This window comes from Mytilus trossulus, chromosome 10 (assembly GCF_036588685.1).
Source record: "Mytilus trossulus isolate FHL-02 chromosome 10, PNRI_Mtr1.1.1.hap1, whole genome shotgun sequence".
In the NCBI taxonomy this organism is placed as follows: Eukaryota; Metazoa; Mollusca; class Bivalvia; order Mytilida; family Mytilidae; genus Mytilus; species Mytilus trossulus.
This window is the reverse complement of record NC_086382.1, coordinates 53,438,112-53,582,290: the sequence shown is the minus strand read 5'-3', so window position 1 is coordinate 53,582,290 and position 144,179 is coordinate 53,438,112. Positions and strand designations below refer to the sequence as shown.

Genomic DNA, 144,179 nt, shown 5'->3' with positions numbered 1-144,179 from the left:
ATAATTCAACGTGTTGAAAAAACAAGAGAAGCAAAATCAATTGTGAAAAAGCTCTACCAACTAATTTCAACAAAGGAAAAAGAGATTAATTTTATACTCCAGAGCAATAATTTCTATCATTTTCAACAATTTCCGTGACATCAAGGTAAACCATGCAGGTATCTTATGACTGCTGATTAAGCATTAAATGATTATCGTTGAACCAGGATTAACCCGAGTATAAGGATTAGTAATGAGAAGTTCAATCAAACATGAGGAACTAAAGTACTGATATCTAATTGCATATTTGAGAATCGATCCGTGAATGCACGAAAAGGAAGAATTGAAATTGAAACGAGAAGAGGAAATACTTTAAATATTTTTAAAAATGAAAGAACCTATAAAAAGAATGGGTATATTGTTGCTTTGTGAAAGTCCGGATAACTCAATGAGGAAATAGTTGCAGAAAAGAGGAAATACATCCTCTTTACAATGGTTTAAGTGTCATGATAGAACAAAAACAGAATATTTAATATTCATGATATATAGGAGATACAGCCGCCTCTTACAATGTGAATAGCTGTAAAGCTTTATAGCTTGATGTTAAGTGTTAGCCAAGGCTCCATGTTGCAGACCGTACTTTGACCTATAATGATTTACTTAAACAAATTGTGATTTGGATGGAGAGTTGTCTCATTGCCGGCACTCATATACCACATCTTCTTATATCTATTTAATACATGGAAGGTTTAAAATGAACATAATAGTTGCCACGTTGAAGTCCTAATTATATTGAGATGAAAGGACGGAATTTCCGCTTGATGTGATACATTATAAAAATAAGGAGATTCTGTATGATTACCAATGAGACAGCTATCCACCAAAGACCCGCGGCAAATTGACGTGGGTGTAATGAAATTTAAGTAAGAATGTTATAACGACCAAGTACAATTATAAAATTTTAAAAGTTGAGATAAAAGAGCGAAATAAAATGCTATGTTAACGATTGTATGTTGCTCGGTGGCTTCTTGGGTTTCGGCTCGAGTCTGCATGGTGGTAATTGTATATAAGATTATTTTGACGTATTTGCCCAAGCAACGAGTTTCATAGATTAGCAAAGGTTGCACAATCTAATTATTCGGCCTTGAATAAAGTTAGGGATATAACTACACCCAGGCTGATGTGACATGTGAAGTACAAGTGTGTTTACTTTACTATCGTTGAAGGTCGTTAAGGAAAAATATATCATTGTCCGGGTTAAGTATCTGCGTCATGAAGAAAGTATTTTAAGATGTTTTACTTTAGTCAGTAAATTTTTAAATCATTATTTAAAATTGTGAAGTGGGTCTATAAATCCCTTTTACAAGGCAATGACCTTTTTCTAACCGAATGAAAAATGCAATCTCTTGTCAGACGTATCTATTACAATACCATACCTTTCGTTTACAAATGGCTTTCTTTCCACCACTAGCATATTTATTGCGTTCAATCTCGAAGTTTTTAGTTATTTATTTGAAAGTTATGAAAGTATATTCTGGCTATAATGTAATTTCTTATATATAATAAAGCTTAATGGATAAGTAGCTTCAACCCAGTCATTGGACCTATAGACACTAGTATAATTTATGATGATGCTGCTATACTATATAATAGCCAGCCGGCGCCATACACTGGAAAAATTACATATGAACCAAGCATCAAAAGCACAAGGATTAGTCTAGGTTTATAATGGATTTATGTCCACAACCCTATGAAAACATATATGCAAACCCCATAGTTTTCATGTTGTGGCCTTTTAAACGTTTTTGAAAAGCCTCTATTGTAATTTACATGTATGATTCATATCGATTCGATAATGCTTCGGGAACATTGAACATATGAACACAATTGATTTTTGTAGACATGTAATAAATCCAGTTTCCTCCGGTAATGCTTGACGTATGATTAAGATATATTTGTATGCATATACATACACGATAAACTATATAAAGGATATATGAATCTATATTATAGTGTATATTTATTACAGTGTTGAGTTACATCTACATATCGTTTTGTTATGATCAAATTTTAACAACTCGTCTTATTCACCTCTCATTTGATTATGACACGCCTAAATAGGACTAGAATAAAGGGTCACATGATAACATCACATTAATGGGTATTTTTTTTCTATTAGACTAGTTAACGTCTATAGTTACATGTAACAGGTAAAGTTACTTGCCCTTTTGGCATCTACATTGTTACACCTAAATGCATATAATTATGATAATATTAATGATTGGAATGCGTCCTTCAAGCGAGAGGAAGTAACAAAAAGAATCCTGCGACTATGGTCGCACATTAAATGAAAATTCAATATATGTAATATAAGATACACCTTGAGGATGTTAGCCCGAATGGGTTTATACAATTTACACAAAGATATTATTGTCATTGCAGAATGATAGTTTTCAATAATTTCATATGCCATTTAAAAGCATGATATATGCAGGGGATGGGGGAAGCTCCCTTTTTGTGGGTAAACGTTGGTTAGTAAAGATAAGGAATCACCGAAGCCTGACTGGAGCGGCCCCACTCTAATAGGCAGTCAGTGCCCTTCTCTTTAAGGAAATTTCTGGATTCGCCACTGCGGAGGGTTACATTTAGGACTACAACTAACTAGAGGCTCTAAAGAGCCTGTGTCGCTCACCTTGGTATATGTGAATTAAGCAAAGGAAGCAGACAGTTCATGACAAAATTGTGTTTAGGCGATTTTGATGTGTTTGTACATCTTACTTTACTAAACATTCTTGCTGCTTACAATCATCTCTATCTATAATGAACTTGTCCGTGTAGTTTCAGTGGAAAATGTTAGTAAAAATTCACAAATTTTATGAAAATTGTTAAAAATTGATTATAAAAACGATAACTTCATAGGGGGTCAATTGACCATTTTGGTCATTTTGACCTATTTTTTAGTCTTAAATTGCTGTATATTATTGCTGTTTACAGTTTATCTCTATCTATAATAATATTCAAGATAATAACCCAAAACAGCAAAATTTCCTTAAAATTACCAATTTAGGGGCAGCAACCTTACAACCAGTTGACCCATTCATCTTATAATTTCAGGGCAGATAGATTTTGACCAGATAAACAATTTTGCCCCTTGTCAGATTTGCTCTAAATGCTTTGGTTTTTGAGATATAAGCCAAAAACTGCATTTTACCCCTATGTTCTATTTTTAGCCATGGCGGCCATCTTGGTTGGTTGGCCGGGTAAAAAAACACAAATTTTAAACTAGATACATCAATGTTGATTGTTGCTAATTTTGGTTTAATTTGGCCCAGTAGTTTCAGAGGAGAAGATTTTTGTAAAAGATATGGAAATTTACGAAAAAAGGTTAAAAATTGACTATAAAGGGCAATAACTCCTAAAGGGGTCAACTGACCAATTTGGTCATGTTGACATATTTGTAAATCTTACTTTGCTGAACATTATTGCTGTTTACAGTTTATCTCCATCTATAATAATATTCAAGATAATGACCAAAAACAGTAAAATTTCCTTAAAATTACCAATTCAGGGGCAGCAACCCAACAACGGGTTGTCTGATTCATCTGAAAATTTCATGGCAGATAGATCTTCACCTGATAAACAATTTTACCCCATCTCAGATTTGCTCTAAATGCTTTGGTTTTTGAGTTAAAAGCCAAAAACTGCATTTTACCCCTATGTTCTATTTATAGCCATGGCGGCCATCTTGGTTGGTTGGCCGGGTAAAAAAACACAAATTTTAAACTAGATACATTAATGATGATTGTGGCCAAGTTTGGTTTAATTTGGCCCAGTAGTTTCAGAGGAGAAGATTTTTGTAAAAGTTAACGCAGGACGACGACGACGGACGACGACGGACGACGGACGCAAAGTGATGAGAAAAGCTCACTTGGCCCTTTGGGCCAGGTGAGCTAAAAAACTAAAGGGATATGTTGGGAAAGAGGCAGGAATTCAACATAGCCGACAAATCACATGTAGTCAAATTAAGAAATAATTCACGGGGGCTTGAATATATCGTTATTTTACCACGGGTTGGCCCTTTATGACAAATATTTTACCCTGAGCGATAGCGAGGGGTAAAATATCGGCATAAAGGGACAACCCGTGGTAAAATCTAGATATATTCAAGCCCCCATGAATTATTTCGATTCTAATAGGACAAATACGGCAACTGTTTTGGATCGAAGCGCTCAATGTGGAGGCCATTATTTGCCGTTCTCATAAATTAACGCACTTTTAGATTGGCGTAAAAGAACGGAGCAAACAGAAATAGTGTCATGCTCAAACTATTCACAAAACTTATTTAGATAGATTTGGAAGAATTTATTTTAATGATAATTAATTTATATGTCTTCTATGTATAAAAAAAATGGGCTTATACCACATTTTAGCATCGTTTGTTGACGTTTCCTTGTTGTGATGATTTTCGGTATCAGAAGCGTGTATTTTCCCGTAAAATGCTTAAATTATAACGTCATCATTCTATGACGTCGGGTACTTCATTCATAAAAAAACATATGACGTGGGAGTACGATCGGAACAGCCAATGCAATATATTCATATTTTACCACGGGTGTGCACTCAAAGCGTTTGAAGGACGTCATGTTAGAATCAGTGTCTTAAACGTGCTAAAAGTGTAGGGCACTATTGGCACGAGCCGATTGATGCTTGCTATGCTTGATAACCAAACATACGCCCAAAGCACGTGCCATACAGACTGATTGATTTTTTTGAGTCATCAAAATTGGACACACGCCAAATCATTTTTAAATGTCGATTTTAGAGTGTAAATGGATATTTTTAAGTGGCGAACGCCCCTTCTGAATCAAATCCCAAACTGTTTAAAAGTCACTTTAGTTAGTATGACTTATGATAAGGTGGTATGATTTCAAGGTAGAACGGCCACTGTGTTATATAGGACCAATTTGAAACAAAACCCAATTGAGCTTTTCAAAACATTATTCCAAACAACTCGTGAACCTTGACAAAATCTGCTATTACAAAAAACTCTAGGACCATCACAAAATCTCTTTTTTTAAACAACTCTTGAACCATAACAGAATCTGCTATTCCAAACAATTTTTTAACCATGACAAAATGTGCTATATCAAACAACTCTTAACCATTACAAAATGGGCTTTTCCAAACAACCATGACATCAGCTGCTATTCCAAACAACTCTTAAACCATTCCAAATTCTTCTACTTAAAACAACTCTTGCACCATGACAAATTCTCCCATCCAAAAACTGCTATTCCAAACTACTCAAGAACCATGACAAAATCTCCAAATCCAAGCAAGTCTAGAACCATGATAAAATCTGCTTTTCTAAACAACTCTTGAACCATGACAAATTCTCCCATTCCAAACAACTCTTAAACCATGACAAAATCTGCTATTCCAAACAACGTTAGAACCATGACAAAATCTCTATTCCAAACTACTCAAGAACGATGACGAAATCTCCAAATCCATGCAAGTCTAGAACCATGATAAAATCTGCTTTTCTAAACAACTCTTGATCCATGACAAATTCTCCCATTCCAAACAAGTCTTAAACCATGACAAAATCTGCCATTCCAAACAACGTTAGAACCATGACAAAATCTGTTATTCCAAACTACTCAAGAACCATGACGAAATCTCCAAATCAAAGTAAGTCTAGAACCATGATAAAATCTGCTTTTCTAAACAACTCTTGAACCATGACAAATTCTCCCATTCCAAACAACTCTTAAACCATGACAAAATCAGCTATTCCAAACAACGTTAGAACCGTGACAAAATCTGCTATTCCAAACTACTCAAGAACCATGACGAAATCTCCAAATCCATGCAAGTCTAGAACCATGATAAAATCTGCTTTTCTAAACAACTCTTGATCCATGACAAATTCTCCCATTCCAAACAAGTCTTAAACCATGACAAAATCTGCCATTCCAAACAACGTTAGAACCATGACAAAATCTGTTATTCCAAACTACTCAAGAACCATGACGAAATCTCCAAATCAAAGTAAGTCTAGAACCATGATAAAATCTGCTTTTCTAAACAACTCTTGAACCATGACAAATTCTCCCATTCCAAACAACTCTTAAACCATGACAAAATCTGCTATTCCAAACAACGTTAGAACCATGACAAAATCTCTATTCCAAACTACTCAAGAACGATGACGAAATCTCCAAATCCATGCAAGTCTAGAACCATGATAAAATCTGCTTTTCTAAACAACCCTTGATCCATGACAAATTCTCCCATTCCAAACAAGTCTTAAACCATGACAAAATCTGCCATTCCAAACAACGTTAGAACCATGAAAAAATCTGCTTTTCCAAACTACTCAAGAACCATGACGAAATCTCCAAATCCAAGCAAGTCTAGAACCATGATAAAATCTGCTTTTCTAAACAACTCTTGGACCATGACAAATTCTCCCTTTCCAAACAACTCTTAAACCATGACAAAATCTGCTATTTAAAAGAACGTAAGAACCATGACAAAATCTGTTATTCCAAACTACTCAAGAACCATGACGAAATCTCCAAATCAAAGTAAGTCTAGAACCATGATAAAATCTGCTTTTCTAAACAACTCTTGAACCATGACAAATTCTCCCATTCCAAACAACTCTTAAACCATGACAAAATCAGCTATTCCAAACAACGTTAGAACCGTGACAAAATCTGCTATTCCAAACTACTCAAGAACCATGACGAAATCGCCAAATCCAAGCAAGTCTTGATCCATGATAAAATCTGCTTTTCTGAACAAATCTTGAACCATGACAAATTCTCCCATTCCAAATCAACTCTTAAATCATGACAAAATCTGCTATTCCAAACAACGTTAGAACCATGACAAAATCTGCTATTCCAAACTTCTCAAGAACCATGACGGAATCTTTAAATCCAAACAAGTCTAGAACCATGATTAAATCTGCTTTTCTAAACAACTCTTGAACCATGACAAATTCTCCCATTTCAAACAACTCTTAACCCATGACAAAATCTGCTATTCCAAACAACTCAAGAACCATGACAAAATCTGCTATTCCAAACAACTCAAGAACCATGATACAATTGCCTATTTCAAACAACTCAAGAACCATGATACAATTGGCTATTCCCAACAACTCAAGAACCATGATACAATTGGCTATTCCAAACAACTCAAGAACCATGAGACAATTGGCTATTCCAAACAACTCAACAACCATGATACAATAGGCTATTACAAACAACTCAACAACCATGATACAATTCGCTATTCCAAACAACTCAAGAACCATGAGACAATTGGCTATTTCAAACAACTCAAGAACCATGAGACAATTGGCTATTCCAAACAACTCAAGAACCATGAGACAATTGGCTATTCTAAACAACTCAAGAACCATGAGACAATTGGCTTTTCCAAACAACTCAAGAACCATGATACAATTGGCTATTCAAAACAACTCTAGAACCATGATACAATTGGCTATTCCAAACAACTCAAGAATCATGATACAATTGGCTATTCCAAATAACTCTAGAACCATGATACAATTGGCTATTCCAAAAAACTCATGAACAATGTTACAATTGGCTATTCCAAACAACTCTAGAACCTCAAGAACCATGATACAATTGGCTATTCAAACAACTCTAGAACCATGATACATTGGCTATTCCTAACAACTCTAGAACCATGACAAAATCTGCTATTCCAAACAACTCAAGAACCATGATACAATTGGCTATTTCAAACAACTCAAGAACCATGATACAATTGGCTATTCCAAACAACTCTAGAACCATGACAAAATCTGCTATTCCAAACAACTCAAGAACCATGCTACAATTGGCTATTCCAAACAACTCTAGAACCATGATAGAATTGGCTGTTCCAAACAACTCAAGAACCATGATACAATAGGCTATTCCAAACAACTCAAGAACCATGCTACAATTGGCTATTCCAAACAACTCTAGAACCATGATACAATTGGCTATTCCAAACAACTCAAGAACCATGATACAATAGGCTATTCCAAACAACTCTAGAACCATGATACAATTGGCTATTCCAAACAACTCAAGAACCATGATACAATAGGCTATTCCCAACAACTCTAGAACCATGATACATTGGCTATTCCAAATAACTCTAGAACTATAATACAATTGGCTATTCCAAACAACACAAGAACCATGATACAATTGGCTATTTCAAACAACTCAAGAACCATTCTACAATTGGCTATTCCAAACAACTCAAGAACCATGATACAATAGGCTATTCCAAACAACTCTAGAACCATGATACAATTGGCTATTCCAAACAACTCAAGAACCATGATACAATAGGCTATTCCAAACAACTCTAGAACCATGATACAATTGGCTATTCCAAACAACTCAAGAACCATGATACAATAGGCTATTCCCAACAACTCTAGAACCATGATACATTGGCTATTCCAAATAACTCTAGAACTATAATACAATTGGCTATTCCAAACAACACAAGAACCATGATACAATTGGCTATTTCAAACAACTCAAGAACCATTCTACAATTGGCTATTCCAAACAACTCTAGAACCATGATACATTGGCTATTCCAAACAACTCAAGAACCATGATCCATTGGCTATTCCAAACAACTCAAGAACCATGATACATTGGCTATTCCAAACAACTCAAGAACCATGATACATTGGCTATTCCAAACAACTCTAGAACCATGATAGAATTGGCTGTTCCAAACAACTCAAGAACCATGATACAATAGGCTATTCCAAACAACTCAAGAACCATGCTACAATTGGCTATTCCAAACAACTCTAGAACCATGATACAATTGGCTATTCCAAACAACTCAAGAACCATGATACAATAAGCTATTCCAAACAACTCTAGAACCATGATACAATTGGCTATTCCAAACAACTCAAGAACCATGATACAATAGGATATTCCCAACAACTCAAGAACCATGATACATTGGCTATTCCAAATAACTCTAGAACCATAATACAATTGGCTATTCCAAACAACACAAGAACCATGATACAATTGGCTATTTCAAACAACTCAAGAACCATTCTACAATTGGCTATTCCAAACAACTCTAGAACCATGATACATTGGTTATTCCAAACAACTCAAGAACCATGATACATTGGCTATTCCAAATAACTCTAGAACCATAATACAATTGGCTATTCCCAACAACTCAAGAACCATGATACATTGGCTATTCCAAATAACTCTAGAACCATAATACAATTGGCTATTCCAAACAACACAAGAACCATGATACAATTGGCTATTTCAAACAACTCAAGAACCATTCTACAATTGGCTATTCCAAACAACTCTAGAACCATGATACATTGGCTATTCCAAACAACTCTAGAACCATGATACATTGGCTATTCCAAACAACTCAAGAACCATAATACAATTGGCTATTCCAAACAACTCAAGAACCATGATACAATTGGCTATTTCAAACAACTCAAGAACCATGATACAATTGGCTATTCCAAACAACTCTAGAACCATGACAAAATCTGCTATTCCAAACAACTCAAGAACCATGCTACAATTGGCTATTCCAAAACAATTCTAGAACCATGATACAATTGGCTATTCCAAACAACTCAAGAAACATGATACAATAGGCTATTCCAAAACAATTCTAGAACCATGATACAATTGGCTATTCCAAACAACTCAAGAAACATGATACAATAGGCTATTCCAAACAACTCTAGAACCATGATACAATTGGCTATTCCTAACAACTCAAGAACCATGATACAATAGGCTATTCCCAACAACTCAAGAACCATGATACATTGGCTATTCCAAATAACTCTAGAACCATAATACAATTGGCTATTCCAAACAACACAAGAACCAGGATACAATTGGCTATTCCAAACAACTCTAGAACCATGATACATTGGCTATTCCAAACAACTCAAGAACCATTCTACAATTGGCTATTCCAAACAACTCTAGAACCATGATACATTGGCTATTCCAAACAACTCAAGAACCATGATACATTGGCTATTCCAAATAACTCTAGAACCATAATACAATTGGCTATTCCAAACAAATCAAGAACCATGATACAATTGGCTATTTCAAACAACTCAAGAACCAGGATACAATTGGCTATTCCAAACAACTCAAGAACTATGACAAAATCTGCTATTCCAAACAACTCAAGAACCATGATACATTGGCTATTCCAAACAACTCTAGAACCATGATACATTGGCTATTCCAAACAACTCAAGAACCATGATACATTGGCTATTCCAAACAACTCAAGAACCATGATACATTGGCTATTCCAAACAACTCAAGAACTGTGATACAATTGGCTATTCCAAACAACTCTAGAACCATGATACATTCGCTATTCCAAACAACTCAAGAACTATGATACATTGGCTATTCCAAACAACTCTAGAACCATGATACATTGGCTATTCCAAACAACTCTAGAACCATGATACAATTGGCTATTCCAAACAACTCTAGAACCAGGAAATCCAGGAAATACTAACAACTAACAAGGATGAGGTCAATATTGATGCAAAATCATCCTACTGAATAATCAGGATAAAAAAAATAACCTCACACTGGCAACAATAACAAAGTCCACAAAGCTGAATTGCTAGTCCGAGACCTGAACATTTACATAACATTTACAAATAAACAAGAAAAAGACACACAGACAAAGATATAAAAGACTTTTATAAAATATATGTTTAGTACATTGATCACAAAATAAAATTTACATGATACATACATAAATTTAACAAAGTTCAAAACAGTGTAAAAACTTGAACATTAATTCATGGTCATCAATACAGACCATCATTTCTCAGACAGTAAAACTGATAAACAAGCCAATATTCAGCATACAACAGTTTCCTGTATATTAACTAGTGAAGTCAACTTTAAGGCAAAAATTAATTTAGCTAAAATATCTGTTTACATTATAAATGTATTTAGTTTAACAAGTTATCTCAACAGAGGGGAAAAAATGCAAAAAAATAACTTGTATACTTTTATATAGTTGAAATATTCATTTTTCAAGTTCTTATGATTTAGGCAAAGGTTGCATCATGCATCGTTATTCACTGAAATAACCCTATGTGATTCAATGTTTGTTTAAACTCATAATACATTTAAAAGCTATGAAGCACCAATTTTGTTTTGGCATTTAGGAAAAACTTTCAATATTTGGCACATTACAACACCAAATACTGTTTGTTTAAGTTATTGGATAATGATTTATCTTTATAAATTGAAAAGAATTTTAGAACTTGAAGAGAGAAATATTTTGTGGCTGACTAATATCTAACATAGAATTACATCATAGTACTTTCTAAGGTTTAAATCTTGTCAGTTAGCTTGACAAGTGATATAACATTGATAGTCTAGTTCCTTACAAAAAGTCACTGTAGACGAATTCAAAGCTATAAAAATGATTAAATTGTGATAATCTGAGTCAATTGTTTATAGCACTTCTATTTTAAAGATGTAACCTTAGCTTGACCTTTGATGTCAATAAATAAGTTGTTAGAGACAATTTAGTATTTGTAAGATTTTTAAGTGAAAACTACTACTTTATTTTAATCTGATTTCCTGACAGATCTTCAGATGATTTATATTACATGAGTTCAGTGTACATAATATCCATAACCTGGTGTGCAATGATTGAAGTACTTCTTCAACTCAAAGAAGAGAATATTTTGTGATTTTATATTTATTGCGACACTTGTCTCTTGTTGAACCTTCTAGAAAACCCTCCAACTTTTTGTTATTTTTGTTTGTGGATTGTAGCCATTTCCCTTAGGCAGCCAAAACAACTTCATAAAAGTTATTTCAAAGGAATCAGCTCAAAAACTTTATAGGCATTAAAAAGAGTGATTGCTAGATATAATTTAAGTTTATCATGGTGAAAATTTCAATGTAAATGGCATTGCAGTCTAATCTGGTCACCCATACATGATTTTATGGGGTTGATGAACAATCAAGTCCTTATAAGGGAATAGGTGAACCAAAGTTTTGTCAAGATTGGATGGGGCTTAATCTTTTTCCATGTTAAACAGCAGCCTTGACCTATAGAACAGAACCCAAGCAACTCTGGTAAAGCATTGTAATTAATTGAAGAATTTTAAGGCAACGCTGAAACACTAATGTTTCTATAAGACATACAGTGGGTAGCATGACCTTACTGGAAGATTGAAAACTGTCTAACTGTATCACCACCAGTTATACATTATAAACGGAATAACAAAGATTATAAAGTCATCTTATTATAAATAGGGAAGTTTAGGCAAGCTAAAACAATTTTCATACATGATTCTGTTATCTGACACAACATGTTCATATTTGCTTTCACCTTTTAAAAAGATAAAAAAAAATCAAATAATCTTCAATTATCATCATGTCGTATACTTTAAACAAAATTGAAAAAACCAAATTGTTTGACAACCACTGTTTATCTTTAAATCACATTTCTTTCCCTTGAATTATCATAACAAATACATACAGATCAAGTGGAGTGTTACTTCCTACTTATAAGTAACATTTCCTTGTTATTTCATTAAAATCTGTAATCTTAAAGAATTTTACATATTATATTGGAAGTATCTATAAATAAATAGTTTCTATATTCACAATTGCCTGTTCAAATTTGAGGGGGCTCATTGAGGGGGTTCTGATCCTGGACCCCGCTGACTGTTTTGTCAGATTCCTGTATTACACTATGTATGTAAGCAATTCTCTTTTTTTTGTAATTTCCTGTGTCCCTCTAGACTTCATTTCCCAATTTCACAACACAATAATTTGACTTTCACGTGTCACGCTTACAATAAAATCAGCAATCCCGCGTCACGCTTAGAGTTAAACCACAATGAGACCCACTTTTGACTTGGAGAAACATCACTACAAATCTGTAATATTTCATATTAATGTGTATTTTTAAAAAACAACATTATATTCCCTGTTGAATAAAACAAAAATTAGTTTGTAAAATTCACTGATATTGTCCATGGCAATATTGCTTCAAAATGGTTGCATTATTGTAAGGCACCAATTTGGAAACACATATATGGTTTCAGTATTAATAATTCAATTAAGGATTAGCTATAAGTTTACTACAGAGCAATATATTCTACTTCTTCTACTTCTACCGGATAATGGCCACAATCAACCAATTGAATATTTTGCCCTGACTTTGGATAGCATACAGACCTCTCCCCCCATATTGTCAGAATTTAATTAAGCTTTGTCACAGGCTTTAAGAGCCTTGACTAACAGTGCTGATACAACCCCAGGAGGGAGAGTGTTCCAAACTTTGATGGTATGAGGAAAAAAGGAATAAAGAAAATAACATCCCACATTAAAAGGATTTAATAGCCCCAAGAAATAAATACAACAGATCATAAAATTCAATGATAATGAATTAAATCATATGAAGTACGAATGCAACTATCTACAAATATGGAAATACATTGATTTTATAATCTGTCCTGTCGCAAGATATTTTATCGATATTTTATCGTAATAATTTTTAGAATAGATTTATAATCTTGTGTGAATCCTATTCATATAACAATTTATCAAGTCTAGCCAAGATGTTATCATCAGGGTTTTTCTTTTTGAGAAAAATCAAGTGATCAATGTAGATAAAGAAAGTTTGAGATGAAATAGAGCAACCTAGCAAATTAACAAAAATTGACATCAAGTTTTCCTAACAAGTTCAACAATAGACAAGCAGTTACATATATATTTCTAGCTCTTAATTTGTCAGTCTGTATATTAGAATACATTTAAGCGATAAAAAATATGACACACTTTTTACAAATTGTCATTAGATAAAATATTTGAGATCAAAATCTGTTAATGAAAAACCTTTGAGACAGGCACATAAACATATGGTGGGGTCAAACTAGTTTAATAAGGTTGTGGGGTCAAGATAGTTTGATCTGTTAATTCTGTAATAGGTTGACAACTTGTTTTTGTTTACTCTTGGCCATTGTCTAGATTCAGCTTGATATTTGAGTGAGTTCACTGATTGTTGGTATCTTATGCCCCTTCTAGTACTCTTGTCTAAATTGCAGTGGCAAGTTTTTATAAGTTCAATAAAATTGAGAAATGAAATGGGAAATGTGTCAAAGCGACAACAACCCGACCATAGAGCAGACAACAGCCGAAGACCACCAATGGGTCTTTAATGTAGCGAGAAACTTCTGCACCCGTAGGCATCCTTCAGCTGGCCCCTTAAAAATATGTATACTAGTACAGTGATAATGGACATCATACTAAACTCTGAATTATACACAAGAAACTAAAATGGATTTCAGCTTGATCTTTGATTGAGTTCATTGGTTGTTGGTGTTTATGCCCCTTTTAGTATTAATTGTGGCAGTAAGTTTTCATAAGCATAAGGCATAGTCATCATAGAACCACCCTTCTACTAGAAAAATGGCATCCTACTCAATTAACCTCAAGAGTTAAATGCATCTGCCACATGCAGTTTTAACTCAAAACTTACGTGCTGACTAGCCAGTGATAGTGTAGATGAACTCACTAAGACAAATCAGTTACAGAGGCCTACTTTTAATTTCAGACAATAAAATCAAAACTTACGGAAAAGGTGTTGAAATTTGTGACATTTTTACTTTCTGTGGTAGCAAATTTTATCTGAAGTAAAAAATCTAGTTCATCTAGTTTGAAATTATGTCTAAAATATATAAACTGGCAAATCATCCCTTGCTTCAATAAACAAGGCAAGATTACACTGAAAATATGTACATTTAAAAACTACTAAAACTTAAGAATTATGCACTATTTTAATAATACTGTTTAGCACCTAGATATATACATTAATACACGACTACAACCTACTATATACATTTTGATTTTAAAATACTTCTGAAGTGAAAACAAAAGCCATTTCCACAGTCAATCTTAAGATCAACCCATTATATTATTAAGTAATTTCCTTTAAAAGTCTACTGAAAATCAGAAGTGATAACTTGAATATGTATGGAATACACTGATTTCTGAAACCATATTATCTTGGGTTTATTCACTTGTGTGTGTGTGCAATATTTACTCTGATCATCAAAAGATTGAATTTCAGTCACCCACTTAACAAATAGTGACTTGTTACTGCTAAAGGAATCTGCTGAAATCAATCAGAACTTACTTTGCTATAAATAATGTAATTGCTGTAAAAAGCTACATTAGAGCACCCCAAGATGCAATACTTTTTTTTTATTTTAGTTACCAACATCCCTTCATTTAACAAAGTCTTTCAAATATTTCAAAAATTTAAGTCCCTTAATGTACATTATATCTTAAAATCAACAAATTGATGGGAAGCTTGGATTTGTACATGTAGAAACATTGTGTTAAAACTTTGTTTAGATCCATAAAATCAAACTTGGGGATAATCTCGAGACATACTTCAAATTGTTAATTTCTTAATGATCAAAGTCCCATAACTCTGGAACAAAAATCTGAAAATTGTATTCCCATATTGACAGACAAAAATACAAATTATACTGGGTATGATGATTGATCTTTTCTTTTAAAGACATGATTAAAAATCTATTTATATTTTCATAACTATAACAAATTTTTAAAGGAAATTTTAGATTTTAAGTTCAACAAACAATGAGCTTTGTTATTTTGAGAACATCTTTCATCAAAATCATTGAGTAGGGCAATATTTAACCTTATTTTATTAAATATTGTATAAAAGTAGTTGTAGGGGAAATAACTCTCATTAATTAATTTTTCAAATACAAATAAATCAAAACTAAATACTAATTTCACAATTTAGTTGAGTCCTTAGTTGAAGAAAAATATAAACAAGTTAAACATAAAGCAGTGTTAAAGCATCGTCAACAAGGTTAAATTACATTTCCAAATATATAATCATGTATAAAGTTCCTTCACATCTGAGATTAACGTTAACATGTCTCTATCCTATACACTTTCTTTTTCTGATAAAATCTGTATATTGCAAACTTTTAACAACCATCTTTTACCCTGTGCATCCTGCTTAAAATTCTGTTTAACTTGACAACCTATTCTACAACATTCAAAATGGTCTAAGGGAAATAACCCTAGATTTTTTTCGAAATAAATATTTGAGTTAACGTATATAATATTTTTCATATAGAAATGTTATGTAAATGTTAAAATGTATCAAACAGAGTTATATGGGTGATATGAATTTGTGAAGGGATCAGGACATATATTTATCAATCAGTGGTACAGTGGCAGTTATAATTTTTGTTGGAAATCATGTCAAGTTATTCAGCAAAACTGACAAGCAAAATTGAGAATGGAAGTGTATTTATTAATAATGAAAAGTTGCAAGATTCTATTTATATATTTTTAAGTACATATTTAAAAAAGCGGAAAAGCGATTCCCTTATTTTTTTTAAAATGACAGTCAGTTTTTTTTTGTTAATTTTATTTTACAAAATGAACTGAAAACATTTTTCACATCATTATCATCAATGGGGCGTAAAATTATGACTTTCATTCAACAGTTACAATATATAAACATTGGCATTAGTGAATTCAGTCTTTATCAATTTTCTAAGTACAAATAAAACAAGAGTTGTCTTTTCTTATTACAATGGTCCCAGTAACACATGGAATTAATCAAGAACAAATATTGCCAACAAAAACAATACAACCTAACAATATAAAATATCATCAACAAGGATTTCCTCTATAATAAACAAACAACACATGTATTTATTAATACTGACATCTCCAAATGCTTCATTTGTGTAAATTGTGGAGACTTGAACAATATGATTATCATTTCATTAATGAGTATAAATATATATTGTTATACATTGTAAAATAAATTAGTAATGTGAATGGCTTATACATACAACCACGTTCAAAGTGAAACAACAGATAATAATTCCTTTCTTTCAAATCTACAGATAATTTTTTTCTCAATTCTGTACTTAAAGCGAAAAAAACAACTGATAGCAAAAGAACAGAAAAATATCATTAACATAAATTGTATCTAAATAAGATTTATACAGTATCAATTTATTATATGATGAAAAGAACAAATTGCATTCATCAATAATGTCAATATCTATAAGATTGAAACTAGTTTTTCATATTTTTTAAAAACATTGTTTCCTATTGAATATTTGTAATAGGGTAAACTACTACAGTATAAACTCGTAAGTTGGCACAAAATTGCATAGAACTTAATATTATCACAGATGTATAACTAAAGCTTAATAATATCATGTACAAAAATAATATCAATGAAATAACAAACTTTTTAGAATATTTTCACCAGCAGATCTATGTTTAAGGCAGAAATTATGGATGTTTTGGGACTATTTCTAATGATAAAAGCTTAATGAAAACTGACGTATTAAATGAAATTGTTAAAAACAGAAAAATACTTCTCATTTTCTAATTTCTAATCATCCTATGGCTTTTGTATACTGCATCAATAATTTCTTACATAAGGATCATGCAATATTCTTCAATATCGCCCTCCATAATTTAGATTGACTAGTAAATGTTTTTTAACCTTAAAATGACCTTAGTCGAGAATCTTTCGTTGTTTACCAAAGTTCATGCCTGCCTGACTTGCTCCTTTGTTAGTTCCATACTGCAGGCTGATTATCTGTTGTCCAGCTTTCAGCTGATCCTCTGTAAATGTACGTCTGTTTTCTTCTGATTTCTTCGGCCAAATCATTTCACCACTATATCCTGGCTTAGTCTGAGCCTGAAACAATAAAATACACACCACATAATTTCTAACATAAACCATATTATTAAATTATGCTATACTTTAATATTTAATCATTATACACAGATTTTTAATAAAACATATTCAAAAGGAAACTTTTGTTTCAATAACAGGTTTGAGTGGACGCCAACATCACAGCATCCAAACAATACAACAAATAAGGTTCAACATACTGACTTCAATAAAAGATAACTTTCAATACCATATTATGATACATTCTAAACTTTCCATCTATGGACTTCCACTGTTGAAGATTATAACTTTTTGCTTCGTTCATGTATGTCCTTAATTTACCAGTTAACTTATTTCACGAACTGCTTATAAACATTATACTAAATTAGAGTATTAATCTAAATAATTGTTCCCATTAGAATTTATGCATGATAGCAATTTGCAGAGCTAAGATAAGATAATTAGGAGGAATTTCAAGATAAATTTTAAAAAAAATTATAATGTCACCTTGAATTCCATGTATTGAACATGCAACTGCTAAGGTTATGGGAATCCAGAAATTGATTGAAACATTGAATCAATGTTGCAAATTGTGTGTCCTGCTGTTACCATAACATTTTTCTTTCCACACAACATGCATATTTCTTGAATCAACAAATTTAAATACAGGGAAAATATAAACATTCCATGATTTAGATTGGTTGTCTTCTAAAGCTCTTTTTTAATTGGATAAGAACATAAAAACTATTATCATTGACTCTGGTGGTCTCTGTGATGATTGAATGGCACCTGTTTCAGGATAGATTATCTCATAATCAATTACTACACACTATTTTTTTTCTTGTCTATCTAATTAATTATCTTAATTAACACACAAGAAAACATTGAAATCTGCATGAAAACAAACTTTGACAGTATGCATGATCTTAAAACATTAACACCATAAGTTTTGATTGAAGCTCACAGTTCTAATGTACTGATATAGAGATAATACCTTCCTCTAATATCAATGTCTAAGCAATGTTATGAACAGGCAGGAAACTATATTCCATCACTAAACTAGAGGAACTGCAACCAAAACTTATAAATAGTTACCCCTGTTCCAAAATAAACAAATGCAAAATCTAGTATTTGCTTTGAAAAAAAAACACAAATAATTTGGATAAAAAAAAAATTCAGTGGTGGTTAATAACATTGTCCCAAAATTAGTGTACCATGTTGATCTTGCGAATTCATAATAAATCTTAAGAAAAAGATGAAGAAAAGTTGCAGGCACAAAATAGATACTCCAAAAAACAGTATGATTTGCAAAGGAAACCAAAATATAATTCTGATAAAAAAAGACACAATGGTTCTATATATTATTTGGCGAAGGTTCATGGAAAGGTTGTGGAGACGAGGTTAATGTTCAAATGTGTACTGGTGTGTACCATTGATTGATTGTTGGTGTTTAAAGCCACTTTTAAGCGCTACGTTTTAGCAATTTTGTGGCCGTCAGTTTTTGTGGGTGGAGGAAGCTGAAATGTCCAGAGTCTGAGAAAATTATAGACCTTTTGGTAAGTAAACTGACAATCCTAGTCAATTAAGATTTAAGTCGAGTGCTCCCACATGAGTTGGGTTCGAACTCAAAACCTCAGTGTTGACTTGCAAGTGATTACAGAACTTTGTAGAACTACTTAACCCACTTGGCCACCAAGGCCCCTGTCAATATGAAGAAGTTCATGTCATGCCATATAGTAAATGTCAAGGTCTTTCAAAAGAAGAAATGAAATAGGAGGTACAAAAGGACATTACATGACTTAATTATTCTAATCCATAAACATTTAAGATTGCATGTATTCCACTTAACCTTTATAGAAACTTGTGGTGCCATATATACTTTCATGGTGAACCATCAACAGAAGAGTCGATAACCATTTTGATATAGAACTCTGCTAAAAGGCTTTTTTGGATAATATGTTTAGAAGTGACTTTAGTGTGCATTCATGTGTGTGTGATATGCTTTTATAGACCAGTCCGTACCTCTATTCCTAATGCTCTGATTGTATTACAAACTTGTACTAAATTTGTTCTCTCATACAAATTATCTGTCTGGAAGATATTTGCTTCTGACACACCATAAGCTTTGGCTTTGTTCAGGAAAATTCCTATTCTCTCTCTTTCTCTGGCTGATTGAAATGCTGGCAGTTTAGTTTCTTGAAAACTCTTTGAATTGAAGTCTATTTTATCTTGTGGTAACAACAAGGCATCTATCAATCTGTAATAGTCACACCAAAAATGAATAAATCCATCATACAAAATAAAGTTATCATTAATTTTTTCAAGGTCTTACAATACCGATTACTGTGAAAGAATATATCTAGTTTATACATTACATTGGGTTAGAGGTGCATAGCAAAGTTGACTTTCTTCTTTTTTCATACTTGGAAATCAATAATAGCAAAATAATGAACATGTTGAAATAAATATGATGCAATCTATAAAAAATTATTATTTATAATGGTCTTATTTCAAAACATTCTCATGAAGAGATGATTTCAAACTACATCGAGGGTGGTAAAGGCCAAGGGTTATTTTAGTGCAACATGTTTTGCAATTTTTATTTCACACGCAGTCGTGAAAAAGGTTTTTTATTCATTGTGTTCCGTGAAATCTGTAAAAAGATCAATGTTTAAGAAATTTTTAATTGTTCGTTCATCGTGAAATGGCAATTTTATTTCGTGTTCTTTCATGGAGGTACCCCCTTTTACGCCCCTCTGCATTGTACATGTGGGTACAGGTATTAGCAGCATCAACTTTTAAAAAAGCAATCATTTTTTCTTTTTCTTTCATCCTTGACCAATACATTTTTATATACCTGCATAAAACCATTCCATCTTTAAGTGTAGTATGGAAGAACGTCATCATCTTGTCTCTTTCTTCAATTCCATTTATTTCAATTGTCTCCCCTGATGTAGAACAAATCCATTTCAAACATTTTTTGGCCTCATCAATATCAAAAGATCTGTTTATCTGAGAAGAAAAAAATAACAGTACATCAATAGTAGAACCTTTACATATAATTTGGTATGGAGGACAATCGTTTTTTCTACATTTATTAATCATTACTATAAAATCAAAACAGTTTGATTGGATTGGATAAATAATTTTAAATGCACTTTCAGCACTATAATGCTATTTCATAACAGTCATTTTTTTAATTTTTGGTGGAAGCTCAAACACCAGTTCACCTTTGGTAGGAAAACAGTTGGAGGGCCAATCATATAAAAAATGGACACTGTTTCTGTTGCCTGTATGAAGGTTTATGTTTTCAATCAATTTCCTATACACAGTTCATCTTGAAGTTAAATAGATATAGGAAGATGTGGTATAGATAGTTTAATACGCCAGACACGTGTTTCGTCTACATAAGACTCATCAGTGACGCTCAGATCAAAATAGTTGTAAAGCAAAACAAGTACAAAGTTAAAGAGCATTCAGGACCCAAAATTCCAAAAATTTGTGCCAAATACGGCTTTATGTAATCTATTCCTGGGATAGGAAAATCCTTAGTTTTTCGAAAAATACAAAGTGTTGTAACAGGAAATTTATTAAAATGACCACATAATTGATATTCATGTCAACACCAAAGTGCTGACTACTGGGCTGGTGATACCCTCGTGGACGAAACGTCCACCAGCAGTGGCATCGACCCAGTGGTGTTAATAGTTATCCCAGGATTATAATTTAATACGCTAGACGAGCGTTTCTTCTACATAAGACTCATCAGTGATGCTTTGATCAAAATAGTTGTAAAGCCAAACATGTACAAAGTTGAAGAGCATTGAGGACCCAAAATTCCAAAAAGTTTTGCCAAATACGGCTAAGGTAATCTATTCCTGGGATAAGAAAAGCCTTAGTTTTTCGAAGATTCAAAGTTTTGTAACAGGAAATTTATAAAAAAGGTATGAGTGCTAATGAGACAACTCTCAATCCAAATAAAAATTTATAAAAGTAAACCATTATAGGTCAAGGTACGTCTTTAGCACAGAGCATTGGCTCACATCAAACAGAAAGCTATAAAAAGCCCCAAATATAACTAGTGTAAAACCATTCAAACAGGAAAACCATCAGTCTAATCTACTGTGGATTCATTTATTTTCGTGGGTACCAATTTTCGTGGATTAAAGAAAACTTGCATGTTCGTGGATATTAAATTTTGTGGTTTTGCCGAAGTCTGCATACAAGCCTATAGAAAATTTGTTCTTCGTTGAACATTTAATTTTATGGTTAAAGTCTACCCACGAAAATTGGTATCCAGGAATAATAATGAATCCACATAATATCAAGACACTAATAATGAACCACATAAACAGAAGACAACCACTGAACATCAGATTCCTAACTAAGGACAGGTGCAAACAATTGCAGTGGGATTAAACATTTAAATGGTCACATTAATAGAAGGGAAATAACTCTAACATGCCTCAAATAAACAGGAAGAGTATGTATTCTAATTACCCACTTGTGTGTAGTGTAATGAGAATACTTGATGATTGAGGTTACAACTGTTTAACAGCTGTCTTCCTGGGTGATTCTAAATTACATCATACTGTTTGTTCTCAAGTATCTTGCATGAATCTAAACAGATGAATGCCAGTGCAAAAATGTAATTTAAACAAAAATCCAGTTAGATTTGCTCTTTCTTTTGATATTAAGATACCAAAAGTCTCACAAAAAGTACAACCATCTATAATATTTCTGTCTGATCGAATGAAATTTTGTCAGTCAGACAGAGATTAGGATACTTTGTTGAAATCGCAAAACATTGCAAAATTAAAGTTTATCTTCAAACTTTAAAAGCTCAAGTATGAAAATTATTTTTATGTCCCTTTATACACTTCTATAAGGAAGAATGTACTTAACTTAGAAACACCATCAAATAAATGACTTAAATGTTGTAATTGCATTCCAAAAATAGAATGTACTGTACGTGTATAGCTTATCTTTGATGTGTCATGAATATTTTTAGTAAATTCTGAGGCTGTATATAATATATCTGATTAAATGTTTATCCCAGATCAACATAAGAATTTAATCAAGATGAAGTTAATATAAATGGCAATAACAGTTGAATGACATCACAAACCTTACAGCATATAACATAATACATATGTTTAGAAACTAGACCAGAAAATATTAATACCAGTTTCAAGCATTCAATGAGAATGTGTTCACATTCACATTTCTTTGAAACCAAATTAATACATATGAAAGTCAAAACAAAACTATCAAAAACAGACCCCACTGTTGCTTATATTTAATAAATAATAAAATTCATATTTTAGGAAGCAGACATATAGCTTGTGTGTCAAATGTGCCCAAGTCAATTTTCTAAGTTGGCAACTTGACATCCACCAATGTTTAGCTGTTTGGTTTAAACTGATCTTTCAAGGAACTTTATGTAAAATTTGTGAGGACAACTAAAGTAAAATAAAGTGTATGACTTTATATGGCAATGATTTTATGTTCACCGACCTTGTGAATGGATTTGTATCCTCCAAAAGGAAACAAATGGAGAGTTCAGTATCCAATATAAGGAAATGAGTCCACTATCTGGTCTCAAGACATAGAGTGAACCTGTATAAATAGTTCTTAGAATAGATGACAGAGGGGCATACACCTCATCTGAACCCTCAGTCTGAACCTGAAGAGGACATTTGTGCTGTCTTTACATAAATAGTACATAAGGCCGTGATTTTTTAATTTGTTGGTTTACGGATTTTCTCCATGAAAAAGTCGGGTCGGTCGGTCGGAAAAAAAAGAAAATAAAAAAGATTTTCAAGACAGAAAACTGATATGCAAAATAAAAATATATTTCACCTTTCCAAGGATTTGTATAGTGAGATCTCACTATACAAATCCTTGACCTTTCTAATAATATGTTTGTCATACGATTTTGTCATCGTTTTTAAATTTTAGTTTGATGAAATATTGTTGCTATATTATTGCTCAGCTGTAAGAGACATCGCATGACATTGTTTAATAATTTCCCGTGAAAAAAAGGTGGTAAACGGAGAAAGACGAAATAAAATCATCATTTCACAGACAAGAAAAACAGATTCACGGCAGTTATTTTGACTTTAATAGCTTTTAATCAAAACTTAGTGAAAAATAATAAGGACGAAAACTGATAAAGAAAAAAAAAGAAAAATGTCGTACGAAAATAAGTTTCAACACGCGTGTCAAAAACGTAATAGACTAGTCCACTAGAAAACGAGAATATCAGGTTAAATAATCTGTTGTCATGCATTCCCGTTTTTTATCCACATGGACGATATTTTTTTATTATCTATGAAACAAGAAAATATCAAATGATTTTTTAAAATTCAGTACTTTTTTTAAACTTGATGTCATGAACTTCCACCTGTCCACATTTGGACAAGTCTATTTCTATGAGAACATGCATCTTACGGACTGGTGACAAATAAGGGAAACGAAGTTATTGTGTAATTGGTTTTAAACACCAGTTTCGTTCCGCAAAATTATTTGCGCAAACGACATTTCAAAGTCATTAATAATTGATTTGTCTATTTTTAGAAACGTAAACTGGAAGTTTCATTTTTTCACAACAGAAAGTGTCATCACTTCTGTTAGTGATTAATGCATTTCATTTCTTTAAAAAGGATATTTTAATTATTTTTCATAGATAATGCATTTGTAAGGGTCGGCGAGAATAACAAAAAGCCCGAAAATTCGATTTTATTTTTATTCTCGAAATCGGCAAAATCGGGTCGGCGGATCCGTAAACCAACAAATTAAAAAATCCTGGCCTAAGTTCATTTGGCTCAATTTCTAATGTGTTTGGCATCTGACTACATAACAGTTGATTTTTCAACCATCTTCCTATTAACCTTTATTAGTATTTATAATACAAACTACTTAATTCTACACATGGTCCTCATTACTAATAATGCATTAAAAAGTATCAGATCAATGACTCTTTCAATATCAAATATTTTAAGAATGTGGTGTGTTGTAATGAAATATGAGAAGTATGAAATCTAATCAATACAAACATTGCTATCATTCTGCATATTACCACAAAATATTTAAATACACCTCAAAACATTAACAATATCTTAAGGACTGGTGAAGAAGAAAATCGGTTTTTAAAAACCACAGATTAAGTTTCAATTAACTGACTACTTGTGACAAAGTAAATATTTTGTTTAGGTCTTTATTCTTTTCAATGGTTCACTTACACTTATTTTAAATCACTTAATCATATTTTAAAGGATATGTTTGAAATTATCCTCTTATAAACCTATGTATTCATTGTTACTAGATTTTTCAAGAGCTTCCCTAACTGTACTCAGATTCGTGGGGTAATAAAACTTGAAGCTTTGGGTTTTTGGTAAATCAAATTATATTAACAATATACAGAATAGTTATTGGAACACTTCCCTTCCTCAACTTTATATAGTTTTTTTCCTCCGGGTGCAGGAATTTCTCGCTACATTGAAGACCTGTTGGTGACCTGCTGTTGTTTTTTTATTTGGTAGGGTTGTTGTCTCTTTAACACATTCCCCATTTCCATTCTCAATTTTATTTGGTATTCTGCTAATAAAAGAAAAAAACCTGACTTTACAACACTCCCCCCTCCTTTCCAAAAACTAACTATAGTGCACACTGGAAAACACCCCTGGTCTAGAATCCCCTCTTATAATATTCATAAAACTTTCAGCACTTTGCTACACATGTTGCATTAGACTGTTTACCATATAGTCAAGGTTATATGAATGATGAATAAGGTATTTTACACACAGATGGTTACTTGGAATAAGCGTTAAATTACTTATCTAGTTGTTTATCTGTAAGACAAAATGTTGCAGAATACTACATCAATACGCAGGAGGTGTATTTTTGAATAAAAATAATTAATAATCCCAGAATTTGCATTCAGGATGGTTTTATACCAGACTTTTTACTTTAAAATTTGTACTCCTGCATTTTATTCTTCTGATCAATAATAGGTAGAAACAACGAAGTAAAATTATGGCAATGCAAAATACACCAGATCAGATCATGGATTCATAATCTATAATGGTTTACTTTTATAAACTGTTATTTGGATGGACAGTTGTTTCAAAATTTCAAATATAAACAATCTGAAGTGGAGTAATATCATATCCCATTCAAGAAAGTGGTAAAACCTGAGAGTAAAACCTATATACACAGCATAGTGCCATAAATGAGTCAACTTTTTTAATGGCGATTGGTGATGATTTTCGTTGTCCGACTTTTTAGAACGTCATTATCGATGTACATGTAAAGTGGTCATCTTTGGTTGATGATGTTTTTCGTTTGGTTTTAAATAAGGCTGTTGGTTTTCTGGTCTGAAATGGTCCTCTTCACATTTTGTTATGTTGAGGCCAATTATTGTGACAAAATGGTAAGAGTTTTGCTCATGATGTAAATAGTTATCAAAGGTACCAGGATTATTATTTAATACGCCAGATGCGCGTTTCGTCTTCATAAGACTCTTCAGTGACTTATGTTACTAACATCTTTTCATATAAACCAAGAATGTTTTTTATTTCTCTTATGTTGCTTGTTTGCTGTCTCACTGATACATGCATGTACCCACATCTTAAAGCTTTTTATCAAGTTATGTAAAAAGCTTTGAAGTTACTGAACTCAGACTACTCTGCTAGTTTCTATAACAAAACACTCATTTGAAAGTTGAATTAAAATACTTTGTGTATTTTCAAAGTTCTGAAGATCTGAAGGACTAAAAAGGTCACAACAGGTCAAGTATACCAGGTAAAAAATCCTGTCTGACATAGATTTTTATGATTGTGTCAAAAGATAAGTATCATTTATCAATGTCTGATCCACTTTAAATATTTTAATCCCACAAAAGGTCTTACAAAATGACAGTCATACAAAAGGCGCTACATAAAAAGTTCTAGTTTGGGGAATGTTACTGTTTACTATAGACCTGTATTCAGAATAACTTGTTATCATCTCTTATAAATTTTTTAATATTTCTTTTATTTATCTGATTTTAATTTCATGCATTATATTTGGCCTGGTTATAAATACCTCCTTCCTATTAATTTTTTTTATCAAATTACAAGGCAACATTTCACACCCATGACCTAACAAAGTGATAGAAAGATTAACATTCTTACAATTAAAATGATTAAAAAATATATGCAAATATTAAGATCATTTTGAGCAAAGTTATAATGCCCAGCATCAATGTTATTACAACCATCAGTGGCAGATCCAGCCACTTTCAAAAGGGGATTTCCAACCCAGGATAAAAGGGGGGTTGAACAAATGGTGTAACTATTAACAAACAAATATATATATATATATATAGTATGTCTAATGGGCCTGTGTACACAAATGGTGTAACTATTAACAAACAAATAAGAATTTTTGGGGTTAGACTACTATTAGACTTAAAATCTTGATAAATTTCAATTCACATACATTTGACATCAGTATGTTTTTAAACACATTAACTCTGTTGGTTCAAGGAAATACCCATAATACTGTGAGTGTTTCCTAATATAATAATGATATAATTCCCAGCTGATGCCTACAAGTGCTACAGTAGACTAAACAAAGTCTCATTCAGTAAATTCACATATGTTAAAATGGGTACAGGTATATTATTAAAATACCATTCATTCAGTTGATGGAAGGTCCTTGTTTTATTAATGGAGTAATTATATGGTGTTCCCATAGCACAAGTACATACCTATTTCACTTTAATAAATTACTTTGAACTTAAGATTTACACTACTGGTGAAATGATAATTTCATGCCCTGGAATTTTTATTTTATTGAACTTGCATAACTTCTAACTTGAACTCTATATAAGTAAAGGTAAACTCCTTCGATATTATTTTATATATAAATAATGTCCAAACAAATTGCAACAAGCAGATTAAAATTGTTCAAAAAGTAAATATCAATTGATGTTTGCAATTGTATATAAAAAAGATCGAAAGTTCAAAATTAAATTCACAAATAAAATCTTATTATGCAATGCTGTGAGCATGTTCAATGTGTTCCCTTTGTATCTGCAAGGAAACATGTAGAAACATAAAGACCTACAAATTGATTGCAATATTAAGAAATACTGGTACATTCTCTTAACCATGTTAACTGTGAATATTAAGATTCTAAAACTAATATCCCATACTGAACCCCATAAAATTGTTTTCTTTCTATTAAATTTGCAAGATTCTTGATAAACAGAGGAATGTAGTATTTGATAAAAGTTGTAATTACACAATATCAGTTTCAGTGTGTATTCAGCTGACTATAGTATCAGATAACTTGGAAACATGTGCATGTTAAAATTAGCAACTACAAAATGTATCAGGAAAACATTTTACATCAATGAGAAAATAGAGCATACTTTCTCATGAGGGGAAAAAGTTCATCTTTACCTGTAACATCTAAATGACTTTAACAGACTTTAAAAGTAATTACTGGCCAACCACAAGCAACAATAAAAATGCATTGAAAAGCCCAACTACTACTAGATATTATCATTTATGTTGTATTCTAGGATTATGCATTAAACATGTTATACATGTGTAATTTTGATTGTGATTTATCCGATAAAAATATTTGTTTTTAAAACCATATTGAAATGCATAAAATTTTATTCAAAGTTTCTTTTTCAACATGATTAATGCATCTCAATCGCGACATATAGTTGGAAACAACCCCCCCCCCCCCCCCCCTTTCCTTTTAAAAAAAATGGTGAATAGAATTCCTCTGACTTGATATACTACTTTAAATATGATCATAAGTAGAGTCATACAACAACCTAACAAGACAAGAAAACAAAATAAAAGACCTATAGATCTATAACAGACTATGATGTGATTCTAATGTGTAAATTTGCATGGACTTTCATTTTTTATTTACCATGTAAATATTAAACCATGATCATGATGATTTTATTTTAAAAACTTTTCTGACATCTGTAAATATCACTTTGACATCCTCACTGTAACTTTCACAGGTGGGGTGAGATGCTAATTAAGAAATCAAGATACAGGTTTATCTTTTAATGAGATTGGAAGTAGTAATGGATGTGCACCATATCTTCCAACAATAGACATGATATTTATTGGATGACCTGACCGTTTCTTATCAGTTTTAAATGTGTTCATAAATTCAGAAACTCAAAAAGAAGATATTTGGAAATCCAAAATTATCTAAATCAGCAATAATTTGCTTTATATTTCTATATCTTTTCTAAAAATATAATTATAAAGGGAAGTGGTTTACAAGCTCTCAATGAATTTTGCCTTCGTCACCTAAAATAGTTTAATTATTCCATCCACAGCATTTAAAAGGTTAATTTCTTTAGACCAGTATCACAATTTAAATTTTAAATCAGATATTGTACTCATAGATTCTTTATTTTTTATACAACCTAGTTAATGGTACAAAGAAAGATATTTTTACATATATAATAACATACAGATTCTGCGAATGACAAGTTTGTACAAAAGGAGCAATCAGTACTCAGATAATACAGCACTTTAAATTTCAACTTGTCTAGGGGATGGATGCTCAGCTTCCATAAACCCCAGGAACTATCGACCATGCAATACACAGAGGTGGTCCATGATTACCTACGAGTTACCTACCATGCCTAACAAAGTTATTCAAGAGTACAAAAACTACAAGAAAACAAATGTTAGTTTTCTAATAGAGGCCCTTACATGTATATGGCTTATCCAAAGTATTGCAACAATAAGTAATTTTTATCATTTTCTATGGAACATTTAAAGCAATAACAATATTAAAGCAGACAGGAGGATTATCTGTATGAAAGTTATAATGGCTATTTCGGTATTCAAAGTTCTTTCTACTGTAGTAGTATCCATTCAGAAACCAAAGGGTTCCAGATCCTTCATTGGAATATGGTACAGTAGAATTTTTTTTTTTTTAAATAGAATTTCGGGAAAATTTAAAAAAAAAAAATAAAAAATCAGGAGAATTTCCTGAATTTTTCAGTCTACTAATGTGAACTAAAAATCGTTAACTTTTTTTTCAGATTTGTTTAAATCCCTGCATCAGCGCAGAAATTTTCTTTCTTTAGCCAGTCTTGTTTGCATGAGACTTTGAATAAAATATATATTTATCAGTCTAGTAAAATATAGGAAGGAACTCAATACCAATTCATATTTAATAATTGTTTGATATGAAAAAATTGATACCTGATGACAGGGTTTCATTGTTTACATTGAATATGACGTCATAACTTAAATAACGTCACAACTAAAATCTAGTGTTGGATAATCGGTTGAAATTACCAACCGATTATCTATTACAATCGGTTGACAGCAACCAACAGACTATCGGTTATAATCGGATCATTACACCTTGCCCTCTTTTTTTAAAAGAAATAATGCATTTAGTCTCATTGTACTTGTCTAATGTGTATATCCATATCATTGCAGAGTGTATATATTCATATTTGATCTTTTGTTTCCATTTCATATTCTGGCGTACTAACTACTAAATTATAATTCTGGTACCTTTGATAATTATCTATTTAGCAGTTAAAACAATGAATTGTCTTGATAAGAATCAAGATTCATATTAAACATATTTTATCTCATAATTACCAACAGTGACACTAACATTTCTAAATTTCAATGGTGAAACTCACAAAAAAAATTCAATAACATAGCTGTATGAACATTTGAATGCTTCAAATTAGGAAAAGATATATATAAAGTTTTTTTAACTTTTAGAAATTTAAAATTACCAGAAAAAAATAAAACAATGCATTTGCATTTCACAGTATACATGGGTATAAACTATTAAGCCAATGTCTGTTAATTCGTGTAGAACGCTTTTATCAGAGTTCGCGATATCTTTTTTCCCCTGGTGGTCCTTGAAGAAAATCTGCTGGTCCTCACTATTGATCTATTGAAAAATACTAAAATTGTGTCAGTCCTATGCAAAATGTTGATGGTAAAATCCTGAGGACTGACAGTTTTCGCGAACTCTGTTTTATTACTTTTGTAATCATTATTTTCTTTCAATTGTGTCATTGGTGCGTCTGAACTTATAATTGCAAGAATGCGGAATTTTTACATAGTTGAACCGTATCCGATTCGTGATTTTTATATTTTTATAAATGGCGGACAAATTTCGGAAAATTTACAAAAGTAAACGATGTTTGGCAAGCAATCTGGACAGGAATATGACGTTTTTGATGCTACAAATGGATAAAACATTAATATGGGGACGAAGTCCCCAATAACAGTAGAAAATTCAATAAAAAAAAATTTCGGGAAAATTTCCCGAATTTTTCATTGTACTAATGAACTCAAAATCATTCAATTTTTTTTATGTCATGTTTTGAAATCCCGGACATGCGCAGAAATCTACAATGTACTTCCTTTTTCCGGTTTTGTTTGTATGTATCTTTAAGTAAAATATATATTTACCAGTATATTATAAATAGAAAGAAACGCAATATCAATTTCATTTTTAATAATTTCTTGATATGACAAAACGTTACCTGATGATAGCGTTTCTTTGTTTACATTGCATATGACGTCATAGTTAAATAACGTCACAACTAAAATCTCTAACAACAGAACCAAAATCGGAAACGTTACGGTATTTCCGTTTCTTTGTTTTAACAAATATTTAAGTTACAAAAAAATAATTCATACAGACTTCGTCCCCATTTACAGGTAATGCCTGCGTCATATTAAAAGGCAACTTGCAACACGTTTTAATGAAGCAACGGAATTATTTTGTCTAAAATCAGAATTATTTGTACGCTCTCAAGTAACAAGTACCGGTATTGAAAGAAAGTATTTCATACAAAGTTATTAATCTTAAATACCATTCCATCAATCTGCAAATGCTTTTTGTCACGTTTATAAAGATGGAAATTAGTTATTTCTTTAATTATAGGATGTTTGAACTTGTTACTGTCATTGACTGATATTTTTTGTTAATATTGTTTGACTGCGCATATATGAAATGCAAACAATAAACGGACCAGAAGTTGACAAGCTCAAAGTCCGGAAACTTTAACGACAACCATTGAACAAAATCCCAATCGATTATCGACATCGCCAGTCCCAACCAACTGATTTCAGACTTATTCCGATCATCGGAACAACACTACTAAAATCCCCAACAACAGAGCCAAAAATCATCGGAAACATTACGGTATTTCCGTTTCTTTATTTAACATGTTTGAATAAAAAAAATAGTCATACAGACTTTGTCCCCTTTCACAGGTTATGCCTGCCTCATATTAACTAGTCCGAGATTACTCTGACGTCCAACAGCTGTTTTGCCAGACAAGCTGGGGCCATGGGACGAGCTCGTCCCATATAAAAAGGTGGATATTTGCCCACCCAAAATAGATGCGCTGCTTCGTCGCTTCTGGTGCCGACTGATGGACGTCGGAGTAATCTCTGACTACATATTAACCTGAATGTAACCAATTGTGTGTGGATCTGTGTTCAGGATGTTCTCCCATGACTTTTTCTCAGATCAAGCAGATACAAGATGTGATTATGTGACTGAAAAAGACTTCCAGGGAAAACAACATATGTCTGTATATTAGAGGCAACAATACTTATCAAATGTTTTAAATAATTCAAGGATGTACTTATGAGGTTTTGGATTAAGCATCAAATGACTTCTAGGTCAGTCAGCCCCCCTCCCCTTTGTGAAAATATCTGGATCCGCCACTGACACTGAACACAGTGGCATGTGGCACCCTAAAGCTAGAGTAGAAAAAGGGCCCTTCTGAAAAGGGTTTTGAAAAACTAACTACCACAGTACCAGGTCTCAATCAAGCTTAGTCGACACTGTCATCTATATATTTGTACGTAATGGTGATTTTTTCATACCTTTTCTTGAGATTCTCTAGCCAATCCTGACTTTGCTGCTCGATAAGTTGCCATGTTTTAAGAAAGTCACTGTGACAGCAGAAGTAAACTTCTTTCGTTCAAAAACGTGGGAAAATGCTCTTAGGTGACAGTGATCTTATGTCATGTGGACGCTTAAATTTCATGACAACTATGTGTACGCGTCCCGATCTCAGTCGGTATTAATAAAATAAAACGTATGTGATTTTAAAATGTAACAAGAGCAGACAGGGGCTTATAGTATTTATCACAATAAGATGAAATAGCAGAGAAAAACTTTAAGATTGGAATCAACACAAAAGTGAGTGCAGCACCCTTCGTTACCTGATAAAAAAATAGAATAATCCGCAATTTGATTATTTACGCAAACGCCTTTGAGAAATCACCTTGCAAATTATATATACAGTTTAGACTGGATACATATTGTTTATAATAAATAACAAAAATGCCACCAAAGGTGAGTCTATAATTTTATAATGATACCGATGTTACTTTGTAGATGACCGTAAAATTAAGTAGACTTACAATTATAGTTTCATTTCATAATTTGGTTTCAGTGTAATTTGGAGGGGGTCTAATTTGCTTTTTTCTATTACTAAAAATTGCTTACTTTCTGAATTAAAAGGTTTTATTTGTTATACGGACATTTTTGACTTGACAATACACTTTAAAGTACGTTTATTTAGCTAATGGTCCAGAGGCGTCGGCGCCGTGTTTTTGGAGCCTAAGTCTAGTAAAACTAATATCTGATAGTTCCAGGTTTAATGTAGTTTTGAATTGTAAAGTTAAAAATCTCGAAACAGGCCGATGCAGCACAGGTACTTGTCTCTGAAAAGAAATACCTGTTTTATATACAGGTAAATTTTTTTTAATTTTAGATAGGTGCATATGCGATGTGGAATAACTTATGTGAAAGTTCTCATAATTTATGAAAGTTAAACAAACGGGTCTAGTATAGTCATACATGTAAAAATTGCTGATAAAAAAAAAGTTGACGAAAAGCCGTTATGCAGTGAAGTATAGTTCTGAATATGAAAAAAATTGAAATTAAAGCAGAAGGATCGGATTTCAAATTCTACTGAAACTAGTGTAGGAACCTAACGAATATTTGCTTCTATTCGGTAAGGGTAGTAAGCAGTTAGTCCGAGATTGTTCGAAAGCCTGACAACCTTTTGGTGGCATCAATTTCATAAGAAGCCTAGCCAGCCGCAAAATAAAGATATCGGGCAAACAAGGACCACAGACAAAATCACGCGCCAAAAATATATATAAATGTACTTGACATCCGTCAGTTTCAACATTAGATGCCCGTCAATTATGTTCGTCTACTAATAGAGTGCATGACCTTTTCGGGACGTCGGGATCGGCTGTTTTTAAGCTCGGGATTTCGGGAATTACCCTTTTTTGGGACCTCGGGATTTCATGTTTTAAGCCCAAGATTTCGGGATCATGACTCCTCCGGACCGACCCCCCCCCCTTTTTTTTCCCTTTCCGCGGCCTAACTATCACAGCACAAAAAAGGGATTTTCTTTTTACCACAGACAGAAATGTAATATAAAAACAATAAAACAATAGATTTTTACAATGATATTTTGCTTAACATTAACCCAATTTCAAGTTTTCAGTTTTCTGAAAAATGTTAATTCACGTTTTCATGAACGTCAGTCTAGTTAATTCTGAAGCACTGTGATCAAAAGCAGAAAAACGACGCACAGCAATTAGAAATTAAAAATTAACAAGCATCTGTAACTGTTTCATTGTTTTAAACTTTAATCTTTATAGGTATGTATCAAAGTAACACAATTCGATCGAAAAAGCATGGCCCGATTTACCAATAATTGATAACTGAAGAAAGCCTTTAAGCCCGGTCTTATCATAAGGAAGAGTTTGATAAATGATCGAAAATGTCTATATCTAGAAAAAGTATTTCTGTTCTTTTATAATGATACAAATGAACTAAATTATATATAAGTACATGTATACTCGCTAGGATGGTACGTGAACTGAAGATTCAACGTATATTGTCAGACATTTTGAAACATTAGCTGACGTAAATATCTAGACAATCTATGAATTTGGAATCAAACCAAAAACATGTAAATGAGGAATTGATGTTTCTTATATCTGTTTGGTTAATTACGATGTAGTAAAGGTTTTGTGTTTAATGGGGCGTTAATTAGTTATGTTTGTAGGGGGAGTTGATGTACCAGATCAATTATCAATATGCCAAATGTCGTTCATAACATCTTAAAACATGTTGTGTAGCAAAACATAAAAGTCAAATAGGACGAATTCATTTTTTAATGTAGGTGTTTGAGAGCGCATTTTAAAGTTATTACATTTTTTTCACAACTTGGGATATAAATGTATCTATTTGTCACGTATTTTGCTAATTTGGGAAACATTGAGAGTACATTTAGTATTCATACAGGATACTTACTGCCCTTTAATAGTACATCATCCTCAGCATTCCGCCTTTAATCGGCAAATACGCCCTTAGCCAATATTTGGAAACCATAATGTTTGGAGTGGAAATTGGGAATGTGTCAACGCGACAACAACACGAGAGCAGACAACAGCCGAAGACAACAAACTGGTCTTCAATGTAGAGAGCAACCTCCCGGCACCCAGAATCGTCCTTCAGTTGGCCCCTAAACATATCTGTTTACTAGTTCAGTGAAAATGGACGTCAGACTAAACTCTAAATTATACACAAAAAACCCAAACTAAAATTAAAAATCATACAAGACTAACAAAGTCCAGAGACTCCTGACTTGGTACAGGCGCAAAATTGCGGCACAATAACTACCAACATTTAAATCTATCAAAAACAACAGAGAGATAATTAAAAACGCTCTTGATCAAAATTTTGAAAATACTTTAAAAAAAACCCAACCTTTTAAAACTATCAAAACTCAAAATTAGATCGGTCAACTTTGCCTAACGAGTTACATCAGGCTTACAGATATTAAAATATAATAAGAAATAAGTTTGCTCAAAAGTTTGATAACAAATAATGTGCTATTGTAGTATTTCCTTTATATTATAGTACTGCATATATGCATTTTGTGTGTTTTTATCTTTACTTTGATTCTACAACCGTATGTTTAGAAGGAAGAGGTTTTTTTCTTAAATCTCTCAATATAACCAGACTTAACTAATCGATCAGATCGGTAATCAAACACTAATCGATCATATTTGATCAGTAATCGATTGATGACTTGAAGTCATCGATCAGTAATCGATCAAACTCTCTCGGGAGTTTGATCGATTAGTGATCGATTAGATTACTGATCGATTTAAGACCGATTACTGATGGATTAGTGATTGATTAATGACAGATTAGTGATTTTATTATCATTGAGAAAACAATGCTATTCCAGAAATAAGACTTATGAAAGACATCAGTTGTGAAATAAAAGTTCCATGGAAATATTTTCACCATTGCCAAAATTACCTGGAATTCTAGAATTTAAAATCATTTCACTGCTAAGAAGATACTGGAATTTTTTTTCATGATTTTGCCAATATCGTTTGGAAATTTGAGTGTAAAGGATTGAATCAATACTTATAGAAGACATCAGTTTTAATTTTTATTTTTTTTGAATTTATGTCTCGGTCTAAATATGCAAAAAAAAATCCAAGATTTAGTCAGTAAAACATGTTTATACAATATGCAGTCGTAACCAAGAGAAGCGTATCTGAAAGGTTAGCCCTAACATATTCCTGATTAAAAACTACATTTTTGAAGGTTTACCCGTGTCTATTAGTACAATAACTATGACGTCTTGAAAGGCTATTGAAATTTTTTCTTTTACGCCTTTCATTGAAGGAAGGTGTCAAGGCAAAATTTAAAAATTGCCATCCAAGATGTCATCTAATTAGTTTCAGACATTTGTGAAATAAACAGGCAAGTTGAAAACTTAACCTCCATCTAAATTTCAAGATTTTATCATGAAATATGTAATAGTGCTTGAAATAGTGACCATGGTGACCAGCCCATCCCTACCACTCAATTTATTCATCAACACTACCTGCCAAAGTTTACTCAGGAATGCAATAATCATTCCATAAAATTTCTAGACCTTGAAATCCCCATGCAAAGACGAACACATCAAAATACTGGTGTTTAAGATATGAAATGCTTTAAAAAAAATACAGAAAAATTCCAACATCTTCATAAAAACCCAAACCAACCCATTTTGAACTTTAAATCCTATATTAAAGGCAAAGGTATTCATTCACATAGAAACACAAACCAGAAAGAAAACTCTGAATTGAAAGACTATTTTATTAACTGAAATTGGTAAATCAAATTCTATCAAATTCCATGACAGAAAACATAAAATTTAGAAAAAGAAAAATTTAAAATAGATGTTCATTACATATTATCATCCTCAAGCAGAAGAACTTCAAAAAGTAATCAAGAAATACTGGCATCTTATTAAAACAGATTATTCAATAGGTGCTACATTGTGTATTATATCCCATTAAAACCTATCCATAGGATTCAAAAGAAATAGAACATTGGTGATTAAATGAAATGACCTATAAAATAGTATGAAGGTCACAATTCCTTCAAAATATTTCACTGTGCAGAACTAATTAATGACCATCACCATGTAAACCTCACATGTAAACTGATATTCTTATAAGACAAAATTCTACCAGGAAACACTTTATCTAACATTTATTGAACTATAGGTTGAAATAGTTAGAAAATCAAAAAAACAAAAAATCTTAATTCAAATTAACTGATTTTACAAAATTATGAAAAGAATCAATAAATCAAAACAGTGATACAAAAAAATGACAAAAAGAAGGGTGGTCTCTGCTGAAAGTTTCCCTTTAATCAACACATTTTCAGAAAAAACCTCTGAACATTGCTACACCGTATCATTGATTTGTCCAGAACAATGATTTGTAGTTGCACTATGCAACTACAAATCATAGGTAGATATAACGGCCTTATTTATAAATTTAAAAACAAATATGTAACACAAAAACAAACGACAATCAATTACAGGCTCCTGACTTGTGACAGGCACACTCAGCAGGCACATACTCAGTTCTTTTTAAAAACATCTTTAATTTCTTATTCCTATTCATTTTACTAATCTTTAGTAAAATAAGCTTTCATGTGAAAATAAAACACTTATCACAAATACTCCACTATTGTCTTGTATTAAGACTATTTTAAAATTTCAGAAAAAAGGGGGGATCTTCTGTATGTAAATTCAAAAGTCAATAGACAGTTTTCCACTGACTCTGATACCAATCTATTTATTTTATCAGTATTTTGCAATCCATGGTAGAGTCATAGTCCACAGCTGGTCATTTGTGGTCAGTTTTCTACAATATTGTGATAATTAGACAATATCCTGCTGTGAAGACTAACAAGTGTGTTTGAATAAATGATGTATCAATTACCTGTTGTAAAATTGGTAAATGTTCTGGCTATTTAGTTGTGACCTAAAGTCTGGCATTAGTTAATAATGTTATAGGACAAACCCTAAATTTCATCATAAAGTTAAGGATATATATCAAATTCCACAATTTATTTGTGTTGATTAATCCTTATATATGAAAAATACAGATTTTAATATAATATTAACTTGGTTGCAATTTTCATCCTCTTAATACCAGATAATAACATCACAAGTGTCTGAAGCTGATATTATATGTCAAAATTTATTTTGATGTGTTAACAAAGGTCATTTACTTAAAAGGCATCAAATATTTATCGAACCATGGAAGTATATATATACTACTATATTCAAGTCAAATGTTGTTGTTAAATTTTTATTTTTTTTCACTCTTTCTGTCTTTTGGAAAATGTAGTTTGTGCTGTATTTAGACCCCTCTACAACCAAATTTGTTACATGCACACATATAAAAAATAGGGTTTTTATATCGATAATAATGACATCTTGGATGGCTATTTTAAATTTTGCTTTGACGCCTTCCGTCAATGAAAGGCGTTAAAGAAAAAAAATACAATAGCCTTTCAAGGCGTCATAGTTATTAGGACTAATATACATGGGTAAACCTACAAAAATGTAGTTTTAATCAGGAATATGTTAGGACTAAGCTTTTATATACGCTTCTCTTGGTTACGACTGCATATAATATATTAACATGTATTACTGAGTAAATCCTGGAATTCCAGAAAATTTTGGCAATGGTGAAAATATTTCCACGGAATTTTTATTTCACAACTGATGTCTTCCATAAGGGAGTGGCTTATTTCTGGAAAAGCATTGTTTTCTCAATTATAATAAAATCACTAATCTGTCATTAATCAATCACTAATCCATCAGTAATCGGTCTTAAATCGATCAGTAATCTAATCGATCACTAATCGATCAAACTCCCTAGAGAGTTTGATCGATTACTGATCGATGACTTCATGTCATCAATCGATTACTGATCAAATATGATCGATTAGTGTTCGATTACCGATCTGATCGATTAGTTAAGTCTGGATATAAAGGTCATATTTATTCTTGCAAAGGTTATTTGTGACGCAGATGATAAATTAGTAGTGGAAAATAATGGCATCATCGTGATTTCTTTTACGTGTAATTATGTATTGCTACTACTGCATGCACTTTACAATAATAAGGGTGAATGACTGCAACAGTTTGCCGTGCATGGATATCTGGTGTACTGACGAGGAAATTTCACAGACGGTTTAACATGAAAAATTAATAGAAGTTTTGCTTAGATACTGTACAGCATGATACATTTAATAATGACATTGAAATTCAAAATGACTTATAGTCACCAGATCTTAATATGTTCAGAGGACTTTTAGAAATGAGTTTTTCGGAGAAGATACGCCTGTTGTATGAAGGGAAAAAATGCTCATATAGAAAGGTTTCAACTCATTTCTCATACACATACATTGTGCCATTGATAGTTTGACTATCATAATATCTTAGCTAGATCATATTCAGCTGTGCTATGAATAAAAAGAGACGAGACAAAAAAAGACGGCAAACCCGATATTATTTGGTTAATTTGTAACGTTCTTGAAATCAAACAAAGTTATTCACTATATGGTATCTAACATAAATGTGCTTAATCTACACGCAAAATTGAAATGTATACGATATATTAGTATTACCCATAGTAACAGATAAGTGATAGCTATTCTTGTTAAACAAAACCGTGGCCATCATATTAAACGGGTGATAGTTGTAATAAAGACGTTTTCAAGGTTATAATTAAGATATCATGTAGTAATACAAACTTGTCCTACAATTACTACCGACAGGGATGCTATTCTAGATTAATTATATATCCCAGAAAGTTTTCGAAAATCAACAGTCTTATCAACATGTCTAATCAAAGTATAGATTCTATTATTTTGATAATGGTTCCAAACCAGGGGTTAATCAAGGATTCGAGAAAAGGCCGGCGTAAATATTCCAAGTTAACTTGGCAATACCATCGAAGACATAAAGTTTATGATTTGAAATTTGGTCGGAAAATTCTATATATACATCCCGTTTTAAAACAAGACAATTTAACGATATGGATTTTGGGTTTAAATAAGCATGACACGGAAAAGTTATATTTTATATCACGGTTGCTTGCTAAAAACGTCCAGTGAGCAGTTTTGAATTGAATGCGCTGACACAAGACCGCATCTGACGTATAATTTATAATTAAACGGCGTCCATTTCAATTTTGTGTTGTATGCTTGGATCTTTCTTGTTATCACGAAATGGTTACCAGTGACCCACTGAAGTGCCAATATCTTGACTTAAAGTCAAGTCAAAGCCGCCAATATATTCACACACGTTATTATACCACCACTGTCCTGCTTGTTTGGATCTAATAAATTAACATCCCAAGCAATAGATACATGTATCAGATTCATATGCTTAGTACTAGTAATGCAACATGCACCTACGGTCACACCTCGAAATCAATAAAACATCAAGTAAATATTTTGCCATACTACGTGTCTTATTGTTTTTATATTGAACACCTTTTTCTATAAGGAGAAGATATATAATTGAATTGATAGGATGTTGATTATATACGTATTGACGGTATTGTTTGCCATTTCAGAGAGATAAAGAATTAGAAAAACAAGCCCTTGATTGGATTGAAGCTAATTTAGGGGAACCTGTAGATAGATCGAAACCTTATGAAGATGTTCTACGAGACGGAATCGTATTATGCAAGTAAGAAAAATATAGAGATATTTATAATAACAAATAAGGTAAAAAAAAAATAGCATATGATGCAATATTTAAATCTGATTGTGTATCATTATAAGTTAATTACATGAAGATACACCTTTATAACTCCTTTGAACAAATATCGACATAAATGTGAAAATGAAAAAAAGGTTAATATTACCAGGGACGTATATTTAAGTCCTTGATATTACTGAAATAACACAAGCTTGTAATGTCATACGTTGTAGCTATATTTCATTTGCAGAAAAAGGGTTGTTAAAGTCCAAATTCAAAGCCTATTTTTCTGTCATTGTTTAACCAAATTATTAGAACAATTAATCTTCTTTATGTTTTCGTCTTTAGTCTGATGAAGAAATTACTGCCCGGATGTATAAAGAAGATTGATACAAAGGGAGGAGGTTTTGCTTTAATGCAAAACATAGAGCGATTCCAAGAAGCTGCTAAAAAATACGGTGTACCAGTAACAGAAGTTTTCCAGACTGTCGATTTATGGGAACGCAAGAATATTCCGCAAGTTACACAATGTATATTTGCGTTGGGAAGAACGGTTAGTAAATCATGCGACAATTAATGCAGTCTCAAATAATTTTTTATGTACTAATGTTTAAACTATTATATCTAATGCACATGGTCTAAGGGAAGTCACTCTATCGTTTTTCACGGTACAGTTACGGATCTCAGACTCAGTGCTCTTCAACGTCGTACATTATTTGGCTTTAAAAAAAAAACTTTTTTGGATTCAAGCGTCACTGATGAGTCTTATGTAGACGAAACGCGCATGTGGCGTATATATAAAATTTATTCCTGGTATCTATGATGAGTTCATTTACATTAAAGTTCGATTGCAATAAAAATAGGTTAAATATAAGGATTTTCTTTGAACTAGTTGTTTACTTCATTTGTTTTGTTTTTGTTCAATCTAAATGTCAAATTAAAAGACAACCCAGACATTATAAGTGTTTCTCGTTTTTTCTTTATATTAGACCGTTGGTTGTCCTGTTTGAATGGATTTACACTTGTCATTTTTGTAGGGCCCTTTATAGCTTGCTGTTCGTTGTGAGCTAAGGCTCCGTGTTGATGGCCGTACTTTGATTTATAATAGGGTTACTTTTACAAATTGGGACTTGGTTGGAGAGTTGTCTTATTGGCACTCATACCACGTCTTCTTATATCTATTATTATAAGTAATTGATTTGTTTTCAGACACAAACGCATCCGGAGTATACAGGTCCACCACTGGGTCCAAAAATGGCTGAAAAACAACAAATAGAATTTACGGAAGAGCAAATAGCAGCTGGTAAAAATGTTGTCAGTCTTCAGTACGGGAGTAATCAAGGTGCCAGCCAGGCTGGACAAAGCTTTGGAAAACAGAGAATGATAAATGATTAATAATTACAGACTTATTTACGAAATACTCATTTACAATTGTTAATTCGTATTGTATTCCTAGGTTTTCCTTTATTTACCATGTATACTATTCACGATCTTACAATAATAATAATGATAAGTTAGAACATTTAAAAAATGCTGGTATTATAGATTTTACTGATAAAATATTACAGTTTCTCATAAATAGTAATATTGATGATAATAACAAAAAATATCAATAGACGTCTATGAAGAATATGAACAGGAATTAGAGAAATGTCATCCTGATTTTTTTTTATAAATCATGAAATAGCCGGAAATGTGCAATCTAGTCATATATCTTAGCGTGTAATTGTCAAATATAATCGTAACACTTTTAAAAATATCAGTCTTTAATATAAAAGTTTCAGTATTCTTTCAAATTACCATATCATATATTTTTCCTCTGTAATATTAACTGACTTTAACTTTACTTTTAGGAACAATTTATGTATATAGTTTTACATTATATAATAATGCATGTTTCGTTTTTGTTGGTAGTAAGCTAGTCAAGTGTATCAAGGCACATCATATGTAGTTAATTTATTTTTTATTTTATAAAAAGTTGGATATAATATCTTCTTTTCATTCATTGGATAGTTTCATTATCTTATTTGTAAGAACTAAACAACTTGAAATTTTGAAATGAATAGCTACTCTGATTGTGCAGAGACTGTTGAAAAATACTGTAATGATTGATACTCGTGTACATCTTGTACACCTAGTACAAAAACCAAAAGGAAACACACTCGGGTATCCCGATCCTAAATCGCAGAGAAATCTCTCCATACAATCAGATAAATGGGATTGTGACATCAGTCTTTCGTAACAATCAGAAAATATGTTGAAAAATCAGTCCTTCAAAACATTCATAAAACAGTCACTCAGAGAACAAACACTCAGAGAACTGTCTTTCAAACAAAAAAAAAATATCAGTCTATCAAAAAACGCATTAACAGTCTTTCAAAACACTCATAAACAATCCTTCAAAACACTCATAAACAATCCTTCAAAAGACTCATAAACAATCTTTCAAAACACTCATTAAACAGGAAGTGGAGGTAGTGACGTCAGTCTCCCGAAACATTAATAAAGAACTGAGTTGCATAAGCTCTTCAAAACAAAAATAAAACGGAAAATGAAATCATTCATAAAAAAGCAGAGAGTGGCATCAGTCTCTTAAAACACTCATAAACAGTCCTTCAAAACACTCATAAACAATCCTTTAAAACACTAATAAACAATCCTTAAAAAAACTCATAAACCAATCCTTCAAAACAATCATAAACAATCCTTCAAAACACTAATAAACAGGGAATGAAATCTGTCCTTCAAAACAGTCATAAACATGCAGGGAGTGGCAACAGTAACACTCATAAACAATCTTTCAAAACACTCATTAACAATCCTTCAAAACACTCATAAACAATCTTTCAAAACACTCATAAAGAATCTTTCAAAACACTCATACACAATCTTTCAAAACACTCATAAGCAATCCTTCAAAACACTCATATTAAACAAGCTTTCAAAACACTCATAAACAATCTTTCAAAGCACTCATAAACAGGGAATGAAATCTGTCCTTCAAAACAGTCATAAAAAAACAGGGAGTGGCAACAGTCTCTTAAACACTCATAAACAATCTTTCAAAGCACTCGTACACAATCTTTCAAAACACTCATAAACAGTCTTTTAAAACACTCATGAAACAGTCTTTCAAAACACTCATAAACAATCTTTCAAAACACTTATAAACAGTCTTTCAAAACACTCATAAACAATCTTTCAAAACACTCATAAGCAATCCTTCAAAACACTCATAAACAAGTTTTCAAAGCACTCATAAACAATCCTTCAAAACACTCATAAACAATCTTTCAAAGCACTCATAAACAGGGAATGAAATCTGTCCTTCAAAACAGTCATAAACATGCAGGGAGTGGTAACAGTAACACTCATAAACAATCTTTCAAAACACTCATAAACAATCCTTCAAAACACTCATAAACAATCTTTCAAAACACTCATAAAGAATCTTTCAAAACACCCATAAAACAGTCTTTCAAAACAGTCATAAACAATCTTTCAAAACACTCATCAGCAATCCTTCAAAACACTCATAAACAAGCTTTCAAAGCACTCATAAACAATCCTTCAAAACACTCATAAACAATCTTTCAAAGCACTCATAAACAGAGAATGAAATCTGTCCTTCAAAACAGTCATAAAAAAAACAGGGAGTGGCAACAGTCTCTTAAACACTCATGAACAATCTTTAAAAGCACTCATAAACAATCTTTCAAAACACTCATAAACAATCTCTTAAAACACTCATGAAACAGTCTTTCAAAACACTCATAAACAATCTTTCAAAACACTCATAAACAATCTTTCAAAACACTCATAAACAATCTTTCAAAACACTCATAAACAACTTTCAAAAAAAATCATAAACAATCTTTCAAAACACTCATAAACGATCTTTCAAAACACTCATAAACAATCTTTCAAAACACTCATAAACAATCTTTCAAAACACTCATAAACAATCTTTCAAAACACTCATAAACGATCTTTCAAAACACTCATAAACAAATTTTCAAAACACTCATAAACAATTTTTTAAAACACTCATAAACAATCTTTTAAAACACTCATAAACAAATTTTCAAAACACTCATAAACAATCTTTTAAAACACTCATAAACAATCCTTCAGACCACTCATAAACACTCCTTCAAAACACTCATAAAACAGGAAGTGGAAGGAGTGACGTCAGTCTCTCAAAACATTAATAAAGCACTGAGTTGCATAAGCTCTTCAAAACATAAATAAAACAGGAAATGAAATCATTAAAATATGAAATATAAATCATGAAACGGTGAATAACATTAGTCCAAATGAAAAGTCATCAAATAGTTCGTGACATCAATATGAAAATAAGAGATGTGATATGAATGCAAATAAAAGGACTTTCTACACGAGACCAATAAACCTAAAAAATAGCAACGATATGTTTATATGTTACCGTTAGGTCTTCAACAATAAACAAAGCTCATAACACAGAAGCTACTTTGTAAAAAACCCACATGACATATGCAAAAATAATTCAATTAAGTGAGAAACCAATGATGGTCTGATATATATGAACAAAAACAAACAAACCAAAAAGCAAGTACGATAAACAGAAGAAAGAAAGAAACCACAACAAGCAACTGGTGGTTTCAAATCTTTTTCAAATGAAATGTCTGTACCAACTCTGGAATATGAAAATTGTTTCCCATGTGTTTGAGCTTTTGATTTTGTCATTTTATGAGAGACTTTTCGATATTTGATTTTTCCTTGGAGATATTTTTGCTATTTTAATTCTCTTTTTACACCCCCTGACTTTGGAGAAGCACATACAGAATGTATCAGACTAGATTAAGACCAAACACCCTTCAATTTATATCAGTGGTAAAACATAATATCACATATTCTAATGCAACAACATTGGTAACGTTCATTTTGATTGGATAACGTCACTTATTTATATGGTATCAATCGACAATTGATGCTATGGGACGGCATATGACAGATTTTTAAAACATGGTTTAACGTTGTTTTCTGTCAATTTCATTAGAAAGGAGATAACAATATTGTATGTTCAGCTCCGACGGCATCAATTGGAGATTTGACGGTCGCAAATACCGTTTACTGTCTCCGCTAATGCGTCGCCAGTAAACTAAATTTGCGACCATTAAATCCCCAATTGATGCCGTCGGAGCTTAAAATACAATACAGTTTTCTACTAAAAATATACCAGGCTTGACTAGTCAGATCGACTCAACACACACAAAAAAAACTAACAACTAACAACAAAAGACTTAAGATACAAAGTTCTCAACAAAATTAAGAACAATCTAAAATGGAACGATATCACTGAGTCCGTTTGAACAGTCGTAAACCAGGGAATGACATTCGTCTATTAGAACAGTCGTAAACCAGGGAATGACATTCGTCTATAAGAACAGTCAGAAAACATGGAATTACATAAGTCATATATAGTGTTACAATAAAACATGGAAAAAAACAGTCATAAAAGAGGAAATGACCTCGAATGACATCAGATATAAAACATAGAATGCCATCAATCCATTAGAACAGTAAAAAATGATATGACGGAATGGCATCAGTTCATAAGAAAAGTGGTAAAACAGGATAAAGGGGTGTTGCTTACAAGGAAACTAAGGGATCGACCATTTAACTTCAAGAGTGGCGTTGTGTTTTTTTTCAGTCCTAAAAAACATGATGAGATTTTCCCCATACTTGTATAGTGTTAAACTTTGAAACATTTTTCTTTTTATTGGTAGCGTCCAAAACCTTTAAAAAAATGATTCATATTGCCAGAGAGAGAACCTGATTCAAGGCAAAAAAATATACCCCCCTCCAACACATCCGTTTGTAGTTAAAGTATTACTGAGTTTACTCTCTAGTGAACTGGGGGTTCTTAATGGTAAAGTTATCCCATTTAAAGTTTAAAGGAGGCCTAAATAAAAGATTTAAGATCTATGTCACAAATGATCACGGATATCTCCAAATTGTCATATATCTTCAAATTATCGTAGCCAAAACCCGTCCTCATCTCTTCGAATGTGATATCATCGAATGTGCATCAACTTTGAGCGACACAACGGTCGTTGCGTGTGTAGCAGGATATATGATACATAAAGATTATAATATGCACTGATCGTGTGTAGGTAGTAAGCTTGTATCTCAGTGATTGTGGAACACATTAGTTCATGTCTGCTGTATTTTTTTCCGCCTAAACGATATTGCTAAAAAAAAATCCCATTTTAAATGTTCCACATTATCTATAATAAAAATGAGAATGGAAATGGGGAATGTGTCAAAGAGACTACAAACCGACCATAGAAAAAAAAGCAACAGCAGAAGGTCACCAATAGGTCTTCAATGTAGCGAGAAATTCCCGCACCCGGGCGGAGGCGTCCTTCAGCTGGCCCCTAAACAAATATATACTAGTTCAGTGATAATGACCGCCATACTAATTTCCAAATTGTACACAAGAAACTAAAATTAAAAGAATACAAGACTAACAAAGGCCAGAGGCTCCTGACTTAGAACAGGCGCAAAATTGCGGCGGAGTTAAACATGTTTGTGAGATCTCAACCCTCCCCTATACCTCTAGCCAATGAAGAAAAGTAAACGCATAACAGACATTACAATTCAGTTCAAGAGAAGTCCGAGTATGATGTCAGAAGATGTAACCAAAGAAAATAAACAAAATGACAATAATACATAAATAACAACAGACTATTAGCAGTTAACTGACATGCCAGCTCCAGTCTTCAATTAAACTGACTGAAAGATTATGAAGGCTGCTAACATTTGTACTTTGGTGGGTAGTTGTCTCCTTGACATACCAAATATATCCTTCATTTAAATACAGTTAATGTTATACTGAAATGATTACTGTATAACTATTGTGATGATTGACTTACTTGAAGATCTTAGAACAGTTTTTTTTAACTTTTTTCTGAGACTGTAAAACAAATAATAGTCCCGTTTTTGCTTTTTAAAGTTTCGCTCTAGATTACTCCTATAGTTTTGACAAAAAAGCAAAAAATGAAAAAAACAAAAAACAAAAAAAAAACATTAAACAACTTCATGTTGACTTATTTATAGATCTTATTATGTTATTTCTTTCTTTTTTTTTGCTTTTTTTTAGTGTTTTTGTATTGCTATCTATTAAAGTTTATTTAAAAACTGCAAAATAGAAGATATTTTCAAGACAATTGAACTTCTCAATTAAAGGAGTAGGTCCAGTAACGGACCCCCTTTTGGCCCCAAAAAATAGCAATTTTACAAAATTGTTAAAATATAAACTGTTAGTTATTTATTGTACAGTAGAATGCTTCTGTTAAATAAATATGGGTGTTTTTGACAATACAATGCACATATATCAGGTACTAGCACCATTAAGTCATGCTAAATTACTGAAATCTTCACAATTCTAGCATTTTTAGTTATTTTTTTTACTGTTTTCGTGTATAACGAAAGTGGCCGCATTCGTGTTCATCCTTAACATTAAAATGTAAGTTTCGTTTTATGATAATACATAACATATATAAATATTGAGGATGAACACGGATGCGGCCACTTTCATTTTTTACGAAAACCATCTGGAAAGTGAAATTTTTCGGCATATTTGGTAGATTTTTCATAATTGAGCTTGAACCGGGTCGTTTTTAATGACAAAATCAATTAAAATCTTTCACGCAAACTAATTGATTCAAATGAAATAGACACTTAAGTTTAAAAAGTGGTCAAAATCTTTCGTCAGATGAACCTGAAATTTGAGGCCAAAATCGGTCCTTTGTCAGAAGAATAAATAACTTGACAAACGTACAAATGTAGTGCGAGTCATTTTCTGGGCATTTTCGATTCTCGGCTTTCGATTGTTTGGATTCGACTACATAGGGTGCGTTCGAAAGTTCTTTAAAAATAAAACGGAAAATAATAGGGTCGTCACCAGAATTGACTTTCTATTTTAGTCGATGTTGCAAAAACATTTTATGTATTATAAAAATCCTTGTAAATATCATATTTGTGATATTATAAGGTTAAACTGACAGACTTGACAATGATTCAGTTATACACACATAATTTTCTAATTAAATTTTAACAAAAGAAAGGAGGTATATAATATACAAGGTTATAGATATTGTAACCCGGACTGTAACCTCGTATTTGTGCGCATGCGCGATCGGAACTGGGCGGATCCGGTAATTTCTACTTTCACTTTTTGAAAAAAAATCTTCTATGTGGAGATAGATTTGTGTTAGGACTTGAAACTTCAAAACCTATATGGTGAAAAATGTAACAAATCTTGTAAAACGAGAGTGGTTTGATGTTGATGGTAATTTTTCATACACCTTATCAGGGGCGAATCCAGCCATTTCAAAAAGGGGGGTCCAACTATAAGTCACCATTCCAATGCATTGATCGTTAAAAAGGGGGGGGGTCTAACCCCCCTGAACCCTCCCCTGGATCCGCCACTGGACCTTATCACTATTTTTCCGCCATTACTGGATATCACACAGATTGTAGTAAAATTTTGAAGTAAAAAAAAACAACTGAAGCCACAAAGGAAAACTGATTGTCATGATTGTTGTATTCGTCATAAGTTCTATGCAGTCGGGTCATCCAGGATTACCAATAATTAAGGTGTATTCAATATGATAGATAATTGCTATATATCTAGGACCTCACTTGATTTATCTCTTCTGTCACTATATGATATTGGTCGAGGGTGATGCGGCATGTGATACGGATTTTGCCATGTTATATACGCTTTATCATATATTCCACCAGACTTTATATATATGTCACCATACTTTATATATCTGTCACCACACTTTAAATATATATGTCACCAGACTTTATATATCTGTCACCACACTTTATATATCTGTCACCACACTTTTTATATCTGTCACCACATTTTATATATCCGTCACCACACTTTATATATCTGTCACCAGACTTTATATATTTGTCACCATAACATCTGTCACCACACTTTATATATCTGTCACCACACTTTATATATATATGTCACCAGACTCCGTCACAACATTTTATATATTTGTCACAACACTTAATATATATCTGTCACCACACTTTATATTCTGTCACCACACTTTATATATCTATCACCAGACATTATATATCTGTCACAATACTTTGTTTATCTGTCATTACACTTGACATATCCATAACCACACTTTATATATCTATCACTACTTTATATATCTGTCACCACACTTTATATTCTGCCACCACACTTTATATATCTGCCACCACACTTTATATATCTGTCACTGAACTTTCTATATCAGTCACCACACTTTATATATCTGTCATCAAACTTTATATATCAGTCACCACATTTTATATATCTGTCAGCATACTTTATATATCTGTCACCACATTTTATATATCTGTCACCACTCTTTGTATATCTATCACCACACTTTAAATATCTGTCATTACACTTGACATATCCATCACCACAATTTATAAATCTATCATCACTTTATATATCTGTCACAAGACTTTATACATCTATCACCACACTTTATTTATCTATCACCATACTTTATATATCTGTCACCACACTTTATATATCAATCAGCACACTTTATATATCTGTGACCACACTTTTTATATCAATCAGCACACTTTATATATCTGTCACCACACTTTATATATCTATCACCATACTTTATATATCTTTCACCACACTTTATATATCTGTCACCACACTTTATATATCTGTCATTATACTTAACCTATCCATCACCACACTTAATATATCCATCATGTCACTATATATCTATCACTCCACTTTATATATCTGTCACCACACCTTATATATCTGTCACCACACTTAACATATCCATCATCACCCTTCATATATCAATCACCTCACAATATATATTTATCACCTCACTTACTATATCTATCATTACACTTTATATATCAATCAACACACTTTATATATCTGTCACAACACTCTATATATCTGTCATCAGACTTTATATATCTATCACCACACTTTATATATCTGTCACCATACTTAACATATCCATCACCACACTTCATATATCAATTACCTCACTATATATATATATCTATCACCACACTTTATATATCTATCACTATTTTATTTATCTGACACCAGACTTTATATATCTATCACCACACTTTATATATCTGTCACCATACTTTATATATCTGTGTCACTACACTTAACATATCCATGATCACACTATATATATCCATCACCACACTTTATGTATCAATCACCTTACTATATATATCCAGCACCACACTTTATGTATCCGTCACCTCAATATATATTTTTCTATCACCTCACTTTATATATCTATCACTACTTTATAAATCTATCACCACACTTTATATATATGTCACCATTATTTATATATCTGTCACTACACTTTACATATTCATGATCACACTTTAAATATCACTCGCCTATCTATATCTATCTACTCACTTTATATATCTGTCACAACACTCTATATATCTGTCACTAGACTTTATATATCTATCACCACACTTTATATATCTGTCACCACACTTAACATATCCATCACCACACTATATATATCAATCACCTCACTATATATATCTATCACCTCACTTTAAATATCTCTAACTACACTCTATATATATGTCACCAGACTTTATATATCTATCCCCAGACTTTACATATCTGTCACCACTTTTTATATATCTATCACCACAATTTATGTATCTGTCACTACACTTTATTTATCTGTTACCACACTTTATATATCTATCACCACACTTTATAAATGTGTCACCATACTGTATATATATGTCACCACACCATATATATCTGTCACCATACTTCATAAATCTTTCACCACACTTTTTATATCTGTCACCACAAATTATATATACATCACCACACCTTATACACATCACCACACCTTATACACATCACCACATCTTATATATCTATCACCTCACTTTATATATCTATCACATACTTCAAAAACCAAATACCTCACTGTGACCAAACTTTATACATCTATCACCACACTGTTCATTTATCACTACACTGTTCATCTGTCACTACACATTATATATCTGTCACCAGACTTTATATATCTATCACCACACCTTATATATCTGTCACCATACTTTAAATATCTATCACTACACATTATATATCTGTCACCAGACTTTATATATCTATCACCACACCTTATATATCTGTCACCATACTTTATATATCTATCACTACACTTAACATATCCATGATCACACTATATATATCCATCACGTCACTACATATATCTATCACCTCACTTTATATATTTATCACAGTAACTACACTTTATATATTTATCACCAAACTAAATATATCTATCACCTCACTCTATATATCTGTCACCACATTTTATGAATCTGTCCCCACACTTTTTATATATATCTATCACCACCCTTCATATATCAATCACCTAACTTTACATATATATCTGTCACCACACTTTATAAATCTGTCATCTTTTTTTATATTTGTCACCACACATTAAATTTACATCACCTCATATATCTGTCACCACACCTAATATATCAATCACCCCACTTCCTATATCTATCACCACACTTTATATATCTACCTCCACACCTAATATATCAATCACCTCACTTTCTATATCTATCACCACACCTTATATATCAATCACCTCACTTTAGACATTTGTAAGTACACTTTATATATCTTATCACCTCATTTTATGTATCTATCACCACACTTTCTATAACTATCACCACAACTTATATATCAATCACCTCACTTTATACATCTGTTTCTACACTTTACATATTTATAATCTTACTTTCTTTATCTATCACCTCACATTCTGTATCTATCATCTCACTTTCTTTATCTATCACCTTACTTTTTTTATTTATCACCTAAATTTATATTTCCATCACCTCGTATGATATAGCCATCACCACAGTCTATATATTTATCACCTAACATGATATCTTCACTTCATTTATCTATCACCACCTTCTATATACATATCACCTCAATTCAATTTATTTTTTTCTATCCCCATACTTAATATGTTTGGTATATTCTGTTACTGTATAATGCTATCACAACTCTATGTGTATCTGTTAAAACCATGTTTATACCAATTTGAAAATGGATATAAGCATACTAACGATTAATGTATATTTGCAGCAATCTGTGTATGTTTGCTGAAAACTAAAAATGATTCAGTTCGGCACCTATCATTGTAACTATTTGTTTTTCAACATGGTTGATTTTGTTGCACAATCATACACATTTTAATTTTGAAAACTATTATTGTCATGGTAGAAAAGACTAAAAGACTATAGTTTATGTGTGTATCTTTTCAGAAAATTGGTGGGATTCTTATTGCTATAAAGAGATATTTGAAAAACAAACAGAACATATAAAAGCATACCACATGACTGATATCTGTATAGAATATAAATACAGCCTAGGGATATATGTAGGACTGTATCTACATATCTATCACCACTCTGTATCATTAATCACCTTACTGTTTATATCTATCACCACTCTGTATCACCAATCACCAAACTATATCTTTATCACCACTCTGTATCATCAGTCACCCTATTGTATATATCTATCAGCACTCTATATCATCAATCACCTACTTGTATATATCTATCACAACGCTAGATATCTATCCCCACTCTGTATCACCAATTACCACACTGTATATAGCTATCACCTCTCTGTATGTATCTATCACTACTCTGTTTCATCAATCCTCATAGTGTATATATCTTTCACCACTCTGTATCATCAATCACCCTGCTCTTTATATGTATCACCACTGTGTATCATCTTTCACCACACTGTATATATTTTTTACCACTCTATCATTAATCACCACACTGTGAATATTATCACTCTATCATTAATCACCTTACTTTATATATCTATCATCACACTGTATATATTTATCACCACACTATATACATCTATCATCTAACACATCATATGCCACAACACATTATGTATCAATAACCACACTTTATAAATCTATCATCACACTTTATATATCTATCATCACACTTTATACATCTATCACCTAACTGATCATATGTCACAACACTTCATATATCTATCAACACGCTGTATATATGTCACCACACTTTGTATATCTATCACCTCATTCTATATAAGTAAGACCTCATTTTATTAATATACCACCTCTGTTTATATATCTATCACCTTATTCAATATATCTATCAATACAATGTACATCTTTCACTACATTTTATATCTCTATCACCTCACTTTATACATATATCACCACACTGTGTATCTGTCACCACAATGTGTATATCTATCATCTCACTTTATATATCTTTCACCTTTATCTTTCTCCTCATTTTATATATGTATGACATCCCTGAAAATATTTTATTGACCTCACTGTTGATATTTTTTCACCATATTTTATATATGTATCCCCTCCACATATGTATCTTTTAACTAACTGCACTGTTTAAATCAATCACAAGACCATTGATATATATGTCACCACACAGTATATATATATAGATTCTTACATTGGTACCAGTGGATTATCGGATTTATCCAATCGAGATAGTTAAATTATCAATTTTAAAGTCCGAGCCGCCTCGGCGAGGACTTTAAAATTTATAATTTAACTATCGAGATTGGATAAATCCGATAATTCACGAGTAACTATGTAAGAATCTGTTTCTCTAATGATTAAAAAGACATTTTCTTTTTTTGTTAACCGAAAATCCCCCTCGAGTGCCTTTCATATTGCACGAAGTTGTCAATTTCATTAACACTTGTTAACATATTTTGATTCATCCAGTTAGCTAAAAAGGTCATGACCCTTAAAATCATCCAATGATATTCTGAGATCACCGGCAACCACACGTTGATTAAATTTTTTTATACAATGGGTTCGGAAAGCAATAAATTTCCATAGAATTAGAGAAATATATATATCATCCTTTTGTTTATATATCATCACACTGTACATTTGTATATATCTTAATACTATTCTGTGTATTCTTTACCTCACTGTATATACACATAACCCCACTATAACTAAGTTCACACTTATCATCTATCTATATCTATTTATCACCATCTTATCATATTTATAGTAACACAATGATTATATCTATCATCATTCTGTATCTATTTTTCACCAGACTGTATACTTTAACTTGTATATTCTATAAGTGAGAAAAATATACTGGTCAATGTATAATTTACTGTGAAAGGAGATATGCAGATATGCAATGTCCACTGAGATATGTTTGTATAAGCTTGTATACTTATCATGTAGCAATTCTCAAATTCATTATTTATATTTTTGTTCTTCTTACAGAAATACCAAACGACATTTTGCAGGGATTTAGAGGTCATTGCTGAAAATGAAGAAAGAACATGGATACATCTAATTTTAAATGAAATAACAAGAATAGTTAAATGATTTACAACCAAGCAGCACTCAGTTATAGTGATGGTAAAGTATTTTTAGAAAATGATACTTGAAAAAAGATAACTCGAAAAAAGATATATATAGTGTGGTGGTTTATATATTCCTCCATTGCTACAGTCGCTGTATTCATCACCACACTCTCCATATATATCCAAACAGTCTCAATAGGTACCCCATACTATGATTATCTATCACTACAGTCTCAATAGCTACCCCCATACTATGATTATCTATCACTACAGTCTCAATAGCTATCCCCATACTATGATTATCTATCATTACAGTCTCAATAGCTATCCCCATACTATGATTATCTATCACTACACTCTCCATACCAATGCCAACAGTCATTATGTATATATCATAGTAGTATCATAATAGTCTCTATGTATATCTCAGGATAATACAAAAGCTATCCCCTTACTTTATTTACCAATCACCTCACTTTATAGATCAATCACCACACTCTCTATATATATCCCCATACTCTGTATATCTCCCCCCAAAAGTCTCTCTGCATATCTCCACATAATAAACACCTATCACCTTACTTTATTTATCAATCACCTCACTTAATGTATCAATCACCACACTCTCTCTATATATATCCCCATGTCTCTATATCTGCCCCAATAGTCTCTCTGCATATCTCCACACAATAAACCCCTATCATCTTACTTTATTTCTCAATCACCTCACTTTATATATCAATCACCACACACACACTCTCTATATATCTATCCCCAACTCTCTTTATCTACCCCAAAAGTTTATCTTATATCTTCCCATAATAAACACCTATCACCTCACTTTATTTATCACTAACCTTACTGTATATATCAATCAACACACTCTCTCTATATATATCCCCAACTCCCTATATCTGCCCCAAAAATCTCTCAGTATATCTCCTCACAAAAAACACCTGTCATCTTACTTTATTTATCAATCACCTCACTTTATGTATCAATCACCACACACACTCACTATATATCTATCCCCCACTCTCTGTATCTACCCCAAAAGTCTATCTGTATATCTTCACATAATAAACACCTATCACCTCACTTCATTTATCAATCACCTCACTTTATATATCAATCACCAAACTTTCAATATATATCCCAACAGTCTCTATGTTTATGACCAAATAACAAACACCAATCACTTTACTTTATTTATCCATCACCTCACTTTATATATAAATCACCACACACTTTTTATATCTATCCCCACAAAATAAACACCTATCATCTTACTTTATTTATCAATCACCTCACTTTATATATCAATCACCACTCACACACTCTCTATATCTATCCCCACTCTTTTTGTCTACCCCAAAAGTCTCTCTGTATATCTTCACATAATAAACACCTATCACCACACTTTATTAGCAATAACCTCACTTTATATAGCAATCAACACACTCTCTATATATATCCTCATAATCTCTGTGTCACTCACCACACTGTCAATATCTATACACACAGTCTCTATGTTTATGACCACATTATCAACACCTATCACCTTACTTTATTTATCCATCACCTCACTTTATATATCGATCACCACACACTTTCTATATATATCCCCATACTCTCGATATGTATTCCCACAGTCTCTATGTTTATGACCACATCATAAACACCTACCACCTTACTTTTTTTAATCAATCACCTCACTTTATACATCAATCACCACACACTCTCTATATCTATCCCCAAACTCTCTATATCTACCCCCATAGTCTCTATGTTTATGACCAAATAACAAACACCAATCACTTTTCTTTATTTATCCATCATATAATTTTATATATCAATCACCACACACTCTCTATATCTATCCCCATACTCTGGATATGTATCCCCACAGTCTCTATGTTTATGACCACATTATAAATACCTATCACCTTACTTTATTTATCCATCACCTCACTTTATATATCGATCATCACACACTTTATATATATATCCCCATACTCTCGATATGTATCTCCACAGTCTTTATATTAATGACCACATCATAAACACCTATCACTTCATTTTATTTATCAATCACCTCACTTTATACATCAATCACCACACACTCTCTATATCTATTACCCACTCTCTATATCTACCCCAACAGTCTCTATGTATATTTCTACATATTAAACACCTTTACTTTATTGATCAATCACCTCACTGTACATTTTCACCTCAATTTATATATTATTTCTATCACACCACTGGGTATATCTTTCAAAGCCCTATTTATATCATTTTAAAAGTAGATATGAGCATGATAATAATCCACCGTTTTGTACAGAAATCTGTTTATGTTTATTTAGATTTTAAACTTAAAATGACTCAATGTGACACCTCACTGTTATTATTTTTTTTCTTCAGAAAAATGAAACTAGATTTTTGAAAGATAGAACATAGAAGAAAAGGAAAAGGTAATCTTCATTGAAATTAAAAGTATTACTCATAGTTATCAAAGGTACCAGGATAATAATTTAGTACGCCAGACGCAAGTTTCTTCTACATAAGACTCATCAGTGACGCTCATATCAAAATAGTTAAAAACCAAACAAATACAAAGTTGAAGAGTATTAAGGATCCAAACTTCCAAAAAGTTGTGCCAAGTACGATAAAGGTAATTTATGCCTGGGATAAGAAAAAATCAAAGTTTTGCAAACAGGAAATTTATAAAAAATGACCAAATAATTGATATTCATATCAACACCAACACTTTACTCTTTACATATGTATGTTAAGAGTTAATTAGCAAAGTATTATACATATGTATGTAAAGAGTTAATTAGCAAAGTATTATACATATGTATGTAAAGAGTTAATAAGCAATTAAACAATCCTGGTTGAAATGAAATAATTTAAAAGAAATTATTTTTAAAGAATACCTGCTCCAACATATCGTGCAATATTTTATGTAAATATCATGTCAGATATCGTTTCAATAAAAGTAGCAAATATGGTATACTAACTGTCAGTCAAAGATTCTAACATTCAAGATGAGTAAACCTTAAAAATATATTGTTTCAGTGTTATTGTACTTGTAACTAGGTCTACATAATACTTCTGCTGGCACACACACAATGTATATACCACCACATATTATATATCTAGTATAATTATGGCCACATATAATATATCTACCGCCACACATAATTAATCACCACACTACATAAATCATTCTTCACAGTCTGTGTATTTATCACCACAATATATTTGTCTATCACCACACTGTGGTCTATCACCACACTATTGTCTTTCACCACACTATGTTTGTCTATCACCACACTGTTGTCCATTACCACACTGTTGTCCATTACCACACTATTGTCTTTCACCACACTATGTTTGTCTATCACCACACTGTTGTCCATTACCACACTGTTGTCTTTCACCACACTATGTTTGTCTATCACCACACTATGTATGTCTATCACGACACTAAGTCTGTCTATCACCACACTATGTTTGTCTGTCACCATGCTATGTTTGTATATCGCCACACTATGTTTGTCTATCACCACACTTTGTTTGTCTATCACTTGAGTATGTTTGTCTATCACCACACTATTGTCTATCACCATGCTTTGTTTACCTATCACCACACTATGTATGTCTATCACTTCAGTATGGTTGTCTATCACAACACTTTATATTTTAATCATCACAGTTTACATATTCACCAACACATTCTTATAATCAATACTTGATAAAAAGAAATAGTTATGATGAAGCCTTGTTTTTCTCACATTGTCATTTCATAAAACAAAAAGGTAACTCATTTGAGTCATGGTTCTATGTAAAGTCATAATTTTAACTTTTCATTTAAATGATTGGTCTCACAAAAGAATTGTATTTCTGCATTACAAATTTTACAATTGGATACAATCTTGGGATTATGTTCTGTTTTTGCACTGATGAAACACTCCTCTTTATTCTTAGATGGAAAATAAATAACAACTGTTTGAGGCATTGAAATTCTGTATTGTATTGGAATAATTATTTATTCAACTGAACCATATATTATTTTGTAGGTTAAAGATTTAGTGCCGGCCACACAATTAAGAAAGAATACGAACAAGAATTCTTTACAGAACAGGGGAGACTATTTTACTGTGCTTAGATCTGTGTTTTTGTTATAATTAATTAATATTGTAATTCGTTCTTGGATAACATATCTGCAATGTGGAGGACAACTGAACTGTGTTCTTATATATTGAAGACGTGCCATGATTTAAAATGCATTTAAGATGAACTTTTTACTACTCGGAAAATGGTTATCATTAAAGTAACAAACATAGAATTCATTTACATGAATACATTTTATATTCTATGTATAAAATGTTATATCTAAAAGGTGAAAGTAAACAGATTCCTGGCTGTTTAAAATCAAATGAAAACAGTTTTATTGTGTAGTTAAGAATGTATATACGTTGTTCATGCATTTATGTATTGGAATATCTAGAATTGTACAATGTATTGAGTTTAGTGGATCTTTCGTTCTATGTTATTTAGGTTTTATTTTCATAAAATAAAAGTTCTAAAATTTAATCAATACTTTTACTTTGTATCAATGTGACAATTTTCCAGCAACAATCCTATATGATTGCTTTTCTGTATATATAATGAAATTCCTCATCTCTTTATTGACAAGAAATAAATATTGCTAGTGTCTATGATGATGATAAGAAAATGTAAACAGTCTTATGATATGGAGACTTGGAAAATCTTGAAATAATTGTATATGAAGCTCATAAAATAGAGTCATTGGTTTCCGAAAATATTCAGATTATTCCAGAGGGAACATCTACAATCTTTTATATGCACATTTCATATGCTATCGACTGTTAGACATGCATAGGTACTTTAGTCAGGGTGAAATATATCCAAAAGACACTTATAGAGTAGGCTGTATGTGTTGAAATTCTCCATGAAAATTTATTCAGTAGGCTGCAAGTGTCAACCTTTGAGGACATCTACAATGCTTCATACACATTTGATATTTTACTAACTGCAAGGGATATATAGGTACATTGGTAAGGATGAAATCTTTCCAAAAACATTTATACAGTAGGCTGCAAGTGTTGATATTTGAGAGGGAAAATCTACAATTCTTCATACATTTTTGGTATTTTCCCAACTGCAAGAGATATATAAAAGAGGAACGAAATATACAAGAGGAACAGTCAAACTCATAAATAGAAAATCTGAAGTACATTAGTAAGGATCAAATCTTTCCATAAACCTTTATGCAGTAGGCTGCAAGCGTTCATATTTGAGATAGATCATCTACAATCCTTCATACACATTTTGTATTTTACTGACTACAAGACATATAAAAAACAAATATGAAATATTTCCAGGAAAATTATAAAGCTGTGGTTTGTGCTCATAGTTGAAGGCCGTATGGTGACCTTAAGTTGTTATTTTCTGTGTCGATTTGGTCTCTTGTGGAGAGTTGTCTCATTGGCAATCATACCATATCTTCTTTTCTTATAATTAGGAGGATGTAAGTTGATATTTGAGAAGGAACATCTACAATCCTTCATATATAGATATAACCAGATGTGATATGAGACAAATCTCAATTCAAGTCCCAACTTTAAGAGTAACCAATTATAACATGTTTAAGTCAAAGTTCGGTCTTCAACACAGAGTTTTGGCTCACACCGAACGGCAAGTTATATAGGGCCCAAACTCATTAGTGTGAACCATTCAAACGGGAACACAAACGAATTTATCTAAATGAATAAACGAGAAACACTTATGAACCACGTTAACAAACAACAACCACTGAACATCAGGTACCTAATGAGGACAGGCGAATAACAAATGCAGCGGAATTATTTTTTTTGATAGGTACCAAGCTTAACCCTTAACTTAACAACAGTGACATCACAACATAGAAAGACTCACTATGAAACATGAATTAAAATGGGTTAACTTACTCAAAAGACATATAACCACAAACTTGAATGTATACACTGAACGAATGAGTTTGATATATGCCACAATGATAATACAAAATCATTATAATGAGGGATTATATGTTAAACAATTTCACATGGTTAACCATAACCTTTATTGTAAAGGATCACGTTTGGGAGTTTACCGACTACAGGAGCTATATAGATACTTGGGTATAACTGAAATCTATCAATGTACATTTATACAGTAGCTATTTGCTTGAATTCGAAAAACAACACCTACAATCCTTTGTGTACATTTGATATAATACAAATTGCAGGATTATGGTCAGAATTTGTGAATCTGCACAAACTATCGTATCGTTTATGTTGGCACCACCCACAAAACGTAAATCGTTAGTTCTTTATCTGTAATTGTATCTTCAAGTTGTCTTTGTGTTTACTTTTGTAGGACATGTATCTGCTCATTATATAACTCGTTGTAATTATCACCATCTACTCTAAAACTCCTAACCGAAATGAAATAATCTTTTGGCATAATGTTAACTTTCTAATGTTGTAGTGCAATTTATATTGTAGTAGATTTTTGGGTCAGCATTGTATGTGGGTTTCATTACCGAAGCATGAACGTATTTTACAATTATAGGTTTATTTGAGAGATACACAGTGTTAAGGATTTGTATAGTGAGAAGGATTTTGCGGTTTATACAAATTCTTGCCAATATTTATCCATAAATTCTGAAAACCCTTTATTACAATAATTTATACCTTCTCATAATCTTAACCATTTTAACCATATAATCTTTAAGCATCTCATTCTTTTATCAGATTTTTTATAGCGTATACTTTATACACTTGGAGATACACTTATATTCCCATGAAAAGCCTGAAATTAACAGATACGCAAGCTCAAAATATAATTGTAGTTATCTTTAAGGTAAATTAGTTTTGGCATGACTTATATCTCAATTATTATATAAATTAGGTTAAATCTTAAGTAGTTGATATACAGTTACACGAAATTAAGGCTGTTCTCTCAGTCGTATTGATTTAAATCAAGAAAGGATTTGTCTTCAGAATAACCGATATTGCTTCAATTTAATACGCCGTTTCAGACTGTGTTCCCTTTTTGAATAGCAGGTACACTTGTTCCAAGTTGGGGAGTAATTTTTAATCAATTATGCGACAGTTATATCAGTGGTCCATATAGCACTTAACCCTTTTTCAACATGGTATTGAAAAGTCCAACATTATAGGTGTAAATCATATGTTAGCTGGTGTTCGCACATCAAACTTCAAGATCATTTAAGATCGACAGGTTATAGTTTTTAAAGTATCATCATTCATCGAAACATTTAACAGAGTGTTGTAAGCAATTAAGATATTTTCTTCATTCCATTGTAAAATATGTTATAAATCTGAACATCGGACAGACGCTTAATTAATTTTTAGTCAAACAAATGTGTTAATGCTACCTCCATTTCTATGATTACTGATAGAATAACTGAATGCAAACAAACAGAAAAATATATTGAAAACTTCTTCAAATCTTGTATCTTGTATGTTTTAACAAATAACAAAGTTTAGTCATATATTTTTTTTAAAGTTTATTCATATGTATCATGACAAATGTACACGTATCAAGTTCAACGTCTAACTAATTTTACTACTGACTTCTGTGCGTGAAATATTCGTCGCTGGGCGATGACCATTTATTCTAAAACAGTTGTTGGCATGACACGGGTTGAAAATGCCTGTACCAAGTCAGGAATATGACAGTTCTTGTCCATTCGTTTTTGATGCGTTTTGTTATTTGATTTTGCCATGTGATTATGGGCTTTCCTAATTGATTTTTCTCTGAGTTCAGTATTTTTGTGATTTTACTTTTTATGTTCTTCTCATACATGTTATGATGGTATGATACTAAACCCCTTACGGGAAGGATTGTGCCTGATGTTCATATGATGAAATCATAATCATTCAGTTTAATCGAAGTCTGGAACTGGGATGTCAGTTAACTGCTAGTTCTCTGTGGTTATTTATGTATTATTGTCATTTTGTTTATTTTCTTTGGTTACATCTTCTGACATCAGACTCGGACTTCTCTTGAACTGAATTTTAATGTGCGTATTGTTATGCGTTTACTTTTCTACATTGGTTACAGGTATAGGGAAGGGTTGAGATCTCACAAACATGTTTAACCCCGCCGCATTTTTGCGCCTGTCCCAAGTCAGGAGCCTCTGGCCTTTGTTAGTCTTGTATTATTTTAATTATAGTTTCTTGTGTATCATTTGGAAATTAGTATGGCGTTCATTATCACTGGACTAGTATATATTTGTTTAGGGGCCAGTTGAAGGACGCCTCCGGGTGCAGGAATTTCTCTGCTACATTGAAGACCTGTTGGTGACCTTCTGCTGTTGTTTTTTATTTGGTCGGGTTGTTGTCTCTTTGACACATTCCCCATTTCCATTCTCAATTTTATGCAACAGGAATTAATCAATATAAATACCATAAAAAAAATAAAGTACTCAGAAAACGTAGAAAAGTTGTTCCAGCGAATGATTTAGTAACAAACAAATGTGGTAGTCGTAAGAGGTAATACTTAATTAAATTCCATAAGAGTGAAATTATCTTCATTCAATAGCAAGTTATCTCTGTCAAGTAATTTTATATCACAACCAGATCTGAGCTTAAATCATGCCTTGAACATTCAACGATCCGTGTATATGAGAGAGTCGACAATTTGCTTAAATAAAATGACTATCTTCAGTTAAAAACCAAATCCTCTAGATATTTACGGCTTCTGGTTGGTACTCCACAACATATATTTTTTTTTATCTTTTTATCTTTATCTCTATTATTAACAAATATCAGTCTTTTTCAATAATTCTAAACCACCCACGGAAAAAGATATGTTTAGTGAAGATTTTTGGTGTGGTTTGTGTTGCTAAGTCTTTAGGTTTTTTTATGTTTTTTTTAAACTGTTGTTTGTGTTTGTGATTTGGTCTTTTTCTTTTTTATCTCTGGCGTTGTCCCTTTATTTTCTACTTCTCAGTTTGTAAGTCCCTTTGGTATCGATCGCCTCTCTTAAGCTTAACTTCTGCAAGGTTTAAATAATTGCATGCTGTATGTTCCCTTCAAATCGATTGATAGTTAAGACTTTTTGAATCGCTATACTACTTTTTCAATCAAAAGGTAGAAGTTTTTTTTTATAAATAGCCATTTATTATCAGCAACTAATAATATCATGTCCTCTTCGGTCAGGAAAATGATGAATACGGCATATATACGTGTAAAGAACTATGACGAAATCAAGTTAGCTATATATTTTCTCCATAAAACTGTATATTAATGTTCGGCAAATTAGTTAAAATGCATGACTGTAGTTTTTCGTATTTTTCGCCATTGCCCATAGATTTGTTCGTGTGTTGTGAACAAAAGTGTATTATCAAAAGACATTTTCTTCATGAAAACTGTATATCAATGTTCGGCAAATAAAGTTAAAAACGCATGACTGTAGTTTTTTGTATTTTTTTCCCCAATTACCCTTAGATTTGTTCGTGCACATGTGTTATGAACAAACGTGTATTATCAAAAGACAGTAAAGACCGTGTAGATTCCATTCACTACAAACAAGTTAAAAATATCTACCGGTACCTTTATGATTTTTTTGCTTTGAATAATTAAGACTTGATTTTCTCAATGCTAGTATGAAGAGATCAACTCTTTCGACTAATGTCTTTCGGGATTAGATATTTCACCTAATAATAAATTTCCAAGTATTACCTAAATCATGAAATAACGTCTTTTGAGTAACAAACAAGTTTAAACTAATCAACTGTGTAAATTCTTCAATGGTTTCAGTACATACAAATAAACAAAAAAATACTGAGAACCACGGCTGATACAAACTGGTTCCTAGAATTCGGAACAATACCAACTGCCTATATCTCATAACCATAAACAAAACATATACAGACTGTATATGGGATTCACAGACAATAAAAAGACTAGATGTATCTTACAACCACAGAAATACAAAGACTGTTTTAAAAACCACAGACTATTTACATTCAGATAACTTTAAAAAACCAAAGACAATACATTCACGTACCTAACAATTAGACAATACTTAAGAATACATGCAGCGCTATAAAACCAGGTTAAATCCACCATTTTCTGCATTTGAGAATGCAGGTACGAAATCAGGAATATAACCGTTGTTGTTTATTCATTTGATGTATTTCATCATTTGATTTTGCCATTTGATTGCTTTCCTTTTTGAATTTTCTTCGGAGTTCAGTATTTATTTATTTCACCTTTTATGCATTCTGTTTGATGTGTTTGAGCTTTTGATTTTGCCTTTGATCAGGGACGTTCCATTTCTGCTTTTCCTAGGAGCTCTGTAATTTTTCATTTTACTTCATACAAATCAAGCATATTCTTTTTGCTCTGCATGTTCTTATTTTGTGCCATGGAAGAATACCCATATCATGTGTTATTCTAATACATGAAGAAAATCTTGAAGTAATCTTTCAATTAATCATTGTTTCACACATGCTTAAAAGACTTAAAAATTTGAAATGTGGTATGATTATCAAGAAGATAACTATCCAATGGAGACTTTCAACAATGGCAAAACACACACCATATTGTATAATGTAGTTCAAAAGGAGAAAACCAACCATGTCATTAGTGTAGACAACACATTCAGAAAGTGAGTAGGTTAAAATCAATCCAGTTTAGTCTGATGTAAAATCATTCTATAATTGCCAAAAGTGCATTTGATATAAAACATGTATAAGGCAATTTCCTATAAAAAAAATTATTTCCAAGTGACATTACTCATGGTGAAATAGTGGATTTGAAATGAATTTCGATCTAACCCTAATACTTGCTAAGATAAACCTTCAATATAAATTTCGTAGCAATCCTATGAATGATGTGGATTTGAAAAGGCTTTCCATGCAATTTTTCGTATAATTTATATTTCCAAGTGGAATAGCTCCTTCAATAATAATTGTTTGGCACTGAATATGACTCCCCTATAAAATGAATTCTAAACACTAACTTTCCTAGGGGTTATCAAGTATAAAGGTATATTAAAACTGCTTCTGAATTTACTAGTTGTTACAGATACACATGTTAGAAAAAGGTTAAAAAAGATATGCATTTGTCACTTTACTAAGAGTATCCCATGTTACCAAAGAACCCCAAGCATGAGAAGGAGAATTGACATAAAGTATTTTTAAAAGAACATAATATAACATGATTTATTGTACATAACTCTTTAATACTAATTGAATATAACTAAAACACAAATCTAAGTGCAGTACAAATAATCTCCTCTGTTCTGTAAACATTCTTGCCTCTCATTCTTTCTTAATTGTGTGGCAGGCACTAAATCTTGTTTAACCTAAAACATAACAATATGGTTCAGTTGAATAAATAATTATTCAAAACAATACAAAATTTAAAAGCCCTAAACAGTTGTTATTTGTTTTCCATCTAAGGACAAATAGGAGTGTTTTATCCTTGCAATGGCAGAATCCGAAGACAATATCAAAATGTAAAACTTATAGAAATACAATTCATTTGTGAGACCAATCATTTAAATGAAAAGTTCAAATCATTTTTTTCTTGGGTAATTACTTTTCTTTGCTTTACAACTGTGATGATTAAAATATAAAGTGTGGTGATAGACAACCATAGAGTGGTGAGAGACAAACATAGTGTGGTGATAGACAAACGTAGTGTGGTGATAGACAAAGATAGTGTGGTGATAGACAAACATAGTGTGGTGATAGACAAACATAGTGTGGTGATAGACAAACATAGTGTGGTGATAGACAATAGTGTGGTGATAAATAATAGTGTGGTGATAGACAAACATAATGTGGTGATAGATGTACACAGTGTGTTGATTGATTATGTGTGGCGGTAGATATATTATATGTGGCCATAATTATGTAATGTGTGGCAGTAGATACATAATATGTGGTGGTTTATACATTATGTTTGTGCCAGAAGATGTATACTGTAGACAATGCTACAAGTGCAATAACACTGAAACAATATATTTTTAAGGTTTACTCATTTTGAATGTCACAATCATTGACCCACAGTTAGTATATCATATTTGCTACTTTTATTGAAAAGATACCTGACATGATATTTACATAAAATATTGCATGACATGTTGGAGAGATTATACTTTAAAAAACATTTCTTTTAAACTATTTCATTTCAACCAGGATTGTTTAATTGCTCATAAACTCTTTACATACATATGTATAATACTTTGCTACTTAACTCTTTACATACATATGTATAATACTTTGCTAATTAACTCTTAACATACATATGTATAATACTTTAAATTTCAATGAAGATTACCTTTTCCTTTTCTCCTATTTTCTATCTATCAAAAATCTTGTTTCACTTTTCTGAAGAAAAAAAATAATAATAACAATGATAGGTGTCACATTGAGTCATTTTAAGTTTAAAATCTAAATTAACATAAACAGATTTCTGTACAGAAACATGGATTATTATCATACTCATATCCACTTTCAAGTTGGAATAAATAGGGCTTTGAGAGATATACCCAGTGGTGTGAAAGACATAATGTATAAATTGAGGTGAAAATATTAACAGTGAACTGAGATATTCTGAGTGAGGTGATACATATGAAATGAGCAATTGATTTACAAAGTGAGGTTATTGGTATTTCCAGTAAGGTGATATGGTAAATTGTGTGGAGATATACATAGAGAATTTTGGGTAAATATAGAGAGAATGGAGATATATATATAGAGAGTATGTGGTGATTGATATATGTAGTGAGGTGATTGATAAATAAAGTAAGGTGATAGGTGTTTATAATGTGGTCATAAACATAGAAACTGTGGGGATAGATATCGAAAGTATGGGAATATATATAGAGAGTGTGTGGTGATTGATATATAAAGTGAGGTGATTGATAAATAAAGTAAGGTGATAGTTGTTTATTGTGTGGAGATATATACAGAGAGACTTTTGAGGCAGATATAGAGAGTTGGGGATATATATATAGAGTGTGGTGATTGATACATAAAGTGAGGTGATTGATAAATAAAGTAAGGTAATCTAAGGTGTTTATTATGAGGAGATATACAGAGAGACTTTTGGGGGAGATATAGAGAGTATGGGGATATATATAGAGAGTGTGGTGATTGATATATAAAGTGAGGTGATTGATAAATAAAGTAAAGGGGAAGCTTTTGTATTATCCTGATATATACATAGAGACTATTATGATATATACATAATGACTGTTGGCATCGGAATGGAGAGTGTAGTGATAGATAATCATAGTATGGGGATAGCTATTGAGACTGTAGTGATAGATAATCATGGTATGAGGATAGATATTGAGACTGTAGTGATATATAATCATAGTATGGGAATAGCTATTGAGAGTGTAGTGATAGATAATCATAGTATGGGGATAGCTATTGAGACTGTAGTGATAGATAATCATGGTATGAGGATAGATATTGAGACTGTAGTGATATATAATCATAAAATGGGAATAGCTATTGAGACTGTAGTGATAGATAATCATAGTATGGGTATAGCTATTGAGACTGTAGTGATAGATAATCATAGTATGGGGGTAGCTATTGAGACTGTAGTGATAGATGGTCATAGTATTGGGGTACCTATTGAGACTGTTGGGATATATATGGAGAGTGTGGTGATGAATGCAGCGATTGTAGCAATGGAGGAATGTATAAACCACCACACTGTATCTATCTTTTTTTGAGTATAATTTTATAAAAATACTTTACCATCACTATTGCTGAGTGCTGCTTGGTTGTAAATTATTTAACTATTCTTGTTATTTCATTTAAAATTAGATGTACCCATGTCCTTTCTTCCTTTTTCACCAATGACCTCTAAATCCCTGCAAAATGTTGTTTGGTATTTCTGTAAGAAGAACACAAATATAGATAATCAATTTGATAATTGCTACATGATAAGTATGCAAGCTTATACAAACATATTTCAGTGGACATTGCATATCTGCATATCTCCTTCCACTGTAAATTATACAATGACCAGTACATTTCTCTGACTTATAGAAGATACAACAAGTTATAGTATACAGTCTTGTGAAAAAAAGATAAAGAATGATGATAGATATAATCATTGTATTACTATAAATATGATATGATGGTGATATATAGATATAGATATAGATAGGTGATAAGTGTGGTTATAGTGGGGTTATGTGTATATACAGTGAGGTAAAGGATCCACTGAATAGTATAAAGATATATACAGTGTGATGATATATAAACCAAAGGATGATATATATATATATATACATACTGTGTGGTGACATATATATTTGGAGGGGATACATATATAAAATATGGTGAAAAATTATCAACTGTGAGGTCAAGAAAATATTTTCAGGGATGTCATATATATATATATAAAATAAGGAAATAGATATATAAATTAAGGTGAAAGATATATAAAGTGAGGTGATAGATATATAAGGTGTGGTAATGTGTATAAGGTGTGGTGATGTATATATAATGTGTGGTGACAGATATAAAAAGTGAGGTGAAAAATTTATATAAAGTGTGGAGACAGATATATAAAGTGGGGTGACATATATATAAAGTATGGTGACATATATATAAGGTTTGGTGATAGATATAAAAAAGTGTGGTGATAGATAAATAAAGTGTGGTGACAGATAAATAAGGTGTGGTGATAGATACATAAAGTCTGGTGACAGATATATAAGGTGTGGTGGTGACAGATATATAAAGTGTGGTGACAGATAAATAAAGTGTGGTGATAGATATGTTTAGTCTGGTGACAGATATATAAGGTGTGGTCACAGATATATAAAGTGTGGTGACAGATATATAAAGTGTGGTGACAGATATTTTAAATGTAGGGATAGATATTTAAAGTCTGGTGACAGATATATAAAGTGTAGTGATAGATATATAAAGTGAGGTGATAGATATATATATAGTAACGTGATGGAAATATAATGTCTTGGGATGGTTATATAAGGTGTGGTGACAGATATATAAAGTCTGGTGACAGATATATAAGGTGTGGTGATAGATATAAAAAGTCTGGTGACAGTTATATAAAGTATGGTGACAGATATAAAAAGTCTGATGATGAATATGTTAAGTGTGGTGACAGATTTATATAGTGAGGTGATTGATATATAAAGTCTGGTGACAGATATATATATAGTAAGGTGATGGAAATATAAAGTCTGGTGACAGATATATATATAGTGAGGTGATTGATATATAAAGTCTGGTGACAGATATATATATAGTGAGGTGATTGATATATTAAGTCTGGTGACAGACATATAAAGTGTGGTGATGGACATGTTAAGTGTGGTGACAGATATATTAAGTCTGTTGACAGACATATAAAGTGTGAAGATGGATATATATAGTGAGGTTATTGATATATAAAGTGTGGTGATGGATATGTTAAGTGTATTGACAAAAATATAAAGTCTGGTGACAGATATATAAAGTATGGTGACAGATATATATAGTGAGGTGATGGATATATAAAGTATGGTGACAAATATATAGTGAGGTGATGGATATATAAAGTGTGGGGATAGATTTATAGTCTTGTGACAGATATATAAAGAGTAGTGATAGATATATAAAGTGAGGTGATAGATATATATAGTGAGGTGATGGATGTATAAAGTGTGGTGATGGATATGTTAAGTGTAATGACAGATTTGTTAAGTATAGTGACAGATATATATATAGAGAGGTGATTGATATATAAAGTGTGGTGACATATATATGAAGTATGGTGACAGATATATATAGTGAGATGATTGATTTATAAAGTGATCAGGTGATAGATATATATATATAGTGAGGTGATTGATATATAAAGTGTGGTGATGGATATGTTAAGTGTATTGATAGAAATATTAAGTCTGGTGAAAGATATGTTAAGTATGGTGACAGATATATAAAGTATAGGGACAGATATATAAAGTATGGTGACAGATATATATATAGTGAGGTGATGGATACATAAAGTGTAATGACAGATATATAAAGTACGGTGACAGATATATAAAGTGAGGTGATAGATAAATATAGTGAGGTGATCGATATATAAAGTGTGGTGATGGACATGTAAAGTGTAGTGACAGATATATAAAGACTAGTGACAGACATATAAAGTGTGGTGATTGATATATATAGTGATTTTCCTTCTGGTTTATATGATCAGTTCATCCTATATTGACTCTTAAAATTAAAAAAATGAGGGTACTTTTTCTAAAAATGAGGGTACTGTTGATAAGGCCTTCCAAGTACCGTTTTGAAACCTAACATCACTGAAGAGACATTTATTGTCGAAATCCGGATCTGGTGTACTAAAGAAATATTGACACCATATGTTTGTGGCACAACATCTTGGCCACAAGTTAACAAAACTTTTTTCTGTTTAGTATTAAATTTATATTAAGATCCATTTTGTTACATCATGTGATCAATTTTATTTGGCAATCGCCAAATGGCAGTCAGCAGGGTTAAAGAACATCAGTTGTTCGACCTGTTAGTTAAATACATTTTGTTTAAATATACTTTTTCACTTTTTTGGTCTTTTGGAAAATGTTGTTTGTGCTGTTTTTAGACCCTTCTAAAACGAAATTTGTTTGACATGCACACCTATAAAAATTGTGGTTTTTATCCAACGCAATCATAGGTTTGAACATAGCTTTCAATTTAGACTCGTTTATATTTTTTGTTTGGGCATGTATCATATTTTCCCTCCGGTTTATATGATCTGTTCATCCTATATTGACTCTTAAAATTCAAGAGTTATTAAAAAAATGAGGGTACTTTTTCTAAAAATGAGGGTACTGTTGATATGGCCTTCCAAATACCGTTTCGATCCCCAACATCACTGAAGAGACATTTATTGTCAAAATCCGGATCTGGTGTACTAAAGAAATATTGACACCATATGTTTGTGGCACAACATCTTGGGCACAAGTTAACAAAACTTTTTTCTGGTTAGTATTAAATTTATATTAAGATCCATTTTGTTACATCTTGTGATCAATTTTACTTGACAATAGCCAATGGCAGTCAGCAGGGTTAAAGAACATCATTTGTTCGACCTGTTAGTCAAATGCGTTTTGTTTAAATATACTTTTTCACTTTTTTGGTATTTTGGAAAATGTTGTTTGTGCTGTTTTTAGACCCTTATACAACAAAATTTGTTTGACATGCACACATATAAAAATTGCGGTTTAATAATGACAGAAATATAAAGTCTGGTGACAGATATATAAAGTATGGTGACAGATATATAAAGTATGGTGACAGATATATAGTGAGGTGATGGATATATAAAGTGTGGGTATAGATATATAAAGTCTGGTGACAGATATATAAAGTATAGTGATAGATATATAAAGTATAGCGATAGATATATAAAGTGAGGTGATAGATATATATAGTGAGGTGATGGATATATAAAGTGTGATAATGGATATGTTAATTGTAATGACAGATATATAAAGTATGATGACAGATATATAAAGTGTGGTGACAGATATATAAAGTGTGGTGACAGATATATATAAAGTATGGTGACAGATATATAAAGTATGGTGACAGATATATAAAGTATGGTGACAGATAAATAAAGTCTGGTGACATATATATAAAGTATGGTGACAGATATATAAAGTCTGGTGACAGATATATAAAGTATGATGACAGATATATAAAGTATGGTGACAGATATATAAAGTATGGTGACAGATATATAGTGAGGTGACGAATATATAAAGTATGGGGATAGATATATAGTCTGGTGACAGATATATAAAGAGTAGTGATAGATATATAAAGTGAGGTGATAGATATATATAGTGAGGTGATGGATATATAAAGTGTGGTGATGGATATGTTAAGTGTAATGACAGATATATCAAGTATGGTGACAGATATATAAAGTATGGTGACAGATATATATAGTGAGGTGACATATATATTAAGTGTGGTGAGTTATATATAAAGTATGGTGACATATATATATAGTGAGGTGATTGATATATAGAGTGATCAAGTGACAGATATATATAGCCAGGTGATTGATATATAAAGTGTGGTGATGGATATGTTAAGTGTATTGACAGAAATATTAAGTCTGGTGACAGATATATAAAGTATGGTGACATAATATATATACAGCCTTTTACAGAGTGGTGATAAATACAGAATGGTGATAAATATATACAGCAGTTTTAGATATAAACATATGTTGATAGATTTAGCATAGTGATAGATATATAGTGTTGTACAAAGTGGTGATTAATACAGAATGGTGATAAATATATAGCATGGTGATAGAGATATACAGTGTTGTACAAAGTGGTGATTAATACAGAATGGGGATTATTATATAGTGTGTTGATAGATTTATAGAGTGTTGATAAATATACAGAGTGGTGTTAGATATATTCAGTTTGGAGATTTTAATATATTGGTAATATATAGTGTAGTGATAAATAAAGTGAGGTGATAGATATTTATATTGGTGATATATTTAAAAACAGTAGGATAATAGATATATACACTGGTGATAGATGTTTGCAATGGTGATATATATATACAATGGTGATATATGTTTACATTGGTGATAAAAAATAAATATTTTTTTTATTATGAAGATTTTTTTAACTCGTTGTATGGCATTCCCGACCTGATGATTATTTTCATTTAATCTTGGTGTGGTTAGTTTGATCTTAGTTGTTCATTGGTCAATATTTGATTATGATGTCAAATTTTCAGGCTATTATCTAAAATTCCCATTGTGACGACATGAAGACAGAGAAACAGATTTCACCACATAATCTTTTGCAATATGATATTTATCCGCTCTTGACAGTGTCAAAATTAATTGATTTTGATATCACCTAAAGGAATGTGTATTTTTTTATAGTCATGCACCAAAAATTACTGTTATAAACCTCATTCGCCAATTTTTTTAACGGTTATTTGTGATTTCCCGATTTCCCAGGGTTTACAAGTATCACCCTCATACATGACCAGGGGTCCTGATCCCTTAAACATGAAATCCCGAATTTAAATAAATTAAATTCTGACATCCAGTAATTCAAAAAAGAATGCCTGTATCTCTAACAGATCCCAAAACCCTGAGCCTAAAAACACCAGATCCTGGAGTCCTGATAAAGGCCCTATCCCCCCTCATACATGCACGACCCATAACAATATTTTTAAGACTTTCTTGACGCCGCAAGAAATCATTTGGTCACCTCCTATGAACACTGACATGATAAATACACATGAAAAGAATTTATTGTCGGACTCTTTTGAACCAAATCACATTTTGTAGTTGGAAAAGGAAAAGAAGGGGGGGGAGGGGGGGAGGGGGGGTAGCCTCCTTTCCTAGTTTTAAATGTTATTTTGCATTTAGAGTTGATCATGTATGTTTTCATTGCTACAATGCATTATTTTGCAAACCTTTCACATGTTTTTTTACGTTTTAGACGTTTTGTGTGCTCTGAAGGACTGGGAAGAGAGCCACTTCAACAACTGAGCACGACGTGTATTTTCTTTCGCAGATAAATGTAAAATAAAAGCGTACAAATCTATCTCCACATAGGAGATTTTTTTCAAAAAGTGAAAGTAGAAATTACCGGATCCGCCCAGTTCCGGTCGCGCATGCGCATAAATACGAGGTTATAGTCCGGGTTACAATATCTATAACCTTGTATATTATATACCTCAAGAAAGTGTGCCAAAATTTCCTACAACCGGAAGTGTAACTTTAACTTCGCCATTTTCTGGAAGTCACGATGAGAAAGAAACAGACTTCGGAAACCCAATGACATGGCTTGACCATTTGTCATTATATGTCCTTGATCTATTTCTATAGACCTGCTATTTTACTCAGCTGTTATATTGGTAAAATTTTATATATTTAATTGAAAAATCTATGTAAACCAGTAGAAATAAAAAGTAAACAAAGTCACAAGACTGTTTCATTTTTTTGGAGTTGCTGCTTGCAGAACGTCATGAATGTGATAGAAGGCAGAAGCATGTACGAAACAAAATAAGGATCTCCTGTAGTTGGTGATCGCAATACTATTATACCAGTATTGTCCACAATACTGGTATAAAAATTTTGTACCAGTATTGTAACTTTTTATAAAAAAAAAACAGCAATACGGGTACATTACTGATATACCAGTATTGTAGTTGTATTGTTGACTAGACTATATTGAAGATCAAAGGGAGATTTAATGAACTCAAAAAGATTATAGATGATAATTGTGAAATCAATTAACAACCAGTTAAAAGTCATTACTATACAAATAAACATAGGGTTATTGAAATTAACTGGTATCATCATTATCATTTAAACAATTGCTAATAATTTTATCATATTTCTATATTTCTATATTTTATTCAAAATAGATAAAAAAATTATTTAATAAATTCAAGCAAATTATTAGACTCTTAACACCTGAATTTACATGTATGCCATCACATATTTTTTAAAACAGATATTTTATTACATATATACATTTTTGTGCACTAAAATGATCTTAAATCATATGCATTTGTTTGTCTTTATTTTCTTATAAATCTTTCACAACAAAAGATATCAATATTATTCATTAATTATAAAAAGTTGCTTTAAAGGGAAACCTGGTTATAAACAAATTTTAAAACTAGTTTGTCTACATGAATGTTAAGGGTTGAAGCAGTTGATTCAGAACTATGGAAATAAAATTAGTAGCAGATATACAAGTACAATGTATATCTACTGGTACAAATACTAATATACTAGACCAGCATTCTGACAGTAAGAGAGCTGTACATATCTGAAATAGCTTGTAATCTAGTAAGGATAAGGCATGTAAGGGAAAGTCCCTAGAGACTATTCATGAATACCTAAATACCAATATAGGAAGGGGGAGGGGTTGCAGAAATAACATCTGAAGAAGAAATAGACAATACCAATGCTGATGATACAGAAGCTATAACAGCATTAATGTCAACATAAAATTCTCTAAAATATACTACATGTACATGAATCTTGGAAAGAGAGAGCTGAAAGAAAAACATAGAAGAAAGTACAGAGTTTGTTAAAATGCTGAGACAGAATGGTTAAGAAAAAAAAACATCCGAAGATTTAAACTCTATTTGATGTCATCATCAGTTAAACACAATCATTCCTAATTAAATTGTCATGTCATATGTTAATTTCAATATGCATATAGGTGACACCTTCAATAAGAGATTAATTACCTATATTGTTTATTTAAAAAAAAACACAATACTGGTACAATACTGGAAAACAATACTGGTACAAAATTTTTATACCAGTATTGTGGACAATACTGGTATACCAGTATTGCGATCACCAACTACAGGAGATCCCAAAATAATTCTTAAATCACATATTTTTTATAACTTCATAAAAATGTAACTGGACCAAAATTTATGCAAGTTTCCCATTAATTTAAAAGTATGTGTCTGTGATATTCCACACTCTGTCTCTGGCACTCAAGTCTTTCTTGTTATAAAAGAAGAAAATAAGTTTTCAATAATAAGAGGCAGGCATTACTTGTGGTAGGGGACGAAGTCAGTATGAATTTTTTTTTTAGTTCAAACATATTTTAACCGTGACAGTATTTCCATTTCTTTTTTATACGACCGCAAATTTTGAAAAAATTTTCGTCGTATATTGCTATCACGTTGGCGTCGTCGTCGTCGTCGTCGTCGTCGTCGTCGTCGTCGTCGTCGTCGTCGTCGTCGTCGTCGTCGTCGTCGTCGTCGTCGTCGTCCGAATACTTTTAGTTTTCGCACTCTAACTTTAGTAAAAGTGAATAGAAATCTATGAAATTTTAACACAAGGTTTATGACCATGAAAGGAAGACTGGTATTGATTTTGGGAGTTTTGGTCCCAACATTTTAGGAATAAGGGGCCAAAAAGGGCCCAAATAAGCATTTTCTTGGTTTTCGCACTATAACTTTAGTTTAAGTTAATAGAAATCAATGAAATTTTGACACAAGGTTTATGACCTCAAAAGAAAGGTTGGGATTGATTTTGGGAGTTTTGGTTTGAACAGTTTAGGAATTAGGGGCCAAAAAAGGGCCCAAATAAGCATTATTCTTGGTTTTCGCACAATAACTTTAGTTAAAGTAAATAGAAATCAATGAAATTTAATCACAAGGTTTATGACTATAAAAGGAAGGTTGGTATTGATTTTGGAAGTTTTGGTCCCAACAGTTAAGGAAAAAGGGGCCCAAAGGGTCCAAAATTAAACTTTGTTTGATTTCATCAAAATTGAATAATTGGGGTTCTTTAATATGCCGAATCTAACTGTGTATGTAGATTCTTAATTTTTGGTCCCGTTTTCAAATTGGTCTACATTAAGGTCCAAAGGGTCCCAAATTAAACTTATTTTGATTTTAACAAAAATTGAAACCTTGGGGTTCTTTGATATGCTGAATCTAAAAATGTACTTAGATTTTTGATTATTGGCCCAGTTTTCAAGTTGGCCCAAATCCAGGTCCAAAATTAAACATTGTTTGATTTCATCAAAAATTGAATAACTGGGGTTCTTTGATATGCCAAATCTAACTGTGTATGTAGATTCTTAATTTTTGGTCCAGTTTTAAAATTGGTCTAAATTAAAGTGCAAAGGGTCCAAAATTAAACTAAGTTTGATTTTAACAAAAATTAAATTCTTGGGCCTCTTTGATATGCTGAATCTAAACATGTACTTAGATTTTTGATTATGGGCCCAGTTTTCAAGTTGGTCCAAATCAGGATCTAAAATTATTATATTAAGTATTGTGCAATAGCAAGTCTTTTCACAGTATTGTGCAATGGCAAGAAATATCTAATTTCACAATATTGTGAAATAGCAAATTTTTTTTTAATTAAGAGTTATCTTTCTTTGTCCAGTATAGTAAGCAAGAAATATCTGCAAGAATTTTTTTTAATTGGAGTTATCTTTCTTTGTCCAGAATCAACTTAAATCTTTGTTATATACAATATACAATGTATATTCACTTTTTACTACCAACTGATAAATTTAAGTAATCTTTACCATTCAGTGATAACAAGCAGTTTTTTTACATCTTAATATTTTATGATGTATTTAAATGAGTAGTAATTGTTGCAAACTCCATTAGAATATTTTAATTGAAATTAGTTTTGGAATAAGGGAAAGGGGGATGTGATGAAAAAAATTGGGTTCAATTTTTCTCAATTGAAATTTCATAAATAAAAAGAAAATTTCTTCAAACATTTTTTTGAGAGGATTAATATTCAACAGCATAGTGAATTGCTCTAAGAGAAAACAAAAATTTTAAGTTCATTTGAATACATTCATTCTGTGTCAGAAACCTATGCTGTGTCAACTATTTAATCACAATCCAAATTTAGAGCGGAATCCAGCTTGAATGTTGTGTCCATACTTGCCCCAACCGTTCAGGGTTCAACCTCTGCGGTCGTATAAAGCTACGCCCTGCGGAGCATCTGGTTAACAGATTTTAAAGTTAAAATTTGTTTGAAAAATAATTCATATTACATCCTATTTCACAGGTAATACTTGCCTCTTATTATTGTAAGCTTATTTTCTTCTTCTAATAACAAGAAAGACTTGAAGCCACATGTTTTTTTTTACAATTCTCATTGTAGATTTTATCATTTTAGAATTGCTGATTAATTTTACAGTAAAAGATACTTTCCACCTAAGGAATGAGAGTACAGGCTACAGAAACTACACCAACCTACAGCATGGGAAAGAATAAAAAGCATAAGATACGCAAGACAAAAGAGGCGTCTGACTCATCAGACGATGGATCAGGTTGGTATATGGTCATAATGACCCTTACTTTTGATAAGCAAAATCTTCAAAAATAAAACCACTGCAACTGTTTGCTTAAAATAAAAAAAAAAAACAGACCTATGAAATGAGTTCAAGTGAATTGTACAAGGCTGTATTTAGAAATATTTTTTCCCCTTTCCTGTTCCAAGAAAGGTGGATTGATGTGTAAAAGCTGTTTCTTGTTTTTGTTTTGGTCTACATAATTACTGAAAAATGGAGAAACAAGACAACAAAACATGGAGTGACAATAAGAGAAACTTTAATCTAAACTAAACAGTATGAATAAAAGTTGTTATTCTTATCAAACTAGAATTTAGAACCGTTGCACAACATTCTCTATATTCTCCAACTAATACATGACTGATGCAAATCTTAATACTACCCTTTGGTCATTATAAACTTGTAGAAAAAAGTTAAAATACAAGGAAATTGTACATTTTGCATCACTACTACAATATTTTCATGAAGATTTATTTTTTCAGTACCAACATGTAACCATGTGAACATGTCTGTTAATTTTGCTCAGATGAAGAAGGGATTAGGTAAACAGACCTTTGGAGAATGTTTAGTAAGTAGATCTCTAGAAGAAGACTGACACATATTTGTTAAATACAAAGTTGGAAACCATTGTTTATTAATTGTTGCTTAACATATGCATGCAGCTGCAAAAAAAAATGGTGAAAAATACTTAGAGGGCCTTTAAAAAAGTGACCAATTTTGCATTACAAAGCAGTTCAGGAATTTATTTAACAATTCTCAATTTAATCATTATGGTAAAAAATAGTAAATACAAGTGATTCTTTACATTTTTCTTCGCTATAATCAACTCATAGACACCTGTCTATTTATATTTAAAACTTCATGATGACCAGTAGATTAATTGTGTATTTGGGTTGTTCTTTCATTGGTGTATATACATTTACCTACAAATCTATATCTCTCATATTTCATATTATTGTGCGTCCTAGATCCCTTGAGACTACCAAGTTATACAAAATTAAGAATGGAAATGGGTGTGTCAAAGAGACAACAACATGACCAAAGAGCAGACAACAGCCGAAGGCCAACAATGGGTCTTCAAGGCAGTCAGAAACTCCAGCATCTGGAGGTGGTCCTACAAATGCATTAAAAAATTAAAAAATAGGCGATCCTAAATATGCATTTACGAATTATCGTAAAACTAGATTGTTTTTGTTAATGTGCACTGTTTAGTTTAAACATATTTTATTTACTCAAAGTAAAATTGATTGGACACAAGTAAGCCTTACTTATGAAGTCCGCTGCGAATGACAATAATTTACCATACAATATTAATATGAGCATGCAATACCAAAATAAACAATATTTTACGAGTCTATCAATAAATGTGCACTACTATGTGTAGTTATACTGTCAATAGAAAATCTCAACATGCAGAGAACTTTCAATAAGCATGGGTTAAAATTTATTTTCTTCACTCTATAAGTGTCAAAAAATGCATTTTTAAGATTTAAATTTCATTGGTTTGTTTTTGCTTGCAGTCATGTAATAAAGACTCCACCAGTAGCAAACGTGGGGATAAGTCATGTGATGGTATGGCTGCCAGTGCCATGACAACAGAAGATAGTCTGCTATCAGAGATGGAACCCACAATGTGGGTGTGTTTACATTGTGGACACCAGGTATGATTAATATTATATAATGTGGATTCATTATTATTTGTTGGATACCAATTTTTGTGGGTTTCGATGGTACAGGTGAACCATGATTCCAAATGTTGAACCAATAAAATTAGTTATATAATAATTTTTAAAGGCTTTGTATGCATTGCTTGGCAAAACCACAAAATTTTAATATCAACAAAAATGCATTTTTTTATCAATCCACAAAAATTGGTACCCACAAAAATAAACTAATCCACAGTAATGAGTTTTAATTTAGATGAATAGACATACAGACATGAATTAGGTCCAAGACCACTATTTCCATCCCTTGATTTTCGTTGTTCAAGAATATATATAGTCCCTTGTGTGGATAGTGTGTTACTTGCCAATATTTTTTTATATCCCTTCCAAATTTATTTCTCTGTATTTTATGCCTATGATAGCAAGAAGGGGTGAAATGACACTGTAAAAAAAAATTGGTGAATTTTAAAGCAAAGAAGTGATTTGGTCCAGCTAAAAAAGGTTAAAAATTAGCACTTTGGAAGCTGTAAGAAGATTTCAAGACCCCCTTAACATAAAATTGTCCATATTTTGAGTTTGAGTTGATAAAGTTTTCCATAATTTTGATATAATTTGTCCCAAAAGTAGTACAACACACTGTAAAAATATTATTGAGAAAGCGCAGGTGGGATTTTTTAAATTTTGATTTATTGTCAAAGAAATGCACTACAAAATAATTGTGGTCTCTGACCATTCATATATAACGAACTTGCAGTGATTATATGGAGGATGTTCACAGACAATACCTTATAGAAAGTTGATCAAGTTTGAATAAATAATGAATATGAATTGAGATTCAAGTCAATCAAGACTGAAAATCTTGGTAAAGTGTTCACCTCGAGCATAAGGTCAAGGGTCTTTCAAAGGCGTTGACAAATATATTTTGATCAGAATTTTTAAAATTGAAGTCATTTCTTCTTTTCAGGGCTGTGACAGGAACTCCCATGAGAAGCATGCGCTAAAGCATTATGAAACACCAAGATCCAGTAGCCACTGTATAGTGATCAATACTTCAACATGGTCAACATGGTATAATATTTAGATAAAATCATTTCCTCTGTTTATACATTCTTCATGATGGAAAAATATGTTATCAATATTGTTTTCTGTTTTTGTACACAAAGCGGGATAAAGTTAAAAAGTCTCATACAAATTTTGGTAAATGTAGACAACTTTAAAGAAATTTATTGTAAAAATAATCACCATATCAGCATACTATCATACAAGTATATTTTATTTGGTCCATGTGATTTTCATGTCTGATTGGTTTCAAAGAACTAAATTTAATTCAGGTTTTACAATAATAAAAGAACTTTAAAAATTGCCATATAATGAATTATTTGAATGCTTTAGGTGCTATAAGTGTGATGATGCTGTCCCAGTAGAAAAGAATAAGAAAATACAAGAATGTTTAGACCACCTTCGTAAGCAGTCTGGTCTACCAATTATAGAATCTGGTTCAGGTACAGATATACCTCATTCAAACACAACATTGTTTGTAACATTTATTTTGTCTGGATAACATCACCAATTTTCATGGCATCAATCCACAACTGATGCAATGAAATGCAAGCTCAGGCGGCATATGACAGATTTAAATGTATGATTTAACATTATTTTCTGTCAGTTTCATTAGAAAGTGTCACCAGTAAACTTCATTTGTAACCATCAAATCACTAATTGATGAATTAAGGTGGTACCCAACACTTTCACTAAAATTAATTTGGCTCGTTTAATTTTCATGAAATTTTGTCAAAGTATTAACTTTCACCCTTTAACAAAAATATAAATATTTCAAAAATTTTTAACCAACTGTTTTGTCAGAAAAATTACACTGGTTATATAGCAGTTTGACAAACCCCAATTTTGATCCTTGAGAAGCTTAATATTCCTTCTACAACACAATGTAATTAAAACGTTTACCTGACTTTACAGAGTTATCTCCCTGTAGTGTTAGGTACCACCTTAAGAGCTTAAAATACTATACAGTTATCTCATAAAATGCTTGTTTCACCAAAAAATCTGACCAGAAGAAATACTTACAAATTTTGTTCATTTCCATATAACTTTTGGTCAAAATTTATTTGTTACATTTCAGTGTTCTCCCCAGGCCCTTAAAGGACCACGGGCCTGCGATGTATAATTTTCTACCGCGGTGGTATCGTTCTTGCCGCGATGTATAATTTTTCTCCGTGGTGCTAAAGTTTTCGGTAAAAAAATCGTATTGAAATCGGTAAAGTTTCAGATCACTTTAACTTTACATCAAAATTGACCAGTACTAACCAGTTTAATCCAGTATTGACAAGTAGATTGTTTACACCACGTGATGGATTTACCTGTTGGGGTCAACCTTGATGATTGGATTTAATCGATGTACATGATCCTTTTGTGTTTTAATCAAGAGATCATAATTTTAATAAACAGACTTGTGAGGGACAAGCAGACATTTGTTAATGAACCCTATTACGCCAGTCTCAAGTCAAAATAATTTGCCTTTTAGGAATTAATTGTGGAGTTATTTCCCCTGATTTTGCTAATTACAAATAAATGATCCTCACATATAATTTCTCATTGCAAATAAAAATAAAGTACAAATTGAATGCAAAATTATATAAGAAGGTTACATTAAGGATAATAACACTCTTAGAACATACCAACAGAAATGTTTTGCAAATTATTTTTGAGAATCATACCATTATTGAAGCACAGACATATTATTATAGATAGGTATATTTTATTCAGTGATGAACATTGAGTACATCAGGTCTACTAAGCCTACTGTCACAACTCTAATACATTCCCAGTCACAAATATATATAGGGATGAACCTAGAAAATATTTAACTCTTTTAAAATACCCTCCACATCTGTAAGTATTGATCATAAATAACAATTTTATTATTGTCTAAAACTATGGAAAATAGTTTATAATTTACTGAAGGTTCTGTATCAAAATCTTGTTCAAAGTTCATTGTTATGGTGAAATATAACATGGGGAATGTGTAGTGTAACTGCAAGTATTGGGACAAAATGGCTTGATCAAAATATAAGAAGTGATTTTAGCTTAAAGACTAATTGTGCTTTCTTTTATTTATTCTTCAAAGATATTAAAGTATACAAACTGTTTATTGATTTACTTTTTCTACTAATAATTTTCTGACCCAAAGTCCTACAACACAGTACCACAGTAAACAAAACAAAGGCAAACAGGTAATGAAAAAAAGTAACAAGAAAAAAATAAGCAAAGCAACGCGACACAAAATACTGTAAAATTCATTTCGTCACGCGTTACCCTGGTGCTATCCAAAAATCCTGGGGAGAACACTGCATTTTTCGGAAAATTGCTAAGTCTTGTTTATTTCAGTATCAGTTTGTTTTCTTCTTGATAGTTGTAAATCATTTGTTTACAGTCAATATTACTAGATATTTTCCTATTCAAGTTTTAAAATCTGTTATCTATGTCAAATATTAAAAAAAAAACCGTTAAAATATAATGAACCTTTTTAAAAGAGGAGCGAAAGATACCAGAGGAACAGTCAAACTCATAAATCGAAAATAGTGTTTGAAACTTTACTGTTCTTTTTTGTAAGCTAGTGTTCAAAGTTGTTCTCTGGACAAACTGTCATTCTTCAATGCACATACACACACATAGTGTAGGAAGATATTCTTTTAGAAGCAAATTTAAGCACATATTTTGCATTATTATCAGAATTATATGTCATCATGTTTATTTGTCGCATTGGAATTGGCACTCTTACCACTTCATCTTATTTCTACTTTCTTTATAAGAAAATTAAATAACAGTCAATACTGATACATGTTCTACAAAGCAATCATTTGTCTAGTTATATTACATCACACACAGAGATATACCAACTTCATAAGATTGGAACATTTTAAGAAGTATTGTTATTCATTTTAGCTAAAAGAACCAGTAGTTTTGGAGCATCAGGGACCAGTACTGTAGAACAAGTTAAAGAAACCAGTAACAGACCTTTGACCCCTAGAGGACCAACTCCTGGTGTTTGTCATAAATTGAAGGTAAGTAAATTGATGTGGAACTTGTTCAAAGCTTTCTGTAATATCCTTGAAGTTTGTCTTTGTTACTGCTGTTATATAGTTTTCATTCTATATGAGGGTTTCAATTTTCTGAAGAAAACAAAGAAAAAGTTATAAATGGGACACAGAAATCCTGAAATTGTTTTATTTTTGTCCATTTCTAACTTGCTTGTAACAAATGTATTACTCAAGTGAAACATATATGTATCACCAATAGGAAAGGGTGGCAACATATTTGTTTTCACTCAAGATAAGTTTTTTCATATTAAATACTTCTTATGGAGAATAGATATTTCATAAACGTGTGTTTAAAGTCTGCTTATGGAACAATATCCCTAATAAGCCCCCAAATGAGGAACACAAAAGTTGTGTGTAAACAAAAAATCTGTGTAGTGATATTTGACAGGTTTCTATGATAGACAAGTGACTGAGCTTAACCATTTGTGTTGATCAAGAAAGTAAGGGAACATAGAGTAGTTGTCGTTTGTTTATGTAATATATACATGTTTCTCGTTTTGTTTATATAGATTAGACCGTTGGTTTTCCCGTTTGAATGGTTTTACACTAGTAATTTTGGGGCCCTTTATAGCTTGTTGTTCGGTGTGAGCCAAGGCTCCGTGTTGAAGGCCGTACTTTAACCTATAATGGTTTAATTTTTAAATTGTTATTTGGATGGAGAGTTGTCTCATTGGCACTCACACCACATCTTCCTATATCTATAGAATAAATGTGTAAAAATTATGGAGCTATTAAATGTGTTTAAAGCATTCAATTTTCAAAGAACTTATTGTGTAAAAAAAGGGAATTTTTACTACAAGGAGCCGCATCACAAAAGGATTCTCGGGTTTGCTTATTTACGGAAAAGTAATCTCAACTCTTACCCCGAAAATTTAACCACATATGTGAAAATGTCTCAGCTTTGAAACAAGCCATCATACATATCCAAGTTAAGGATATATACTGAGCAACAGAAGAATATGTTACCATTACCCCCTATGGAGAAACAATTGTACACATTGACCTATATATCTCAATTGCTTTATTCTCATATGTATATATAACTTATCATCCCAATTGAAATTTATTGTTGCATTCTTGTTGTTTCTTGTCCAAGTTTAAACTATTGCTTTGACATTAACAACAAAGGAGGTTCACCCATTAGAAACAAAATTATAAAAATTGTTTCACCAAGAAGAAACAAAAACACGAACATTCTTCACCAATCAGAAACAAATTTACAAAACTGTTTCATCAAACAAATACACACAAAAAAAGTAATGCTTTCTTGGACATTAATTAACATTGGATGTTATGTATTGTATCTGTTGATAAATTATAAGATCTAATGAACTGCATTCTTTTGACAGGGTCTGAGTAATTTAGGAAATACCTGTTTCTTCAATGCAGTGATGCAAGTAAGTATTAATAGTGTTATGTGTCATATCTTCATGTCCAGGGTTTCAGCTAGGATTTTGAGGGCTTTAGTCACTTTTGCGCGTGATAAAAATCAGCCTTATTTTTTATAATAGCAAGGGGTCTATGATGTTTATCAAACTAGCTATACATATATGTCCAAGTCCTTCAAGGACTAGTTTAGGATCTTTGAAGACTTTTGGATTGCTAATGTAGGCAGTTATTGGCAATATTAAATGAATTGACTAATGTGATGCTAACATATGAAGCTAAGATCAGGGATCTGGTAATATGGTTCACAACTTCACTTCAGTTATTTTCAGAGCACACCCCTGATCAACAAAAGTTGGGTGCCTCAGTCTATATTTTAAACCACTGCACAAATGTACTTGTAACAACTTTTTCACTTCACAATCATTTATATCCTTGAAAATACGTTTAAATGTCTATTTGGAATCAATTTCTTTAATATTGGATTGAAGGATCTGCATCTATACTTAATGTGACGATTCTAATGACTGTAGATCACGTTTACTTTCGATTTTTAAACGAAATGAAATGAAAACGGGAAGTGACAATTGAATAATAATTTCAGAATAAAACCGGATTCATCTACGAACTTTTACGCATGCGCAATACATAGAACAGGAAGCACCTGTTTGCAAGTGAAAATATTTACGTTTTGAATAAAGTTCATTCTTTTTAATCGAAGTTGTCGAAAGTTTTTTGATGAATATTTATGTAAAGTATGACGAAAAACGTTAAAATGACGAAACTACGACAAGCAAACTGCAAATTATGATCGTAAGGGAAATATTGAAAAGTTGAAATGTCCGGGAAGATATTTATCAATTTTGTTTAAATAAATGACGAAAATACGACGCAATTGTGAGAAATGATTAAAATGAAATGCTGACTGACTGATTTAACTTTAATAGATTATTATGATGGTCATTTATGAGGTTTTATAATAATAATTAAGGGATTAGTGACCCATCTGATTGGCGATAGGCGGATTACTTGTCATCACAACTTTTAACACCTTTGGTAAACGTTAATTACCTGAGGGTCATAAACTTGTCAGAAACATAAAGACAGGTAGAATTCAAGTAATTTGATGTGTAAATATTTTTACACTTTCCAAATTTAAGAAACAAAATTGATATGAAAATTTTCGTCATTTCGAAAACCTTTTCGTAAAATACGAAAGTGACGAGCGCTAGCAAAATCACTGCATGTCAAATTGAAAGTGAAAACTGTTTTAGTGTTTAAAGCCAAAAAAAATTTAAAAAAAACAGGAATGCTAAAACAAATTATTTGATATGTTTGGGGAAAATATTATGAAAAAGTTCTGCTCTTGATCATGATCATAATAATTGCAATTTCTGTCTGAACCAAGCACTATTGGGAAGTTCTTTAGTCACATTAGGTATTTTAAGTAGTTTTCCTGTTTCTGGGACCAAAAAAGAAAAAGGGAAAAATCAGGATATTTTTTAAGAATGTTTGCTCCTCTACTTTTTAAATATTTGCCAGGTTTTCGGAATCCTCTGGTTTTATCCATGTATTAACATTTAAAAAATTTGCCCACTAAACCCCTACTTTTCTTTTCAAATTTTTATTACATATTATTTAAAAAGCCATATTTCAAAATTTTGAAATCTTTGTTATTTTTTCATAGTTTTTTAAACAAAAAAGGTACCAATGTTAAGAGAAAAAAAATCTAGAGAGAACTATTTCCCGCCAAATTTTCAACAGCTTATATCTCAAAAACAAGCACACAGACCCTACAATTTTTTCTGCTCTTTTAGTTTTTATACGACCGCAAATTTTGAAAAAATTTTCGTCGTATATTGCTATCACATTGGCGTCGTCGTCGTCGTCGTCGTCCGAATACTTTTAGTTTTCGCACTCTAACTTTAGTAAAAGTGAATAGAAATCTATGAAACTTTAACACAAGGTTTATGACCATAAAAGGAAGGTTGGTATTGATTTTGGGAGTTTTGGTCCCAATATTTTAGGAATTAGGGGCCAAAAAGGGCCCAAATAAGCATTTTCTTGGTTTTCGCATTATAACTTTAGTTTAAGTTAATAGAATTCTATGAAATTTTGACACAAGGTTGATGACCACAAAAGAAAGGTTGGGATTGATTTTGGGAGTTTTGGTTTCAACAGTTTAGGAATTAGGGGCCAAAAAAGGGCCCAAATAAGCATTATTCTGGGTTTTCGCACAATAACTTTAGTTTAAGTAAATAGAAATCAATGAAATTTAAACATAATGTTTATGGCCACAAAAGGAAGATTGGTATTGATTTTGGGAGTTTAGGACCCAACAGTTTAGGAATTAGGGGCCAAAAAGGGACCCAAATAAGCATTTTCTTGGTTTTCGCACCATAACTTTAGTATAAGTAAATAGAAATCTATGAAATTTAAACACAAGGTTAATGACCATAAAAGGAAAGTTGGTATTGATTTTGGGAGTTTTGGTCCCAACAGTTTAAGAAAAAGGGGCCCAAAGGGTCCAAAATTAAACTTTGTTTGATTTCATCAAAATTGAATAATTGGGGTTCTTTGATATGCCGAATCTAACTGTGTATGTAGATTCTTAACTTTTGGTCCCGTTTTCAAATTGGTCTACATTAAGGTCCAAAGGGTCCAAAATTAAACTTAGTTTGATTTTAACAAAAATTGAATCCTTGGGGTTCTTTGATATGCTGAATCTAAAAATGAACTTAGATTTTTGATTATTGGCCCAGTTTTCAAGTTGGCCCAAATCGGGGTCCAAAATTAAACTTTTTTGATTTCATTAAAAATTGAATAAATGGGGTTCTTTGATATGCCAAATCTAACTGTGTATGTAGATTCTTCATTTTTGGTCCCGTTTTCAAATTGGCCTACATTAAGGTCCAAAGAGTCCAAAATTAAACTAAGTTTGATTTTAACAAAAATTAAATTTTTGGGCCTCTTTGATATGCTGAATCTAAACATGTACTTATATTTTTGATTATGGGCCCAGTTTTCAAGTTGGTTCAAATCAGGATCTAAAATTATCATATTAAGTATTGTGGAATAGCAAGTCTTTTCAATTGCACAGTATTGTGCAATGGCAAGAAATATCTAATTTCACAATATTATGAAATAGCAAAATTTTTTTTAATTAGAGTTATCTTTCTTTGTCCAAAATAGTAAGCAAGAAATATCTTATTGCAAGATTTTTTTTTAATTGGAGTTATCTTTCTTTGTCCAGAATCAACTTAAATCTTTGTTATATACAATATACAATGTATATTTACTTTTTACTACCAACTGATAAATTTAAATAATCTTTACCATTCAGTGATAACAAGCAGTTTTTTTACATCTTAATATTTTATGATGTATTTAAATGAGTAGTTATTGTTGCAAACTCCATTAGAATATTTTAATTGAGATTAGTTTTGGAATAAGGGAAAGGGGGATGTGATAAAAAAATTGGGTTCAATTTTTTTTATTTGAAATTTCATAAATTAAAAGAAAATTTCTTTAAACATTTTTTTGAGAGGGTTAATATTGAACAGCATAGTGAATTGCTCTAAGAGAAAACAAAAAAAATAAATTCATTAGAACACATTCATTCTGTGTCAGAAACCTATGCTGTGTCAACTATTTAATCACAATCCAAATTTAGAGCTGAATCCAGCTTGAATGTTGTGTCCATACTTGCCCCAACCGTTCAGGGTTCAACCTCTGCGGTCGTATAAAGCTACGCCCTGCGAAGCATCTGGTTTTATTTATATACTATCAATTTATAACAGTCTTTTGAAAAGCTTGTAATTCTGAAAAAGAGTAACGAACATCCTTAAGTAGTTGAAGAACTGAGCAATGTTCAGCTGTATATTTATAAAGTTTGATTAACATTGTCTATTTTTGTTTTGTAGAATTTGACACAAACTCAGTCCTTAGAAAGTTTGGTACAAGAGAGAAGTAAGAAAGGAAAGTCTGTGAATATAGATAGTAAACAGTTAAGTGATACAGAGGATGATGAGGACGAGGAGAGAAAAGGGGATATCACTGCACTTAAAGAACTGGTATAAAAAAGCTTTGTTTAATGAAAAAACTGAACCATTATAAAATCTACATAGATATAGGAAGATGTGGTGTGAGTGCCTATGAGACAACTCTCCATCTGTATAGATATATATGTTCCTTTAAAAATGATTTGACAACATAAAACAACCAACTTAAAAATTGGTATTTCCTGATTTTCAAGGCAGTTTAAAGTTTAATAATTACATAAGATGTATGTTTCATTATAATACGTTATTCTGATTGGCTAACAGCACATCACATGTTATTCCGTAAACAATTGCATGAGACAATAACATTTATCATGCATGATGACACTAGGTCCCACAATAAAGTGCACAGGTGAATTAAATAAAACTGATAAAAATCGTGTTTTCATGATCCTAGCTAAAAATATGTAATTATAAGTGTTGAATGCTTCTTTTTGTAACTTTATAGGGTTGTAAAAGCGTTGACTGTGCGTACATTTTTAGAATGAAGCACTTCCGCGCTTCATACAAAATGTACTTCGGTCAACGCTTTTACAACCCAATAAATTTACAAAAAGAAGCATTCAATTCTTAAATGCAATTATTTTGTATGTAGGGTTCTGATTGGTTGACATTAAATGTAAAATTCTCTTTCTCCTTGTCTGTAATCAAGGAAGATGACATTTTGAATGTAATTTCTACAATAATGAGCAAAGAAAATCACATGTTGCACCAAAAATATTTTTTTTATTAAATTTTATTACATTCTGCAGCAGGCAAAAAGCCAGAAATCGCTTGGTGTTTACGTTTGACACCAGAAGCATGCATTTTCAATATAATTATTTTAAACATAGATGTATTTTAAACCATCTTTGAGTGTATTACAGTTGCTATTCCTTATTTTCCAGCCTCCTATGGAAATAGTTTTACCTGAAGCAGGACCTTTAACCCAGTCAATGGTTCATTTTCTACAAGAGATGAATAATAATTCTAATCGTAACAGTACAGTTAATCCTTCAGCATTATTTAGTCAGATATGTAAAAAGTAAGTGTCATTGTAATAGCATCCTTTATTATATACTTAGTAGTAAATACAGATAAAGTGTATGTGTAATACAATCATTGGCATGCGTGCTGTATCAGCCACCCGTGATGATATAGATATCAGCACAGTTGCAAAGGCTTTATCACACCTTTAATCTGTATGACGTCACGTCATTAGTTGCAGTCACTGTTGCAAAGGCTTTATCAAACCCCTTATCTGTATGATGTCATGTCAAACCTATAATCTGTATGATGTCATTTCAAACCTCCTTATTTGTATGACGTCATGTCACAGCTTGACATAGGGATAGTGATCCGGCTACGGCGGCGGCGGCGGACTTAGCTAACTTCTTAAAAGCTTTATATTTTAGAAGGTGGAAGACCTGGATGCTTCATACTTTGTTTACAGATGCCTCATGTTTTAAAGTTTCCGTCAGTCACATGTCCAATGTCCTTGACCTTATTTTCATGGTTCAGTGACCACTTGAAAAAAAAGTTCAGATTTTTTGTAATGTTGAATTCTCTCTTATTATAAGTAATAGGATAACTATATTTGATATGTGCGTACCTTGCAAGGTCCTCATGTCAGTCAGACAGTTTTCACTTGACCTCAACCTCATTTCATGGATCAGTGAACAAGGTTAATTTTTGGTGGTCAAGTTCATATCTCAGATACTATAAGCAATAGGGCTAGTATATTCGGTGTATGGAAGGACTGAACTGGCAGGTGTAATCTGACCTTGACCTCATTTTCATGGTTCAGTGGTTATCGTTAAGTTTTTGTGTTTTGGTCTGTTTTTCTCATACTATATGCAATATATACTATATTTGTTGTATGGAATAATTGTAAGGTGTACATGTCTAGCGGGCAGATGTCATGTGACCTTGACCTCATTTTCATGGTTCAGTGGTCAAAGTTCAGTTTTTGAGTTTTGATCTTTTTATCTAATACTATATGCCATAGGTCAACTATATTTGGTGTATGATCTTTATGTCAGTCGTGCAGGTTTTATTTGACTGTGACCTCATTTTAACATTTCATTGCACAGTGTTAAGTTTTTTGTGTTTTGGTCTATTTTTCTTCAACTATAAGTAAAAGGTCAACTATATATGTTGTATAGAAGCATTGTTAGCTGTATATGTCTGCCTGGCATGGTTCATCTGACCTTAACCTCATTTTCAAGGTTCATTGGTCTTTGTATAGTTATCTTAATTAATGTTAAGTTTATGTGACAGTTGTAATAAAGCTTTATACTTACAACTATCAACATAATATCAATGATAAGTACAGAAGGCGAGACATTTCAGCATGTGCACTCTTGTTAATATCACACACCGTATCAACCCTCAACCAATATAATCCCTCGAGCAGAGCTCTCATGATTATATTGGTGTCTCGGGTTGATACAGATGTGATATTGAAAAAGCCATATGATATTCTCTATTTATTTCACTATTGTTTTAATAGTTGAATCTAAGAGCAAATATTTTATTGTATGTTTTAATTTATTGTGTCGTAGCTGAAAAAGTAGGGGGATTATTATAATTTAATTTTTTTGGATTATACCTGTTAACAGTACACATATATATATATTCTATTCATAACCACATCAAAGGTTATGCAATGGACAGACAAAAATCAAAGGAAACTACTTATTAATTCTCTTATGTTTATGAATAAAATGAAATATAGGGTATACCTCAATGAAACTTTACCTTAACACATAAGAAAAAGAAACCATACAAATATTTATTGAATGAAACATACTCACATTGGCTGTACAGTGAATATATTTTGTTTTGGCTGTGGAATACCCTAGGTATTATTTTCCTATTCATGTTGCAGGGCACAAAGATTTAGAGGATTCCAACAACAAGACAGTCATGAACTTTTACGATATTTACTGGACAGTATGAAAATGGAAGAAATTAAGGTTTGTCAGGAAATGGTTATACATTACTTATTACCAGCAGTTATTATAAAAGAACGAATTATGACTGTGAATTATGAGTAAGACAATTGAAACTTTAAAGTATGTTTTTTTCTGAAATTTGTTTGGCTTCAATAATTTTGGATTGTGTTTTGTTTCAGAGGTCACAGGCAGCCATCTTAAAACATTACAGACTTCCTGAAAATATAAATCCTAAGAAAGTTCCTGAAGATATAAAAGTTAAAATAAAAGGTAATTATTTATTATTTGTTATTGTAGGACAAAAGAAAAGAGAAAGGGTGTTTGGGATGCACTGCACTAAATCGTGTATTTTTGTCTGTACTAATTAATGCATATAAGAATATTTTGGTTAATTGTTGCATAATCATTCTAAATGTTCAACATTAATTTGTTAATTTGGTATTAACAAACATATAATGGAATTAATTCTGAAAAGAGTTTTGACTGATGATTTGTTATCTGTTGTAGAATATGGTAGATTGGTCAAACACACATTTGTAGATACTATGTTTGGTGGACATTTACTCAGTACAGTTATGTGCGAGGAATGTAAACATGTAAGTATTGTATTGCTGTAGGTATAATCTTACATAGGGTACACTGCCATTGGCAGATCCGGGAGGGGGACACACTTATTTACACAGACTTATGAATCATTCTTTGAATTGCATTAACTGTATCACAGTTAGATGAAGCTGCTTCTGTGGATTATTTTAAATTCATTAATGTCAGTTTTTGTGGATTGATAACAACTTGCATTTTTATGTATATTTTATTTCGTTATATTGCTAATAGAATTGAGAATGGAAATAGGGAATGTGTTAAAGATAAAATAGTGCGAGGCCACAACTGAGTCTTCAACTCAGTTAGAAATCCTGTTAATGTCTGTATACATTCCTATAGAAAATATGTAATTCTTTGAACATCTAACGTGTGGTTCCCACAAATCTATGAAAACTGATATCCAAGGAATAATAATGAATCCATAGGACTTGCTGCATGTTCAGAAATGTTGGAGAAAAAGAAAAGAAAAAGAAAAGAAATGCATTTTTCAAACTGTGTTTGAATGAAGTTATAAATAAAATTCGGAATGGTCATGAAGTCTTTAAGAAAATTATGTCATCTTTTTATAAAATTTAATAGAAAGTGCTTCACATCATGCATGTTCATTTTTTATCATATCTTCTATTTATAAAATTTAATTGTTATATTTTTTTCATTCATTTTAGATAAGTCAGATATTTGAACCATTCTTGGACCTGTCTTTACCAGTCACTGAAGAAAAAGTAAGTAGGAAGCAGAAATAACTTGCTATGTGTAAAAACAAATTACCATAGGTTTTTTTACTGGGGCTAATCATATTGTTTGTAAAATAACTGGGAGGGGAAGACCGTTTTTATTGTTTTAAGTATCTATGGGCTAAAGTTCTGTCAATTTCTATTTTGAATATGAATATTGTCAATTATCAAATTATCATGGTTCTGAATGTGACTGTCATGTAAGTTTTTTTTATGATGTCAATATCCAAGTTTTGAGTAATTTTTGATGAAATTGAGAATGGAAATGGGTCATGCTAAAGAGACAACAACCTGACCAAAGAGCAGAACACAGCCAAAGGCCGCCAGTGTGTCTAAAAGTTCATTATATACTGGTTGTTTAGTTTTCCAGTATAATTAACTGGTTTGATGAACTTTGAATTTTTTTATGGTATAGTAAACTTTGAAAGCATCAATTATTTCTGTATACTTATTCAATATTTCTTTATCGTCTGTAGACTCAAAGGCCAAACCTAGCACTAGGCGCCAGAAGGAAAGAGTCAGAGCATAAGATAGATGAAAGTGTCAAAACTGATGGTGGCAAACAATACAAAGCAACCAGACAAAGTAAACAAGAGATGAAAAAACAGAAAAGACTAGCAAAGAAAGATGCAAGGGTATGTCATATGCTTGATCATTTTCTTTTCCCATAGTAGATCCTAAAGACAAATGAGGCAAGTTGAATTATCATTTTCTTTTGTCTTGATAAAGTCAAGTGAGACAATGGAATTATCATTTTCTTTGACTTAATAAAGTCAAGTGAGACAATGGAATTTTCATTTTCTTTTGCAATAAAAATGTCAAGTGAGACAATGAAATTATTATTTTATTTTGCCTTAACAAAGTCAAGTGAGACACTGCACTGACTGTGAAAGGGCTGTATAGCCAGTCAAGGTCTTTATAAACTTCCATTTGAAGTTTAAGACATATAGCAATTATCATTTTCTTTACCATAATAAAGTCAAGTGAGGCAATGGAATTATCATTTTCTTTTCTCTTGATAAAGTCAAGTGAGACAATGGAATTATCATTTTCTTTTGTCTTGATAAAGTCAAGTGAGACAATGGAATTATCATTTTCTTTTGTCTTGATAAAGTCAAGTGAGACAATGGAATTATCATTTTCTTTTGTCTTGATAAAGTCAAGTGAGACAATGGAATTATCATTTTCTTTTGTCTTGATAAAGTCAAGTGAGACAATGGAATTATCATTTTCTTTTGTCTTGATAAAGTCAAGTGAGACAATGGAATTATCATTTTCTTTTGTCTTGATAAAGTCAAGTGACTTTTAAGGTTCATCTCTTCTTGCATAATGCAATACCTAATGCATTTTTTGCAGAAGAAGAGTAAAGTTTCTTTGACAAAATCGACACAAGAATCTACTGGTCAAGAAGTTGAAGGGGAAGGAGATCAGGATAATGAGCCTGAGGGTGTAGATGATGAAGAGGAGGAGGATGAGGATAAGAAGTCAGAAGGTCAGAAGTCAGGGGAGCAGGATGATAATTCCAGTAGTAAGGATGATCCTTCGGGTATATATATTTCATCCATATATACAAAAAGAAGATGTGGTATGATTGCCAATGAGACAACTCTGCACAAGGGAATGTTGTAATCTAGAGTTATATTGCAACTTGAAATATATTTTAGTTGTTCAAATTATACTTTTGTGGTGCCATCTTTGTGGTTTGACAAAAGATTAGTATCCAAACTTTTTTGAAAACCATGATTTAATCAATTATCCACAAAAATGCCATTTATCTTCAATCCACGAAAATTTGTAATGATGAAAATAGATTAATCCACAGTATTCATGCCTGTCAACTGACCTGCTTTCTGTGGGTGTGACCCGAGGATTTCAAAATTCTGAGGGATCACCAGGGACACCCGCCGGGTCATTGAATAACCCAGGAATTCTGTAAGGCCACACCAATTTGATTCCTTGTTCGACGGACCTGCCCGCACCTATTTTTCTCAAAACAGGATTTTTTTATTTTTTTTATGTTCCCGCTTCCCGCATCTGGAAGTGTAATCATGTCCATTTCCCGCACTGTTTTTTTTTGTAAATATTAAAAAAATATATCAACATTTGTTTTTAAAATCACAGTCTAATTTTAACCTGTATATAACAATTTTAAACATAAAAGCACACCACCACACTTCTTAAATATCTGTGAGAATATTTTTTTCAGCATGAAACCTATTTATCCAAAGAAGGAGTGCTCCTATATAAATTTATAAAAGCGGAAATATATACCGGTAAAGAACAAAACATTGGTTTCTTTCCCCCTTACTTATATTCCCTATCAAAATATGTTCGTTGTTAGAATAAAGTACAAAGAACTTCTGAAGGATTTGCCTTCAACGTCAATTATATTGTATACTGGCGAAACAAAACTATTCATAGCCGCTGCATGTTTATGCACCTGTCCTAATTGATTCAGGGGCCGGTCGTTCAGCAGTTATCGTTTATTGATGTTGTTCACTGGTATCTTCCCGTTTGAATATATAAATTAGATCGTTGGTTTTCCTGTTTGAATTGTGTACGCTTATAATTTTAGGGCCCTGTATAGCTTGTTGTTTGGTCTGTATCAAAGCCCCATGTAAAAGGTCGTACTTTTAACTGTGTTTGTTATTATCAGGTTAAGGACAACCCTCCCTCAGACAAGGGGTCATTTTACTGATTTAGAAAAGAAAATAGAAATACCAAGGATTTGTATAGTTCTTCTATTCAAAACCTTTGAAAACTTAGAATTTTGTACTCAAAAAGAGGAGAGTTACATCATATATTTTTTTTAAAAGAGGGGTCCACTTATTTTGAATAATATTAAACTGTTGAAAAGAAAATGTGTTAACATGGTTAAAGTCCATGAATATTACAAAATTCTTGGACATGTTTTGACCATTTAATAAGAGATATAGATGTATATTTCTTTTAGAAAATATCAGCCCTTTTGTACAAACAAATATATTATAACTTATATTGATCACTCATAAAACATGAAAAAAGGGGTATTTATAACATTAAGGGGTTGCCCCCAAACTGAATATGACTTAGATGGAGAATTGTCTCATTGTCAGTCACACATACAAAGACCAGATTTAATTATTTCTTGGTGAACAGGGAAAAAATACTTCAGAAGTTAAAGAAATAACAAAAGTACAAGTGATAAATAAGTGTTTTAATATTGTCGAAACCTACTATTTTATGTTTACAAAAAAAAATTATAATCGCTCGCCTTTACTTTTCAAGCTTCGCCTCAAGAATTTGCAAAATAAATATTTTTTTCTTTAAATTTTCAAATCGCTCGCTCGCCCCAAATTTTGAGTCCAAAAATCCGTAGAACAAGAAATTAAATTGGTGTGGCCTAAACGACCTGTTTTCACCTGGATTTCTTAGCCTTAAGATTGATTTCATAAGTGATTTTCCTTTGTAAATTAATCATGTAAATTGTAATTTTTTTTGTGAAAGGAGTTTCTTACATATTGAGGTTATCAGAACTCAACTTAAACTTGATAAAAATCCATGAAAACAACATTAATTTAGAGATTATTTCTAAAAAGTTTTATTTTTTTAAATTTTATTCAAATTAATGTAAAATAAAATGCAACTTCTTTGATATTTGTAAATTATGTAAATACATTTTTTAAATAGAACATTTGAGGGATTTTTATTTAACAGATTGTATAAATTATGTGTAAGTAATATTAATTGGTACCAGTAAAATTGTAATTTACCGTATTTTACATTCTTACTTTACAGATGCAGATATAGAAGATAATTTAGAGAGTGATATATCCCGAGTTCTAAGTATGGATACCTCTGTCAATTTATCTGCCGAGGATGTAGGTAGTAATAATTCAACCACCTCCGTATCAGAGAACACAATGAACAGTAGTACATCCACAGTACAAGATACTACTGATAGTACATTGAGTAGTAGTACCTCCACTATACAAGCTGACAGTAGTGTTACTGATGTACTAAATACAGATTCTAACAATACTTTGAATAATGTATCAGCCTCTGCATCATTAAATGATGTAGGAGGTGATAAGATAGAGGAAGGTAAAGAACTAGTTAAACCAAAGGTGATTGCCAATGCAACTCTTGATGATGTTCAGGGGGATGTAGTTAATGGATACTGTAATGATTTTCATGATGATGAGGTGTTTGAAAATTTGAATAGTTTAGATAATGCAAATACTCTATGCAATGGTATGGATGCTGAAACCAAATCAGACTGTCATGGGGTTATGAGGAGCAAAGTAGAAACAAACGTTCCATCTTCAAATAATGTCATAAATAGTGCTAGTGAAAATAAAAGTGGAAAAAATGTTGAAGATATGTCTACAAAGTTAGAAAGTTTATCTGTTAATGGTGCTTTGGATACGCAAGAATTGACTTCAAAATTAGAAAGTTTAGATATAAATTGTAGTCAGCAGAGGGATAAAGGCAATCATATACATTTTAATGGCTTAGATGTGAATTCTGATGAAGAAAATACCTCAAAACACGACAAAAATATTGATGATGAAAGCTGTCAAAAATCATCCAGAAATTCAAAAAATAGTCCTCCTCTTTCTAGACAAGGTTCCGCCAAGAACTCCTGTAATAAGAGGGATTTTAAAAAGGAAGCACAGGTTAAGTCAACTACAATGCTTGGCACACATTACATTCCCTCGTCAAGAGAGTGTTCTGTGATGTCATGTCTGCACCAGTTTACTTCAGCTGAGTTATTGACGGGGAACAATAAATTTGGCTGTGCTAATTGTACTAAACTAAGAGACAAGAAGCATTCAGATGGAGGTAAGTTTGATATATGTCAAGGTGAAGGACGTTTCTTTTCTTGAGAAAATTGGGTAGAACTGGAGCGTTTCACATTTTCCCTAAGGACTATTCCAGAAAAAAAATATATGCAGGGTAGGTCGGCACTTAAATGAGTTTTGAATGTTTTGGGGCAGGTTACCAAATTGTGTGGTATGTATATATGCAATTTAAAATGCATTTGTATTGGTGATGGCTAAAAGAAGTGTCTTCCAGCCACCTGCATCATTTTTTTTCTCTAGAATATATAGCCTTAGATTTCATGATTGAAGAGAGAATTTTAATGTACCAGTAACATCATGAACTTGAAACTACAACTCTTCAATCAGTTTCAATTTGACTGATCAAAATGAAAATGTTTTCTTTTTCACATGGGATGCGATGCCCTGATATGTTAAAGGTATATGTATAGGTACTCTCTCTTCAGTCTAATTATATATGAAACATGGAAGAAAAAAGGTGTTATCATGGTAATTACCCCCAGGAAATAATTTAATGAAAATTGTGAAATACAGTCATTGACAGTATTAAAATGTTCAGGTGCATCTTTTGTTGTTCTTTATCTGTAGTTTAGAGAAATGTTTTGTGCCCTAGTCTGGTAGATTTTCATAACATGTTAATTTGCACTGTACAATAAAATAAATTAACCCAGATTATACTGAATACCACTGTTCATAAGATTTACTGATATTTATTGATTTTCCCACATCTGCTAGAGTAATCTGATATTTTTATATTGACATTTAAAATTTTTAATCAATATGATATCATTACTGTACTATAAAGTTCATGTTCTTCAATGAATGCAATTATTTTTAACAGCATATTTCAGTATAATGATGCGGATGCACATTATATATATATATTTATTATAAGCTCAAACTGCCCAGGGTTAAAATTCAGTATTGCAGTTAATGTGGAACGGAAACCATGTTAGTATAGAACTAACTTAGAAAAAAATCCAGTGAAGAAAATAAATTCAAAATGATATATTAGTGGCAAATCCAAAATTTATAAATTCCAAAAATCTTCTTGATAATTTGTTTTTGAAAAAATTCAAATTAGTTACAAAAGCATAAATTATGCAAATACAACTGCCATTTTTGCAGTCTATTCTTGCATTGATGCTATTTTATAGTTTATGAGATTGGGGATACATATTTAAACTCTGGGTCAATCCAAAATACAGTGAATTTATCATTTTCTGAATCTGTGCAAACTGTCAAAATTCAGCTACAAAATATATGAAATCTTGTTAGACTACACATCAGGGTTTATATTCATAACACATTTAAATGATCTAAATATGCAAGTTATATTTGCCATTGAATGGTCAACATTCATCCATTAATGAGGTTGGGAAAAAGGTAAAATCACAAAAAATGCTATACTCCGAAGAACATGAAGAAATTCAGATAGGAAAATCCCAAATCAATGGCAAAATGAAAATCTCAAACACATCAAACAAATGGATAACAACTGTCATAATCCTTACTTGGTACACAATACATGATGCAGGAAACATTTCAAATACAAGCAAACACCAGAAAATATTTGTCATGCTAGTGTAAACCATTTTTTCTGTTTTTGTATATAAAATAATAAATTTGTACAATTTGTGATTTCAATTTCAGAGAAGAAAGGTATGGTGTATTCCAATGCCTCAAAGTATTACTTGATCTACACTCCTCCCCCAGTCCTCACGCTTCATCTTAAGAGGTTTGAACAGGTAATTATATAGGGTTTTTTATTTTCATCAAGAAAACATTATGCATTTCCAATCAAAACATTGATGGATTTTTATAAGATCACTAGAAGGTACAATGTAAATCACATGAAACACTGTCAGGTAATGATGATCATGAAATCATTAAGTAAAATAGTGCTTTTAACAGAAAAGATTTTTCCTGTAAAAATAAAGACACTCAAACAAAATGTAAAAAGATAGTGTAATAAAACCTGTAACTATCTCATCTTCAGATTTTGAAATATCTGAAATTAAATTTAGCTTTACTTTTAAAAACAGATGACTTTTCAGAGTTCTTAATTATCTTCAACTTGTTAAATCATAGAAAGAAAGATTCAGAAGCAAAGCCATCTACAATGCTTTTTTTGATGTATTTGTAGGTTGGTTTTACCTCACGGAAGGTGAATAGACACGTAGACTTCCCGTTTATACTGGACATGTCACCTTTCTGTAGTTCTATGTGTCAGGTAAGTACTAGTGACAAAATAGACATGTAGACTTCCCGTTTATACTGGACATCTCACCTTTCTGTAGTTCTATGTGTCAGGTAAGTACTAGTGACAAAATAGACACGTAGACTTCCCGTTTATACTGGACATGTCACCTTTCTGTAGTTCTATGTGTCAGGTAAGTACTAGTGACAAAATAGACATGTAGACTTCCCGTTTATACTGGACATCTTACCTTTCTGTAGTTCTATGTGTCAGGTAAGTACTAGTGACAAAATAGACATGTAGACTTCCCGTTTATACTGGACATGTCAGCTTTCTGTAGTTCTATGTGTCAGGTAAGTACTAGTGACAAAATAGACATGTAGACTTCCCGTTTATACTGGACATCTCACCTTTCTGTAGTTCTATGTGTCAGGTAAGTACTAGTGACAAAATAGACATGTAGACTTCCCGTTTATACTGGACATGTCACCTTTCTGTAGTTCTATGTGTCAGGTAAGTACTAGTGACAAAATAGACATGTAGACTTCCCGTTTATACTGGACATCTCACCTTTCTGTAGTTTTATGTGTCAGGTAAGTACTAGTGACAAAATAGACATGTAGACTTCCCGTTTATACTGGACATCTCACCTTTCTGTAGTTCTATGTGTCAGGTAAGTACTAGTGACAAAATAGACATGTAGACTTCCCGTTTATACTGGACATCTCACCTTTCTGTAGTTCTATGTGTCAGGTAAGTACTAGTGACAAAATAGAGAAGGAAATGACATCAAACACTTTTGCTTTAAAATTATATGTGTACTCAGTTAAAACAACATTTTACAATCTTGCAGTGTTCTCCCCAGGATTTTTGGATAGCGTTGTGGTAAGCGTGTGATTTTCAACAATACTCAGTAACTTTGTCACGGTGCGCGGTTGGTTTGTAATTGATTTGTTATGTGTTTTTCAAAAATTATTCTATTGATGTTTTCTCATATAATGATGTCCTCATCATACTCATGGAAGTTACCCCTTTGTTTGTAAATGTTATTGTCTGGATATAGACATGGTAGAAGAAAATAAAATTGAGAAATTAAATGGGGAATGAATAAAAAGAAACATGATAGAAGAAAAGTATTTTTTCTCCATTGTAAATTCTAATACCGGGTAATCCTCATATTATCTGTGTTTAAAACACTATGCGAAGTCTTTTTCATGACGGGTCTATACCAGACTGCCTATGTGAAGATTTCTTATCACTAACAGGTGATGTTTCAGAACATGTAGGACCAACAATCAAGTCATTGTCAGCTTCTGTGTTTGATTTTGAAACCCACTGTAGCAGTTAACCTTACGAGGTTTGACAGGAATTGACATTTTTTAGCTTAATGATTTTTCATTTTTCTGACCTTAACATTATATAATATTCAAATAGCTTCATCCAAGTTGGACATCGAGAGCGTGAATTTCTCAAGTCATTTCAGCTTAGGGTTTGTTTTTCTAATCATATCCTCGCAATTGTTTTCAAAAGGTAAAATTCATTACTGTAGAATTGCTTCCTTACCAATAATTAGTCTGAAAAGGTCATAATTAATACTTCAAAGATTTGCTCATTTTCAGGGTTAGTTACGATAGTAAGCCCAGCAAATTGTAACAAACCCATGTGTTTGATTGTTTTTAAAATCATCGTTTGTCCTCAAAGTACATTTATCCAAAATTTGAGTGTCGTCGGGAAATGCGGTCAATTTATTTTATCTCATTCAATTCATATAAGCCTTTATATATTCTATTAATAAAAACAATAGATGTCAATGTTGAAATCTTTGTTTATTTTCATCTTTCAAAGTTGCCATTTTGTAATATTTATTAGACTGGTCTAGCGGAGTTACTAAATACAACTGAAATAATTAATTCAGAAATAGTAAACCAGTGGATCATGTGATCCGTAGTTAAAAATAAGCGGGAAATTTGAAAAAATATGAAAATTACAAAAAAAATATAGAAAATATAGTTTGCGCTTGCGTTGGATAGCGCTGCAGTCAGTGCAACAGAACAGCGGGAAATTGCAATAGCGCTGAAAATCACTGTGCTAAAACAGCCTGGGAAGAACACTGATCTTGACACACACATTCAAAGCTTTATTTATAGTTGGCATGTCTCATAACAAATAAAAAAAGTACATTCACATATAATCATACACACTACTAATATTAAAACATGAAAGACATAGAAAATACATTTTATGTACATTTAGTCTGAACTAATTTAAATACTATATATACTTGCATAAGCATTAAGCTAAAAGCAGAAAAGAAAATTCATTGGTATTAAAGTAATCATGGTAATAGGGTAAATAGTTGTAAATATTCTTCAAAAATATAAACTAGATAGATGGAAGAAAAACATCAGATTTTTTATTCCTCTTTCCCAGTAACAACAGTTACTAACAATAACCATGTTTTCTCACACCTGCATAGTGCATACATGTTGATAGATCAATTAAAAATTCTGCTCGCATTTTGATTGACTAATATATAAAAAAGAAGATGTGGTATGATTGCCAATGAGACAACTATCCACAAAAGATCAAAATGACACAGACATTAACAACTATAGGTCACCGTACGGCCTTCAACAATGAGCAAAGCCCATACTGCATAGTCAGCTATAAAAGGCCCCGATAAGACAATGTAAAACAATTCAAACGAGAAAACTAATGGCCTTATTTATGTAAAAAAATGAAGTATTTTATATTATTTCATATTATATAATTGTAGGGAGTGAAACCAGGTCAGAAGAAAATTCTGTACTCTTTATACGGAGTGGTCGAACACAGTGGGAGATTGAATGCTGGTCATTATACAGCTTATGTTAAAGTCAGACCAAATATTGGAATGATATCAAATCACTATAACCATTCAGGCCCTTCATTTAATGACTATATTCAGAGGTACACTGAACGTCTTGTAAATAATGGACCAAAGGAAAATGTAGAAGATATTGACGAAGTCCAGGAAGAGAAGTTAGTCCCTCCTGGTCGCTGGTATCATATTAGTGACAGTCGTGTCAGTGAGGCTACGGAATCTACTGTACAGAGAGCTCAGGCTTACTTACTATTTTATGAACGTATTTATTAACCAAAGAATACATATATATATTATTGCTGTCAGCAACTTGTTAAATTTGCTTTTAGGTGATTGTAGGTTTATGGGAAGAATTTAGGGGGTAATGAATTTGTCCTTACTATTAAAAGGTTTGGTATTGTTAACTTGATTAATTTAAATCATTTTCTTTCATATCTCAATGTAATAAAAATAGAAAGAATATTGGTATAGCCTCAGGTGAAGTGAGGGCAGAACATTTTTTTGTATTTTGAAACACATATATATGTATATATTACATTTGTATTCAAGGTTAATCTCTGTACATGACTTTATTTTATCTTTACTAAGGTTATTTGCTTCCCTTCTCTGCTAATATTTACTTTGATATGGTGTAATAGGAACTCAGTAATTTGATTGCATTTCCAACGTAAACTTTCAGTTATTTCCCCAAGCTCTGTTTTGAAGTTTCTTACACCATATGTATGGCTTGTGCTGTTGCAGAATTCTTTCTCAATACATATAGCAAATGTATAGTAAGGAGAAAAATCTACATTTATAATAGATTTGTTATTAGCTGTTAAAATCTGTTAATTTATTTGTTTTGTTTGCATAATGTGTTCTATTTTTTTTTTTATCATAGATGTCAAGCTTCTAAAATCTTAATCCAGAGAAAAATATCTTAATCAAACATTGTGTGTTGATATACATATTTTGTACCCTTGTAAAATGTCTGAAGTTAACATACCAATAATCCAGGTCACTAGTTCAGAGTTTTGAGAAATAAACCAACATCTCAGATTCTTGACCATTTTGATTTTCTACAGTTCTATACACACATTAGACCACAAAAGTTCTGTTAATACCAATATTTTAGCCATAATGATGGCAGGTGCCTCAGTGGCCCTGAGGTTTAAGTAACTCATTTATCTATAGGTATTGTGAACTAAACACTGAGGTTGTGAGTTTAAATCCTGATTGTGGCAGGTGTGGTGGACTAATATAATAATTGACTAGGATTGACAGTTCTCATAACAAAGGTCAGTGGACCATGTACTGCAGCTTCCTCAATCAGTAAAAACTGACCACATGATAAAACTAATAAATTGAGAATTAAAATGGTGAATACTGTGGATTCATTTATTTTCGTGGGTACCAATTTTCGTGGTTTGAGGAAAACTTACATATTCGTGGATATTTAATTTAGTGGTTTTGGCAATGACTACACTCATTCCTTTACAAAATTTGTATTTCGTTGAACATTTGAATTCATGGTTCTCCTGTACCCACGAAATCCACGAAAATTGGTATCCAACAAATATTAATAAATCCACAGTATGGCAAAGAGACAACAACTCAACCAAAGAGCAGACAACAACTGAAGGCCACCAATGGGTCTTTAAAGCAGCATGAAAATCCCACACCCAAAAGTGGTCCTCTGAATGATGAAAGGGGCATAAAACACCAACAAACTATGAATAAGTGATGTCAATTATATATTGTATACATTTATGTCGCCACAAAAGACGACACGCAATTTCAATTGTATACTTTTGTTCATAAGGGATTTCAAATTTGACGGTAAACTTACTCACTGTTTAATATGAAGATGAGTCTTGACACCTATGATCCTCTTTCAGTATTCTATATTATTGATGTTTACCTGTTTTGAATGTTTACTGTTATCAAAGTTTTACATGGAATAGGTGCATTATGTAGGTAATAGTAGTTTTTCAACACTAAGGTGTTTTATAATTTATCTCAAGACAAAAATAACATCCATACTGTTAAGAATTCATATTGTTATTTATGAAATGTTGGTTTGAGGTTTTTAATGACCACTACAATATTATTTATTATGAAAACATGATAATTTGAATCATGTGGTAATTTAAAAAAATAATCATTAATTAAATGTGAAGAAGAAAAGAGAAATAGGTGTTAACTTTTCATTATTTAACTGATTTTTGGATTGAATAAAATTCATCAATTCATCAAATTTCATATTTGTTATAACAAATTATATTTACTTATTTTGTTTATTGATTGTTAGTTTCATGATTATCTTCTTATCTTTTGTTTATAGATTCTTAAAATCTGTAAAGCCTGATCTGTTTTCTTCAGCAGGTTAAAAAATGAAGATGTAATTGAAAGCATTTAAAAAGACAAATATTCAAAAGAATATATAGCTGGATATAAATTAAAAAAATCAGTGTTCAAATATAAAGCAGTTATGAACTTTTCAAATTTGAATATGTTGATTAGGATTATGAAAGTGAGGTTTTTGCTTAACAATTCCTCTGTGAGGAATGTCACAGAAAGTGAGAATAGGAATGCTAATCCTGTGACAACATAGTTTATATGAAGCTATATATATCAGAAGGGGTAAGACCTGGATACTTCATTACTTGAATGCAGATGCATTATCATGATTATTGTTCAGTCTTGCATGTGTCTCTTGTCCTTTGGTTCATTGGAAACGTCAAATTTCTTTGATAAGGTCCCATTCTATACAGAATTGTATATGTCTGTCGGACTGGGTTCACTTGACCTTCACCTCATTTTCTTAGTTTTTTGGTAAATGTTTCTTTTTTACAATTGGATTATATCTGTAAAACATATAGAAATTTAATGGTACAGGGGGTTATATGATTATTTTATTGGTAGATCCCTAAAGTATACAGCCTGCTTTATAACTATTATATTTGATCAATGTTAAGCAAAAAGAAAAATATTATAACTTGTGAGGTGAAAATTTTTTAGTTATGGGCCAAATAAATATGAAATAAATGTATTTGATTAAGATCCAAGTGATTTAATTTGCAAGATACATTCTAAAAGATTTATTATAAATGTTTTATGAGTTCAGTCTGTTTACATTGTTGTAAAACGATAGGATTTATTGCATTTTAACAATGCTGATAATATTTGTTAAACTCCTGTGGTTGATTTGTTTGTATAATAAAAAAAAAAGTTTAATAATAAACAAAATCTGAGTAATAAATGTGTTATTTTCTTGAAATAAAAGGTCAGTATGTTTTAAACCATTATATGTAAAAGAAACTTAACGTCTTATAAAACATTAGTTCTAAGATCAAACTCCTTATCACAATACTAAGGTCAGTTTTCTCTGAGCCTGAGGGTAACCTTGATCTATAGGTTCTTTTATTTGAACACTTTTATCAAAGAATAGGATGTAGAAAACAAACATTTTAAACTTGGTCAGATGAGCATTTCAAGCAAAAAAAAACACACCTAAAAGACGAGGATGGATGTGCTCTAATGTTCGCTAGCAGCTTGAGTACTTATTGAGCTTCAACTTTGTACTTGTTTTGCATTCTAACTGTTTTGATCTGAGCGTCACTGATAGGTCTTATGTAGATGAAACTCATGTCTAGCGTATCAAATTATAAGCCTGGTACCTTTTGATAACTATTAACCCCTTTTTGTGGTTCAGAAAAGACCACATGTATGTATGTATGTACTGGTAAATGCATCCCTTATTGTTGTTGTTACCAATTATGTAAATCAATTGTATCTGAATTTATGCCCTTTATGGGCCCTGTAATTTGGGAAATAAAAGTATTCTATTCTATTCTATCCGAAGAACCCCTCGAAAGTCACGAGTGTACAGTGGCATTCATTTACACTCACTTTCGGGATTAATGGAGATGTGGCACTAACATATTTATACGACAACTATCTCTACAATGACAATCGATCCCCACCCAACACATATGGAGTGCTAGGACATGGGGAAGTCTGTTATTATGGTGGAGGAAGCTGGAGTATTCTGAGAGAACCACCGGGCCACTCGGCATGAACAGACAAACCGGAGGGATATCAGAAGATTGACCTCCAGGTCAAAGCAGGGAATAACTTTGACCAACCGAGGCCCCCAAAGTACCCATTCTAGTTTAAACTCCGGTCTTACAACATCCAGTCAGGTGATCAGACATTAACATCAAAACGACGAAGGAGCTTTAGCTACACTAAATGGTATTTACCTAATATTGTCATATGTGATGGATATTCATAATCGCAGAGACATGTATATGTCTGATAATGGTCAACCAAATGATGACAACTTGTACATATTCTGTAAACGTTTTATACTAAGACCCTTTGAGTTGCTTCCTTGTAGAATAGAATAGAATAGAATATTTTTATTTCCCAAATTACAGGGCCCATAAAGGGCATAAAATCAGATACAATTGATTTACATAATTAGTAACAACAGCAATAATAGAGGCATATACATATATAATTGGAATATACCGGTAAGCATTGGTCAGAATCAAGCTAAAAACCACATATATATTGTGAATAAAAGAATAATAAAATTACATTATACATGCATATGTATTTATTTTCAAATTATTTACTTGACTAAATGTCAGTGTTCATGCCTGATCTCCTTTATTCAAAACAGTCACAAATATAACAACCCAGTTTTTCCATAAGAGTAACATTTTCTTGGGTCAAGAGCCATAAAAATTTAGAAGATTTATTTAAGTTTATAAAATTATAACAATTGTTAGAAATGTCTTGAAAAAAATCGTCCCTTTGAATATCATAAAGAGAGCATTCTAATAAAAAATGAAGCTCATCTTCAACTTTACCAAGTGAGCAATTAGTACAAAGACGCTCAGATCTTTCTATATGCTTTTTTGAATATCTGTCTGTCTCAATTTTTAAAGAGCGAGCACTTATTCTTAATTTACAAATTGACTGCCTTTTTTTGAAGTCCTGCAATTCTAAATATTTTTCTTTTTTAAAACAATTTTTTATGGAAAAATAAGTACCAAGCTTCCCTTTTTCAGAGTTCAGCAGAAACACGTGATCTGGAAAATCGTGATCGGAAATGCACCTTCGGAAATATCAAATTGAAATTCAAAAACGAGATGTTATATATGTCAATGAAACCAAGGGCACATAGATCTCAACATTTAAAAAGTTTTCAACAATGGAAAGAAGTCAATATTTGCTACGTATAAGCTTCCGTTCATTATGCGCACCACTGGCATGAGCTATGATGCAATATTATAATGGAGGGCATGCATTTAGCACTTTGTTAGGAACAGATTTCATGAGACCATTTGCCTGCCCAGTTCACTAGCTTGGCCGTGACTAGACCTCCTTTCAGAAACTGGACCTTTCTCATAACACAAAAGCAAGAATTTGTCCCTAGTACACGGATGCCCCACTCTGATCATCATTCTCAATGTTCAGTGGGCCGTGAAATTCGGGTAAAAACTCTTATTTTGGCATTTTAATTATATCATGGGAACCATGTGTACTAAGTTGCAAGTTGATTGGACTTTAACTTCATCAAAAACTACCTTGATTAAAAACTTTAACTTGAAGCAGGAACAGACACACAGACCGAAACACATTATGCCCCAAGGTGTGGCTTAAAAACATACGAATACACCTTTACCGTCCGTGCGAAGGCTGTATAGTTAGTCAAGGTCGTTATAGACAATTTTAAATCTCGGTCTTTTTTCTGAAATAAGTTCCATCAAAACTTTAGATTTTTCAACCCTGTATACCACCATTCCCCATGTGAAATTGAATAATCGCCTAAAAGAAATAATCCACAATGCCTTTCAACATAAAAATGGTAGCATACGCTATAAATTTATTACTTTGGGATTTCTTAAGGCATATTTCGTTAATAGTGACAAACAAAAAGGTAAAACATGCTCACACCACATCTTCCTATATCTATACACAGAAGAACAAGTGGTCAGTATGCTGGAGTTTCTTATCGACAACATATTTGTGGAGTTTGGAGGAAGACTTTTCCAACAAATTGTCGGCATTCCTATGGGAACAAGCTGTGCGCCTTTTCTTGCCGACCTCTTCTTATTTTCGTATGAATCGGAGTTCCTCCAGACACTTGTGAAAAACAAGAGGATCAAATAAGCCAGATTATTTAATTTCACTTTCAGATATATTGATGATGTTCTTTCCACAAACGTTCCGAACTTTTTTGATTGGGTTCCATTAGTATATCCCCCAGAACTAGAGATTAAAGAAACAACAGACACGGCTTCCTCCGCCTCATTTTAAGACGTATATTTCGAATTTGACTTACACAGTCATCTCAGTACCAGAATCTATAACAAACGAGACGATTTTAATTTTGAAATTAGAAATTTCCCCCACCTTAGTAGCAATATACCAACTTCACCTGCATATGGGATATATATATATATATTGATGGTTTTATGTAATATCCGTTTGACGTGGCTCGGTACTTACACATCTCGTCAATGTGTTTTTATTGGCTTTCATTTGTTGGTGGTTTGTTTTGTATATGCGACTTTTTGTTTCTTTTGTTCTTATAACGTGACTCTGTACTTTAAAAGATCCCGTCAGTATGATATTTTTCTATTATATGTCATTATGATATATTTCTATTATGAATTACTATATACGTTGAACCACAAACGTCAAAATCATTCAATCACGTAGTGGAATAAACTATTTTCGGATTCTTATAAATTACATATATAACTTTTAGACTAGTTTAAATCTCGCGTTATTTCTGAAATTTATTCTTACATACTTTTGATTTTTTAACCCTGTATTCTGACATTGCCTATGCAAATTTTAAAATTATTTGTATGCACATTGAACGACAAATTAATGTGACGTATAAAAAACTTCTGACGTCAGACACTCAAATCAATCAATGTGTTCGTAGATAGTAGATGTTTTTGTGTTCTATTAAATTGTTCCTTTTAAAATTGTTATACGATGATGAATGATGTACCCATATTTTGACTATTTTATTTATTGTGTCTGTTTATTTAACGCATCAATGTAAATATAACGGAATTTGATGAGACTGTCATTAAAGTGAGAGGGTTAGCGCTATAGAACCAGGTTTAATCCACCATTTTCTACATTTGAAAATGCCTGTACCAAGTCAGGAATATGACAGTTCTTGTCCATTCGTTTTTTATGCGTTTTGTTATTTATTTTGCCATGTGATTACTGGTTTCCGAATTGATTTTCCTCTAAGTTCAGTATTTTTGTGATTTTACTTTTTATAACTTCAAGGCCAGGTGTACACTGAGATTACAAGCCTGCTATATTTGATGATATTGAGCGCATTTTGGTATGTGAGTCTACTATGGTGAGTTACAGATCGAGTTTACATTTAGATCTGCTATGATGATTTTTGCCGAAATTTCGGTCTTTGTACCTCAGCTTTTTTAAATTGCGAGCGGGTCCTTACAGAACTGAAATTTTTACAGCAGACCAGCCACAGGTTTGCCGAAAACAAATAGTTTACAGGCAAACTGTACAAAATGTTAGCAGATGTTAACCGCTAGCAAAAAACCTCCTGACCGGAGGGTGAGCATTATTTTATTTCTAAAAAGGTGTGGAATCAAATGTACCGCCTGTATGCATTACATATAGCTGTCGATTACAGCGTGTCAATGAGTATGAAGCTAAAGGTAAACTTTTTGGTTAGCTTGCTTGCTAGCTAAACCTTTAAGTCATTGTTATGTTAGATAAACTACCCTCCTTTAAGAGTAGACTTGTCCGACAAATAACACATCTATGTGTCTGTAGGATTAGGCTACTTCGAAAGGAGGGTAGTATACCTTACCTTAGACTTGCTACAATTCCCTTTCTATTATTTTTCTCTTACTAATTTATATGTTTACTGATAAGTGCCAGCCTACTGATTGCCCTTAGAGAAAGGCCTTCCTCTTGCAGATGTTAGTATAATTGTAATCTCCTAGTTATAGCAGTAAAACTATTAAAGGGGCAAAATTGAAAAAAAAGAAGAAAAAACATAATTAGGAAGGGACATGTAGCAAGTCTAACCTTACCTAACAAATGACTTCATGGTTCAGCTAGCAATCAAGCTAAACAAAGATATTACCTTTAGCTACATACTCATTGGAATCGGCTGTAAATGGTCACATGACATGTTACAAAATGTTGTAAAATTGCATCACGAAATCGTTAATTTGTTCTACCTTCTTCACTAAGCATTAAATAGTAAGAATGAATCGTACTTCATGCTTACATTAACATCCAATGATTAGGGTACAGTAACCATTACATTTCTTGCATTACCACTTCATTTAATATTGTTTCGTTGGTTTGTATATTTGCCATTTTCGGAGACTGAGACAAGGAGGGAAGGAAGGCGACCTTTCTCTTCTGTTATGAGGATTGTTTGGTGTATATATTTTATATGTAATTAAGAATTGTGTACACTTTTGTTGTATCAAGGCTAAACATTAAAATTTTATTGAAAAAAAGCATTTCCACTTTTACTCTAATATTTGACCATTATGTGATTGACATATAGAGAATTATTGCACGCAGTGCTAGCAATTATTTGCCTAGGACAAGTTTATTAATCAAAATATTGGGCAGAACAAATATAAATATGAACCAATTCAAGAGGATGAACTGGACTTCAGGGGACCACCATTTGATATTCTGGGGGTAGGAGGATTTGTTTTTAATCGGTTATTTATTTTTGTAAACTATGAGGACAGATTATCTATTTTCTGCACTGTTGAAGCAAGATTTTCATTTTCATTAAAACAAGGGATTGATTATTTATTTTCACAACAATATTTATAATAATTGAAAACGTACAATTTTTAAATTCATTGCTTATTATAAATTATACAAGAATAGTCAAGTCATTATGTACCATTTAATCAGAATTAATCATTATTGTCTATGGAAATGAATCTTCTAAATTTTCAACCGCATACATACAAGATATTAAAGTGTGGTTGGAATTAATCTCTTTTAAAAGTATATTTCTGGAAATGTTTAGGAGCCGCTCAAGGCCCCCAGAAGCTATAGAACTCATGATGTAATGCTCTTAAAGTGTTTCTCAGATCCTTTCTTAATCTGAAAATGGAAGTTATGTTCATTTTTAACAATATTTTGGTCTCAAAGCAACATGTATAGATTCAGTGTAGACTTAAGTTTTTAGAGACAACATCAAAAGACCAATATAAAGGATAAAGCACAAATTATAATTTACATATTTAAGTATGTGGCTGCTGGTTTTTTTTTTACTCATGATCAAGTTAATAACAAAACTACTAAATTACAAAAGGAGTGCAACACTAACAGACGAATAGAATACAGAGGGGCAATCAATGAACAAAGACAAATAAATAAGAAACATTAATACCGAAAAAACAGGAGCTGTGTCTGAGGTAGAACAGAACTTGCTTCTTGCAAGACACTCACCATTAAAACAATTTGATATTTAAACAAGGTTTGGGTTTTGGAATTTCATACATGATGCATTTGCCTGAATGTAGTTACTGCCCTGTAAGAAAAGTGAGGTAAGTGTTCCTGAAACAATAAACACCAAGTTAAATGAAACCCATTTTCAGACATTTCAAATATGCTAAATAATATTTATACTATTATTATTCAAACATTTGGGAAGTGTTTCCTGATTTTTTTTTGAAAAAAAGTTGAATTTTATGAAGAATCGGGTGCCATCTAGTGCTATCGAATAGACCTGCCGAGTTGTTTATTTTTAAGTCATTGTAAGCCAGGCTATTTATTTTAAACTACCACAGACAAAAACATTTATATTTTTGTGATAATCAAGCCTGAGTTATTTATTTTCAAAATCCTCCTCCCCCTTAGAATATCAAATATTAGTCCCCTTAGTGACTCAGCGCGAGGTTTATTGGAATATGAAGGTTATTTTGGACATTTTGTAAATAAATGCTAGGACGTTATGGACAAACAAATGAGAGTAACCCATGTTTAAGATTTAATAAAATAAATCTTTGCATTAAAGTCTGTATTTTCTGCAAAAAACTTTGATTTCTGGGTCACATCATCCCCATTTTCTATTAACACAATAAAACAGTAAATAATATAACGGAGTCCCCCTTGGTATATGTACACGATGGCATATCTCTAAAATTCATTATCTTTGCTGTTTTGATATTATTGCACTTTGAAAATTTCGCAATACACATGACCACAGAAGGGGTCTGCTAATCCAGAAATGGCAAATCGACCTGTTTATTTACTGTCCGTTTGAAATCAATATTAAAACACAAAGATTAACAGTCACTAAATTGTTTCAAGTTTCATTAGTTTGTTTTGTGTTATAAATTTTGGAGTTATATTCCTAAAAACATTTTTACCAAATCGTCTATGCGACTTCTTTTTAACGAACGGATTGCGACCGGCACTCCCCATCTAGCTTTGTCAAATCTCAATGGATTTGATAAACAACACGGCATGCACAACTTGATTTTCGTTCACTGTCCTCATCATGAAATACACCTTTAAATTTTGTTATTGTCACATCTATATTACTATTATGTAGAAAGCGCATGCTCTAAGTAATCTTTATTTATAAACACAGGTATAAAGAAAGGCAAGCTAAGGTAAGCAAACATATTTTCTAGAAATTGTTGCAGACAATTAACAGCATTATCCATATTGATCTTAATGTCTTCATTTTTTCCTTAACACGAGTATTAGCCAGTAAATGAACAAATGTGTAGACCTTGTTTTATCATACGAATCGAGATTCGATCTAATGTTACGCTATTTGCATGTAGCACACGTATTTCACAAATCAACGAATTTTTTTTTAAATACACGTTTAATTTGAGTTTAATGATATTCTTTTTACTGATACACTTAAACGTATCAAGAGGGTTCTATAGTATTTGCAATTACGACGAATTTCGATACACACTGATGTAAATTGTTTTTATTCACAATAATGGAGAATGTAAGTAGACACATTCTTCCTTATCAGTAGGAATTTGATTGGCTGGTAAAGACGTATTTACTCCGGGTACAAAGAAACATGTGTACCTGGAAAAGTTGTTTTAAATACATTGATTTACATGTATTCTTTAACTAATATTCATTGAGCGTTTCAGAAAATAATAATAAAAACAGTTATTGGATTTGGCGATTAATTACACCGCCGCTCTGTAGGAAGAGTATACTGTTTAACAACTGTCTGTCCGTCCGTCCCATTAAATATCTGTCACATTTATGTCAAGAACTTCAAATAATAACTAATTCTTATATTTGCTCAGATTTCTAAGCAAGTATGGCCATGTATGATTTTTTTGCGCATTTTTCAAGGAAATTACAATCAACAGCTCTCTGAAATTTTTTGTCGGACTTCTAGACAGCATGTTATTTTAAAACTACTTGTTACCAGATACCACTATATACCAGGGTATTATTTTATCACAAACTGACGATGTTTGAACAATTCGTCGTCTCTTTCTATACAATCAATTTATATATAAGAGCGTTTAAAGTGTTTGCTTTCGGGATTGATCATGATATGGACATACTTTTCCATGTAATGCGTTTTCAGGATAATTTTTCTTCCAACTTCATGTTTAACAAATGCTTAAAGTGTTAAAAACGGGGTTGAGCAATCATTGCTCACAGTTTAATTGTCTTCCCTGCAACGAAAATCGCAGTATGCGAGATATAGGGATTTCTGTCTGGTGATAGGGCGATGTAAACTATTTGTTAAAAGCTTTATATTTAAGAAGGAAGCAGACCAGTATGCTTCGTACAGTTAAGGCAGATTCAACATTAAATACAAAAAAAATATATTTCAGTTTATCACAGACATACTAGAATATGGAACCATCTGCGACCAGCGACCCAAAGTATGGATATGATGACCCGGAAGTTAATTATGGGCCTCCTGGTTATAGACAATCTGGTTATGGGCCATCACAGCAGCAGATGACAACACTTCCTCCTGCTTCTGGAATATCGACCTCAAATGTGACGGTGGTTGTCAATCAACCAACACCAGCAACACAGAATCAACTCATGGTCACTACACTGGACGGAAACAGAACCTGGACAACTGGACTCTTTGATTGCTTCTCTGATATGGCCACTTGTAAGTTATTTATCACTTTTATATGGCTGTAATATTTTTTAAATCATATTAGGATATATCGTAAAGCATGCATCGTTTTCAATATGTCACAGCATATCAATAGAACCTTTTAGGTGAGGCTCTTCTGAATCCAAAATCATTCTTTTTATATTTTAAAGTGAAAGAAAGTTCAAAATACAACCGTCGAAAATACTCAAAAGTAAATGTTACTGACTACCAAATTTAGAATATCTGATAAATGTGTGGTTGTAAGCCGGGAATTTTTGTGCTGTACAGAGAACGACTCTTAGGTACTAGGTGTCCAATTCTTAATGACATCTGTAATTATTGCCCGATTCATAAAAAAATCAGGTTATTTTGCCCGATTCTCAAGGACTAAGGTTATAATTGCCCTCAAGGACTTAGATTAAAATTGCCCTCAAGGACTTAGGTAAAAATTGCCCCATTTTCAAGTTCTTTGGTTATAATTTCCCGATTCTCAAAGACTTAAGATTGTAATTGCCCTATTCTTCAGGAATTAGGTTATAATTGCCCGATTTTTAAGTTCTTTGGTTATAATTGCCCGATTCCCAAGGACTTAGGTTATAATTGCCCGATTCATAAGTACTTATAAGTTATATTTGCTAAGGTAAGATTCTCAAGGACTTAAATAATACATATTGATTTTTAAGGCCTTATATATACAATTTGCCCGATTCTTAATGACGTCTGTAATAATCACCCAATTCTTAAAGAATTTGAAACGATGTTCCATGTCACAAGCAAAGGCTGTTATTAGTGTTGTGAAATGCCCCCTCAATCGTTTTTGTATTTACGGGATGGTTTTACTTGTTCATGTGCAGTTATCAACACATTTGATGTATCTTTACGGTTTAAATACGGGAGTTCGCTTCTCAGTTTCAAAGTAATTAACTTTTCAAAACACTAGTTTATATAGATAGGAGATAATTAAAGGTATCCAAAGAGCCAAAAAAATATATAGGTCACCGTGCTTGTTTTCGTGATATAAGCCATTGAAATTTTGGCGGGAAAATATTCTCTCTTGACTTTTCATAGCTTTATCATTGACAAGTTGAAGTTCTCAAAAACTGTTAAAAAGTAATTAAAATTTTATAAGACTTTTACAGATGGCTTATCTTTACACATGTAAAAGATTTACAAAAAGAAAAATGGGGGTCAGGGGGCAAATTTTTTCAAGGCATTCAAATGGAATAAACCAGAGGATTCCGAAAATCTGACAAAAAATCTAAAACAAGCCAGCTTCCTTAAGTGACACAATCCGTAAATTTAATTGACATTCAAAAGCATGTTTTAATATAATTTATAAATCGTAGATCTCAAGTTCGGGCTTAGAAATTCTCCCCTATCAGAATCTCTTTACAATAAATAATCGTACTAAATTTCTATCTATGCCAATCTTGCGTCCTGAGGAACCTCACATATACTACCTTGTTGACTTTTGAAATTATTGTACGACTGAAACCAAAACTGCACCCGGATATAAACAAGAAAAAACCCATCAAAAACATATTTTTCCACACTTTGTCACGTAAACAGTCTTGTTATTGATTTTCTGTGTGAAATCGTTTCACATATTCTGAACGTGCACGAAATGTTTTTCACTGGACGTTTAGCATCCAAAAATCATTAATTGTGTCATTCTTTTTTCTTTGTCTCGTGTACAAATTTCAGTTATATCCATATGACATTATTACGTCTCATCTCTCAACACTGAATACAATCGATATTTATAAATTGTACAACAATACTACATAAAATACGAGCCATTATATATACAGAATTATAAGAGACTATTAAAATGAACAGACCTTTACTACATTTAACAATATACAATAAATTACTATAATTTAAAATACGTAAAATGTCTACCTATTCATGAAATTAAATGACAGGTTTTAGCACACACACTTTTACAATTGAGAATAAAAACATTAATATTTCAGTAGTTTTCATCTAGAGTATTAAAATTTTCATTAATAACTTAATATTTGTAAATAATCAAATGAAATGTTTACAGGTGTTTTCACATTCTTTTGTTACCCATGTGCCGTCTGTAACTTGGCCTCCAGAACTGGAGAATGTTTCTGCGCGCCAGCCTGCGTACCTGGCGGGGAAATCGTTCTAAGAAACAGGATAAGGAGTGTTGGAGGAATCAGAGTAAGATATGAGATATTAAGCTTTTTAAATCACAGTTAAAATACAGTTGCATAGATAAATTAGCATATTTTGCGCCCACATATCTATATAACACTCTGCTTAAATGGTCGACTGACTTCAATAATATTAATTTTATTTGCTTCTTCTTAATCTATAAAAAGAAGGGGAAAACATATTGTTGATGGTTTTTATTATTGATTAAAAATGGCGTTATAATCTGGATGTCATTTCAAAAACTAAATAAAACTTATAAGATATACTAGTACATAGCGTTAAATTCTATTGCCTTTTGTATTGAAGATGATTGAAATGGGTATTCTTTCAACATGTTGATATTTATGGGCTTTACATTGTGTTAACGTATGTTTAAAGAAGAATATGTAACGTGATTTATTCCTATAGATTATTACACATTATACAGTTACTCTAAGAGATGAATACTGAGATTTATGTTCCCGTTACTATAATATTTACTAAGGCCATAGATCGACGTTAATCCATACAATATCTGGGAGGTTTGACTATACAACAAAACACAAACAGCTTAAAACACGTCAGACAACCTAAGAACATCGACGTGCTTACTAGAAATATAGAGATTATAGTCACTAAACAACAAGACGACTACACTTGCACTCGAAAATCAATGAAGCGCTTTTTTTACATTCATAATAGATAGTAAATAGTTATCAAAGGTACCAGGATTGTAATTTAGTACGCCAGACGCGCGTTTCGTCTACATAAGACTCATCAGTGACGCTCAAATCAAAATATTTATAAAGCCAAACAAATACAAAGTTGAAGAGCATTGAGTCATTCAAGATTCCAAAAAGTTGTGCCAAATACGGTTAAGGTAATTTATGCCTGGGATAAAAAAAATCATTAGTTTTGAAAAAAATCAAAGTTTTGTATACAGGAAAGGAGTAGGTTCAGTCAGACCCCTTTTTGGCCCCAAAATATAGCAGTTTTACAAAATTGTTAAAATGGAAACTTTTATTTATTTATAACACAGTAGAATGCTTCTGCTACATAAATATGGGCTTGTTTTGACATTACAATGCTCATATATCGGGTACTAGCACCATTAAGTCGTGCTAAATTACTGAAATCTTCACAATTATGGCATTTTAGTTAAATTTTAGACGGTTTTCGTGTAAATCGAAAGTGGCCGCATTCGTGTTCATCCTTAATATTAAAATGTAAGTTGTATTTTATGATAATACATAATATATATAAAGGTTGAGGATGAACACGGATGCGGCCACTTTCATTTTTGACCAAAACCATCTGAAAAATGACATTTTTTGGCATATTTGGTAGATTTTTCATATTTGAGCTTGAATCGGATCGTTTTTAATGACTAAAACAGTTAAAATCGTTCACATAAAATTATTGATTCAAATGAAATAGACACTTAAGTGTTTAAAAAGTGGTCAAAATCTTTCGTCTGATGAATTTGAATATGAGGCCAAAATCGGTGCTCACCGGACCTACTCCTTTATAAAATTGCCCACATTATTGATATTCATGTCAACACTGAAGTGTTGACTACTGGGCTGGTGATACCATCGGGGACCTTATGTAGACGAAACGCGCGTCTGGTGTACTAAATTATAATCCTGGTACCTTTGATAACTATTTACTATCTATCATCATATCTTATCTTTCTTCAAACTGCATCAATTTTTGAGACTCCACATTGGAGAGCTCCATTGAATTATCCCCCTTTTGATGTATTAATTTTACTGAAAGGGTAACATATATGTTTGACCAAATTTCCACCATCAGTGTCATCTAATATGCTAATTTTACAGAAACTATTGTTAAATTGAATTCAGTAATATTTCAAAAAATAAAAGAGATGAGTGCATTTTTTCTATCGATTTTCAGCTCTGATATAAGGAGCTATAAAGCTGTGTACAATATTTAACCAAATCTGTGAATTAACCCTTTTACAACTTACCTTTACCTTAAGCTGGCATAATCAATAATACGATTATAAAAACAGATAATTTGATCAAATCATATAAACATACGTTTTAACTAACTATGTCTGATTTTAGGGTTCTATGTGTGATGATTGTTGTGTGATTTTATGTTGTGGACCATGTGCTGCTTGCCAAGAAGCCAGAGAGCTCAACAACATGGGAGTTCCTTAAAGTAACGTCATCTGGAGAAAGACGCTTCATTTAATGATGGTTATATATACCCAATAATCAAATCTATATATTGGTTAATTGTTAATCTAGTGTTATAAGTTTGTAAAGACTATTTTGAATAGACTTTTGAAAAAAAGCATATACAATTGAAATGTTGTAAATAAGTTACTTATTTGTTACAAAGAACAATTTAATATGAGAAACATATTGTTATATTCGTTTTTATTGAATCAATATATTTCTTTGAGACAGAAACCGTCTTGTAAGCAGTAATTCATCTTTTGCCTTATGTCTTTTTAAGATTTTAAGTGAGGTATCAAAGATAAGAGCCTCTCAAAGATTTTGAATTATTCAAGATTAATTTTCTCATTTTTTCCACCTATCACCTCTTACCTATTCTATCTCCACGGTTACATATTAAGTCATAAACATATGGTTAAAAGCATGGGAGAAATTTAAAATAAAATACAAATCTCGATGCAAGACTTTAATATTTCATCAATTTCCTAAACTTTTGAATTCAGTTAAACAAAGTACAACATAATCAAACTTTACTTATATATACACATACTTACTTTGTAACACTATAGATTTAGTAATTACCTTGCATAGTTAATGCACATCAAAATTAAAATTCTATAAAATATATGGACAAATGCAAGCTTTTCAATAATATAAATACAGGTTTTAACGAGGAAAAAATCTCTTACTCCTTATCTTATAGCTTTTAGACAATGAATGTCGTGACCTTTTGTTGTCCTATCTTATATGAAATCACATATGTATATTTTTCCTTCACTTTGTTGCAATTATATTTATATTTCCTTTCACTTTGTTTGCGTTTATATTTATATTTCTTTCATTTTATTGCATTTTATGTGCATTACTTTCTCTCCTTTGCGTTTAGGTATCATTTTAACGTACAACACATCAAATAGTTTGACACATTCGTCATTTATTTGATAAACATCTTAACCATCAGAAAAACTATACATAGGACAATCAGAATGATATCCGAGTACCTTTGCTTATAATTGAATAAAATATTAGAATGCAAAAAAATATATGCATTAAGATCTCTATTCATTTCTCACTACTGTGTTATTATTGTTTTTGTTAAATTGGTATTTGTTCAACAATAATTCATTATAACTGTTCATATTGAGCACAATAAATTGTATTATTTTGTTTTCTGATTACATCTTCAAAATTGTAAATACATGTCTGTGGTAGAACAATACAAAATTACTGTGCAACTTCCTGATGTTAATCAATGTATTGTTGTATTAAATTTTTTCAATAAATGATTGAATCTTGTTGATTTTATCTAATTTTTTAGATATTTGTTTTAACAATTTTTCACATTCCTCCTCAAAATTAATGACTAATTTGTGTTACATGTAATATGTACAGAACATATGAAATCAGCACTGATTTCAAACTCGGTTTATATCATTATTCAAAAGTATTTCACAATTTGATTTCTTTTTATGCATTGTTAGTATTTCTCTTACAAAATTCTTTCATTAAACTTCAAAGTATCTTTTTTTAAGACAGACAGCTAGATACCATAAACATACTACGTATACACAAGCCAGAGTCTGAGCTTGATTTGCTATATGATATAAAAACTAAACTGACGAAAAAAGGTCATTTATTCAAAATCATAAAATGCAAAAAATACATTTTGCAAATAAAACATTTGACATAAAAATTCATATTTAATATGAAATAATAATACATAATTACTACGAAATTACATCAACTAATATCATGTCAATTGAATAAATGACAAAGAATAGCAAAGGTGGGGAGAAAAACCTGCCCCATAAATAAACATATATACATATCTACTTCAAAAGATAAAATAAAGGGCGGTATGTGGGTGGGAATTTTGAACAAATTGTTTGATAAGAATCACAAGTTAACACATCAAATACTGATGATAAAAGGAAGTGACCACAATGCACTTACATGTGAACTCGTGCTGACCCGCAATGCCATTGACCAATAAGAAAGATGATATCCGGTCATGCATTGGACATAAAAGAAATTTCTCTGCACGTGAAAACAAGTTATCTAATTTCAACAATTTATCGTTTAATTAAGTAGGACACTCTGACCCTTTGACCAGACTAGAGACATTATACATTTACAGTAATAATAGCTCACTCTTTTATTTAAGTCGGTTAGTAATAACCAATTAAACAGAATTATCTTCTCTGCTGTCTTAAATTATTTTATTCCGCTTAATTTTCAATTAGCAAATAAAACTGGTTTTAAGACAGACAGCTAGATACCATAAACATACTACGTATACACAAGCCAGAGTCTGAGCTTGATTTGCTATATGATATAAAAACTAAACTGACGAAAAAAGGTCATTTATTCAAAATCATAAAATGCAAAAAATACATTTTGCAAATAAAACATTTGACATAAAAATTCATATTTAATATGAAATAATAATACATAATTACTACGAAATTACATCAACTAATATCATGTCAATTGAATAAATGACAAAGAATAGCAAAGGTGGGGAGAAAAACCTGCCACAAATCCACTCTTTGGCTGAAAGAGTGGATGTGAAATCCACTCTAAGCCTAAAAGAGTGGATCCCCCACCCGAGGACTCTGGCGACGTGAATACAATTATATTATGTAAAACGTTTCCACATTTAGCAAAAAAATTAAAAGTTCCTATTTTCATATACCAAGATATTACTCTAAAATTATCTTTTACTGGTGAAAATGATTAAAGGTGTAAATCTTATTCCGACCAGTATAACAGCAATTAAATTACAATAGAATCGCAGTTACAATGTAAGTATGATTCAGAATTCATATTTCTTCTTACATCCAGACATTTAAATATAGGATCCTTTATATATTTTAGTACAGACAATTAGTACTTTGATTAACCGAAACTATATTTTTATTTTTAAAAATTCAAACAAAACTAAAGTATATTTTTACAAAGCCCTGGATCCTTCCTAAATACGACGTTTTATATCTGACTATTTCTGTAAGGGATCATGAGCAAAGGATTCACAAACTACACTTGACATTTTTCAATCGAAAATGTATAAATATAAAAAAAAAGAAGATGTGGTATGATGCCAATGAGACAGTTCACCACAAGAGACCAAAATGACACGGAAATTAACGACTATAGATCATTGCACGACCTTTAACAATGAGCAAAGCTTATATTGCATAGTCAGCTATTAAAGACCCCAAAATTACCATGTAAAACAATTCAAACAAGAAAACTAACGGCCGTATTTACATAAAAAAAAATATCAAAAAATAAATGAACAAAAAACTTAAATGTAACACATAAGCAAACGACAACCACTGAACTACAGGCTCCTAACTTGGGAAAGGCACATACATACATAATATGACGGGGTGAATTCCATGGGTAAACATTTTCAAATTAAAATTAGTAAATAAGTATTTACTGTAAACCTTTTTTAACTCTCAGTTATTTTTGTTGTGATCCGAATTGATATGAGACTATAGAAATAATTTTCGTAACTCATGATACGGTAAAAAGAAAAGTTTTAGTCACAATTATTAATATACAGCTTTTTAGAAATTTAGCGACTGGTGAACATCACCATTCAATATTAATAGTAATAATTTATATCAATAACACCACTATAAAAAAGGAGGAATACACCAAACTTACTTCAACCTAACATAAAATAAATTCATTCATTCCTGGCATGCGACAGAACTTATTTTAACAAACTGTCATACCAATGCAATACATAAAAAAGGTTTATATTGTATAGTAGTAAATAAAGTTGTAAAATGAATAATAAAAAATTCCAGCTTTAAGTGATGTTTTATATAATTTTTTGTACCTTAATTGCGATAAAAGTTAAAAAGATGTAAGTTTTAACCGAGTAAATATTTATAGCTTTTGACACATACTATAAACATTTAACCAAAAGAAAAAGAAAAAATTTAGTTAATAAACAGTTTAATTAAATATAAAAACTTTGGTTTGTGATGGATTTATCTCTAAAGACCATAGCATTTAGACAACATTGGAACGAACCATTAAGTCGTTTTATATATATAATTTGAATAATTAGTATGAATAAGCACGGCAACATTTACATGAATTACGAATTATTCATGTATACATACAGGAAGTTAAACCGAGCCTACCGAATGATCCCATTGACATTCGAACAAGGTGTAAAGAAAGCATGAGGAGGGCGGCAATAAAGACATATATTGTATGAAAAAAAGATCACAAACGTTTAAGCAGGCTATACTGACCCAAAACAAGATACATTGAAATTATGTGAAATAAAGATAAAAAACGTTTTGGCAGGCAATGCTGACCCAAAACAAGACAGTTGTAATTATATGAAATAAAAATCATAAAACGTTTTGGCAGGCAATTCTGGCCCAAAACAAGACAGATGTAATTATAAGAAATAAAGATCATAAAACGTTTTGGCAGGCAATGCTGGCCCAAAACAAGACAGTTGTAATTATAAGGAAAAAAATCATAAAATGTTTTGGCAAGCAATGCTGACCCAAAACAAGACTGTTGTAATTATATGAAATAAAAATAATAAACGTTTTGGCAGGCAATGTTGGCCCAAAACAAGGCAGATGTAATTATAAGAAATAAAGATCATAAAACGTTTTGGCAGGCAATGCTGGCCCAAAACAAGACAGTTGTAATTATAAGAAATAAATATCATAAAATGTTTTGGCAAGCAATGCTGACCCAAAACAAGACAGTTGTAATTATATGAAATAAAGATAATAAACGTTTTGGCAGGCAATGCTGACCCAAAACAAGACAGTTGTGATGGTTTGAAATAAAGATCATAATGTTTTGTCAGGTAATACTGACCCGCAACAGCTGAAGTAAGTTCTGATACTAAATTTATTCTTTTTAGCTGTTAAATTCTATAAACGTATTTGACTTCAATCCTTGAATCACGGACACTATTAGGACCATTTCATCCATGAACTGCGGCAGAAGTCTTTGTTAGTTTTATTTTCCTTCCTCCAAAACTAAGTGCTGTATTTAAGTAACGAGAGTCCTGGACAATTAACGACATAGTCAACTTTAAAGAGATGATGGAATAACATTAGGTGCTTTGAGCTTTCATCGTAACTAGGGTCCAGTTGTGTATCAAAATGCTGATTGAAGTCGTATTTTGTAAATTTGTATTTATAAAACAGTCAATTAGGCTTTGGTTAGTCAATGTTGATACGACTCGCACTTCTGGATCAAAATTCTAATCACGAAATTAGGTATGTGTCCTTAATGTCAGTGAAACAGCAACCCATCACTATTCGTATGTTCGTATTATCGGACTTATGGCATACCGCTTGCAAAAGAAAGTATATGGAAGTTGTTGATATCACGCTTTATTGCACACGTCCTTAAATGGAGAAAGTTCTTTCGTAGATGAATGCCATTCTTAGCGCTCTTCGTCCATAGTCAAGGCATGAAATAAACAAACAAAAAAAGAATATAAAATAATGGATAAAAATTAAATTCTCATTAAAAACAAACTTGGTCTTATTCAAGGACCACAAACATAACGCATGTTAAGGAATAATATGCGATAATTAAATTATCAAAGTTTCTCTTCTTTAATAATCAACCATTAAACAGAAAAGATGTTTTTATCATGTATTAAATGAAGAGTATGAACTTTAAAATATCATCAGTTTATATCTATATATGTCTTGTCCAATGTTTTTTTTTTTTATTAACAAATCTAGTATAAAGAAAAAAGCAAACGACCTTACAATGCATAAGTATCGGCATAAAAATTATCAATTACGTTCATCGCAACCCAAACTATATCATTTACATGAATTATACTAGTAAAGATAAATAAAATAATACAATAAAAACATGTATTACAAACTGAAAAACATGTAAATCTGACTACATGTATCAAAATACTGGCAATTTTGTATGAAGTTAAAGAATTGATTACAAAATTAAATTTATTCCAAACCAATCACCATGACGAAAAAATAATTAAATGTAGTTTAGCATGAGTTTCATGGCGAAGCATAAAACAATACAGAGATCATAGACCAAGCTACTACGACCTCTGCAAAAATATAACATGCGTTTCATGACGAAGCATAAAACAAAACCCACTACAAATTAACTTTACAAAAGCAAATACACAGAGGTCATAGACCAAGCTACTACGACCTCTGAAAAAGTAGCATGAGTTTCATGACGAAGCATAAAACAATACAGAGATCATAGACCAAGCTACTACGACCTCTGTAAAACCGAAGCAGCATGAGTTTCATGACGAAGCATAAAACAATACCCACTACATACTACAATATTTGCAAAAGTAAATACACAGAGGTCATAGACCAAGCTACCACAACCTCTGAGAAAAATAATACACAGAGGACATAAGTACAAGCAACCACGCCCTCTGCGAAAATTTAAACATCGTCCACATTACCCAAAACAGGCAAAGACAGGTAAATTGGTTCGTAATAAATAAGCATTGGGTTGCGATAAACATATAGGTAAGAGACATATCCTTTTTATACCGATCACATAAAGCAAACAAGGTACACTTGCATAAATTAAAATACTAACAATTATAGCAATTAGGCTAACTTGCAAAATTATGATAAGCTCAAACCAAACTGCCGTGACGAGATTTACGAAAGTAGCATGAGTTTCGTGACATAGCAAAAAATAATGAACTCTGCATAAAACGTAATGAAAAAGCACATAGTACACAGAGTTCATAAGTACAAGCAGTCAAGCTCACTGCACCAATTGAAATAACTCCAACCTTACCCAGACAAGTAAGTCAAATGGGTTTGTAACACAATAGCTTAGCATTAATACTTAAACTGTCTTGCTCTTTCATATAAGAGTACTTAAAATGTATGAAACCGTTAATAACATCATATAAATTATAAGTGTACAACTTTGCATTCTATCATGTATGGTATTATTATCGTTATGCAATAATCAAATTTTTAATTGTAGTAAAATTTAAACGAATCATGTATCTTACACGTACATAAGGCGGATATACGTTCTGCAAATATTATGATGCTGTAAAGGATGCAGTAACTTGTAAAATTACAATCAGGTTAATCATCAGATAAATGGTAAATAATTACATTTTGATCGCAAACGCATAGTGTCGCCACCCACATGAAAATCAAATTGATCCAATATCTCTTTGACAAAGAAATGAATTTGACCAACTGCTCATGTTTGGCATAAATCTAAATAGTGAGTTTTATCCGAATGAAAGGATGGTTAAAAAAAATAACTCTACGTTTGTTCAAAATGTAAGCATAGAATATTAAAGTATAGTTCGATTTTACCTGAAATAGCTAAAATGAAATCACTCCAGTCCAAAATTAATCCACATATAATTTTGAACAAATTGTTTGATAAGAATCACAAGTTAACACATCAAATACTGATGATAAAAGGAAGTGACCACAATGCACTTACATGTGAACTCGTGCTGACCCGCAATGCCATTGACCAATAAGAAAGATGATATCCGGTCATGCATTGGACATAAAAGAAATTTCTCTGCACGTGAAAACAAGTTATCTAATTTCAACAATTTATCGTTTAATTAAGTAGGACACTCTGACCCTTTGACCAGACTAGAGACATTATACATTTACAGTAATAATAGCTCACTCTTTTATTTAAGTCGGTTAGTAATAACCAATTAAACAGAATTATCTTCTCTGCTGTCTTAAATTATTTTATTCCGCTTAATTTTCAATTAGCAAATAAAACTGGTTATCTGATAAGGATTAAAACCATTTTGTTCGTTTTCTTTTGCCTTGTCAGTATAGTTTTGTTTTTGATTTATGATAAAATTGAGAATGAAAATGGGGAATGTGTCGAAGAGACAACAACCCGACCATAGAAAAACACAAGAACAACAGAAGGTCACCAACAGGTCTTCAATGTAGCGAAAAAATCCCGCACCCGGAGGCGTCCTTCAGCTGGCCCCTAAACAAATATATACTAGTTCAGTGATAATGAACGCCATACTAATTTCCACAAGAAACTAAAATTAAAATAATACAAGACTAACATAGGCCAGAGGCTTCTGACTTGGGACAGGCGCAAAAATGCGGCGGGGTTAAACATGTTTGTGATATCTCAATCCTCCCCTTAGGCCTATACCTCTAGCCAATGTTGAAAAGTAAACGCATAACAATACGCACATTAAAATTCAGTTCAGGAGAAGTGCGAGTCTGATGTCAGAAGATGTTACCAAAGAAAATAAACAAAATGACAATAATACATAAATAACAACAGACTACTAGCAGTTAACTGACATGCCAGCTCCAGACTTCAATTAAAGTGACTGAAAGATTATGATTTCATAATATGAACATCAGGCACAATCCTTCTCGCTAGGGGTTTAGTATCATACATCATAACATATATGAGAAGAACATAACCCGTGTCATGCCAACAACTTTTTTTTGAATAAATGTGTCTAGTTCCGATGCAAAGACCCTATAAGTGAATCAATATTAACGCCAAATTATGCAATCTTTAAAGACCTGACAACAGAATCGTAACGATATCCCTTCTTAATAAGTCTATTCAAAGGTTTTGTAAGTTTCTGAACTGAATACTGACACCTTTGTGCTTTATAAAGAATATGTCCATAAAAAATTGGAGTCTGACTATCTCTTTTTGGTATCTTTAACTTCTCACCATTTGCATAGCTCCTACGTTCAACGTCAGAGAAATGAAATTGTGTATTTATTTTTACACAATTATCTTTTATATTTTAGGGATAAACTATTTTTATAAGTAAAGTAAATATCGTTATGTTTTAAGAAGTTTTCTTCTAATTATTCAACTATTTACAAAATGAAACTGAAAGTTTTGTTAAAAAAATGTAGTGTTATTGGTTTAAAAGTATTTTCGTAAATATATATTTTAAACTTATTTGAAACCTTCTAACAATAATTATTATAATTTATCATCAAAAGCACACTTATAACATATATAGCGGTCTTAATCTAAATAGCAAATTTACCATCCTTCATGGTGGTCTTAAATAGCTTGCTTGTATTTATGTTTTAGTTTGTAACCCGGTTTTGTTTTCTCTCAATCGATTTATGACTTTTTAACTACGTTAAACATATGTTTAGGCTTAAGCGTCAGCGGGGCAAAACAAAAAATACATGAAAATTGGTATTTGGTGCATATCCGCTAAGCATGTGATATTTAAAAGTAACAACCAGACGGGAGCCAGAGTTTTGTTTTCAAGTAGGTGTGAGTACTGTTATGAGTACAAAAAAAAACATTATTTGCAATGTCTCACAACAGAGCATGGAATAAATAAAACTACTGGTAACCCTACATACTACATTTACCAAGGACAAAATTTTACAAAATCATAAATCTGTTCTTCTTTCTTTTGGTATCATCACAAAAGAAAACGAAGAGAATTTACCATCATTATACTGGATACCTTAAAAGTAAAATCACAGAAGTACTGAACTTAGAGGAAAATCAATTCGGAAAGTCAATAATGACATGGCAAAATTAAATTACACAAAACTCTATATAAAGTACTGACTACTATTCTTTCTACATTTAAAGATGGGCTTCCAAAATATTGTGATGAGATTTATTCTACCAGGGGTTTTAACTAGATGTTGATACACAAAAATTCGAAAGATCTACTGCTTAATCTTCGATCACAATCTTTGCAATTTTGCAGCAACATAAAGACTTTTGATTTTTTTACGCTTTACACTACAAATTCCCCTGCTCAGTTGAAAGATCGACTTCACCATCTCATTAAACAGAGCTTTCTCTATAAAAATGGGAATCGTAGATACAAATTTCTTGTTTTGGGTTACAATAATTCATATTTTGTGAAGAATCACACTGAATCTACCAGAAAATATACTGAAGACGATATTATCAAAATGCTGGACTTTTTGATCGACAATTTATTTGTTGAGTTTGGAGGATTTACATTTCAACAGACAGTCGATATTCCAATGGGTACTAATTGTGCACCCCTACTGGCCGATTTGTTTTACTACTCGTATGAAGCAGAATTCATTCAGAACCTTCTAAAAGGCAAAAAGAAAAAGCACATTGCAAAATTCTTTAATTTTACTTTCCGATATATTAATGATGTTCTATCATTGAATAACCCATATTTCAGCCAATACTTACATCTCATATATCCCAGTGAACTTGAAATTAAGGATACTACTGATACTACTAGAAAAACTGCTTCAAACCTTGATATTTTCCTCAATATTGACGCAGATGGACGACATCACATGAAAATTTATGATAAACGGGATGATTTCAACTTCCCAATTATCAATTTCCCATTTCTCAGCAGTAACATACCCTCTGCCTTATCGTATGGCGATTACATATCTCAATTGATACGCTATTCTCGTGCTTGCTCACACTATACGGACTTCATAAACAGGAGTGTGCTCCTTACGCAGAAACTGCTCCAACAAAGTTATGAGGAGGACAGATTAAAATTGACACTCCGTAAATTTTACGGATACCATTATGAATTGGTTGATCCATACGATGTGTCCTTGTCCAAACTAGCTAAAAATAAAATTGAGAAAGGAAATGGTGAATATGTCAAAGCGACAACCACCCGACCATAAAGCAGATAACAGCCGAAGGCAACCAATGGGTCTTCAATGTAGCGAGAATTCCCGCACCCGTAGGTGTCCTTCAGCTGGCCCCTAAAAATATGCATAATAGTACAGTAATAATGGACGTCATACTAAACTCCGAATTATACACAAGAAACTAAAATTTAAAAGCATACAAGACTAACAATCGCTCCTGACTTGGGACAGGCGCAAAATTGCGGCGGGGTTAAACATGTTTATGAGATCTCAACCACCCCCTATACCTCTAGCCAATGTAGAAAAGTAAAAGAATAACAATACGCACATTAAAATTCAGTTCAAGAGAAGTCCGAGTCCGATGTCAAAAGAAAATAAATAAAATGACAATAATACATAAATAAAGGACATTTTTACCACATGTGTGTCATTACGTCGTCTTATCTTTTTATTACCGAACGTGACTTGTTCCCGATTGTGACTGTTTTGCTGAGTATGCTATTGTCTCATTGCTATAAGACGTGTTACGGTACTTTTCGATCACAAATTCATGTATTTAGTTTTGATGTTATATTTGTAATTCTAATCGGATTTGGTCAAATGTCTTGACGTCTTTCCGTTCTTTTGGTTATATCCATGTGTTATGGTAAAGAAAATGAATCACCGCCTTCATTTATTAGATTTGATTTGATACAACGTAATTTTTACGATATATTACGTTTGCAGTTTGATTCAGAATTAACCGGAAATAGAATATAGTTAATTGTCTAATTGCTACCTCATTTTGATATTATAAGTATTGTAATTTTCAATGTTATTAAATTAATCATTATTCTATCTTATTTTTGATAGATAGTTTTATTCATTCAAATGTGACGTCATTTTTATGTGCCGTTTTACAAATTCAAATGTGAATATATTTTTTTTGTCCTTGTGGCGTCACTTTGCGTTGAGGCGTTATATTTAACATGGCCATTAAAGCGGGAGGTTTGGCATGTCACAAAACCAGGTTCAACCAACCATTTTTGTCTTTTAGATATGTCCTGTACGAAGTCAGGAATATGGTCATTGTTATATTATAGTTCATTTCCATGTGTGTTATATTTTAACGTTGTGTTTCTTTTGTGTCGTTTGTTTCCTCTTGTATTTGAGTGTGAATTCACAATATTATATTCTTTGTGAATAGAGACATAACTCATTTCAAAGTTATCTTGCCAATAAGAAAACGTAAATTGAAAGGAGGACAGAGAATACTTTGAGATTAAATCTCTTACAAAAAGAACAAGATGCAGAAATAGAGACCGAATTACAATCGGGAAATTAAAAAAAATCAACAATACCATGGCAAGGAAACGACGAAAACACAAGTAGTCAACGAACACTGCATAGGATCAACAGACAAGGCAATACGAACCACACCAGAATCATAAGGTAATTTCAGGGATTAACAGGTTGCGTTTTACATGTGACACCCGGCGTGTTGCTCGCTGCAAGTGTACATTGAGTATAAATAGTATTTGAGGAAAGGAACCGAATCTCGTGGCGACGAAAAATGTAATTTGTCCGTGATCAACTGTGGCACGGATAAACTATAACGGTATTAAACAAAAGGGACGATTACAAGTTTACGACAAACGACAAAATATATCTACATTATAGTTAAACTTGATTTTGTAAACAATTAAAATTATGTGGTCAATTTAGTTAGTTTGAATATATTTATTTATAGTGGAAGGGGAAACCAAAACAAGTTTTGCAACTTATATTAATACCTTTCAACTTTGCGGGTCAATTTAGTTAGATGTACTTTTCCCAGGTTTATTATAAGAAATATGTCGTCTTTATTATGAAACCTTTTGATGGCATTGGCTTTGTTTTTGATAAACAAATACATGACTAAGTACGTATAACTATCCCTTTGGTAAACTTGTGATTCTAATTTATCAGTTGAAATTTGGATTTTAATGAGATTTCAGTAATTATGAGATCTCTTGCGTCAATACTTCGTATCCGTTTTCTTTGTTAGTTGATATTGGGTTGCTACTAATCTTTTTAAACCATTCTCATTTTTTTCCGCATTATTTTTAGAATTTGCTTACATAGCTGTCTCAGCATGGGGAGGGTTATGTGCTGACAGAAAATTAAATCAAACCACGTTCTTGGAACGACTTTTGAAGTCAGAAGCCTGTATTAAAGCGGTTATCTTTGGTTGTTGTCATCCATTACTGTTTATTGTGGTTGTATTGTTTCAGCATAAATCATGCAGTTAAAACTTTTCGCTTAGTCGGAGCAAGGGACGGGTTTTATTCATTATTGATGGTCATACATTGACATCTCATGGTAGCTGTTTTCTATCTCTTTTTTGTTGTTGTGGATTGTATTCGCATTAGAAATCCTACCCTAACTCATTATTTTTTATATAACTGTTTCCCCTTACAGTACGTCACTTTGACCCCGGTTACTGTCCATACTTTATTGATGTTTAAATGTATACATTATGATATTTCCCCCGATTTACAACTTGCTTGGCATTGAGATGAATATTTTACTGTAATCATGTTGATAGCTCATCACAGCTTTTCGATAGTCATAAGCAGTCTTTTTCACACTTAAGTTTTATTTAGATTAAAAGTATTAAGCACAATTGGGATTTTTGATTTTTGCTTCTTCATTCATTACCAAGAAAAACTCCTATATCATATAGACAAACACATTGTCTTCCTTTGAAATCTGACTGGTTAACACATCCGGTCGTTGTGAGAAACATGCTTTAATAGATTTTTTTTAGAAAACCAATTTTTTAAAATAAGACATGTAAAGGAGCAGCAGGTATAATAAGTTTAGGATGATTTTTCTTTGTGACCTTATTCGTCAAATTTCTCTCTCTACCACTGTATACACTTTAATATTCCGTAAATGTACAAATACTGAATAAAAAGCTGGCAGAAAATACATTTAGTCTAGATTCATTTTGCCAGTGTGTACTTGTGTTTTTTTTCGATAATAGTTGCAGATTTGAAGAAAAAACTAATGATTTTTACCATAAGGCGAGTATTTTGTTTTATTAATTTTGAGTCACTTGAAATCTCACTCAATAACGGAAGAAATAACTTCGATTGATAAAAATCATATGATTGTAGAAAACGGATATCACCAATTAGCTCGTGTCAAATTTAATATCGTTTGGAAACACTTTTGTCAATTTAGTTATTTGTTATAACTTAAGTGTAATGTGTTTATCACAACTTTGAGACTTTTACAGAATAATGACAACATGATAAAGTGAAAGCATTCATAAGGAAATCCAAATATTTTACCTTATTGATATATGATATTAGCAGACATTTCAAAAGGTATTGTAATTTTAAACTGCAGTCACCATGTCTAATTTTAGACAGTTAAAAACATTGCCAAAAGAAAAACAAGATAATAATAAGACATACGATTGCCTCAACATCATTATACAGAGATAAAGCATTAACTTTAATCCACATGAGGCAATTAGTGTCGATTATTGGAATTGTGTTCAACGTAAAACTGTAGTCTGCAAATTCGTGCCACTGTATAGTGTGTTGGACATTATGACAAACATACATTTTAATGATATATCCTGTAAAAATACATAACTGAATAACGAAAAAATATATTGAACAGGTCCGATTAAATAATTTGTTATTAACTAAAGTTTATAAAATACAAAATTTGAATTCATGAAAGACAATATTAAATAATGACAAACAAATATTATCACAAGACTACCAGATGGATTTTACAATTGGCAAAACTAACGCACTGGCAAATCGCAAAAGGGAACTAAGGCTCTATTCGATAATTTGTATTTTGCTGGTAAACAATTTTATCTTATTTCAGATTTTCCATCTACGTTAATAAAATATTCGGCATGAAAAATCTGGGAGAGGGAAGAAAGTATTTCTTTTTTAGTTTCAACATTTATTTTATCAATAAATTGGAATTATACATTTAAGCACTAGCATGCACGTGCTTATAAAATTAGCAGACAAAAAACCAAAGATGGTATATGATTGCAAAGGAGACAGCTATCCACAAGAGGTCAACCGAAAATGTAGAAACAAAAGGTAATCGTACGACCTCTAAGCATGAGTTAAACACATAGCAAGCAATGTAATGACTCGACAATAGAAAACGTTAAATAATCAAAAAAGGTAAAACATTGACTTGACTTATTTACCGGGCAACACACAATTCACATATATAATATGCAGCAACAAACGACAACGAGGATAAGATAAGTGGGAAATATTCAGATATATGATTTACTTAAAGTATTTTACAGACAATGGAAGCACTACCGACCAGTTATCGAACATATGGATCAAATGATTTTGAAGTAAGTCCTGAACAGCCACCACCACAAATACAACCATACCAGAATACTACTTCAAATGTGACTGTGGTGGTCAATCAACCGTCATTGCAACACAATCAGGTTATGGTCACTACTTCATTGGACGGACACAGACATTGGTCAACTGGACTCTTTGATTGTTTTTCGGATATGGCCAATTGTGAGTCGATAAAAAAACATTACAATTTTTTAAATATAAAGGACATGCATCGCCTGCTCTACTGCTGATAGGCATCCATCGAAAAATCGCATTTATTGATTTTATTAATGAGATATAAGAAGGACGGGATTATGGCTACGCCTAGTGAAATACATATGTGGTCATCAGGGACACACATATTTAATAACAATCCACCAAATCACGATGGCGTCCTTAAAACGATAACATTACTTCAAATATTTAAGCAATCTGTTCGATAGTTTCTTTTAAAGTTGCACAACCAATCAATGGAAACATGAACAGCGACAGGAGCCTTGTTCTGTGTTATTTCTTTATCCCTCAACAGCATGCCCATTTAAGGCGCCTGTAATGTCCAAATTTGATGAATAAAGGCAACAGTAGTATACCACTGTTCAAAACTCATAAATCCATGGACAAAAACAAAATCGGGGCAACAAACCAAAACCGAGGGAAACGCATTAAACATAAGACGAGAACAACGACACAACATTAAAATGTAACGCACACAGAAACAGACTAAGCATTAAACAAAATCATATGAGAATAACAAATATAACATCAAAACCAATAACATGAATTTGGGATAGATAAGTACCGTGACACGTCTGATAGTAATGTGAATTAACACCCAAAAATAAGAGAAAACAAACGACACAACGTTAAAATGTAACACACACAGAAACGAACTATAATAAATAATAAATAAATAGGAGAACACAATTGACAAGGAAACACACGAATAATAGCTAACAAAAGGCAACACGTTTAAAATTTTAATACGCCAGAAGTGCATTTTGTCCACACATGACCTACTAGTGACGCCTAGATACAAAAGTTTGAAAACCGAAACAAGTACAAAGTTGAACAGCATCGAGGACCAAAAGTTCAAAAAAGTTGGGCCAAAAACGGACAGGGTTTTCTGTTAGGTACCAGAACAACACTATTATTTAGAATAATTTATACTTTTGCAAACAGTAAATTTTATAAAATGACTATACAAAAGATATAATGATAAAACTGAAGTATAAACTAATTGCAGGAAACAATCGAAATACATTATATAACCCGACAAAAGCAACACCAAAAATAGGCACATCCGAATAAGTTTAAACCTCAACGCCAAGTGACGTCATATTTGAAATTGTAAAAAATGAAAAAAAATGACGTCACATTTGAATTTGTAAAAAGCTATGTCCGTTTAGTTTTGAATCTTACTTCAAAACTGAACATTGCATTTTTGCAGGTGTTTTTACATGTTGTTGTTACCCATTTGCTGTCTGTAACTTGGCATCACGATTAGGGGAATGCTTCTGCGCACCAGCCTGCGTACCTGGCGGAGATATCATCTTGAGAAATAGAATAAGGAGTGTTGGAGGAATCAGAGTAAGATACACGAATACTAGTTAAATATTATTCACTTTGAGCATTTCAGGATTTTTAAATATTTCGGCCTCACTGAAGAGACACTGGTTGCGAAATGTGCATCTGATACAGAAAAGATTTCACCGTTTATGACATTGATACAGACACAAAATTATATTATACATTGCTTAATTTATTTTAATTAAACACATTTGAGGAAATTGATGACAATCAAAAGTATTTGCCCATGTGTCATGTATTTGTCTGCCTATGAAAATATCTGTTCTATAAATTGTAAAGATGTTAAAGTGGAAGAGCCAGTCTACCTGGTTTTATAGCTAGCTAAACATCTCAATCATATGAAAGTCGCATTAAATTCCATGATATTGTCAACCATGTGTTAGCAACATAAACCATAGATATGTTATAACGTCAAAAATTGGGGTACAGCAGTCAATATTGCTTTTTGAATTTTCCTTAGAGTTCGGTATGTTTTTTGCTATTTACTTTTAAGGTATATTTAATATAAATGTGGCGTGGTATGTTGTAAAAAAGTCATTATGTGGTATAATTATTTATTTTGCACCAATTAATTTGTTTGAAATACTTTATGATAAAATTGTCATTTGTCTCGATAATTGAACACGATCTTCACCTTATTTTAGGGTTCAATGTGTGATGACTGTCTTGTGATTGTGTGCTGTGGACCATGTGCTGCTTGTCAGGAAGCTAGAGAACTGACAAATATGGGGATTCCTTAGATAGATGGTCATAACAATGTTTTTTGTAAAGAATCCTCTAAATGTAAACAATACAATGTATCAAAATCAATTGTTAAGTATCTCTATGCATTACATTGGGTAGTAATATATTCGTAAACTGTATATCACATGGACCTTATAACATAAAATTTAGAATGGAACACATTTATTCAAAATCAAACATACAGCTTTTAAAACACAAATGCAGGTAAAACTGTACTAGTAAGCAAGAACATTATTAATAACTATTTTATTAGTCATAACTGAAAAGTGCGTTCGTCATGTTGTAATTTGAGTTTTTATCGACTCTGGGTTCGACATTGTCCCCTTGGTATCTTTTCTATTTCTTTCGAGCTAAAGAATTCACAACGGAACTTATAATATCAGATACAAGATATATACATTATGCATGTCTATATACTGTGTGTATATTAAAAGGGGTTGTATGATTGCCAATGCGATAACACTCCACAAGAGACCAATGACACAGACATTAACAACTATAGGTCCCCGTATGGCTTTCAAAAATGAGGAAAGCACATACTGCATAATCAGCGATAAAAGGTCGAAAAGAGGAATGTTTACAATTCAGACAAGGAATATAACGTCCTAAAAAAATAATGAAAAAAATATGTAGCACTGCAACAAGCTAAATAACAGGTTGTTTATTTGGGACAAGCGTACACAGAATGTGGCGGGGTTCAACATGATAGCGGGGCGACAAACCCTCTCCTAAACAGGGACAGTGATGTTACAGTTCAAAATAAGAACACACTGTAAAAATCAGTTGAAAAAGACTACGCTTACCTGATAAATACAAATAGAAATACATCTAAAACACAGAGTGGTATTGGACGGGTTTTTGTACATCTTTACACCAAAGAACATCGAAAGGAACTCTCGAACCCAGAATATGAAAATGTAATTAAAGGATGTTTGTACTTGAATACGCTGTAAGATTCACGAGGGACTATAAGAATATTAAATTCATGTGACGCTAACTTGTGTGACGGTGCTAGGACCTTCGACTGTTTATGATATTCTTATTCATTAATTTTAGAAAATTTGAGAAATGTAAGATAAAGAATGAAGTCAATGTAACTGCAGAAAATGCGGAAGATACTAAGGGTATATTACAAAAGCTCTTGGATGAAAGATAGACACGTCATGACACAAATTAAAGACCACGAAAAGATACAAAAGTTAAAACACTACATAGAAAACTAAGAAACCAAAATGATGTGATCTCAGGTGCTCCAGGAGGTTGGATAGATCCTGCCCTTCTATAGTGGCATCCGTCATGTTGCTGATGGTTATTTGACAAAACTACAATTAGTCCCTATATATTCCCACCAAAAATGTCCGCGTATATTAATTATAGATAGCAGTATTTTCGTCAACTATATAAGTTGTTATGATTGGCTATTGAATTCGCATCTACCGGAACTGTAACACATTAATGATATGATCCTGGCAATACATAAAAGATTGTTTTTGGTTTTAAATAATAACTGTTTGAATCACAAAGTACATGTATTATGCTTTTCCGTCATTTTTTATTATTTTTACTGGAGAATATTAAAAATGCGTTATTAATGTTGCATTTGACTGTAAATTTGTCTTCCAGAAGTTTAATTTTAATTTTTTAATTTTTTTAAGATGACAGACAATGAAAGAATGCTTACATCTTGATACATCGAAAATTGTCATTCCGTACCTTTGATTGAATTTACAAAATACTCATTATCTGTAATGGAAGGAAACAGATAGTACAGATACAGAGCTTGTGAATGATATATAATATATCCATGTGTTAAATGGGTGAAATCAAAATGAATTTTTATAATTAATTTTAATCTCCTTATAGTACCTTGAAGTTCTAATTTTACATTTTCATTTTTTTCCAAGACAAAAACTTTTTTCGAAAAACGACCAATTTCGAAACGGAAGAAATTACTTGAAATATTATAATTGTTCTAATCGGAAATGTATTGTACAGTCTCGTTCTAAAATTATCACATGATTATATAAGAGGGATTAGCGAATACTTCCGTCAATATTGATACCCTCGAGAACGAACAGCTTACTTTTATTCGTACATATAAGAGGTTGGTTACTTCAATACAATAACATTATATAAGTTTGATTCTTTTTAATCATTTTTTCTTCTTGCGCGCATTCATAAACATTCATTTATAAGCTTAGGTATCTGTTTAACGGGTAATATAAAAGGTTATATTTCCTTGTAAAACTATTTAGTTCATCGTCAATTGATCACAATTTGTAGAAATCTTAAAACAAATAAAACAATAAAGTTATATGATTTTCCCCATTAAATCAACTGATCTAAAACGAATAACTAGATGATTCTTTTATATTAAAGGGAATGTTTAATTCATACAAATGTTGATGTTTGATTGGCTGAAATAATCATTATTTGATTCTTTCATATTGCTTTCATTGTATATGAAAGCAACCAAAGCTTTACGCAATTCAATATTATAGAATGTTTAGATACTAATACCTAATCATTCAACCGTAAATGTATATATTTGGAATTGTATGTGTACTCCGTGCAACAATTATGTTTCAAACAAAATTGCGAATTTCATTCATTTGATAAAAGAATTAAACAGGAAACTATAATATGAATCTAGCATGTAATGAAATTGTTGTTAGACAGACTGACCTTTCAAAATATCTGGTTTTCTCGAAATAGATACGATATGAAACAAAGACAAAAGAAACTTCACTAGAAAAAATATTGATTTCATTTATCATTTTTTTGCTTTGGCTTCCTTTTTAGCATATCCTATTTCTGATTGCGAAAATAATGTATTATTAATTTCAAACATTTGAAATCTATTCTGGAGTTTTTATTACTGGTGCTTGTCATTTAAAGTCATATGAAACCTAAAATTAAATAAGCAAATATGCATATGTTTTTTTATAACTAAATGGATAGTTTTCATTTTACAACTTATGTACATATACTTCCTTACAGGAAGCAATTCGCACGACACATTTTCCGTATGCATAGTGACATGAGCGTGATACTCCTCGTAAAACTCCGGTGATCGCAATATGCATGAATCTATCATTAAAATAAACAATTATCTGATTATACATGTTTAACACGTGCTCAATACCCATGCTTTTTGTTATTTGTTTACAATAAGGTGACAATCGGTAATCTTCGGCTTCAAAACACGGCATTTTATAAGCAGCCAAATTTGTTAAATTATAACAGACAGAGAGAAACAAAAATTGACGATTATACGATATATTTGCGTAAAAAAATGACCAAAGCGTGCACAGAGGACTAAGTTTATGATAAATACATGCATGGGTTCAAGAATTGGATAAACATTATTTTTCACCACTCACTCGTTTCTTTTGACTTTAATGACTGATGTTGGACACGAGTAGAGAAGTGTGAAATTAATATATAAATACTGGATTAAGGCATCAGATATATGAACCTTAGTAAAATTTAATGTGAGATTTAAATGAGGTGGCTCCCTTTTGATTGTTAAGCCACGTTCAAAGTTTTCCAAGAAAATTTATTTCACTAGAAATTTTTGAATTATGCATTTTAGCGATGTTTCTTAGACTGTTTTTGTATCTAATTTTAAATTAGGATATGGAATATCGAGGAGGAAATCAATTATACCCAGAGATTAACTATGGATCTACTACCTCTCAACAACCTCAAAGTTACCACCAACCAGCACAGCCTCAACAATCCAACATGTTTAACCAACCAATTGTCCAGCAACCTCAAATGCAGAATAATCCTCTAATGGTCACAGGCTTTGAAGGACATAGGGAGTGGACCACAGATCTTTTTGACTGTTGTGCAGAGCCAAATACATGTATGTTTTAATTTTTAATGACAAAATATTCAAACAGTACAACATCAGATATAATTAAGATAATCTATCATTTGATAATAATTTAATGCAACTTCAAATTATACGACTTATATTTATTTATTTTGCATTGCAAATTGTCATTCATAATAGCTGTCAAAATATTATCAAGAACTAATGAAATTGTTTCACTGTTGTAGTAACTCAAAACCTATCATATTATTTTTATATGTATTGAACGATGTATTTTAATGGAACGGCCATTCCTTGCCTCTTACCTACAATATTAACAACACACAGGGAGGATTTTTATTCATCCGATTTTGTATTTATTTATACATGTATCTATTTTCAGTTTTACTAACTTGTATGTGTTATCCCTGTTCTATTTGCTACTTGGGATCACGAATAGGAGAAACTATGTGTATGCCTTTATTTGTTCCTGCAAGTGACATTACTCTTCGTAACAAAATAAGAACTGTTGGTGGAATCAAGGTAAACATTACAAAACTGTCTTTAGATTTCGAATTCATACATGGTGAACTCTTTACAGATTCAATTGAAAATAAGTTTGCTACTAGTATATTTGATGAAATTATACTTAAATAGGGATAGTAAATAACTGTTCTATTATTTTTCTTTCTCAGGGATAAATAACATTAGCTATGTTTGTAAAAACATTTAAGAATTTTTTGTCCTCGATGCTCTTCAAAATCGTGCTTTAATTGACCTTTTGAACTTTTTTATTCGAGCGTCACTGATGAGTCTTTTGTAGACGAGAGGCGTCTGACGTAAATACAAAGTTTCAATCCTTGTATCTATGATAAGTTAATTCATAATGTCATATTCAACCATCTCATATCCACGAGTTTCCTCTTTAGTTTGAAATAGACACTTCGATATCAGTTAATTATGGTCGTAGCAGAACATATGCAACAGGATTGGAAAAATGCTTAATATTGTATACTGATTTGCCTAAAAAAAATATAGTACAGATGTTAGAGATGGAAATAAAGAGCCTAAAAATGATTATTCATAAAACATATCTGGTAGTTTTACTGGATTTTTCTATTTTTTTTAAGTATTGTATACTTTGATGAAAAAGATTGACAGTGAATGGTTAAATTTCACGTATTAATGAATTACTCAAACAAAACTACATCTTTCATTTTAGATTTACAGTAACTCTTTTCTATTACAGGGCTCAATGTGCAACGACTGTGCAACAGTATTATTTTGTGGTCAATGTGCCGCCTGTCAAGAACATAGAGAACTGACAAACATGGGCGTGTCATAAATACTTGTGCTTATATTTCTAAAGATATGTAAACTTGGATAAACATAATTCCAGAACAATGTCATATTACTTAGAATGATAATTCCAAAAACGAACGCAAACTGTTTAACTCTATATATAAATATATAGATCTTTTAAAAGTATTACCGTGATGGGTATCGGCATTTCGTTTTGTCTTTTATTCCATTCTGCTCGATCATTCCCACGTTGGAATTCATTGAGTTTTGTAGTAGTAGAATACGCTCTCAAAACGTGTGATATTATATATAGTTTGACTTGGTCAGATAGTTGGTTCTCTTTTTTCAATAAAACATAAATCATCACTAAATATGTAATTTCTATACATTATTAACTAACCTGTTGATGATTATCATTGAATCAGGTAGCA

General features: G+C 31.8%; 6 protein-coding genes and 2 long non-coding RNA genes across 13 annotated transcripts; 6 read left to right on the top strand and 2 right to left on the bottom strand.

Annotated features, from left to right (window-relative positions):
- Positions 1-17,177: 17,177 nt before the first annotated feature.
- Positions 17,178-32,914, bottom strand: LOC134687629 (myophilin-like). Its single transcript, XM_063548071.1, has 4 exons — positions 32,721-32,914; positions 20,663-20,817; positions 19,828-20,062; positions 17,178-17,829 (listed from the first exon to the last, which is right to left on the bottom strand). Exons 1-4 carry the CDS (start codon positions 32,772-32,774, stop codon positions 17,644-17,646), a joined length of 630 nt encoding a protein of 209 aa, XP_063404141.1. The 5' UTR covers positions 32,775-32,914; the 3' UTR covers positions 17,178-17,643.
- A 154-nt stretch (positions 32,915-33,068) lies between these two features.
- On the top strand, positions 33,069-42,938 carry LOC134687630 (myophilin-like). 2 transcript variants are annotated; one of them, XM_063548073.1, is made up of 4 exons: positions 33,069-33,195; positions 40,821-40,936; positions 41,297-41,501; positions 42,158-42,938. In XM_063548073.1, exons 1-4 carry the CDS (start codon positions 33,184-33,186, stop codon positions 42,341-42,343), a joined length of 519 nt encoding a protein of 172 aa, XP_063404143.1. In that variant the 5' UTR covers positions 33,069-33,183; the 3' UTR covers positions 42,344-42,938. The 2 variants fall into 2 exon arrangements, with proteins under 2 accessions (XP_063404143.1, XP_063404142.1); XM_063548072.1 differs by lacking the exon at positions 33,069-33,195 and adding an exon at positions 39,362-39,617.
- Positions 42,939-49,173: 6,235 nt separating this feature from the next.
- Positions 49,174-60,056, top strand: LOC134687628 (uncharacterized). Its single transcript, XR_010101783.1, has 4 exons — positions 49,174-49,283; positions 55,372-55,509; positions 57,879-57,928; positions 59,540-60,056. It is a non-coding gene; the product is annotated as an uncharacterized LOC134687628 (long non-coding RNA).
- Positions 60,057-66,578: 6,522 nt separating this feature from the next.
- LOC134686346 (uncharacterized) lies at positions 66,579-75,118 on the bottom strand. Of its 2 annotated transcripts, none has more exons than XR_010101595.1 (4): positions 75,020-75,112; positions 69,265-69,403; positions 67,829-67,878; positions 66,579-66,848 (listed from the first exon to the last, which is right to left on the bottom strand). It is a non-coding gene; the product is annotated as an uncharacterized LOC134686346 (long non-coding RNA). The 2 variants fall into 2 exon arrangements; XR_010101594.1 differs by having other exon boundaries at positions 66,597-66,848; positions 75,001-75,118.
- A 188-nt stretch (positions 75,119-75,306) lies between these two features.
- Positions 75,307-106,472, top strand: LOC134687627 (ubiquitin carboxyl-terminal hydrolase 16-like). 2 transcript variants are annotated; one of them, XM_063548070.1, is made up of 20 exons: positions 75,307-75,444; positions 79,235-79,367; positions 79,871-79,956; positions 80,909-81,049; positions 82,017-82,120; positions 82,445-82,554; positions 85,013-85,131; positions 86,517-86,564; positions 90,477-90,626; positions 91,502-91,638; positions 93,484-93,571; positions 93,730-93,820; positions 94,058-94,146; positions 94,819-94,875; positions 95,364-95,522; positions 96,244-96,433; positions 98,665-99,711; positions 101,364-101,458; positions 101,857-101,943; positions 104,687-106,472. In XM_063548070.1, the coding sequence occupies exons 2-20, from the start codon at positions 79,259-79,261 to the stop codon at positions 105,044-105,046; spliced, it is 3,267 nt and encodes a 1,088-aa protein (XP_063404140.1). In that variant the 5' UTR covers positions 75,307-75,444; positions 79,235-79,258; the 3' UTR covers positions 105,047-106,472. The 2 variants fall into 2 exon arrangements, with proteins under 2 accessions (XP_063404140.1, XP_063404139.1); XM_063548069.1 differs by having other exon boundaries at positions 79,214-79,367.
- Positions 106,473-115,268: 8,796 nt separating this feature from the next.
- LOC134687626 (placenta-specific gene 8 protein-like) lies at positions 115,269-122,587 on the top strand. Of its 2 annotated transcripts, none has more exons than XM_063548067.1 (4): positions 115,269-115,428; positions 116,641-116,933; positions 118,972-119,111; positions 121,175-122,587. In XM_063548067.1, the coding sequence occupies exons 2-4, from the start codon at positions 116,663-116,665 to the stop codon at positions 121,268-121,270; spliced, it is 507 nt and encodes a 168-aa protein (XP_063404137.1). In that variant the 5' UTR covers positions 115,269-115,428; positions 116,641-116,662; the 3' UTR covers positions 121,271-122,587. The 2 variants fall into 2 exon arrangements, with proteins under 2 accessions (XP_063404137.1, XP_063404138.1); XM_063548068.1 differs by having other exon boundaries at positions 115,323-115,428; positions 116,651-116,933.
- Positions 122,588-135,126: 12,539 nt separating this feature from the next.
- Positions 135,127-138,692, top strand: LOC134687625 (placenta-specific gene 8 protein-like). Of its 2 annotated transcripts, none has more exons than XM_063548064.1 (4): positions 135,127-135,284; positions 136,247-136,478; positions 137,743-137,882; positions 138,527-138,692. In XM_063548064.1, exons 2-4 carry the CDS (start codon positions 136,250-136,252, stop codon positions 138,620-138,622), a joined length of 465 nt encoding a protein of 154 aa, XP_063404134.1. In that variant the 5' UTR covers positions 135,127-135,284; positions 136,247-136,249; the 3' UTR covers positions 138,623-138,692. The 2 variants fall into 2 exon arrangements, with proteins under 2 accessions (XP_063404134.1, XP_063404135.1); XM_063548065.1 differs by having other exon boundaries at positions 136,237-136,478.
- Positions 138,693-140,553: 1,861 nt separating this feature from the next.
- Positions 140,554-143,971, top strand: LOC134687624 (cornifelin homolog). The gene is made up of 4 exons (XM_063548063.1): positions 140,554-140,730; positions 142,263-142,497; positions 142,850-142,989; positions 143,696-143,971. Exons 2-4 carry the CDS (start codon positions 142,266-142,268, stop codon positions 143,789-143,791), a joined length of 468 nt encoding a protein of 155 aa, XP_063404133.1. The 5' UTR covers positions 140,554-140,730; positions 142,263-142,265; the 3' UTR covers positions 143,792-143,971.
- The last annotated feature ends 208 nt before the right edge of the window (positions 143,972-144,179 follow it).

What these genes read in the sequence shown, in the direction of transcription:
- LOC134687629 (XM_063548071.1), bottom strand. Translation starts at nt 32,774, where the DNA reads ATGGCAACTTATCGAGCAGCAAAGTCAGGATTGGCTAGAGAATCTCAA. An exon ending in GATGGAATGGTTTTATGCAG is followed by an intron (nt 20,063 to 20,662) that starts GTATATAAAAAT and finishes TGACTATTACAG; the next exon opens with ATTGATAGATGCCTTGTTGT. An exon ending in TCAGAGCATTAGGAATAGAG is followed by an intron (nt 17,830 to 19,827) that starts GTACGGACTGGT and finishes TTATTGTTTCAG; the next exon opens with GCTCAGACTAAGCCAGGATA.
- LOC134687630 (XM_063548072.1), top strand. Translation starts at nt 39,537, where the DNA reads ATGTTCAGAGGACTTTTAGAAATGAGTTTTTCGGAGAAGATACGCCTG. An exon ending in GACGGAATCGTATTATGCAA is followed by an intron (nt 40,937 to 41,296) that starts GTAAGAAAAATA and finishes TTTCGTCTTTAG; the next exon opens with TCTGATGAAGAAATTACTGC. An exon ending in TATTTGCGTTGGGAAGAACG is followed by an intron (nt 41,502 to 42,157) that starts GTTAGTAAATCA and finishes ATTTGTTTTCAG; the next exon opens with ACACAAACGCATCCGGAGTA.
- LOC134687627 (XM_063548070.1), top strand. Translation starts at nt 79,259, where the DNA reads ATGAGAGTACAGGCTACAGAAACTACACCAACCTACAGCATGGGAAAG. An exon ending in CTCATCAGACGATGGATCAG is followed by an intron (nt 79,368 to 79,870) that starts GTTGGTATATGG and finishes TTATTTTTTCAG; the next exon opens with TACCAACATGTAACCATGTG. An exon ending in TACCAGTCACTGAAGAAAAA is followed by an intron (nt 94,876 to 95,363) that starts GTAAGTAGGAAG and finishes TATCGTCTGTAG; the next exon opens with ACTCAAAGGCCAAACCTAGC.
- LOC134687626 (XM_063548067.1), top strand. Translation starts at nt 116,663, where the DNA reads ATGGAACCATCTGCGACCAGCGACCCAAAGTATGGATATGATGACCCG. An exon ending in CTTCTCTGATATGGCCACTT is followed by an intron (nt 116,934 to 118,971) that starts GTAAGTTATTTA and finishes AAATGTTTACAG; the next exon opens with GTGTTTTCACATTCTTTTGT. An exon ending in GGAGTGTTGGAGGAATCAGA is followed by an intron (nt 119,112 to 121,174) that starts GTAAGATATGAG and finishes GTCTGATTTTAG; the next exon opens with GGTTCTATGTGTGATGATTG.
- LOC134687625 (XM_063548064.1), top strand. Translation starts at nt 136,250, where the DNA reads ATGGAAGCACTACCGACCAGTTATCGAACATATGGATCAAATGATTTT. An exon ending in TTTTTCGGATATGGCCAATT is followed by an intron (nt 136,479 to 137,742) that starts GTGAGTCGATAA and finishes GCATTTTTGCAG; the next exon opens with GTGTTTTTACATGTTGTTGT. An exon ending in GGAGTGTTGGAGGAATCAGA is followed by an intron (nt 137,883 to 138,526) that starts GTAAGATACACG and finishes ACCTTATTTTAG; the next exon opens with GGTTCAATGTGTGATGACTG.
- LOC134687624 (XM_063548063.1), top strand. Translation starts at nt 142,266, where the DNA reads ATGGAATATCGAGGAGGAAATCAATTATACCCAGAGATTAACTATGGA. An exon ending in TTGTGCAGAGCCAAATACAT is followed by an intron (nt 142,498 to 142,849) that starts GTATGTTTTAAT and finishes ATCTATTTTCAG; the next exon opens with TTTTACTAACTTGTATGTGT. An exon ending in GAACTGTTGGTGGAATCAAG is followed by an intron (nt 142,990 to 143,695) that starts GTAAACATTACA and finishes TTTCTATTACAG; the next exon opens with GGCTCAATGTGCAACGACTG.